General features: G+C 45.2%; 2 protein-coding genes and 1 long non-coding RNA gene across 3 annotated transcripts in view; all 3 read left to right on the top strand.

The window, feature by feature from the left end:
• The window catches only part of LOC149470700 (uromodulin-like), an 81,367-nt gene extending 26,501 nt beyond the window's left edge, over positions 1 to 54,866 (top strand). The window contains exons 8-16 of the mRNA XM_089661615.1: positions 18,634 to 19,458; positions 22,054 to 22,167; positions 25,268 to 25,470; positions 26,048 to 26,202; positions 29,919 to 30,167; positions 33,956 to 34,118; positions 47,744 to 47,822; positions 51,285 to 51,305; positions 54,236 to 54,866. Coding sequence (XP_089517741.1) covers positions 18,634 to 19,458; positions 22,054 to 22,167; positions 25,268 to 25,470; positions 26,048 to 26,202; positions 29,919 to 30,167; positions 33,956 to 34,118; positions 47,744 to 47,822; positions 51,285 to 51,305; positions 54,236 to 54,300 — 1,874 coding nt within the window. The 3' untranslated portion in view covers positions 54,301 to 54,866. The remainder of the gene's footprint in view (positions 1 to 18,633; positions 19,459 to 22,053; positions 22,168 to 25,267; positions 25,471 to 26,047; positions 26,203 to 29,918; positions 30,168 to 33,955; positions 34,119 to 47,743; positions 47,823 to 51,284; positions 51,306 to 54,235) is intronic.
• Positions 54,867 to 74,813: 19,947 nt separating this feature from the next.
• Positions 74,814 to 85,130, top strand: LOC149470699 (uncharacterized). Its single transcript, XR_016308288.1, has 3 exons — positions 74,814 to 74,934; positions 84,445 to 84,474; positions 84,556 to 85,130. It is a non-coding gene; the product is annotated as an uncharacterized LOC149470699 (long non-coding RNA).
• Positions 85,131 to 92,053: 6,923 nt separating this feature from the next.
• LOC149470698 (uromodulin-like) lies at positions 92,054 to 143,944 on the top strand. The gene is given in 16 exon segments (XM_089661548.1): positions 92,054 to 92,230; positions 95,010 to 95,187; positions 100,426 to 100,580; positions 100,582 to 100,613; positions 108,251 to 108,261; positions 113,274 to 114,086; positions 114,207 to 114,338; positions 117,179 to 117,381; positions 122,920 to 123,071; positions 123,738 to 123,986; positions 132,128 to 132,290; positions 136,250 to 136,328; positions 138,852 to 138,872; positions 139,748 to 139,771; positions 140,840 to 140,860; positions 141,320 to 143,944. Coding segments are annotated over 16 exon segments (2,475 nt in total). The 3' UTR covers positions 141,385 to 143,944.
• The last annotated feature ends 235 nt before the right edge of the window (positions 143,945 to 144,179 follow it).

The raw sequence follows: 144,179 nt of genomic DNA, 5'->3' as shown, positions 1-144,179 counted from the left end.
AGACACAGAATTGTTACTGAGGGCCACAGAACTGTTACTTAGGGCCACAGAAACGTTATTAGGGCCACAGAATTGTTACTCAGGGACAGACAGAATTGTTACTGAGTGCCAGAGAATTGTTACTTAGGGCCACAGAAATGTTATTAGGGCCACAGAATTGTTACTCAGGGACAGACAGAATTGTTACTGAGTGCCAGAGAATTGTTACTTAGGGCCACAGAATTGTTACTCAGGGACAGACACAGAATTGTTACTGAGGGCCACAGAACTGTTACTTAGGGCCACAGAAACGTTATTAGGGCCTCAGAATTGTTACTCAGGGACAGACAGAATTGTTACTGAGTGCCAGAGAATTGTTACTTAGGGCCACAGAAATGTTATTAGGGCCACAGAATTGTTACTCAGGGACAGACAGAATTGTTACTGAGTGCCAGAGAATTGTTACTTAGGGCCACAGAATTGTTACTCAGGGACAGACACAGAATTGTTACTGAGGGCCACAGAACTGTTACTTAGGGCCACAGAAACGTTATTAGGGCCACAGAATTGTTACTCAGGGACAGACAGAATTGTTACTGAGTGCCAGAGAATTGTTACTTAGGGCCACAGAAACGTTAGGGCCACAGAATTGTTACTCAGGGACAGACACAGAATTGTTACTGAGGGCCACAGAACTGTTACTTAGGGCCACAGAAACGTTATTAGGGCCACAGAATTGTTACTCAGGGACAGACAGAATTGTTACTGAGTGCCAGAGAATTGTTACTTAGGGCCACAGAATTGTTACTCAGGGACAGACACAGAATTGTTACTGAGGGCCACAGAACTGTTACTTAGGGCCACAGAAACGTTATTAGGGCCACAGAATTGTTACTCAGGGACAGACAGAATTGTTACTGAGTGCCAGAGAATTGTTACTTAGGGCCACAGAAACGTTATTAGGGCCACAGAATTGTTACTCAGGGACAGACACAGAATTGTTACTGAGTGCCAGAGAATTGTTACTTAGGGCCACAGAATTGTTACTCAGGGACAGACACAGAATTGTTACTGAGGGCCACAGAACTGTTACTTAGGGCCACAGAAACGTTATTAGGGCCACAGAATTGTTACTCAGGGACAGACAGAATTGTTACTGAGTGCCAGAGAATTGTTACTGAGTGCCAGAGAATTGTTACTCAGGGACACAGAATTGTTACTCAGGGACAGACACAGAATTGTTACTGAGGGACACAGAATTGTTACTGAGGGCCACAACAGTTACTTAGGGCCACAGAATTGTTACTCAGGGACACAGAATTGTTAATGAGGGCCACAGAACTGTTACTTAGGGCCACAGAATTGTTACTCGGACAGACACATAATTGTTACTCAGGGACACAGAATTGTTACTGAGGGCCACAGAACCGTTACTTAGGGCCACAGAATTGTTACTCAGGGACAGACACAGAATTGTTACTGAGGGACACAGAATTGTTACTGGGGGCCACAGAACCGTTACTTAGGGCCACATAAACGTTAATCAGGGACACAGAATTGTTACTGAGGGCCACAGAACTGTTACTTAGGGCCACAGAATTGTTACTCAGGGACACAGAATTGTTACTGAGGGCCACAGAACCGTTACTTAGGGCCACAGAAATGTTACTCGGACAGACACATAATTGTTACTGAGGGACACAGAATTGTTACTGAGGGCCACAGAACCGTTACTTAGGGCCACAGAATTGTTACTCAGGGACACAGAATTGTTACTGAGGGCCACAGAACCGTTACTTAGGGCCACAGAATTGTTACTCAGGGACACAGAATTGTTACTGAGGGCCACAGAACCGTTACTTAGGGCCACAGAAATGTTACTCGGACAGACACATAATTGTTACTGAGGGACACAGAATTGTTACTGAGGGCCACAGAACCGTTACTTAGGGCCACAGAATTGTTACTCAGGGACACAGAATTGTTACTGAGGGCCACAGAACCGTTACTTAGGGCCACAGAAATGTTACTCGGACAGACACATAATTGTTACTGAGGGACACAGAATTGTTACTGAGGGCCACAGAACCGTTACTTAGGGCCACAGAATTGTTACTGAGGGCCACAGAATTGTTACTGAGGGCCACAGAACCGTTACTTAGGGCCACAGAAACGTTAATCAGGGACACAGAATTGTTACTGAGGGCCACAGAACCGTTACTTAGGGCCACAGAATTGTTACTCAGGGACAGACACAGAATTGTTACTCAGGGACACAGAATTGTTACTCAGGGACACAGAATCGTTGAATTAAAGAGTATGTCAGACAACACGCAGAGGAGGCAATGTTTTAGGAGCGAGCAGACGTGGCAGCAGAGGAAGGGGTCGAGGCAGCACTATTCGCAGCCAGAGGCCAGTGCTCTCGGTGTCATCCAGCGGTCGTGTCTCCACCGACAACCCTGCCGTCATCGATTGGTTGGCTCGGTCGTCTTCCTCTTCCCAGGTCACCTCTGACACCTACAGCCAACGGTCGGTGGGTACGTCAGACACAACCGTTAGTTGGCATGGCCCGGGAGCAAGCCCACTGAAATCACGTGTCCTCTACCTGCCCCTGTCCTTTGCTGTTCCCTCACCAAGCGAAGTATCGCATGCTGTGGGCTCAGCCCCACTCTACAGTGAGGAAGAGCTAACAGAGGGCGGTCAGGAACGGGGGGAGACATCCGCCTTTTCAGCAGCCAGGCGAACAAGTACTGGCGAGGAGAGTGGCTCAGTAGCCGGTCTAGAGACAGGTCTGTCTCCTGACCCAGACGCAGCCGAGGGGGCTAGTAGTGAGGCGGAGACACTACTTGATGATGAGGAGGTTGATCGCACTTGGCAGCCTCGTCGTCATCAGGTAATTTCTTCCGCATCATCAGGACAAGAGGGTGCAGGCTTGGCAGCGAGCGAAACAGTCGGTGGGTTGCCCAGGAGGCAGCAGGGTCGCAGCAGTGTCAGTGGAGCCAAACGGCCACGGAGTAGAGCACCAGCTCCACTGCAGCCTACCACCACGGCCAGTAGTGGTGCCGGTGCGCACGGAGGAAGTAGCAGTCAGCCAGTGAGGAGTAGCGGGGGCAAAGTTTCCTACTCGGATGTGTGGCAATTTTTCGTCAAGCCGCCCGAGGAAGTAAACGTAGCCGTATGTCGACTATGTGGCCAGAAATGCAAGCGTGGCCAGGGGGCCCATGTTGGGACTACAGCGTTGCGTCAGCATATGCAGCGTCACCATTCGGTGGCCTGGGAAAACCGTGATAAAGATACGGCGGTTCTGCCTGCTCCAGCCCCCGCTCCATCACCCGCTCCGTTACTTGCTCCGTCACCCGACGTCGTCAATCGCCCTCTATCAGCCAGTCAAGGCTCCAACACCTCTGCTGAGGGGAGTTGTCGCTCCTTGGCATCTTCCGCTCGTTCAGATGCTCCTTCTCCTGCTACTCCTCTTCTCGGATTCCGTCAGCAGTCTTTCTTGGAATCCGTTTCCAAGAGACAACAGTTTGCGAGCACGCACCCGACGGTGCAAAAGCTGAACGTCCTCCTGTCCAAGTTGCTGGTGCTGCAGTCCCTCCCTTTCCAAGTGGTGGACTCAGCACCTTTCCGAGAAATGATGGCTTGTGCCGCGCCGCGGTGGAGAGTGCCAAGCCGTCATTTCTTCGCCAAAAAGGCAGTGCCAGCCCTGCATTCACATGTAGAAGAGATGGTGGGCCAGTCTTTGAGCATGTCGGTCTCTGCCAAAGTGCACGGCAGTGCCGACGTGTGGAGCTGTAACTACGGTCAGGGACAGTACATGTCATTTACGGCCCACTGGGTGAACGTGGTGCCGGCACAGCCGCACCAGCAACTTGGACAGGTCACGCCGCTTTTGCCTCCACGTTTGCACGTCCTTGGTCCAGCAAACATGTCCGCCTCTACCACCTCTTCTTCCGCCGTGTCCTCAGCCGCCACCCCCGTGCCAAGTCCCATTACCCGACCGGCATATCACATGTGCAGGGCGCAACGGTGTCACGCTGTGCTGCACCTGGTATGCCTTGGCGAACGTAGTCACACAGGGGAGGAACTTCTGAGTGTAATGAACAGAGAAATCGACAGATGGCTGTCTCCACGCAAACTGAAAATCGGAACCATGTTGACCGACAACGGAAAGAACATGGTGTCTGCTCTGCGTCAAGGAAGGTTGTGCCATGCGCCATGCATGGCTCACGTGTTCAATCTGGTTGTCAAGCGGTTCCTAAAATCCACCATCCCACTGCAAGACATCCTTAAAATGTCACGTAAACTTTGCATGCATTTCAGCCATTCCTACACCGCAAAGCACACCCTCCTTGAGCTGCAGCGGCAGAACGGAATTCCACAGCATCGCCTGATCTGCGACGTTGCAACAAGGTGGAATTCAACCCTACACATGTTAGACCGCCTTTACGAGCAGCGAAAGGCCATCACCGATTTCCTGATGTTACAAGCGGATAAAGGTACTCCCCTGTGTAACTTCGATGTCAGCCATTGGCAGCTCATGCGTGACACCTGCCGCTTGCTCAGGCCCTTTGAGGAGGCCACGCTATTCGTGAGTCGGCAGGACTATGGGATGAACGACGTCATTCCTCTGTTGCACGTCCTTGAACAAATGCTGTTAACAATGGCTGGTCAGGGTGCGGTAGACGTGGCGCACAGATCTCAACGCCACATGACCCCTGTGGGGGCAGGACAGGAAGAAGAGGAGGAGGTAGAGGAGGACATTTGTGCTCAGGAATTATTGAGTGAAATGGGTGGTTTTTCCACTCAGCGGACAGGAGTGGAGGAGCAGGAGCATCTGGGAGAGGAGGAGGAGGAGGAGACAGAGGACCCAGACGCACCGTGGCAGTATGCTGTGGAGATGGAGGCAGGGAGTCCCTCGCATTCCTTGGCGCAAATGGCCCATAGCATGCTCGGTTGCTTGCGTAGCGACAGCCGAATAATAACCATCAGACAGAGGGATGACTTTTGGCTGTCCACCTTGTTGGACCCTCGCTATCGTTCCAAAATGGTGGCCTTTTTCACACCTGCTGAGAGGGAGGCCAAAATTACGTACTATAAAAACCACCTATGTAGTCAGTTGGTCTCTGCCTTTGTGCGCCAACGTCCATCCTCAGACACTGTGGGCCCTGTGCGCTCGCGTTCCGCTGCCATGGCAGCAGGGGAGGGGTGGGGTGGTAGGAGCAGTGGCAGCTCCACCAGCAGCGGCTGCCTCAGTCTGCAGTCGATGATGAGTAGCTTTCTTCACCAGCGCAGTGAGGAAACTACTAACCAGCCGCAGCAGCAGCAGCATCAGGTGGACCTGGAGCAGGAGCTCAAACAACAGGCTTGGGCCTTCTTGGACAGCACCCTGCCAACCGAGGTAGACAATCCCCTTGACTACTGGGCAACGAAACTTGACCTTTGGCCCCAACTAGCTGAATTTGCCCTTGAAAGGCTGTCATGCCCGGCCAGTAGCGTGGCATCGGAGCGCGTGTTTAGTGCGGCAGGAGGTATTGTAACTCCGCGGAGGACACGACTGTCCACCCAAAGTGTGGAGAGACTCACGTTTGTGAAAATGAATCAGGCGTGGATTAGTCTGGATTTCAAACCACCAGTTCCTGACACAACTGACTAAATCCGCCATGAATCATGCCACAAACATGTGCCACTTTCAGGTCTCCTCACACACTGCTGGTGTGTTCCATTTTTTGTCATAGGGTGCTGGCAGATTACGGGCCTCCCATTGCTGCTGTCTCCATCGCCACACTCTGCCATGTGCCACTTTCAGGTCTCTTCACACTGCTGGTGTGTTGAATTTTTTGACATAGGGTGCTGGCAGATTACGGGCCTCCCATAGCTGCTGCCAGGCCCCTAATCTGCCATGGGCCCCTATATACCGCCTCCTCATGCTGCTGCCAAGTCCAGAGTCTCTCATGGGTCCCTGTACGGCCTCCCATTGCTGCTGCCAGGAGGCAGCAGGGTCGCAGCAGTGTCAGTGGAGGCAAACGGCCACGGAGTAGAGCAGCAGCTCCACTGCAGCCTACCACCACAGCCAGTAGTGGTGCCGGTGTGCACGGAGGAAGTAGCAGTCAGCCAGTGAGGAGTAGCGGGTGCAAAGTTTCCTACTCGGCGGTGTGGCAAGTTTTCGTCAAGCCGCCCGAGGAAGTAAACGTAGCCGTATGTCGACTATGTGGCCAGAAAGTCAAGCGTGGCCAGGGGGCCCATGTTGGGACTACAGCGTTGCGTCAGCATATGCAGCGTCGCCATTCGGTGGCCTGGGAAAAACGTGATAAAGATACGGCGGTTCTGCCTGCCCCAGCCCAGGGTTCCATTTTGTCATAGGGTGCTGGCAGATTACGGGTCTCCCATAGGTACCGCCAGGCCCCATATCGGCCATGGGCCCCCGTACCGCCTGGTCACGCTGCTGCTGGTCCCACAGTGTGACCTGGGTCCCTGTACGGCCTCCCATTGCTTCCACTCTGCCATGTGCCACTTTGAGGTCTCCTCACACTCCTGCGGTTTTCCATTTTGTCATAGGTTGCTGGCATATTAGCGGCCTCCCATAGGTGCCGCCAGGCCCCAAATCGGCCATGGGCCCCCGTACCGCCTGGTCACGCTGCTGCTGGGCCCACAGTGTGACCTGGGTCCCTGTACGGCCTCCCATTGCTTCCACTCTGCCATGTGCCACTTTGAGGTCTCCTCACACTCCTGCGGTTTTCCATTTTGTCATAGGTTGCTGGCAGATTACAGGCCTTCCATAGGTGCCGCCTGGCCCCATATCGGCCATGGACCCCCGTACCGCCTGGTCACGCTGCTGCTGAGCCCACAGTGTGACCTGGGTCCCTGTACGGCCTCCCATTGCTCCCACTCTGCCATGTGCCACTTTGAGGTCTCCTCACACTCCTGCGGTTTTCCATTTTGTCATAGGTTGCTGGCAGATTACAGGCCTTCCATAGGTGCCGCCAGGCCCCATATCGGCCATGGGCCCCCGTACCGCCTGGTCACGCTGCTGCTGGTCCCACAGTGTGACCTGGGTCCCTGTACGGCCTCCCATTGCTTCCACTCTGCCATGTGCCACTTTGAGGTCTCCTCACACTCCTGCGGTTTTCCATTTTGTCATAGGTTGCTGGCAGATTACAAGCCTTCCATAGGTGCCGCCAGGCCCCATATCGGCCATGGGCCCCCGTACCGCCTGGTCACGCTGCTGCTGGTCCCACAGTGTGACCTGGGTCCCTGTACGGCCTCCCATTGCTTCCACTCTGCCATGTGCCACTTTGAGGTCTCCTCACACTCCTGCGGTTTTCCATTTTGTCATAGGTTGCTGGCAGATTAGCGGCCTCCCATAGGTGCCGCCAGGCCCCAAATCGGCCATGGGCCCCCGTACCGCCTGGTCACGCTGCTGCTGGGCCCACAGTGTGACCTGGGTCCCTGTACGGCCTCCCATTGCTTCCACTCTGCCATGTGCCACTTTGAGGTCTCCTCACACTCCTGCGGTTTTCCATTTTGTCATAGGTTGCTGGCAGATTACAGGCCTTCCATAGGTGCCGCCTGGCCCCATATCGGCCATGGGCCCCCGTACCGCCTGTTCACGCTGCTGCTGAGCCCACAGTGTGACCTGGGTCCCTGTACGGCCTCCCATTGCTCCCACTCTGCCATGTGCCACTTTGAGGTCTCCTCACACTCCTGCGGTTTTCCATTTTGTCATAGGTTGCTGGCAGATTACAGGCCTTCCATAGGTGCCGCCAGGCCCCATATCGGCCATGGGCCCCCGTACCGCCTGGTCACGCTGCTGCTGGTCCCACAGTGTGACCTGGGTCCCTGTACGGCCTCCCATTGCTTCCACTCTGCCATGTGCCACTTTGAGGTCTCCTCACACTCCTGCGGTTTTCCATTTTGTCATAGGTTGCTGGCAGATTAGCGGCCTCCCATAGGTGCCGCCAGGCCCCAAATCGGCCATGGGCCCCCGTACCGCCTGGTCACACTGCTGCTGGGCCCACAGTGTGACCTGGGTCCCTGTACGGCCTCCCATTGCTTCCACTCTGCCATGTGCCACTTTGAGGTCTCCTCACACTCCTGCGGTTTTCCATTTTGTCATAGGTTGCTGGCAGATTACAGGCCTTCCATAGGTGCCGCCTGGCCCCATATCGGCCATGGGCCCCCGTACCGCCTGTTCACGCTGCTGCTGAGCTCACAGTGTGACCTGGGTCCCTGTACGGCCTCCCATTGCTCCCACTCTGCCATGTGCCACTTTGAGGTCTCCTCACACTCCTGCGGTTTTCCATTTTGTCATAGGTTGCTGTCAGATTACAGGCCTTCCATAGGTGCCGCCAGGCCCCCTATCGGCCATGGGCCCCCGTACCGCCTGGTCACGCTGCTGCTGGTCCCACAGTGTGACCTGGGTCCCTGTACGGCCTCCCATTGCTTCCACTCTGCCATGTGCCACTTTGAGGTCTCCTCACACTCCTGCAGTTTTCCATTTTGTCATAGGTTGCTGGCAGATTAGCGGCCTCCCATAGGTGCCGCCAGGCCCCAAATCGGCCATGGGCCCCCGTACCGCCTGGTCACGCTGCTGCTGGTCCCACAGTGTGACCTGGGTCCCTGTACGGCCTCCCATTGCTTCCACTCTGCCATGTGCCACTTTGAAATCTCCTCACACTCCTGCGGTTTTCCATTTTGTCATAGGTTGCTGGCAGATTACAGGCCTCCCATAGGTGCCGCCAGGCCCCAAATCGGCCATGGGCCCCCGTACCGCCTGTTCACGCTGCTGCTGAGCCCACAGTGTGACCTGGGTCCCTGTACGGCCTCCCATTGCTTCCACTCTGCCATGTGCCACTTTGAAATCTCCTCACACTCCTGCGGTTTTCCATTTTGTCATAGGTTGCTGGCAGATTACAGGCCTACCATAGGTGCCGCCAGGCCCCATATCGGCCATGGGCCCCCGTACCGCCTGGTCACGCTGCTGCTGGTCCCACAGTGTGACCTGGGTCCCTGTACAGCCTTACCATTGCTTCCACTCTGCCATGTGCCACTTTGAAATCTCCTCACACTCCTGCGGTTTTCCATTTTGTCATAGGTTGCTGGCAGATTACAGGCCTCCCATAGGTGCCGCCAGGCCCCAAATCGGCCATGGGCCCCCGTACCGCCTGTTCACGCTGCTGCTGAGCCCACAGTGTGACCTGGGTCCCTGTACGGCCTCCCATTGCTTCCACTCTGCCATGTGCCACTTTGAAATCTCCTCACAATCCTGCGGTTTTCCATTTTGTCATAGGTTGCTGGCAGATTACAGGCCTTCCATAGGTGCCGCCAGGCCCCATATCGGCCATGGGCCCCCGTACCGCCTGGTCACGCTGCTGCTGGTCCCACAGTGTGACCTGGGTCCCTGTACGGCCTCCCATTGCTTCCACTCTGCCATGTGCCACTTTGAGGTCTCCTCACACTCCTGCGGTTTTCCATTTTGTCATAGGTTGCTGGCAGATTAGCGGCCTCACATAGGTGCCGCCAGGCCCCAAATCGGCCATGGGCCCCCGTACCGCCTGGTCACGCTGCTGCTGGTCCCACAGTGTGACCTGGGTCCCTGTACGGCCTCCCATTGCTTCCACTCTGCCATGTGCCACTTTGAGGTCTCCTCACACTCCTGCGGTTTTCCATTTTGTCATAGGTTGCTGGCAGATTAGCGGCCTCCCATAGGTGCCGCCAGGCCCCAAATCGGCCATGGGCCCCCGTACCTCCTGTTCACGCTGCTGCTGAGCCCACAGTCTGACCTGGGTCCCTGTACGGCCTCCCATTGCTTCCACTCTGCCATGTGCCACTTTGAAATCTCCTCACACTCCTGCGGTTTTCCAATTTGTCATAGGTTGCTGGCAGATTAGCGGCCTCCCATAGGTGCCGCAGGCCCCAAATCGGCCATGGGCCCCCGTACCGCCTGGTCACGTTGCTGCTGAGCCCACAGTGTGACCTGGGTCCCTGTACGGCCTCCCATTGCTTCCACTCTGCCATGTGCCACTTTGAGGTCTCCTCACACTCCTGCGGTTTTCCATTTTGTCATAGGATGCTGGCAGATTACAGGCCTCCCATAGGTGCCGCCAAGCCCCAAATCGGCCATGGGCCCCCGTACCGCCTGGTCACGCTGCTGCTGGTCCCACAGTATGACCTGGGTCCCTGTACGGCCTCCCATTGCTTCCACTCTGCCATGTGCCACTTGAGGTCTCCTCACACTCCTGCGGTTTTCCATTTTGTCATAGGTTGCTGGCAGATTACAGGCCTCCCATAGGTGCCGCCAGGCCCCAAATCGGCCATGGGCCCCCGTACCGCCTGGTCACGCTGCTGCTGGTCCCACAGTGTGACCTGGGTCCCTGTACGGCCTCCCATTGCTTCCACTCTGCCATGTGCCACTTTGAGGTCTCCTCACACTCCTGCGGTTTTCCATTTTGTCATAGGTTGCTGGCAGATTACAGGCCTCCCATAGGTGCCGCCAGGCCCCAAATCGGCCATGGGCCCCCGTACCGCCTGGTCAAGCTGCTGCTGGTCCCACAGTGTGACCTGGGTCCCTGTACGGCCTCCCATTGCTTCCACTCTGCCATGTGCCACTTTGAGGTCTCCTCACACTCCTGCGGTTTTCCATTTTGTCATAGGTTGCTGGCAGATTACAGGCCTCCCATAGGTGCCGCCAGGCCCCAAATCGGCCATGGGCTCCCGTACCGCCTGGTCACGCTGCTGCTGGTCCCACAGTGTGACCTGGGTCCCTGTACGGCCTCCCATTGCTTCCACTCTGCCATGTGCCACTTTGAGGTCTCCTCACACTCCTGCGGTTTTCCATTTTGTCATAGGTTGCTGGCAGATTAGCGGCCTCCCATAGGTGCCGCCAGGCCCCAAATCGGCCATGGGCCCCCGTACCTCCTGTTCACGCTGCTGCTGAGCCCACAGTCTGACCTGGGTCCCTGTACGGCCTCCCATTGCTTCCACTCTGCCATGTGCCACTTTGAAATCTCCTCACACTCCTGCGGTTTTCCAATTTGTCATAGGTTGCTGGCAGATTAGCGGCCTCCCATAGGTGCCGCCAGGCCCCAAATCGGCCATGGGCCCCCGTACCGCCTGGTCATGTTGCTGCTGAGCCCACAGTGTGACCTGGGTCCCTGTACGGCCTCCCATTGCTTCCACTCTGCCATGTGCCACTTTGAAATCTCCTCACACTCCTGCGGTTTTCCAATTTGTCATAGGTTGCTGGCAGATTAGCGGCCTCCCATAGGTGCCGCAGGCCCCAAATCGGCCATGGGCCCCCGTACCGCCTGGTCACGTTGCTGCTGAGCCCACAGTGTGACCTGGGTCCCTGTACGGCCTCCCATTGCTTCCACTCTGCCATGTGCCACTTTGAGGTCTCCTCACACTCCTGCGGTTTTCCATTTTGTCATAGGATGCTGGCAGATTACAGGCCTCCCATAGGTGCCGCCAAGCCCCAAATCGGCCATGGGCCCCCGTACCGCCTGGTCACGCTGCTGCTGGTCCCACAGTATGACCTGGGTCCCTGTACGGCCTCCCATTGCTTCCACTCTGCCATGTGCCACTTGAGGTCTCCTCACACTCCTGCGGTTTTCCATTTTGTCATAGGTTGCTGGCAGATTACAGGCCTCCCATAGGTGCCGCCAGGCCCCAAATCGGCCATGGGCCCCCGTACCGCCTGGTCACGCTGCTGCTGGTCCCACAGTGTGACCTGGGTCCCTGTACGGCCTCCCATTGCTTCCACTCTGCCATGTGCCACTTTGAGGTCTCCTCACACTCCTGCGGTTTTCCATTTTGTCATAGGTTGCTGGCAGATTACAGGCCTCCCATAGGTGCCGCCAGGCCCCAAATCGGCCATGGGCCCCCGTACCGCCTGGTCAAGCTGCTGCTGGTCCCACAGTGTGACCTGGGTCCCTGTACGGCCTCCCATTGCTTCCACTCTGCCATGTGCCACTTTGAGGTCTCCTCACACTCCTGCGGTTTTCCATTTTGTCATAGGTTGCTGGCAGATTACAGGCCTCCCATAGGTGCCGCCAGGCCCCAAATCGGCCATGGGCTCCCGTACCGCCTGGTCACGCTGCTGCTGGTCCCACAGTGTGACCTGGGTCCCTGTACGGCCTCCCATTGCTTCCACTCTGCCATGTGCCACTTTGAGGTCTCCTCACACTCCTGCGGTTTTCCATTTTGTCATAGGTTGCTGGCAGATTAGCGGCCTCCCATAGGTGCCGCCAGGCCCCAAATCGGCCATGGGCCCCCGTACCTCCTGTTCACGCTGCTGCTGAGCCCACAGTCTGACCTGGGTCCCTGTACGGCCTCCCATTGCTTCCACTCTGCCATGTGCCACTTTGAAATCTCCTCACACTCCTGCGGTTTTCCAATTTGTCATAGGTTGCTGGCAGATTAGCGGCCTCCCATAGGTGCCGCCAGGCCCCAAATCGGCCATGGGCCCCCGTACCGCCTGGTCATGTTGCTGCTGAGCCCACAGTGTGACCTGGGTCCCTGTACGGCCTCCCATTGCTTCCACTCTGCCATGTGCCACTTTGAGGTCTCCTCACACTCCTGCGGTTTTCCATTTTGTCATAGGTTGCTGGCAGATTACAGGCCTCCCATAGGTGCCGCCAACCCCCAAATCGGCCATGGGCCCCCGTACCGCCTGGTCACGCTGCTGCTGGTCCCACAGTATGACCTGGGTCCCTGTACGGCCTCCCATTGCTTCCACTCTGCCATGTGCCACTTGAGGTCTCCTCACACTCCTGCGGTTTTCCATTTTGTCATAGGTTGCTGGCAGATTACAGGCCTCCCATAGGTGCCGCCAGGCCCCAAATCGGCCATGGGCCCCCGTACCGCCTGGTCACGCTGCTGCTGGGCCCACAGTGTGACCTGGGTCCCTGTACGGCCTCCCATTGCTTCCACTCTGCCATGTGCCACTTTGAGGTCTCCTCACACTCCTGCGGTTTTCCATTTTGTCATAGGTTGCTGGCAGATTACAGGCCTCCCATAGGTGCCGCCAGGCCCCAAATCGGCCATGGGCCCCCGTACCGCCTGGTCACGCTGCTGCTGGTCCCACAGTGTGACCTGGGTCCCTGTACGGCCTCCCATTGCTTCCACTCTGCCATGTGCCACTTTGAGGTCTCCTCACACTCCTGCGGTTTTCCATTTTGTCATAGGTTGCTGGCAGATTACAGGCCTCCCATAGGTGCCGCCAGGCCACAAATCGGCCATGGGCTCCCGTACCGCCTGGTCACGCTGCTGCTGGTCCCACAGTGTGACCTGGGTCCCTGTACGGCCTCCCATTGCTTCCACTCTGCCATGTGCCACTTTGAGGTCTCCTCACACTCCTGCGGTTTTCCATTTTGTCATAGGTTGCTGGCAGATTAGCTGCCTCCCATAGGTGCCGCCAGGCCCCAAATCGGCCATGGGCCCCCGTACCACCTGGTCACGCTGCTGCTGAGCCCACAGTGTGACCTGGGTCCCTGTACGGCCTCCCATTGCTGCTGCCAGGATGCAGCAGGGTCGCAGCAGTGTCAGTGGAGGCAAACGGCCACGGAGTAGAGCACCAGCTCCACTGCAGCCTACCACCACAGCCAGTAGTGGTGCCGGTGTGCACGGAGGAAGTAGCAGTCAGCCAGTGAGGAGTAGCGGGTGCAAAGTTTCCTACTCGGCGGTGTGGCAAGTTTTCGTCAAGCCGCCCGAGGAAGTAAACGTAGCCGTATGTCGACTATGTGGCCAGAAAGTCAAGCGTGGCCAGGGGGCCCATGTTGGGACTACAGCGTTGCGTCAGCATATGCAGCGTCGCCATTCGGTGGCCTGGGAAAAACGTGATAAAGATACGGCGGTTCTGCCTGCCCCAGCCCAGGGTTCCATTTTGTCATAGGGTGCTGGCAGATTACGGGCCTCCCATAGGTGCCGCCAGGCCCCAAATCGGCCATGGGCCCCCGTACCGCCTGGTCACGCTGCTGCTGGGCCCACAGTGTGACCTGGGTCCCTGTACGGCCTCCCATTGCTTCCACTCTGCCATGTGCCACTTTGAGGTCTCCTCACACTCCTGCGGTTTTCCATTTTGTCATAGGTTGCTGGCAGATTAAAGGCCTCCCATAGGTGCCGCCAGGCCCCAAATCGGCCATGGGCCCCCGTACCGCCTGGTCACGCTGCTGCTGGTCCCACAGTGTGACCTGGGTCCCTGTACGGCCTCCCATTGCTTCCACTCTGCCATGTGCCACTTTGAGGTCTCCTCACACTCCTGCGGTTTTCCATTTTGTCATAGGTTGCTGGCAGATTACAGGCCTCCCATAGGTGCCGCCAGGCCCCAAATCGGCCATGGGCCCCCGTACCGCCTGGTCACGCTGCTGCTGGTCCCACAGTGTGACCTGGGTCCCTGTACGGCCTCCCATTGCTTCCACTCTGCCATGTGCCACTTTGAGGTCTCCTCACACTCCTGCGGTTTTCCATTTTGTCATAGGTTGCTGGCAGATTACAGGCCTCCCATAGGTGCCGCCAGGCCACAAATCGGCCATGGGCTCCCGTACCGCCTGGTCACGCTGCTGCTGGTCCCACAGTGTGACCTGGGTCCCTGTACGGCCTCCCATTGCTTCCACTCTGCCATGTGCCACTTTGAGGTCTCCTCACACTCCTGCGGTTTTCCATTTTGTCATAGGTTGCTGGCAGATTAGCTGCCTCCCATAGGTGCCGCCAGGCCCCAAATCGGCCATGGGCCCCCGTACCACCTGGTCACGCTGCTGCTGAGCCCACAGTGTGACCTGGGTCCCTGTACGGCCTCCCATTGCTGCTGCCAGGATGCAGCAGGGTCGCAGCAGTGTCAGTGGAGGCAAACGGCCACGGAGTAGAGCACCAGCTCCACTGCAGCCTACCACCACAGCCAGTAGTGGTGCCGGTGTGCACGGAGGAAGTAGCAGTCAGCCAGTGAGGAGTAGCGGGTGCAAAGTTTCCTACTCGGCGGTGTGGCAAGTTTTCGTCAAGCCGCCCGAGGAAGTAAACGTAGCCGTATGTCGACTATGTGGCCAGAAAGTCAAGCGTGGCCAGGGGGCCCATGTTGGGACTACAGCGTTGCGTCAGCATATGCAGCGTCGCCATTCGGTGGCCTGGGAAAAACGTGATAAAGATACGGCGGTTCTGCCTGCCCCAGCCCAGGGTTCCATTTTGTCATAGGGTGCTGGCAGATTACGGGCCTCCCATAGGTGCCGCCAGGCCCCAAATCGGCCATGGGCCCCCGTACCGCCTGGTCACGCTGCTGCTGGGCCCACAGTGTGACCTGGGTCCCTGTACGGCCTCCCATTGCTTCCACTCTGCCATGTGCCACTTTGAGGTCTCCTCACACTCCTGCGGTTTTCCATTTTGTCATAGGTTGCTGGCAGATTAAAGGCCTCCCATAGGTGCCGCCAGGCCCCAAATCGGCCATGGGCCCCCGTACCGCCTGGTCACGCTGCTGCTGGTCCCACAGTGTGACCTGGGTCCCTGTACGGCCTCCCATTGCTTCCACTCTGCCATGTGCCACTTTGAGGTCTCCTCACACTCCTGCGGTTTTCCATTTTGTCATAGGTTGCTGGCAGATTACAGGCCTCCCATAGGTGCCGCCAGGCCCCAAATCGGCCATGGGCCCCCGTACCGCCTGGTCACGCTGCTGCTGGGCCCACAGTGTGACCTGGATCCCTGTACGGCCTCCCATTGCTTCCACTCTGCCATTTGCCACTTTGAGGTCTCCTCACACTCCTGCGGTTTTCCATTTTGTCATAGGTTGCTGGCAGATTACAGGCCTCCCATAGGTGCCGCCAGGCCCCAAATCGGCCATGGGCCCCCGTTCCACCTGGTCACGCTGCTGCTGAGCCCACAGTGTGACCTGGGTCCCTGTACGGCCTCCCATTGCTTCCACTCTGCCATGTGCCACTTTGAAATCTCCTCACACTCCTGCGGTTTTCCATTTTGTCATAGGTTGCTGGCAGATTACAGGCCTCCCATAGGTGCCGCCAGGCCCCAAATCGGCCATGGGCCCCCGTACCGCCTGGTCACGCTGCTGCTGAGCCCACAGTGTGACCTGGGTCCCTGTACTGCCTCCCATTGCTCCCACTCTGCCATGTGCCACTTTGAGGTCTCCTCACACTGCTGGTGTGTTCAATTTTTTGACATAGGGTGCTGGCAGATTACGGGCCTCCCATTGCTGCTGCCAGGCACGTAATCTGCCATGGGCCCCCGTACCGACTCCTCATGCTGTGACGTTGCAACAAGGTGGAATTCAACCCTACATATGTTAGACCGCCTTTACGAACAGCGAAAGGCCATCACAGATTTCCTGATGTTAAAAGCGGATAAAGGTACTCCCTGTGTAACTTAGATGTCAGCCATTGTCAGCTCATGCGTGACACCTGCGCTTGCTCAGGCCCTTTGAGGAGGCCACGCTATTCGTGAGTCGGCAGGACTATGGGATGAACGAGGTCAAATCGGCCATGGGCCCCCGTACCGCCTGGTCACGCTGATGCTGGTCCCACAGTGTGACCTGGGTCCCTGTACCGCCTCCCATTGCTCCCACTCTGCCATGTGCCACTTTCAGGTCTCCTCACACTCCTGCGGTTTTCCATTTTGTCATAGGTTGCTGGCAGGTTACAGGCCTCCCATAGGTGCTGCCAGGCCCCAAATCTGCCATGGGCCCCCGTACCGCCTGGTCACGCTGCTGCTGGGCCCACAGTGTGACCTGGGTCCCTGTACCGCCTCCCATTGCTCCCACTCTGCCATGTGCCACTTTGAGGTCTCCTCACACTCCTGCTGGTTTCCATTTTGTCATAGGTTGCTGTATGGCCTCCCATTGCTGCTGCCTCCACCGCCACACTGTGGCTCCAAACACTGGTTTTGGCCCCGTGACTGGCCAAATGAGTGAAGTGTGCGGTGATTCTAAGATCGACGGCACTCATCTGCATGTCATTCTGACTGACAGTATTATTTCTCTTCCCCAGCAGACTCCAAGGGCATTTAAATTAAAGGTACAGTGTTCTGCACTAATATTAAGTCTCTCTGAAGCCTAGAAACACCCTTTTTTAAGTTAAATTCACAGCGAATATATTCGACTCGAATCGAATATTGTCCACGAATTCGCCGAATCAGTCGAATCGAATTTTTCAATACTTCGCTCATCTCTAGTATCAATCATTGAATATATGTTTTAAAAGCACGGACCTCAATCTTGCATGAAAGCAATAATAACCGCACATAGTATAGGATCATGTATCGTGGAATGTGAGCAATGTGATAACAGAATGTAAATGAGAACTTTATAAAGATACTTGTCATTAAGTATCACTTTATCTGGAATGATGATTTGCTAATTGCAAGATATGCTGCCAAGGAACAAAACCTAATGCTCCTTTTTTTTTTTGGATGCTTGGACAAATCAGGTAAGCTCAACATATATATTTGTTTTTGTGATTTCCTTATATGTAAATATTACAGTTCTGTTATGTTTATGATGTGTGTAGAGCTCACCGGTCTATAGATGACATTCAATATACTTAGCATTCCAGAGATATACAAAACGTCTGCTTTTATTTTAGTTTGTTTTCTACAAAATGACATCAATCTTGGAGAAACATTTTCAGGTTTAGAGATTTCCTGAACACCCTGAGGAAGAAATGTATTGAGCACCATTTTTTTTTCAAATTCTTTATATAAAGGATAAGATGACCTTTGGGAACATGGTACACGTTTCACTTATGTTCCCATTGTTGCAGCCGCCCCCTTTCCTCTCTCCCTATGACAGCAGTATGAGAAGTTCCCCATGCTAGCTGTCATATTTTGAAAAGAGCGCAGATGTGTGGGGCTCCAAACATTGTTGTTTCCAATGTCTACTGATTGCCATTCTTGCTACCAAAATAATTAAGGTGAAAGCATGGGAGAAAGTTATCTCTTCCTAACTTTAGGATGGTTGTTGTGGGTTTTGTCACGACCCTTGTTACTTCTGAAATAAATTAAAAGATTTTCAACCAGAAGCTCCTGAGTTTCATGGTGTGCAGCAGGTTGACTACTTGTCATTGCAGTGCCATTTTAAAGCAGTTGATTGTGTATTTTTTTTTATTGAAAATGCTTATAAAATAACATTTCTTCCTCAAAGCGCCTATTTATGGTTTGCCTAGCTATGCAACAAAATTGATAGATTTCCCACATTGTTTCTGTGAAGATTGTTGTAGGTACAGGAGTTAGATTTGTGAATGGGTCCCAAATCATTGAGGGACCTGACCCCTATTTGCTCCCGTATTGATCCCCTGACCCCCATTCTGACACTGTCCACCTATTGCTCTTCTTATCTGGTGCTGAGATACCTTCATCTATGAAAATGTTAAACCCCCGACAGCTTCAACACACTAGATCTGTGGTCAGAGACCTCTGTGACAGCCTCAGGGGATCTAATGTGTTCAGCAGATCACAAGGCAGATGGGCCAGAGGGGAGGTCAGGTGGAGTGACAAGAGGCAGAATGTAGTGTGTCTGGTGGGGGAAACTTATTTTATTGTGCCTGACTGAAAACATCTGTGACATCATCCAACCTATTAGAATATGTTTGTCTAGACATTAGTGCTCCATATGTTTCTATTTCTACAAACCCACCTACCCAGGAAAACACTTTTTTCTCTTTTTAGGAACTTGTTCTGATTCTGACTGCCACCCCAATGCCACTTGTTCAGAATTTGGAGGATACGGGGAGTGCACATGTAAAGTGGGATTCACTGGAGATGGAACATCTTGTACTGACATAGATGAATGTCAGGATTATTACACCAACAATTGTAACTATTATGGTAGTGGTTACTGTGTGAACACTGCCGGATCTTACACCTGTAACTGTTACTCCGGGTTTAAACATACAGAAAAATTTGGCTGTGTTGATATTGATGAGTGTGCGGACAGATCTCGGAATGACTGTGATCCAGTAGCTATATGTACAAATTATAATTATGGATCCTATGCCTGTACTTGTCCCTATGGATATTATGGAGATGGAAGACACTGTGAGATCAATGAATGCCAACAAGGATCACCATGTGGCTCTAATGAAGACTGCGTTAAGTACAATGGATCCTATTCCTGTATTGAGCCTTGCTCCAACTACACAGTACTCAATGATCCCTGGCGCAGCACTTCTAATACGTATAATTACAGTAATTGGTATGACTGGTTTCATTGTGACAATGGCCTGTCTGGCTGGTATCGGTTTAAAGGAGAATATGACCAGCAAATCCCTGAGCACTGCGTACCACAATACAGCTGTGGGACATTTATCCCCATTTGGATGAACGGCTCCCACCCTACAGTCAGTGACGTCATTGTGAATCGTACAGTTTGTTCCAACTGGTATGATGGATGCTGCACACAGCCCTATAATATTTCTGTGAAAATGTGTCCGGGAGGATTTTATGTGTATAAACTACAGAGTACATCAAGCTGCAACTTCGCCTATTGTACAGGTAAGTACTGACACAAAGCATCATTCAGTGTGTTGTCTTCATTTCTAAAACAATATGTACACTATCTCTCTCATATATATATATATATATATATACACACACACACACACACAGTATCTCAAGGAAGTTAGTCCACCCCTCACATTTTTGTAAATATTTTCATCTATCTTTCCATGTGACAACACTGAAGAAATGACATTTTGCTACAATGTGACATAGTCAGTGTACAGCTTGTATAACATGAAAATTTGCTGTCCCCTCAGAATAACTCAACACACCGCCATTAATGTCTAAACCACTGGCAACAAAAGTGAGTCCACCCCTAAGTGAAAATATGCAAATTGGGCCCAAAAAGTGTTAATATTTTGTGTGGCCACCATTATTTTCCAGCACTTGAGAGAGAGAGAGACTTCAAAACATTGTTTATTTCTTTTGTTTGTATTGGTATGACACAAAAAAGTATAGTGGAGAAACAAAAAGTCACATCTGATACATTCCACTCAAAACCTCAAAAATGGACTGGACACAAATAATTGCTTTCCAAGTGTGTGACACTCCTGTAATTTGTCATTAATCTCATCCGTATCAGTTACCAGGTGCTGACAATATAGAAATCACACTGCCAACCAGTCATAATGGTGAAAAGTAAACTCCACCTTTCTGTTGTGTGCCACATGGAGCGTGGAGAAGAGAAAGAGCAGCAAAAAATAGTCTGAGGGTTTGAGAACAAAAATTGTGGAAAAACCACGGGCAATCTCAAGGTTACAAGTCCATCTCCAGAGATCTTAATGTTCCTGTGTCTACTGTGCCCAACATTGTCAAGAAGTTTACAGCCCATGGCACTGTAGCTAATTTCCCTGGATGTAGACAAAATAGAAAAATTGATCAAAAATTGAAATGAAGGATTGTTCAAATGGTGGTTAAACAACCTCGATCAACTTCCAGACAAATTCTAGCCAACCTTCAGGCACAGGGTACAACTGTGTCAGTGTCACAATATACGGTCAGATTCAGAGGCCAGTTGCTACAGCAGTTGTAAGGCTTACCTGAAACCAGCAGGATTGGTACACCAGCGGGCCACCCTGGGAATGACGCAGGTTCACCTGAGGTGCGGGTTCTAAGCATTCACCGGTATTCCCCAGAGCTCCTAACGGTGGAGATGGATTTGGCTATGTGTGAATGCCAGGTCGCAGATCTCAGGATTCCCCCACCAGGGAAAGGGCAAGCTGGAAACCAAACAGTGGATCAAACAGTTCAGGGATAAGACAGAAGCAGAGTCAATCACAAGCCAAGGGTCGGTCACCAATCATAGTAGGTTAGGATGAGACGAAATCGTGGTCAGGAACAAGCCAAAGGTTGGTAGTGGAGGTGTAGACGGCAGCAGGAACAGTAGCAGGATATTGGCTGGAAGGGCACAATAATCTGGCAAGGAGGAAGTGTATGGACATGGCTCTTATAGGAAGTTCCTGGAAGGAGCAAGGAGTTCAAGGTTCAAGACAAATGGGGCCAAGGCAGGATCATCCAAAGAATTGTCAAGGTAGCTGTCCAGCATTCCAGGTGGCTCAGCAAGAAGAAATGTTGCCTCTCACCGAGAAGGCCCAGGTTCAATCCCAGGCTCTGACAGTCATCTTGCACTATATGACACCATCTGAATGAAAAGGGACACTATGGTAGGAGACCCAGGAGGACCCCACTGATGACTCCTTTGGGAGAATGTGTTGTGGACACATTAAACAAAATGACAGCTTTTTCGTGAAGCCCATAATTCTACTGTTTTCAGAAAAAGCAATGAGGCCGTTGAAGAAAATAATCCAGTCCCTAAAGTCACCGATTTTTGGGGTTGCTGTGCTGCTTCAGGCACTGGATGTCTTGACCGTGTGCATGGCATTATGAAATTTGAAGACTGCCAAATAATTCTGGGGTGAAATGTAGGGCTCAGTGTCAGAAAGTTGGGTCTCCGTCAGAGGTCATGGGTCTTCCAGCTACAGCAGGACAATGACTCAAAGCACACGTCAGAAAGCCCCCAGAAATGGTTTCAGACAAAGCGCTGGAGAGGACTGAACTGACCAGCAATGAGTTCAGATATCAATCCCATAGAGCTCCTGTGGAAAGATCTCAAAACAGCAGTTGGGAAAAGGAACCTTCCAATCTGAGAGACCCGGAGCAGTTGGCAGAAGAGCGCTCCAAAACTCCAGTAAAGAGGTGAAAGAAACTCATTGATGGTTCCAGGAAGCCATTGATTTCACTCATTTTTCCAAGGAGTGTGCTACCAAATAAATAATTGAGAGTGCCAATAATATTGTCCAGTCCATTTTTGGGGTTTTGTGTGGAATATGTCAGATCTGGCTTTTTGTTTCTCCACTTTTTTGTGTCATACCAATACAAACAAACAAAATAAAATTGAGAATGCCGAAACATTTGTAATTGCAACAATTTTCTGGATGAAGTGATGCATTATCTGACAGAAATGCAGGGGCTGGCAATATTTTTGGACATTGCTACATATATATATATATACATACATATATACATACAGTAAGTGTGCTGTCTTTTCTTTCAGTTTATAAAACATTCTTTGTGTTCCTTCTCTTCTAGAATCTAATTATAGCTGCTCAGGGGTGGACTGCGCTCCGGATGAGGAATGTAGAATTGTGGGCGGGGTTCCCGGCTGTTACTGTAAATATGGAATACAACTAGGAAATCTAACAGGTAAGTTATGAAACACGAGGATTTCTATTTATTGGAAACTATGAAAGGAACTCTCATAACTTTTGTAATTGATCTACTTATGAAGGATTTACTAGGAAATGTGCCCAGTGAATTCTGGGGGCTATTTGCCCTTGTGTTTTCTGACATGTCCCTCACCCCATGTCACCAGTATGGAAAGCTGTAAAAACAGCTTTTAAGGAACAAGAGAGTCTGAAGTCTAAAATGTTTTATGCAAAAAAAAAACCAACAACAACAACAGGGCAATGTTCTTTGGTGCCAGGCTGCATTCTCATCTTCAGGCCTTCAGAAGCTGCATATGATGACAGATCAGGACTCCAGATCAGTATTCTAAAGAGAAACTGATGAGAAATAACTGGTAGCAAGTTACTGGAAAAAATATCCACCAGTTTTCTGTAGAAAATGTGAATAGACAGACAGAGCCCTGATTTTTCCTCCTAATCCCTGAAGCGTGGGATGCTGCCTGCCCCCTTCAAAGCACATTGGTTTATTGTTCTTTATATTTAAAGCAGAGCTCCACCCAAAAGGGGAATTCTGCTTTGAGGCTTTTCCCCTGCTCCCCGTTAAGGAATGGCACCTCTGGGAAGCAGCGGGATACCCGAATTTGACAGGTACCCACTCCAACTTCTGCTGCGATCGCCTAGGTGATTGAAAGCGGAAGTTGTCCTCCCCCCTCCCTCCTCGTAGTCTCCTGGGACACGTAACAGGTCCCAGAAGACTACGGGGCCATTCACAAGGCTCAGCACTGCTCGCACATGCGCAGTGGGCATCCGGCTGTGAAGCCATAAGCTGTCACAGCTGGGTGCCCACACTGAAGATGCCGATGCTGAGGAGAAAGGACGGTCAGTCAACCTGGCCGGTGTGAGGACACCGTGGGATCATGGGACAGATGAGTGTCAGCAGCTACAATTTTTTTTCATGCTTTGGTTCCTAGATTTCTTCCAAGGATTCTGTGCAGGCCATTCTTATTTTCTCTTTGGAGCCATTGCATTCATTTAACCACTTCTTGACTGCGCTATAGCCAAATGACATCTACAATGTGGTCGTCCAGTTCTGGGAGGGCTTCATATGATGTCTTCCCAGAATGCCCATCCCCCCGCGTGCACCCAATGCTCTCTGTGATCATTGTGTCCTGTGGACACAGCTGATCATGTGACATGGTAAAGGGCCAATCACAGTGGCCTATAACCATGTGATTAGCTGTGTCCAATCAGTGCTGATCACCATTTAAATACACTTGTCGGTTATCAGCAGTACCTTCCTAACACCATTACAACGTGAGGAAAGTACTGCCAATAACCGACAACTGTAAAAGGATTTGTCTACACTGATTATCAGTTCCCTGGTTATCAGTGCAGTCCTAAAAGTGTCCATCAGTCCCTAGCAGTGCTGCCAATCTGTGCCCATCAGTACTGCCAATCTGTGCCCATCAGTACTGCCAATCTGTGCCCATCAGTACTGCCAATCTGTGCCCAGCAGTGCTGCCAATCTGTGTCCAGCAGTGCTGCCATTCAGCAACCAACAGGCAAAATTGCTGGCTGGAGTTCTCCATACTCTGCTGGAGATAATTAGAAGAAATGATTAAATTTATTTTATTAATATATTTATTTTTAATGTAAGAAAAATACAGATAGCCCAGGATAGGAACATTTTTAGCTCAACCAGGCAAATTGTATTTACAAACAGGTCATCATTGATCTTTGAATATGTTGTCGCTTGTTAAGTGGAATAAAGGTGAACAAGTTATGGAAGAAAACCGCCTTGTAGCCTGTACTAGTCTAATATCTTTTTTTTGTGGGGGGGGGGGTGATTATGCACGGTTATGAGCCCCTTAGATTTCATGTTGAGGCTGTACTGAGAACAATGCTTCTGTCCAGGTCAGCCACCCCCCCCCCAACCATTCTTCTTCAAAATGGTCAGGTGCATTGGTTTGGCCAATCCCAATGCACTGTCAGGGCACAGTGCATTGTGGGGTGCAGCGGGCAAACAGCCCTTACTACTCGCGTGTTCCCCGGACACATGATCGGCCTGTGTTCAAGAGGAACTTATGTTCGGCTCAAACGTTTAACCCATCTGTAGTCCTCATGAACATGTCTGTATGAATAATTCTCCATATAAAATGGCGCATCCCATAACAATCAAGTTTCGTGTTAATGGGCACCATTATTCTTTGCAGTTCTGGTCTCCTAGGAGGACATGGAGGAAGTGCAAAAAAGGTGTTCCATATGTCACTTTCCTGCTGGTAATTTGGATGAAATGTGTTATCGATAACAAAAGAAAGTAGTAAAATAGATCCCCTGCAGCCAGCAACAACAGATCCTCCAAGCAACAATAGACCCCCCAGGAGCAATAGACCACCCCAGCCACAACCAATCCACCCAGCAACAATAGACCTCCGAGAAACAATAGAACCCCTGCAATAAAATACTACCCCAGCAACAATAGATCTTCCAGCAGCCGGTATCAACAGAACTTCTTGCAGCCAGCAACAATAGATCCTCCCCTCAACAGCAGATCCCTCCCAGCAACATAAGATTCCCTAGCAACAATAGATCCTCCAACAACTAGCATAATTAGACCCTCCAGCACCCCTTGCCATTACATGCATTCAGTGTTGGAGGTGCTGGAACTGCGTTCCCGCTGAAAAAAAAGCCCTTTATATATAGTATACAGTACATATATTTATTTTTTTTATTGCAGGTACTTACTGTATTTAGCGCCATCAATTTACGCAGTGCTTTACAAATATATTGTACATTCACATCGGTCCCTAACCCTCAAGGGACCTACAATATAAGTTCCCTAACTTACATTCATACATACACATACTAGGGAAAATTTAGACAGGAGTCAATTCACCTCCCAGCATGTCTTTGGAGTGTGGGAGGAAATTGGAGTACCTGGATGAAACCCACGCAGGCACAGGGAGTACATGCAAGCTCCAGGCAGGTGGTGCTGTGGTTGGGATTTGAACCAATGACCCTAGTACTGCCATACGGAAGTGCTAACCATGTAGCCACTGTGCTGCCCCGTATACTGTCTATATAAATAAATATTTTGATCCTACTTTCTACCTATGTAGATGGCCGTACACCACAAGTCACCTGTGGCCTGGGGAATATAGAAGTGAGGTTCAGCAAATGTCTCCTGGAGAAGCTGGGCTATAACACCTCATCCATCCATCTGAGAGACTATTCCTGCCGAGGAATCATTGAAAGAAGTGATAAAAGTTACACCACTTTCATCACACGGCCATCAGTTGGTAGTTGTGGGGGATCCATTGGGGTATGTAGATGTCCACTGCCATGTTATCTGATGTTGGGTTCATGAAATGTTTGCATCACCATTGTCACCATTTGTTTGATCCAAGTCTTCTCACTCCCCGTCACCAGTGAATGGGCATTTGATATTTATAATGTAAATGGTTATTCTTGCATGGAGTGGGATGACATTTGTTCATCACCAGATCCTTATATCACCTTGTCTAAGTGTATTCACTGAGTTGTGTTCAATATACATACAGCTCAATGATAGAGAAGTCAGTTCATAAAAATGTTTTTTTTCAAAAGATATAGCAAACTCACCCAAGCTCCACCATTCATTCATAATCCCCAGCTGGAGGTCGGTGCTCAGGCTAAGGTCGTCCACTAGTAACAGATATCTTCAGAAATATCAGCAACTCGATTGCTTCTAAATCCAGTTATTTATTGGTTACAAAGTATAAGTACAGGATCCATAAATGCTAACGTGTTTCGGCAAAAGCCTTATTCGTAGCATGTTTATTTATGGGAAAAGTCCTATTTGCCTAAATATTTTTTCTTGGAATTGTTCTTAAATTTTTACTGTAAATATTATTTTTCAGAACAATGGAACTGATATCACATATACAAACACCGTATACCTAACACCACAATCTGACGGAGTGATTATCAGAGATGAGTACCCCATTGACTTCCATTGCTCTTATCCATCAGACATGGAGATCCACCTTCTAACCGCTGTCAGCACCTACGTAGTGTGAGTCACTTTCCTTGGTACCTTTCCTAGATACAGGCGTAGTGCTGAATGAGCCGAGATCGCACTCAGATGTTGTAACTTTGGTATCCAGTCCTGTAGAAATGTAAAGTTTATATAGCACCAACATATTCCAGAGTGCTGTATACATCAGGATCCACTTCATACATCAGGATTACAGTCTACCCACCAGTCACATGGGAAGACATATACTGAATCTAGAGATAAATACAATAAAAAGTAATATGTTATTGAATGTTGTAAAACAGTTGGAGGGAACTGGTCCTGTCATATTACTACATACAAACTCCATCTGGCCAGTGCCCCTGGTTTGTCACCAAACTGCCTTCGGCTGGGAAGCTGCAGATGTAGAATGAGCCAGTATAAAGATTAGGCACACACCCTGATTTATATTCAATTCTCCAGGTGGCTTTTGTCCCCACCCATGTTTAATGGTTAAATGGTTTTCCTTTAATGCCCTTTGTATATGTTAGTATTGCTTTGTTTGCCTTTAAGCCCTGACTATTAAACTTTCTATAACTGCCCAACCCTGTCCTCTTCTCATACAGACCATATTCATTTCCTCCCGGCTTCTCCTCCATAGTCACGTAAAGCTGAACTGAGAAATGAAAGATCTGTACAAATTCCTATACTGCTCATCCTACAGTATATATGGTCCTTTGTGTAATCTGGGAAGTTGGCTGCTCTACTTCTACTTCTACCAGATCAACTAAATAGGATCTTGCATGCAAAAAATACACAATCAATTGCAGCCAAGAGAACCCTTTTTGTAAACCTTTCCCTTCAATTATATTGCACAAGCTACCCTTGTGAGGTCAGTCACATGTCTTCTGTGGAAAAGTGAGCTTGCTCCTTCACCAATAGCGACAGAAGACTCAAACTTCTGATGCTCAATGTCTAGGTCCTGAACTATCCTCTTAAGAGGCGTACAGCCTTCAAGTATCTCCACTCCCAAATAATTGATGTTACCCATGTACAGGGAACACATTTCTCCAACAGCTCCACTCCTTGGTTCTTCCACCGATTGTATCCCTCAATTTGCTCCCACTAAGCACAGGGAGGTTCTCATAGCCCAAAAGGCAGATACTTCAGGGCTCCCTACAGGGGGTTGAGGTGATCATTCTCACCTACTATGCCCCAAACACAGCCATCCTCCCATTTCTGTCCCATTTCCTTCAGCTCCTGGAAATCTCATGCAAAAGGCACTGTTTTACTTTGCAGTGACTTGAATCTCATTACCCATCCAACTTTTCAGGTGCCCATTGCTCACTTTCCTCTGACAGTTTGCTAATTTGTACTCTTCACACAAGCAGGCCTTGTCAAAGCCTGGCATGAATTGCTCCAGTGATTCAAAACTACACATTTGTATTCCTCTTCACAAGGAGCTCAGCAGCCATTCAGTACCACCAGGGCACCCCCTTGATCCTGCCAGCTCTGTCTCTCTCTTCAGCAGCAGAAAGCTGGCACTAGGGAGAGGGGGAGAAACCAGATTTCAGTTGCTGGAGGAAGACATGCATCGTTCTGCAACTGCTCTCCCCCACCACACTGATCCTCCTGCTGTCTGGGACACCTACAGGAGTACTGGTGGTACCCCTCAGATGGCAGCCCTGCATGGCTTAGTCTGTCGCTGCTCACCAGGTCCCTTCTTCCGGGGGGGGGGGGGGGGCAGTGCCACCCCACCCCCCCAAAAAAAAAACGTACCTGCTAAGGCAAACACTTTGTTTGCCACGTGGTAAATACACCGCTGATAATAGGGTGACAGTTACAAAAAGCAAAGAGCAACATTCATTGACTGGTGCACCACACAGTTCCTCTCAGCTTTAATCTCCATCTGCATTGTTTGGTAGTAATTTATAACTATCTTTGTAGTATTGGTTGGTATTTTCTACTGTGACACCAAAGTTGTGAAGGGGGTCTTCCCTTGCCATAATACTTGCACTATTTCACTGTGTCTTTGCCTGCTATTCATTCTTTTTTTACTGTAAAACATGAAAAAAACAATAACATTCTTCGTAAAACAATTATCTTCTACATTTATCCACATTGTGTAAATATTCACTTTAATTAACCAATCATACACATATGAAAAAAAAGGGAATCCACTTTTCACAAGATAATTATTTGAAGTGAATATTCACCAAATTTACAGTGTGAGGATTCTCAAATCCTTTAGTAAAAATCTGTAGCCTTAATACATTCATACCATGCCTTTCCTTTATAGTATAGATCAGCTTTTTGCCAACCTTTTTAACACAAAGTAACCATTGAAATAACTTTCCAGTCTCAGGGAATTCCTGCTAAAAATGACTATATCTGCAGCTCATGATACATTAGTGCAATGGTCTCCAAACTGCCACCGGGGGGGGGGGGGGGGCAGATGTGGCCCCTTGCTGGCTTTTACCTGTCCCTTTGGGCACTTTCTTCATCCACTGATACCAACAATGGGAAATACTTCCCCTCCCTCTGGCACCATTGAAGAGGCTCAATTTCTCCCAATTGAAATTGAAGCTCCACACCACTGTTAGGAGGTCCAGATAACATTTTTTCCATTAAAGATCAGGGGTATAATTTGAGAAGTAGCCCATGCATTTCGGGGGTTCAAGTGCCCCCTTCAATAGGACTTGACTGGCAATAAATAAATCAGAGAAGAAGTGAACTGGACCTACAGTGGTATTTATTCCAGTGTGAATGAAAAGCAAAGGCCTAATTATTAGCTTGTTTGGCTGCCAATAATGGGGCCAAAAAAGAAACCAATTATGGGTCACAATTCCTCCCACTGACACCATAGATGGAGCACCATTCCTCCCACTGACACCAATGATGGGGCACTATTCCTCCCACTGACACCAAAGATGGAGCACTATTCCTCCCACTGACACCAATGATGGGGCACTATTCCTCCCACTGACACCAATGATGGGGCACTATTCCTCCCACTGACAATAAAGATGGAGCACCATTCCTCCCACTGACATCAATGATGAGCCGCTATTCCTCCTACTGACACCACAGATGGGACATTTTTTTATTCCCACTGATGTTTGGACCTTTTCTACTCCCAATTGCCACAGTCTTCCCCTCCCCTTAAGTCTGAAGGATAGTAAATTGTCCATTTGTTTAGAAAGTTTAGTCTGATGGTCAGTGGGAAGAATGATCCTTACTCTTGTAGTCATTGGGAATAATTACCTCCTTACAGATAGCTAAACAGATCAGTGGTTTTAGTGGGAACATCTAAGAGACAGAAATTGCTCATTGCTCAAGGAACTACTATCGACCTCCAGAGGAACCATGGCGAGAAACAGTGGTATAGAGTAATTCTAAAACAAAGCAACTATCTCTATATGAAGCAAAAAATGGACACATCGGGGTTTACTTACTAAAGCTGGAGAGTCCAAAATCAGACTCCCTTCTGCATAGAAACCAATCAGCTTCCAGGTTTCATTGCCAAAGCTTCATTGAACAAGCTGAGGTTAGAAGCTGATTGGTTTCTATGCAGAAGGGAGTCTGATTTTGGACTCTCCAGCTTTAGTAAATAAACCCCATCATGTCTTAATAATTTTTGCTTCTTAAATGTTTTCATATACTAAGCTGTGGAGCAACCAGACCTACAAAGTGCACAGTCTACTTACCTTATCAAATCAACCCAAGAATGTTTTATAATTTTTTCTTATTTTAATAATGATTATATTCTGTTACAGCTCGGCTATTATCAATGTCGCTGGAACAGCAAATTTCACAATTACGATGGGTCTATTCCAAGATTCCGCCTACACCACCCCATATACCGCCTCCCAGGTGTGGCTGGACTCCTCCTCCATGCTATATGTTGGTGTCATTGTAACCGGAGCTACGGCTTCATCACCATTTGTGCTCGTCATGAAAAACTGCTACGCCACCCCAACAGCCGACAGCTCCTACGGCCCCCGATATGATATCATTACCAACCAGTAAGTTCATTACATGTGTTGTGTATTATTATTATTCTCAAATCATAATACTCGTTGTCATTTTGTAATTTCTCCTGTGTTGCCAATTAAACTCAGAGCGCCCAATCAGATCTGCAACCTGAAAAATATGAATATTATATAGCAGGATTGGAAAAATCCCAGGAAAACCCATATTCCTCAGATATAGCTAAGTGGTGAGGGCCATAGGATTCCCGTCATCATTTTATTGGTGACATGGTTGGATGCTTCTCCCTGCTCTTGACATCATTTATGTGATAACAATACACAGGGTTGCAATGGGGGAGATTTACTAAAACTGGAGCACTCTGAATCCAGTGCAGCTGTGCATGGCAGCCAATCAGCTTCTAACGTCAGCTTGTTTAATTACGCTTCGACAATAAAACCTGGAAGCTGATTGGTTTCTGCACCAGAATTTGCACCAGAATTTGCACTCTCCACCTTTAGTAAATCAGCCCCAATGTATAAAGAGTAACAGTTGGTTTTCCTATTGAGTAGTTGAAGCGAAGGATGACAGTGATGGAACAGTGGAGTGTAGGTACGGGTTTGAAATGTTACCAAACTTGATTTAGTCATGAAATTAGTAGTTTCAGTTGGACTGGAGTTAAAACTGTTCTTTAGATGTGACGCCGGGCACTGCTAGGAAAAGGATAAAAAAAAAGATCACGAGTAAAGTAGAGCTGCCCAGACAAGCAGGACATTTGATTAATAAATAATATGGGAAGTGTGGAGACACCTTATAAGACGCTCTTCTCAAAGCACTGTAGGTTTTAAGGATGTTTATCATTATCTTAGCAAAGGACTGGCATGGTTACCCCTCCTTCACCCATGGGGGGGGGGGGGTACAGAGCTGAATGCCGGGTGTGCTGGGATTGTATCTGCTGTGTGTGATTTCGGAGGAGGACATATTATTGAATAGAGAGAAACTCACAAATAACAAATACAAAGCCGGAACAGAAGGCGTTCAGCTTTGTACCCCCCATGGGTGAAGAGAAGGTAAGCATGCCAGTCCCTTTCTAAGTTTAAAATCATCTTTAACCACTTCCCGACCAGCCGTTGCATATGAACGGCCGGACGGTGGCAGTGCAGGGTCTGGTGGCCGTTTATAACGGCCTCCCCGCACCCTGCTTGTGCACGCTCCCTGGGAGCTCGCAGCACCGCGATCCGGTGCCCGCTGTGTCCTCCGGACACAGTGAAACACCGATCGTCGGACGGGACCTATGTACGAGGTCCCGATCATGTGATCACTGATTGGCCAATCAGTGATCACATGCAAAGTAGTAAGCAAGATGTCACTTCTGACATCATTGCTTACTACGTGTGAAATCTGTGAATGATCACAGAGGTCACATGGTACAGGGCTATTCACAACAGCATTGTAACCTGGGACAAGCTGTGACCAATCACAGCTCACTCAGTACTTCTCAATGAGTGCAGGAATGCACACAGAGAGAAAGAGAAATGATTGCTTTTACATCCTATATGGGTGTAAAAGCAATCAGTGTAAAAAAAAACAACAAATCTTCATCACCCCCCACAAGTAGTACAGTGTCACCATGGTGACACTGTACTGCTAGGGTGACAGTATGTAAAAAAATAAATAAATAAATAAAAAAAATATAAAAAAATAAAATAAAAATGTAAAAAAAAAATGTTTAAAAATTATAATTTTTGGTTATAATAAACTAATTTGGATTTTTTTTTTTTTTACTAAAAAGATAACGGAATAAATTTTGGTTAAGATTTATGATAAAATATTATTTATTTGCAAAATTTTATTTAAAAAAACACTTTTTTTCAAAATTTTTGGACATTTCATTTACATAGCAAAAAAAAATACAAATCCCAGTGGTGAATAAATACCACCAAAATAAAGCTTTATCTGTCTCAAAAAAATGGTAAAAAAGTCATTTGGGTACAGTGTTGCATGACCGCGCAATTGTCATTCAAAGTGTGATAGCGCTAAAAGCTGAAAATTGCCCTGGACAGGAAGGGGGTGAAAGTGTCCCGTCTGGAAGTGGTTAAAAAAAAGCCTCCCGCCTATCCCTTCATCTTTCATTTATTTCTGCTTTTTATAAAGAAAGGAAACATCTTAGTTGCTATATGGAAGATATATGTTAATGTAGAATCATGATATGTTATTGTATGATAGACAAAGAAAATATCCTATTGATGCTTACCTTCAAGGCTGAGAAAAATTGACCAATTTTACCAAAATTTCAGCACGAATTGTGTCTACATGAGAAAATCATTGGAGCCAATGGGGGAAGTGAAATTACTGTGGTTTAAAGGGATTCCAAAGGTTGTATTTTTTTTTAATGGTTTTGCACACAGCAGTCTTCAATGGGGGCACTCAAGCAGGTTCATTCCTGAGCTGTGCTCCTGTGAATAGAAATGATATATTCAAACATGGAGCAAAACTTGGCCCTGCCTCCCTGCTCTATGCTCGTTGGCTCACTGACTGTGATTGACAGAGCTAGAGTCAATGACTTCCTCTGTTGTGTTAGCCAATGAGAAGAGAGAGACCAATGAGAGCTGCTGCTCTCATGCACATTGCTGGATCAAGAGGGGGCTCCGGTCAGTATAGGGGGGATGGGGGAGCTGCACCCAGAAAGTTTATGATATATTTACATATACCACTCTCCCCTCCCTCCTAGATTGTAAGCTCCAAGGAGCAGGGCCCTCGAACCCATTGTGTATTGTATTGTTACTGTACTGTCTCGTGTACTGTCTCCCATTATAATGTACAGCATTGAGTAAACCGTTGGCGCTGTATAAATCCTGTATATTAATAATAATCCTAATACCTAGAATGCAATAAGGTAAAAAAACCTTTTGCCCTTAGGTTATTAAAGACATTTCGGGACTTTCAAATGATCATAAATATTTTTAACCTTTTTAGAATAACTACCGGTAATTGTTTTTTTTCAGGAAAAAAATGGGAAAATCAAATAATTATTGCAATAGTGCTTTTTTAAGCTTTTTAGTGCTTTTTTAGCTTTTTATTTCTTTTCTTTGCTGTCTTTTCTTTGTATTGGACACTTTTTAAAAGTTAAAAATATACCAAAAAATAGAAAACGTGTCCAATATATGTTGCTGTGTGCACTTCAAATTGTCTAAAAAAAATCAGAAAAACAAGAAAAAAACAGCCAAATACTGAAAATATAAATACGTAAAGAAAAGTTCCAAATGATTTTGCACATTATTTGTGTGTGTTTTAATTTGTTTAGTTCATTTTAAAATTGAGGGTTATGATAACTATGATTACTAATATGATTTAAAAAAAAAAGGGTTAAAACAAATGAAATCCTTTAAAATGAGGTTGAAAATGCATGCTTTAGTCCCTTTTTAAAAACTTTTTAAATTTTTTTGTTCTTTGAGGTGTAGTTGGACAACAAAAAAGCAGAAAGAAAATAGCAGCTTTTCTTAAATTCTCTTTACATTCTTCAAGTTGCTATTTGGACTATTTCTCTAAAACTCAAAGCGCAACAAAAAGGAAATAGACATGTTTGCAATTATTTTGCCTTTTTTATTACGTAATGAATGGGCCTCCTGTTTGCACATGAAACCCAATCTAACGCTCGCCTGTCAAGTAAAAACATTGGTGTCAGAATCTGATCTAATGATGCAGAAAAAAAAAGCAACAATTACCAAAGCAGATCAGGAAAATTGCTGCTGGAAAGAAATAATTTATGAATGGAAATGACTCACCTTCATAGATTGATATTGCTGAAAATATTCTGATCCTTGTCTGATGATATCACTTTTAGATGCCCCAACAAGAATGACCCAACACTGTCTGTGGCAGAAAATGGAGTGTCCCTTAAAGGTCGCTTTTCACTTCAAGTGTTCAAATTCCTGGGAGGATTCAGTCAGATTTACTTACACTGTCAGGTCGGCTTGTGTGACCCCTCCAGCAATGACTGCTCAGCTGTGAGTATTGATTGGTAATGTACATTTCTATACTTTAAAGTTGAGAACAGGGGCGGACTGACAACTCATGGGGTTCCCAGGCAATAGGGGATCATGGGGCCCCTGTGTACTCACAGACACTTAAACCACACCCAAAAAAGCCTAAGAAAGGTACTAGGGGCATCTCATGGGGCCCCCAACTGACCCTGAGCCCTCGGGAAAAGCCCGAGTATCCGAACGGTCAGTCCGCCCCTGGTTGACAATTCAGGAAAACAGCTGAATTCTAAGTCAAATCTAATACAGTAATACCTCGGTTTAAGAACGCCTCGGTTTATGTAATTTTCAGTTTACAAATGAAAATCCACTGAAAATAATGCATTTTGTATGAATTTTTTTCGCAATACGAAGTGTATGTCGGTGCTGATTTTTAAATGCAATTGCTGGCTCTTTTTTTTTTCTTCACTATAGCTCACAGGATTAGCTGTCACTTTCCCCAAAGTTAACGGAAATGTTGTTTCTTTTAAGAAACTAAAAAGAAACATTATTTGCCCCCCCCCCCCCTTTCCTGACCTTACAGGCTGCATGCTCTGAAAAGGGTCTGGTATGGATTTTGGGGAGGACCCCCACGCCATTTTGTGGGAGTTCCCCTCAAAATCCATACCAGACACGAAGGGCTTGGTATGGATGGGAAGGGGGACCCCACGCAGTTTTTTAAATAATTTTTTTAATTGCCGGCAATTCTTTTACATTCAGCTGTCAGTGGGGAACCCCGCTGACAGCTGAAATATTAACACATGGTTGTCACTACTAAAATGCCGCATGACTTGTTAAAATAACTCATGCAGTATTTATTAGTGTTTACTTTTTTCTGATCTCCGGAACAGATTAATTGGTTTTCAATGCATTCCTATGGGAAACGGTGTTTCGGTTTAAGAATTTTTCGCTATAAGCAAAGTCCTGTAGAACAAATTAAATTCTTAAACCGAAGTATTACTGTACATGGGAACTGCTTCTCTTGAAAAGGGATTTTGTAAATTTGTTGGGCCAGTCTTGTGGTTTAGAAGTCCCTGCCACACTGCACAGCCAGAAAGACAGCTCCGCTATTCCCTGTGTTCAGCAACACAACTTCCTTTGTCACCGGCCTGAATACTGGACAATGAGTCATCATAGTGATGAGGATGTTAATTATCTAATAAGCAGGCTACAGATAGAGATGGGACCCAGGAGCCTGAAAAGCAAAAATGGTCCTAGACTGGAAGGAGGTGAAAGTTCCCGGTACTGAAGTGCTTAAACAGTATTTCAACTGGTGGGCTAATTGGGCTCCACTTAAGCTGTCAGTGTTGTGTGTATAGCTGTGGTGGGGATATTAGAGTGTAAGCTCCTCTGGTGCAGAGGATTAGCTCCGTGTTCTCTGTGCAACATTATATAATGTGTAGCAGCTTTATATATAAAATAATAATAATTATTATTATTACAGTAAAGTGAGTGAATTTACAATTAATTTGGAATTTATTGGAATGTTTATTACATTAGTGTTTAGGCATTTTTATTATGTAATTATTAAGGACTTCATAATATTTAGGCTCATGATATATATTTTTAAATGTAAATTATTCACACTTTATAAAATAAATGAGTAGCAATGATTTTTATCGCATTAATATTCTCCCCGTAAAAAGAGATTTATACAATAATAAGTCCTCATGCACACGGAGATGTTTTTACAGCGGCTGTTTTTGGCTTTTGGCGTTTTTTTCTACAGCCAGTAACCACCCAGCATGTTATCCTCAGTGTCCGTACACATAGACTGGAATCAATGTTTTTTGGTGTAAAAAAACCCCCGCAATGTCGAAAAATGCAGCTAAACGCTAATGCAAACACCCTAAAAAAAGCTTGAAAACTCAGATTTTTAATGTGACTTTACACAGCTAACGTTACCAGCATTATTAAAAGCCCCGTGTGCCCGGAGTCTTAAATAAGAGTTCCAGTGAAAATAAAAAAATAAAAGTCAGCAGCTACAAAAACTGCAGCTGCGGACTTTTATAAAAAATGGAGACTTACCTGTCTCTCGATCCAACGGTCCCCTCTCCCAGCAGCCCGTTTCAATGGCCGCCCTGTAGTCCCGTTGCCGGAATCTTCAGTGTGGGCACCCAGCTGTGACAGCTTGGAGTTTCACAGCCGGGTGCCCACTGCGCATGCGCGAGAAGCGCTGCTCTTTGTGAATGGTCCTGTCCAGAATGAATGCAGTGCACATTACAATTATTTTTCTCTGTAATATCAGTTGCTGCTCACTATTCACCAAGCAAATGAAATAATCTGAAGGGGACTTCCTGTTGTGACAGAAAGCCATACATTTAATGGCAGAATTGCTGCCATCGTTAAATGTAACACCTTGGTGCTTTGGGCTGTGTATGCAATTCCCCTTGTTGGTTGCTAGGATGCTGGTGGCTGACTATGTCCTAGCAACCAATGAAGAAACTCCAGCTTCATTCTCTTTCCAGATGGATAATTCACCAGTCAGCAGCTGATTGTGATGGATGCATCTACTGTGGAGTGTTTCTTTTTTTTTCTTTTTTTTATAGAGGGCATTATAGTAGCATGTGTGAATAAGTAACAAGGGATGCTATATGTACCCCATACTCATTCACATTTACTCATTTAGAGATGAGCTCAATGTTGGCTGTTCGGATGTGTGTCTGGACACTGAACATTACGGGCATTCAGTGTGGACCAACATGGCAGCTTCTGGCTGTCAGTGGAGGCTAAGGAAGCAGTTGGTGTGGTGTGGCTGTTGTGTCCTTACAACTGACTTCACTGCGCCCATTCACTTACATGACCAGGAATCCATAGTCATGTAAGTATATTGGCCGAGATCATAGGGGTTACACCAATGCCTATATATGGTCACATGGCCATATATGGGCAATGATGTCACCACTATTCCCTCCTCTTCCCTCATATAGCTTGAAGAGCCGGCATTCAGCTTTTGATTTTGGTGGGATTGGCAGTGTGCACTAGGTTGTTTTTTTTTTTTTTTTATAGGCAGTGGGCATTGTGATTGATGTGGGATTTATGAGTGACTTATTATTTTTTTCAATAAAGGATTTGTCAGATGTTTGGCTGTCTTTCTTGCCAGGTGGCATCTTTTTTATGTGAATAAATAGGAGGCTATGTACACCTTACTCATTCTTGGATGTGGCGGTTTCTGAGGGTCCTCTTCTTATTAAAGGGAGCTCCTAGACTATGATAAGCTGCCAACCTTCAAACCCCCCAAACACCGGTCAGGACTGTGGGGAAAGGCCGGATAGCGTATGTACTCTCCAGCGCCTCAAGATATGCACAGCCAAAAGGGAAGCCAAGGATACCAGGACAGCGACAACCAAAAGGAAATGTTCCAGGGGTGCAGCCCTCCTCAGACGGGGAAATCAGCCACTGGATAGAGAGAAAAACAGGTGGCGCACACACCTAGTGCATTATCCAAGGTTTATTGTAGGAATTAAATCATAAAAACATACTCACAGACGAAGCATGTATCTAAAAAGCATAGAAAAATGACAATGGCCACAACGGCAGGCAAGGTGTTCTCACTGTCAGTGCGGTCAAATGGCTGACGCGTTTCGGGGACGAATCCCTTTCCTCAGAGCTGATGACCAACCTGTATGGAGGTCAAGTAGTAAATAACCAGGGCTAGATGCCTTGGGAGCAAAGCTCCACCTCCTCTATTTGTTATAAGATGAGGGGTTGGAGGGGGTTATTTAAAGTGCAATATTTTGTAGTTTTTATAAACGCATATACATACATATATACACATGCATATACACATATACAAAGAGATATGCATGCACTAAGAAACAAAGCAAAATAAAAAATTATTAAAAATACATGAATATAGCACCTGCAAATGTAAATAAATAGAAAACATTTTTTTAAAATAAAATAAATAAAAATAATAATGTATATGAAAATAATCATAGTAGTAACACTGGCAATGATGATAAAAATAGTAATATTAGTAAACATCATAAAAATAAAAGTAGTAAGACTAGTGGATAATGGATGATTATCAGTTAAAAGTAATGTGTGGCTGTAGACCATATATATCTCTTCAAACGTGAAGCGCTGAGCAAACTGTCAGCACTGTGTAGTGATATTGGACTGTTGTTGGGTGACGAAAAAAAAAAAAAAAAAAAATAATAAAATAAAAAAAATAAAAAAAAAATTTGGGAACATTAGAAAACATAAAATAAAGAGTGTGTGTATGGGTAAATGAATGACCTTTAGGAGGCAATGGTTAAGTGAATGGATGAGACATATGAATATGGTGTAGATACCTCTGATGCTGATGCACGATGAATGGAAAGTAAAGTGAGAGCCCTGCTGTTGATGCCTGAGTGGGATGGTGAGGGAGTGTGCTTTTATACCTGTGGGGAAATGGCTGCTGGAATGCAAACCACAAGACAGGAAGTAAACTCCGGATGACTCATGCCTGGTATCCCTGGAACAAAACATGAACAGGTGCAGTGATTGCAAGGCTCCTCCCAGGGGGGAGGGAAGAAGGGAACTGAGTCAGCTTAGCCATGTGGAGGATGGCTGGAGGGGGTGAATGTGGTGTTGTGGTGATATGTTCTATAATGGAAATTAACCTATGAGAGTGGCAGACTTCGGGGGCAAGGGAAAAAAAAAAAAAAAAAAAAAAAGGGGGGGGGGGGGGGGGAAAGGGAACCAAGAGGGCAAATATGTTTGTAATGAATATTGAAAATGTAATGATCAACATGTCAGAACTGAGGGGAGGAGGAGGGAAGGGGGATACAGACATGTGGTGGGTATTGTATGATGTATGGCGTGTGGCAAAAATAGGGGGGGGGGGGGGAAGAATGAGAGAACATGAAACTAATGAATAATAAGTCTGAGAGAAAAAAAACAAAACAAAACAAAAAAAAAAAAAAAAAAAAAAAAAAAACACACACACCCTCTGATGCGGGTGTATATTAAAAATATGTGATAAACTGATGCAATTGTGTTGGTTTAACTGATCGCAAGGAATCTGTATATATAAATAAATAAAACATCCAAATTCACACCGCACATGAGAAACTGAACATAATCATAAACTATGGTGGTGGAAAAATTATGATCATGAAGACTATTAATAAACTAATGAGAACAATCGTGCAATAAAAACCATATGAACCCTAGTGGCTAGGGGCGGATGGATCACCCGAGGGTCAGGAGCCAGCAGGTGCCCCATGAGGTACCCCCGGAGCCTCCCCATGTGCCCTCCCGAGTGTGGGCAAGGCCACAAGTGCCCAAAGACCCCCCACTGGCAGGGGTCCCACGAGCCAACAGTCCGCCCCTACTTTTGGCCATGATAGCAGGAGAATGACATCTCTAGGAACTAAAACGGTGGTATGCCTAATGTATTGACCACAAAGAAAGTGACTTATCTTAAAAATATATCCCATCACCCAGATGGGCATATATATTGAAGAAAAAAACAAAAAAAAAAAAAAAAAAACCAAAAAAAAAAAAAAAAAAAAAAAAAAAACAAAAACACAAAAAAGGGGGGGGGGGGAGTGAGTCAAAGGGGATAAATATTAAAAACTAGATGAGAGATTGGATATCCAACCCCTCATTTAGCCCTCTGGGTGATAGTGTGCCCAAACGGTGGATCCAGAAGGTTTCCCTCTGGCATAGACGGCGGAAACGTCTGCCTGTGTCTATGTCCTTAGGTATGCTGTCCAAACCGAACACCCTAAGACCCATGGGGCTCTTGTCGTGTTTTTCTTTGAAGTGGTTTGGGATGGAGTGTTTATCACGACCATGTTTGATATTCCTTTTGTGTTCCCCAAATCTTGTACGCAAAGTGCGGATGGTACGACCCACATATAATAGACCGCAGGGGCAAATGAGACAGTACACCACATATTGTGTGCTACAGTTGATGAAATGCCTAATGCTGTATGTGTTGCCATCATGCCCCATGACCTCTTTTTTCTTGTGCCACATGTACTTACAACAGCCACAGTTGCTGCCACCACATTTGTAACTACCTTTTTGGTCAAAAAGTCTGTTCCAAGGGGACCCCATTGAATTTTGAATTTTTTTGACTCTGTTAGTGGCTATGTAACTCCTATAGTCTTTTGGTTTTCTAAAGATAACCTCCGGATGTTCTGGGATGTTACTACTGAGAAAAGGGTCCTGTTGTAAAATGCCCCAATATTTTTTAAAAATATTTTTTATCTGGAAGGCCTTGGGGTTGAATTGAGTGCAGAAGGCAGTACGTTTGGTAAGCTGTTTTCCTTCAACGCGAACCCGCTCTTGTTCTGGAATGACCAAGGAATATTGTGCTCTATATTTTGTGTATGCCTGTTCAATGACGGCCGAAGAGTACCCCTTCTCTATAAATTTATTTCTTAGGGTGTTGCTCTGCATATCATAATCCTCTAAACGTGAGCAGGTTCTTCTTAGCCTGCAAAATTGGCCTAAGGGCACATTTTTTATCCATCTTGGATGATGGTGGCTGGCAGCGTGCAAATATGAGTTTCCAGCTGAGGGCTTAAAGTGGGTTTTTGAGATGATGTTGAGTTCGTTATCAAACATCAGTTCCAGATCTAGGAACACAAGTGTGTTATCATTGACCACTTTCGTAAATTCAATGTTAAAAGGATTACATTGGCAATGTGTGAAGAAACGTTCTAATTCCTCGTCCGTGCCATCCCATATTATCAAGATGTCATCTATATATCTCGCGAAAAGAACAAGGTTCGCTCCAAATGGGTTATTACTCCATATATGGAATTTTTCCCAATATCCCATAAATAAATTGGCGTAACTGGGAGCGAACCTGGCTCCCATAGCTGTACCTTTTATTTGCCGGTAAAAAGAATCTTGGAACACAAAGTAATTGTGTGTTAGACAAAATTCTACGCATTGGGTAATGAAATTAGCCTGCACGGGATGCAGAGAACTGTCCAGAGAGAGGAAGTGTTGGATCGCTGTAAGCCCAAATGTATGTGCTATGGAGGTATAAAGTGAGGCCACATCCAGTGAAACCCACCTATACCCTGGTTGCCAGTGGTATTGCGAAAGTATGTTCAACATGTGTCCTGAGTCTCGAACATACGAGGGAAGAGATGTTACATATGGTTGCAAGAAATGGTCAATATAATTGCCCACATTGCTAGTGAGGCTGTCTATACCAGAGATAATGGGTCTTCCTGGTGGATTGCTGGGGTCTTTGTGAATCTTGGGGATGTGGTAGAAATGTGGGGTGAGGGGGAATGGTCTATAGAGGAAAAGCAACTCAGGTTTTGTCAACACACCTACTTGTGAGGCTGAGTCTAGTAGAGCCTTCAGGGAGGTTTTATAGTGACTGATGGGGTCTGCTGTTAGTGTTTCATAGGTCTCACTGTCGCCCAGGAGTCTCATGGCTTCTTTAAGATAGTCCTGTCTATTCTGGATCACTATACCCCCTCCTTTGTCCGCTTGCTTGATAATGATATCTGAATTGTTCTTGAGCTTATGAAGTGTCATTTTTTCTGAGTATGACATATCTGATGTGTGGTTTTTCTTAGTGGTGTCACATAGTTTGCATAATTCTGAATAAACGACTTCGTAAAATGCAGGGATAAAATTACCCTTGGCCCAATGTGGATTGAAAATGGATTTTGGTTTAAAATGTGTGTGGGAGATTTCCGCCATGCTGAGATATGTATGGGACTGTTCAGGAGGTATGGGATCTGGATTTTCTAGGTCACAGTGGCCTTCATCCCATAGTTCTTCCAGAGTTTTTAGGATGTCAATCTCATTGGCTCCTAATGACTCCGCGGTGACATCATTGTGAACTGGGTCAGTCTGATTGGAGCCATCCTTCATGGCATAATAGCGCTTGAGGGTCAAGAGGCGGATGAATCTGTTAAGATCTATAAAAATTTCAAAAAGGTTGGGGGGATTAGGAGGAGCAAAGTTCAAACCTTTTCTTAGAAGAAATAGTTCATCATCAGTGAATGTCAATTTGGTAAGGTTGAAAATTTTGATGGTATCACACAGTCCTCGAGAATTTTTCCTCTCTTGGTGTTTCTTTCCTCCTCGTTTTCCTCTTCTGATTTTTCTATTCTTTTTCTCCTGTTTATTCCCCCTCGGGGTGCACTTTCCTCTAAAAAATGATGAGAGGATGAGGGGGATGGCAAGTACCTCCTGAACAGTCCCATACATATCTCAGCATGGCGGAAATCTCCCACACACATTTTAAACCAAAATCCATTTTCAATCCACATTGGGCCAAGGGTAATTTTATCCCTGCATTTTACGAAGTCGTTTATTCAGAATTATGCAAACTATGTGACACCACTAAGAAAAACCACACATCAGATATGTCATACTCAGAAAAAATGACACTTCATAAGCTCAAGAACAATTCAGATATCATTATCAAGCAAGCGGACAAAGGAGGGGGTATAGTGATCCAGAATAGACAGGACTATCTTAAAGAAGCCATGAGACTCCTGGGCGACAGTGAGACCTATGAAACACTAACAGCAGACCCCATCAGTCACTATAAAACCTCCCTGAAGGCTCTACTAGACTCAGCCTCACAAGTAGGTGTGTTGACAAAACCTGAGTTGCTTTTCCTCTATAGACCATTCCCCCTCACCCCACATTTCTACCACATCCCCAAGATTCACAAAGACCCCAGCAATCCACCAGGAAGACCCATTATCTCTGGTATAGACAGCCTCACTAGCAATGTGGGCAATTATATTGACCATTTCTTGCAACCATATGTAACATCTCTTCCCTCGTATGTTCGAGACTCAGGACACATGTTGAACATACTTTCGCAATACCACTGGCAACCAGGGTATAGGTGGGTTTCACTGGATGTGGCCTCACTTTATACCTCCATAGCACATACATTTGGGCTTACAGCGATCCAACACTTCCTCTCTCTGGACAGTTCTCTGCATCCCGTGCAGGCTAATTTCATTACCCAATGCGTAGAATTTTGTCTAACACACAATTACTTTGTGTTCCAAGATTCTTTTTACCGGCAAATAAAAGGTACAGCTATGGGAGCCAGGTTCGCTCCCAGTTACGCCAATTTATTTATGGGATATTGGGAAAAATTCCATATATGGAGTAATAACCCATTTGGAGCGAACCTTGTTCTTTTCGCGAGATATATAGATGACATCTTGATAATATGGGATGGCACGGACGAGGAATTAGAACGTTTCTTCACACATTGCCAATGTAATCCTTTTAACATTGAATTTACGAAAGTGGTCAATGATAACACACTTGTGTTCCTAGATCTGGAACTGATGTTTGATAACGAACTCAACATCATCTCAAAAACCCACTTTAAGCCCTCAGCTGGAAACTCATATTTGCACGCTGCCAGCCACCATCATCCAAGATGGATAAAAAATGTGCCCTTAGGCCAATTTTGCAGGCTAAGAAGAACCTGCTCATGTTTAGAGGATTATGATATGCAGAGCAACACCCTAAGAAATAAATTTATAGAGAAGGGGTACTCTTCGGCCGTCATTGAACAGGCATACACAAAATATAGAGCACAATATTCCTTGGTCATTCCAGAACAAGAGCGGGTTCGCGTTGAAGGAAAACAGCTTACCAAACGTACTGCCTTCTGCACTCAATTCAACCCCAAGGCCTTCCAGATAAAAAATATTTTTAAAAAATATTGGGGCATTTTACAACAGGACCCTTTTCTCAGTAGTAACATCCCAGAACATCCGGAGGTTATCTTTAGAAAACCAAAAGACTATAGGAGTTACATAGCCACTAACAGAGTCAAAAAAATTCAAAATTCAATGGGGTCCCCTTGGAACAGACTTTTTGACCAAAAAGGTAGTTACAAATGTGGTGGCAGCAACTGTGGCTGTTGTAAGTACATGTGGCACAAGAAAAAAGAGGTCATGGGGCATGATGGCAACACATACAGCATTAGGCATTTCATCAACTGTAGCACACAATATGTGGTGTACTGTCTCATTTGCCCCTGCGGTCTATTATATGTGGGTCGTACCATCCGCACTTTGCGTACAAGATTTGGGGAACACAAAAGGAATATCAAACATGGTCGTGATAAACACTCCATCCCAAACCACTTCAAAGAAAAACACGACAAGAGCCCCATGGGTCTTAGGGTGTTCGGTTTGGACAGCATACCTAAGGACATAGACACAGGCAGACGTTTCCGCCGTCTATGCCAGAGGGAAACCTTCTGGATCCACCGTTTGGGCACACTATCACCCAGAGGGCTAAATGAGGGGTTGGATATCCAATCTCTCATCTAGTTTTTAATATTTATCCCCTTTGACTCACTCCCCCCCCCCCCTTTTTTGTGTTTTTGTTTTTTTTTTTTTTTTTTTTTTTTTGGTTTTTTTTTTTTTTTTTTTGTTTTTTTCTTCAATATATATGCCCATCTGGGTGATGGGATATATTTTTAAGATAAGTCACTTTCTTTGTGGTCAATACATTAGGCATACCACCGTTTTAGTTCCTAGAGATGTCATTCTCCTGCTATCATGGCCAAAAGTAGGGGCGGACTGTTGGCTCGTGGGACCCCTGCCAGTGGGGGGTCTTTGGGCACTTGTGGCCTTGCCCACACTCGGGAGGGCACATGGGGAGGCTCCGGGGGTACCTCATGGGGCACCTGCTGGCTCCTGACCCTCGGGTGATCCATCCGCCCCTAGCCACTAGGGTTCATATGGTTTTTATTGCACGATTGTTCTCATTAGTTTATTAATAGTCTTCATGATCATAATTTTTCCACCACCATAGTTTATGATTATGTTCAGTTTCTCATGTGCGGTGTGAATTTGGATGTTTTATTTATTTATATATACAGATTCCTTGCGATCAGTTAAACCAACACAATTGCATCAGTTTATCACATATTTTTAATATACACCCGCATCAGAGGGTGTGTGTGTTTTTTTTTTTTTTTTTTGTTTTGTTTTGTTTTCTCTCAGACTTATTATTCATTAGTTTCATGTTCTCTCATTCTTCCCCCCCCCCCCCCTATTTTTGCCACACGCCATACATCATACAATACCCACCACATGTCTGTATCCCCCTTCCCTCCTCCTCCCCTCAGTTCTGACATGTTGATCATTACATTTTCAATATTCATTACAAACATATTTGCCCTCTTGGTTCCCTTTCCCCCCCCCCCCCCTTTTTTTTTTTTTTTTTTTTTCCCTTGCCCCCGAAGTCTGCCACTCTCATAGGTTAATTTCCATTATAGAACATATCACCACAACACCACATTCACCCCCTCCAGCCATCCTCCACATGGCTAAGCTGACTCAGTTCCCTTCTTCCCTCCCCCCTGGGAGGAGCCTTGCAATCACTGCACCTGTTCATGTTTTGTTCCAGGGATACCAGGCATGAGTCATCCGGAGTTTACTTCCTGTCTTGTGGTTTGCATTCCAGCAGCCATTTCCCCACAGGTATAAAAGCACACTCCCTCACCATCCCACTCAGGCATCAACAGCAGGGCTCTCACTTTACTTTCCATTCATCGTGCATCAGCATCAGAGGTATCTACACCATATTCATATGTCTCATCCATTCACTTAACCATTGCCTCCTAAAGGTCATTCATTTACCCATACACACACTCTTTATTTTATGTTTTCTAATGTTCCCAAATTTTTTTTTTATTTTTTTTATTTTATTATTTTTTTTTTTTTTTTTTTTTTTTTTTTTTTTTCGTCACCCAACAACAGTCCAATATCACTACACAGTGCTGACAGTTTGCTCACCGCTTCACGTTTGAAGAGATATATATGGTCTACAGCCACACATTACTTTTAACTGATAATCATCCATTATCCACTAGTCTTACTACTTTTATTTTTATGATGTTTACTAATATTACTATTTTTATCATCATTGCCAGTGTTACTACTATGATTATTTTCATATACATTATTATTTTTATTTATTTTATTTTAAAAAAATGTTTTCTATTTATTTACATTTGCAGGTGCTATATTCATGTATTTTTAATAATTTTTTATTTTGCTTTGTTTCTTAGTGCATGCATATCTCTTTGTATATGTGTATATGCATGTGTATATATGTATGTATATGCGTTTATAAAAACTACAAAATATTGCACTTTAAATAACCCCCTCCAACCCCTCATCTTATAACAAATAGAGGAGGTGGAGCTTTGCTCCCAAGGCATCTAGCCCTGGTTATTTACTACTTGACCTCCATACAGGTTGGTCATCAGCTCTGAGGAAAGGGATTCGTCCCCGAAACGCGTCAGCCATTTGACCGCACTGACAGTGAGAACACCTTGCCTGCCGTTGTGGCCATTGTCATTTTTCTATGCTTTTTAGATACATGCTTCGTCTGTGAGTATGTTTTTATGATTTAATTCCTACAATAAACCTTGGATAATGCACTAGGTGTGTGGGGAAAGGCCGTTAACCTTCCTTTTTAAAAAATCCAGTTTCGAGTATATACCCATTATTAAATGTTTTAAAACCATAAACTATTCCTAATTTAGTGTAGAAACATTAGTGCAAAAGATATATATATCTATTCTCAATTAATATCAAAAATTATCAAAATTATGTGCAAAACTATTTTTTAGTGCATACGTAATTTAAATAATTAAATTTGTGAATATAAAAAAATGTCCAATTCTGAATTTCTTCAAATGTCCAAACAAATCCTTTGAAGAAATTCAGAATTGGACATTTTTTTATATTCACAAATTTAATTATTTAAATTACTTATGCACATAATTTTGATATTTTTTGATATTAATTGAGAATAGATATATATATCTTTTGCACTAATGTTTCTACACTAAATTAGGAATAGTTTGTGGTTTTAGCGCATTTCTTTATTTAAGTTATAGCACTAAGAAATTTATTTGGTTTCTTTGAGGTGGAATTGCTGCTTTAATGTATTAAGGGTGAGGCGCTTTTATTACACTTGTGATTAAATGTTTTAGTACAATAAATATTTTTATAAATAATGCATTAACAAAAACTTTGAAGATAGTATTAATCTAAAGCCTTTGAGGGTTCCATGAACACAAACAATAAAAATCATGAAGAGTGTCCACAAAACACTAAAATTCGGATGTGCCTTCACATGCCATGTAGGTGTGTAGCAGTGGGGAACTTTGTATCTTGGGGTGGCAGAACGGGGATTCACCGACCTTTGTTCTCCATCAGATCCCTTTCCCCTTGTAACTGACAGCAGGCAGTGGATGGATCCTTCTATTAGTCTCCTATTGGCTGTAGAATCCACCCCAGGCTGCTGTCCATTACAAGGAAATAGCATACCCGATGGGGAACTAGGGCCTCAGCTTTCCCATCAGACCCCACCCACTGTAACATCATTGATTGCTAGGAAGCTGCTGGCTGGGGACACTTCATGTAATCACCTGTAAAATATAGCTAAGGCGCCTTTTTTTTATATAAAGTTGGAAAAACAATTTATGTTCATAAGCAAAGAAACAGAAAAGTTTGACTTCATTTAGAACAGTAAACCCATTGCTATGTATGTAATAACATGAGCATAATTATGCTGACAAACATGTCTATTATTGTTTCTGGGTAAGAATTTGATGACTTATTTTCTGGTTTTAGAGTTGTCCTTCCATAAGATCGGCTTCAGTTGGCAATGATGACGTGCAAAATATAACTATTGGACCGATATACCAGAAAGGTAAGACCTGTTTTTAATAAAGAATATCTTAGGTAATATCTGATGTATCCTTTACATTTATCTGCGTATATCTAGTTCTACTTCACAAAACATTTGTATTTCAATGCTTGGCAATAGGAGGATTTAGTCATACAGTACAGGACACGGGATCCTTCGTCATTAGATTGGGTATTATGCAGCTACCTTCAGGTGATAGGACACTGGCAAAAACAGGAGGCTACAGAGACATCCCGCTATGCACTACCTCCCGCTCCCAGATAGCCTGTGGTTTTTCCTAGTGCTAGTTTAGTCTTCCTATGGAGGTTGTCTCACTCTGATGGTTCTTCTACCAAGATTCCTGGCTGCACCATAGCCACTGTGATTACTTTATAGGAAGGGCAGGTGGATCTCGTTGCTTTTGTGCAGCAGCTCCTGTCTCCAGGGATCATCACTCCTATACTAAAGTGGAACATTTCCATGGATTCCACTCAAACCTCTTTACAGTTGCCAAACCAAAATGGAGGAGTTCAGCCCATTCTGGAACTAAAGACTTTCAATGCATTCAGAATTTCTGCATGGAAACTGTCAGGCCCAGGGGCGGACTGGCCATTGAAGCACTCAGCCACTGCCTGAGGGCCCGGGGTCAGTAGGGGGCCCGATACAATGCCCCTGATACCCTTTTTATAGGCTTTTTCGAGTGTGGGCAAGGACACAGGGGCCCCATGATCCCCTATTGCCCGGGGGCCCCATGAGTTGCCAGCTGCCCCTGGTCAGGCCATTAAATGTCTCCCTTTTCCTAGGAGACTTTCTGGCTTCAGTAAACATTCTGGAAGCCAATTTGTACATTCCCATCTGTCCTCCCCATTAATAATATCTGCATTTTGCAGTGGGTGGTCAGCATTACCAAGTTGTGAAAAGTCCCAATCTAATTGCATATCACTTTATATCATTACCAGTTTGTCACCCTTCACGTTGGCCTGTCCTTGGTTTTCACAACAGTGCTTGCCTCAGTCTTAGCTCCTCTCTGTGCTCAAGGGATTCATGTTGTGGGTTACTCAAATGATCTGTTGTCAAAGGATCAGTCTTCCCTATCCCTGTCAGCTAACATCCAGCAGACAATGCAGACTCTGTAAATAGGTTACAGCCTCAGCCCAAGAAAATCATTGTTGGACCCTTCTCATAAACTAGAGAACTTTGTTCTGATGTTAAACATGGTCCAGCCCAGGATTTCCCTGCCCATGGAGAAACGTCTGTCTCCCTTTGTACCTGCATCATAATCTTAGCTCTAATGGTTGTTTCCTTTGAGGCAGTTCTGCATGTCCATTTTAACCCCAGATTGTTGTAACTCACCGTTTTGGACCAAACAGACCCAGTCCTTGGACTGCCCCCAGACATCTAACCTCCAAGTCCAGACTCTCCCTGGTGAGGTGGATTTCCAACCCAGTGCTTGAACAAAGAAGCTTTTTCTCCCAATGATGTGGAAAAGGAAGGGGATTTGATTCTCTCTTGGGCAAAAGTACATAGTTCAGCCCTTTCTGCTGTCCACGGTCCAGGGAGAGCAGATATAGTGAATGAGGGGTCTGGGGAGAGCAGATATAGTGAATGCAGGGTCCGGGGAGAGCGGATATATTGAATGCAGGGTCCGGGGAGAGAGGATATAGTGAATGCGGGGTCTGGGGAGAGCGGATATAGTGAATGCGGGGTCCGGGGAGAGTGGATATAGTAAATGCAGGGTCTGGGGAGAGCGGATATAGTGAATGCAGGCTCCGGGGAGAGCGGATATAGTGAATGCGGGGTCCGGGGAGAGCGGATATAGTGAATGCGGGGTATGGGGAGAGCGGATATAGTGAATGCGGGGTCCGGGGAGAGCGGATATAGTGACTGCGGGGTCCGGGGAGAGCAGATATAGTGAATGCGGGGTCCGGGGAGAGCGGATATAGTGAATGCGGGGTCCGGGGAGAGCGGATATAGTGAATGCGGGGTATGGGGAGAGCGGACATAGTGAATGCAGTGTCTAGGGAGAGCGAATATAGTGAATGCGGGGTTCTGGGAGAGCGGATATAGTGAATGTGGGTTCGGGGAGAGCGGATATAGTGAATGCAGGGTCCGGGGAGAGCGGATATAGTGAATGCGGGGTCTGGGGAGAATGGATATAGTGAATGCGGGGTCCGGGGAGAGTGGATATAGTGAATGCGGGGTTCTGGGAGAGCGGATATAGTGAATGCGGGGTCCGGGGAGAGCGGATATAGTGAATGCGGGGTCTGGGGAGAGCGGATATAGTGAATGCAGGGTCCGGGGAGAGAGGATATAGTGAATGCGGGGTCTGGGGAGAGCGGATATAGTGAATGCGGGGTCCGGGGAGAGCGGATATAGTGAACGCGGGGTCCGGGGAGAGCGGATATAGTGAATGCGGGGTATGGGGAGACCGGATATAGTGAATGCAGGGTCCGGGGAGAGCGGATATAGTGAATACGAGGTCTGGGGAGAGCGGATATAGTGAATGCGGAGTCTGGGGAGAGCGAATATAGTGAATGCGGGGTACGGGGAGAGCGGATATAGTGAATGCAGGGTCCGGGGAGAGCGGATATAGTGAATGCAGGGTCCGGGAAGAGCGGATATAGTGGTGAATGCGGGGTCCCGGGAGAGCAGATATAGTGAATGCGGGGTCTAGGGAGAGCGGATATAGTGAGTGCGGAGTCTGGGGAGAGCGAATATAGTGAATGCGGGGTCCGGGGAGAGCGGATATAGTGAATGCAGAGTCCGGGGAGAGCGGATATAGTGAATGCGGGCTCCGGGGAGAGCGGATATAGTGAATGCGGGCTCCGGGGAGAGCGGATATAGTGAATGCGGGGTCCGGGGAGAGCGGATATGGTGAATGCGGGGTCCGGGGAGAGCGGATATAGTGAATGCAGGGTCTGGGGAGAGCGGATATAGTGAATGCAGGGTCTGGGGAGAGCGGATATAGTGAATGCAGGGTCCGGGGAGAGCGGATATAGTGAATGCGGGCTCCGGGGAGAGCGGATATAGTGAATGCGGGGTCCGGGGAGAGAGGATATAGTGAATGCAGGGTCTGGGGAGAGCGGATATAGTGAATGCAGGGTCCGGGGAGAGCGGATATAGTGAATGCGGGGTCCGGGGAGAGAGGATATAGTGAATGCGGGGTCCGGGGAGAGTGGATATAGTGAATGCAGGGTCTGGGGAGAGCGGATATAGTGAATGCAGGGTCCGGGGAGAGCGGATATAGTGAATGCGGGGCCCGGAGAGAGCGGATATAGTGAATGCGGGGTCCGGAGAGAGCGGATATAGTGAATGCAGGGTCCGGGGTTTAGTAACACTTTAAATATTTGAGGTGGGGCAATCAGGCATTTTTGTTACTTTACAAACCCATACATTCTATATTTATTCTGTTTTTAATGTATAAGACAAGTAACATAGTTTTGCCATTAAAAAGTAAACTAATTTTTTTTTTAATTTTACTTTCAGCTGTTCTGTCTTCTGATGGAGGTAAGAGAGTGAAGAGAGTGAAGTAAATGTTACAATTATGTGCAGTTTAGTCATAGTGGATCACACTTGGCTGGTTGGTGGAGTAACACATTGGGATAAAAAGGACTAAATAAATAATCTGAGTCCCTATTCCAGGGAAGGCGTGTTCCTTTCCAACACTCAGTGAAGTTAGGTGGGATTTCAGAAATGTGGAGGTCTTCCTCTGTATAGAAGGATCGGGGATTCCATCCTATGAGACAAACTAAGAGACTTATCTGAGGAAGCCCCTCTCCAAGGATGGGATATAGACAATTTCTCATCATTCCGCTAACCCAGTGTTTCTCAACTCCAGTCCTCATGGACCCCCAACAGGTCATGTTTTCAGGATTTCCATTATTTTGCACAGGTGATTTGATCAGTTTCACTGCCTTAGTAATTACCACAGCTGTTTCATCTGAGGGAAATCCTGAAAACATGACCTGTTGGGGGTCCATGAGGACTGGAGTTGAGAAACACTGCGCTAACCCAAGAACATCCTAAGGTCCCATGTAAAGGTGTGTTTAGTGTTTAGCCTCCATCTGGAAGACTGGCCAAGATCCAGCTACTCTCGGTCTATTTCAGTATCTAAATGAATCCATTACACATGTTCCTGGCAGCAGACACTGATATCAGTGACTAGGAAGGATACGTAAAGTAACAGATCATTGATAGCCTGCATGAGCTCTCATCCCGCTCATTGTACTGATCCCGGATAGCAAGGACAGTCCTCACAGAGCAATATTCCCCAAACATGTCCACCTCCCTTTACATTCCTCTTCTCAGTGCTGGGAACCAGAAACATGAGCTTGGCAGCCAAGTAGCCGTCTCCTTTCTAGCTGTGGCCTTGAGGGAGCTGTGTGTCCAGGGTGGGGGTGGGGGGCATCATGTCTGACATCACAGCCAGTGTCACAGAGCTTCTAGGAACATGGGACAAAGTATTACATCTATTTTGCCCATCTGGAGCTGAACACTGTAAAAAAGTGATATATCTTCTTTACCTAATAATGCCCATTGGCACTAGAGAGGGGTGGGGTGTCCTTGCAGAATTTTACATTTCCAGACATGTTACTTTGTAGGCAAGTCTAATATTTGAATAGTTGGATTTGTTATACACATATTGCTGGGGAGGTTCACTGAAGACGTCTCTGGTAATATCTAATATCTTTTTTGGGGGGGGGGGGGATAGTGGTTGCCACTCTCAAGAAGCCTCATCTGGAAGTTCCTCTTACCTGCCAGATCCCCAGATCCGGAGGCACCTGAAAATGTACAGATTGGGAGATTGTCATTAGAGATGAGCGAATCAAATCAGGCGAAGTGGAATTCGTTTTGAATTTCAGGAAAAATTTGATTCGCAGCGAATCCGAATTTTTGGCGACTTCGGATGGTCGAATCAAATTTTTCCTGATCGGCTGTTTTCATCCCTTCTACAGCCGGCAAAAATGTCCCTGCAGAGAGCTCCGCTATTTCTGACAGCTGTCTGACAGTTCTTTCACATTTCCAGCGGTTGAAACATTGTATCTATTTGTTTCCATTTAGGATACAGATGTTTTTATTAGGAAACAAATAGATACAATGTTTCAATCGCTGTAAATGTGAAAGAACTGTCAGAGAACTGTCAGAAATAGAGGAACTCTGCACATACACTTTTTGCTTTACTGGAATTATTCTTATTTTCATTCTTCTTCTTCTTATTTTCATTCTTCTTTTCATTCTTTTCATTCTTCTTTTCATTCTTCTTCTTCTTTTCATTCTTCTTTTCATTCTTTTCATTCTTCTTTTCATTCTTCTTCTTCTTTCATTCTTCTTTTCATTCTTTTCATTCTTCTTTTCATTCTTCTTCTTATTTTCATTCTTCTTTTCATTCTTTTCATTCTTCTTTTCATTCTTCTTCTTATTTTCATTCTTCTTCTCATTCTTTTCATTCTTCTTTTCATTCTTCTTATTTTCATTCTTCTTTTCATTCTTTTCATTCTTCTTTTCATTCTTTTCATTCTTCTTATTTTCATTTTTCTTTTCATTCTTTTCATTCTTCTTTTCATTCTTCTTCTTATTTTCATTCTTCTTTTCATTCTTTTCATTCTTCTTTTCATTCTTCTTTTCATTCTTTTCATTCTTCTTTTCATTCTTCTTCTTCTTTTCATTCTTCTTTTCATTCTTCTTTTCATTCTTCTTCTTCTTTTCATTCTTCTTTTCATTCTTTTCATTCTTCTTTTCATTCTTCTTCTTCTTTTCATTCTTCTTTTCATTCTTCTTTTCATTCTTCTTCTTATTTTCATTCTTCTTTTCATTCTTCTTCTTATTTTCATTCTTCTTTTCATTCTTTTCATTCTTCTTTTCATTCTTCTTCTTATTTTCATTCTTCTTTTCATTCTTTTCATTCTTCTTTTCATTCTTCTTCTTTTCATTCTTCTTCTTTTCATTCTTTTCATTCTTCTTCTTCTTCTTCTTCTCATTCTTTTCATTCTTCTTCTTCTTCTTCTTTTCATTCTTTTCATTCTTCTTCTTCTTTTCATTCTTTTCATTCTTCTTCTTCTTCTTCTTCTCCTTCCTCTTCTTTGGCCCCGTGACTGCCCAAATGAGTGAAGTGTGCGGTGATTCTAAGATGGACGGCACTCATCTGCATGTCATACTGAGTGACAGTATTATTTCTCTTCCCCAGCAGACTCCAAGGGCATTTAAATTAAAGGTACAGTGTTCTGCACTAATATAAAGGCTCTCTGAAGCCTAGAAACCCTTTTATAAGTAAAATTCGCAGCAAATAAATTCGAATCGAATCAATTTTTTTCGGAAAATTCGGCGAATCAGGCGAATCGAATTTTTGAAAAATTCGCTCATCTCTAATTGTCATCTAATGGTTAGCAGCACTTTATCAAAATGACCATTTATGTTTGTTTTGTGTTTTTGTCTTCCAGGCGCTGCTGTACCAACTGCAAAGCTTTTCCTCTCCGCCATTGTTCTCCTGTTCCTGTTGTACTAGTATTGTACTGACCCATCCGTGTGAATTGGTGTCAGATTTGTAGATCAGTGACACTCTACACATTCAGGAAGGTCTATAAATACTCAATTTTCAAACAGATTTTCTAAAGGAGGAAAAACAAGAAGCAACAAGTACAGAGTTCTCATCATCCTCATTCAATTGTATATAACTTAAAACATGAACTCATTGTTAAGTGTACATTGGGACATATAGAGGGAAAAGAGACGTTTACTGACCGGCATAGACAGGGAAGTCAGAAGAGAGAAAAAAGACAAAAAGAAAGTCAAACATTCTGAAACGTCTTCAAGACTAAAAACATGTCCAGAGTGGAACCTTCCTCCCGGGTGTAATGTACAGCTGGGGTACATATTGGTGAAGGGGAATAGGAAAGGTGAGGAAATCTTAGGAATTGTTTTTTGATGGTAATTGATGTATCTATCTAATGTATATCTGTATTCAATCACCAAAAATATCACCAATCACTATAGGATTAGAATAAAAACAGATTGTTATAGAAATTTATTTTAATTAATATAATAGAATATAATAAATGTTATCTGAATAGATTTGTGGTTTTAAATTGAAATTTTTTGACAAAGGCATAACATGAGACCTTCCAGGTCCAGTCATTTACTGTGATCACCCAATATATACAACAAATCATGTTATTTAAAAAAAAAAAAGAAAGAAATGTGTAGTCTTTCAGTTCACCATTCCTTACATATCATGCCTTACCCACCAAACCATTCTTTACTTATCATACCTTACCCACCAAACCATTCCTTACCTATCATACCTTACCCACCAAACCATTCCTTACCTATCGTACCTTACCAACCAAACCATTCCTTACCTATCATACCTTACCAGCCAAACCATTCCTTACCTATCATACCTTACCCACCAAACCATTCCGTACCTATCATACCTTACCCACCAAACCATTCCTTACCTATCATACCTTACCCACCAAACCATTCCTTACCTATCCTACCTTACCAGCCAAACCATTCCTTACCTATCATACCTTATCCACCAAACCATTCCTTACCTATCATACCTTACCCACCAAACCATTCCTTACCTATCATACCTTACCCACCAAACCATTCCTTACCTATCATGCCTCACCTACCAAACCATTCCTTACCTGTTATACCTTGCCCACCAAACCATTCCTTACCTATCATGCCTCACCTACCAAACCATTCCTTACCTATCATACCTTGCCCACCAAACCATTCCTTACCTATCATGCCTCACCTACCAAACCATTCCTTACCTATCATACCTTGCCCTTGCCCACCAAACCATTCCTTACCTATCATGCCTCACATACCAAACCATTCCTTACCTGTCATACCTTGCCCACCAAACCATTCCTTACCTATCATGCATCACATACCAAACCATTCCTTACCTGTCATACCTTGCCCACCAAAAAATTCCTTACCTATCATGCATCACATACCAAACCATTCCTTACCTGTCATACCTTGCCCACCAAACCATTCCTTACCTATCATGTCTTACCAACCAAACCATTCCTTACCTATCATATCTTACCAACCAAACCATTGCTTACCTATCATACCTTAACCAACCAAACTATTCCTTACCTATTGTAACTTACCAACCAAACCATTCCTTACCTATTACACCTTACCCACCAAATCATTCCTTACCTATCATACCTTACCATCCAAACCATTCCTTACCTATCATACCTTACCCACCAAATCATTCCTTACCTATCATACCTTACCATCCAAACCATTTCTTACCTGTCATACCTAACCCACCAAACCATTCCTTACCTATAATTTCTTACCAACCAAACCATCTTTTACGTATCATACCTTACCAATGAAACCATTCTTTAGCTATCATACCTTACCCAACTAACCATTCCTTACCTATCGTACCTTACCCACCAAACCGTTCCTTATCTATCACAGCTTACCCACCAAACCATTACTTAACTACCTTCCCTTACCCACCAAACCATTCCTTACCTATCATACCTTACCCACCAAACCATCCTTTACCTATCACACCTTACCCACCAAATCATTCGTTACCTCTCATACCTTACCAACCAAACCATTTCTTACCTATCATCCTTACTCACCAAATCATTCCTTACTTATCATACCTTACTCACCAATCCATTCCTTACCTATCATACCTTATCCACTAAACCATTCCTTACCTATCATACCTTACCCACTAAACCATTCCTTACCTATCATACCTTACCCACTAAACCATTCCTTACCTATCATACCTTACCCACTAAACCATTCCTTACCTGTCATACCTCACCCAGCAAACCATTCCTTACCTATTTTACCTTTATTTATATTTATATTTATTCAGTATTCAAATGTATTAGTTGTAGAAGTTCACTTTTTTACACTAAATTGATTGGTTAAAGCGCAAATTGTTTTTTTTTTTGCTATCATATTTTACCCACCAAACCATTCCTTACTTACCATACCTTACCAACCAAACCATTTATTTTCTATCATACCTTACCAACCAAACCATTCCTTACCTATCATATTTTACCAACCAAACCATTATTTACCTATCATACCTTACCAACCAAACCATTCCTTACCTATCATATCTTACCCACCAAGCCATTCCTTACCTATCATCCAATACCCACCAAACCATTTCTTACCTATCATATCTTACCCACCAAACCATTCTTTACCTATCATACAATACCCACCAAGCCATTCCTTACCTATCATCCAATACCCACCAAACCATTTCTTACCTATCATATCTTACCCACCAAACCATTCCTTACCTATCATACAATACCCACCAAACCATTCCTTACCTATCATACAATACCCACCAAACCATTCCTTACCTATCATACAATACCCACCAAACCATTCCTTATCTATCATATCTTACCAGCCAAACCTTTAGTTATCTCACAACCTAGTGACTGGACAGAAATCATCCACTATCCTGCCCTCACAGTTCAGTTACTGCCAAGTCTTATCTAATAAAATAAATACGTTTAAATAAATATACAAACAAATAAAATAAACTAGACTACTAAACAATTAAATGCAATTGGTGCCGAGCTAAATAGCATATAATGGCCATTCTTTCCAGTGGGACGTGGTAAGCTTCCTGCAGACTTCAATGTCAAAGTCACCCCCCCCCCCCCCCTTCTTGACTTGTAACACATGGCCAAAAAAAGTTTTTTCTGTTACTCTTCCATTGTAAACTTGATAGTCAGACTGTGTCCACTGAGTTTATGCCTTCACTTAAATGTTGTCTCTTCTATGCTAATCTTCACCCATATATCATCAAAATACCTGAAAAAATAGGTTGGTGTTATTTCAGTGAATAGGTTGAAGGCTCTCATCCCCACCTCCTCCATACACAGCTTAGCTACAATGGGAGATACAGGTGATCCTATAGCACAGCCATGTTTCAGTCTGGAGAAGTTATCCTTTTACTTGGGATAGGTGGCGTAGATACAAATTACCAGCAGGGGGCATATTTGGTGTGGCTTCAGATGTCTCATTTCAGATGTTTCCCTGCAGTCTTAATAGCCTCTTCAGCAGGTACACAAATGTAAATGGATGTGACTTCATAGGACACCATTGTCTCTTCATGCTCTAATTTCAATACAAGAACCATGTTGATAAATTCCTTTCTATGAGCAGTGTACAGTGTTGTCAACTAAAGCCCCATACACTCGGGCTGAATATCAGGCGGTATCGGCTGGTTAAACAGAAACTGGCCAATATTCAGCCCATGTGTACGGAAGCCGGTCCGACAAAAGCCAGACATTTGTCCAATTGAGTTTCAGTCAGAGCTCTCAGCCAATGGCTGAATGCACTGACTGATGTGTTCTGGAGGAGGGGCAGTCCCCAGTCAGAACACAATAGCTCAGTGGATAGTTAGTACATTAAGCGCTTCCCGAGCACTTCAGTTTTTTTTTCATTCAGCCTGCTGTGTTGAATGAAAAAAAAAAATGGTAGAGTGCACTAGGCTTAAGGGTGATAGAACAGTAGCCAGATACATAGCAATGTTATATGTGGCAGAGTTGATGTTGCTGACTGTCACGGAGCTGGCCCTTTCCCCCCCCCATCCTTTAGGCTTGCTGCCTGCCACCCCCCACCCACCAGCAGCCCCTCGCTCATGCTGGGACTTCTAGTCCTCTATGTCCCTGACACAGGCAGCCCCCAGCAGCCCCTCACCCCCCTGTTGCCTGCAGTCTGGCCCCCTGCTGATGGAATCCACAAACAGGCCCCCTCCTGTCACCCCTCCTCCCTGGCCCCTCTGCACATCTTCCTAGGCTCCATGCCCTACAGGGCAAAGGCCATGTTCCCTGGGTGGTCCGGAGACCTGGGGAATGGGGCCCATTGCCATGGCAACCCAACAGGAAGTCTGGGCTACCACAGCAACAGCAAAGCACCCAGCTCTGTACTTAAGAGAGAACAGGGCAACCCCCCTACTGTTCTCTTGGCTGTATGTGTGTGTGTGTGTGTGTGTGTGTGTGTGTGTGTGTGTGTGTGTGTGTGTGTGTGTGTGTGAGAGAAGGCTGTGCTGCAGTGCCAGCTTCTCTCGGACGACCATCCCCCGGCCCCCTTCTCCTCTCTCTGGCTGACCTGACTCTCCATGCTGCCTGGATCCCTCTCCTGTGTGGGGTGAACTCTCTGCTGCTCGGAATCTCTTCACTGTGGAGGAATCTTCTGCTGTCCCCATGAATCTGCCTGGACTTAACTCTTTGGTTCTCCGTGAATCTGCCTGGACTTAACCCCTTGCTCTCTGTGAACCTGTCTGGGCTTAACCCTTCCCTGCCTGGAGCTGTCTGTGTGGATTAACCCTGTGGATTACCAGCCCCCTGTTGTTTCATATTGCCTTCCAGAGAACTTTACTGTGTTGCTGTGTCTGGTGTGGATCTGTGGACTAACGGAACTGTTGTCTGTGCCTCAAAAACCTCCCCAATAAACGCCTGCACGTTGGGTTCCGTGCAATCTGTCTCTGTGTGCTCTCTGGTTCTTGTGACACTGACAATTGGTCTTAGAGAGGAATCTTCAGTATGCATTTTAGGGAGTTCATTCAGGCATAGAGGAGATTCTCCAGAACAAACAGAGATAGTGGCATATCCAATCAACGGTTTTTACCTTTTCTAGCTGCTGTAAATGGTCTATCCCCAATAGTTTGGTTCTTTGTCATGTACCTGGTCAGAGGCCAAAATGACAAAAGGGCTTGTCTTGCGGTTGAGTGCACAGCACCCCTGAAGTTGGGAACAGGGGGTGCTGTACCCAAAGAAGCAGGCGTTGCCTGCTATGAAGCAGTCTGATGAGCAGAGTGGATGAGGCACTTGGAATGGACTTGACCTTTCGGCGGTGTCAACAGGGCAAAAGACACTCCCAATGAGCAGGTGAAGTCTTGCTTTTGCCGTGGTACCAGCAGGACAGGCCAAAGTCCAAATGCTTAGGTGGATCTTGACATACTGAACAGAACAGGAGGCAGAGTCAGGAACCAGAGCCAGGAATCATGCACAGTAGGTCAATCAGGAGCAGGAGCAGAAGCGTAGTCACAGATCTAGCCGAGGTCATAAGCAGGAGGCAGGCAGTAAGCAAAGTCCATAAAGCAGGGATGGGTCATACACAGGTGGCAGGCAGTAGCAGAGTCCATGTAACAAGCTGGGGTCAAAGACAGGAGAAGAGCCAAAACTAGTCCAGGGGCAAGCTGAGTCAGTAACGAGATTCCAGAAGTATAGCGACACAGAAGCATAGGATAACGGGGCTGATGATCATCCAGCAACTTGTATACCAGAGTGCTGACATTAAATAGGCCACTGGGCACCAGAAACTGTCACGACTCGGGTGACCCATGGCGCATCTGTGCACATGTACATTCGCATAAGCACCCACACACAATGTTTGCACGTATTTCTGTGCAATTTAGCGTGATCATACTGAATTTTGGCAGGTGTGCCCTTTCTTCTGTGGTTCATCCTCTGATATTCTTCTTTATTGACTCAAAAGTGTTGGCATCACTAAGAAGACTTGTCATCTTAGAATGGTAATCGGATGTATGACTCCAACCTTGACACCAAGGATGGGATGATGGAACTAAAATAGGACATTACCCCAACTTTCACACCTCCCATCCTATGTTTGGACAATCAACATTCACCTTGACACATTTGTTGAAGATTGGATTGAGGTGTCTGTTCTACCCATCTGGATATACATACCAGGGTATGTTCCTGATACTCATTAGAACCGGAGAGGTGGCTTGAATGAACAACAATGTGAATAACAAGTACTAGATCTACCACACCCTGGGTGCATAAGAACCTTCATAGACATAAATGAAATGAGGTTGGTCTTCAACCTATGAATAGTTCTGTGGATGGAAACACAACACATTACATTGATTTTACATATATACACCCAAATCGAATTACTACAGTTCACACCCTCTTCTCACAAATCTATTTTGCTTTTATTGAATGATATGAGATTGTATGCATCAAAAAGTGTCCGACACTCAAAAGGGATCTTCAATATCTCCGGATCATACAGCTGCACCTCCAGTCATGTTGTGTACCTCATCCAGTGCAGAAAATGTAGCAAAGGATCTTATGTTGGCGAAACAGGACAGAAGGTGCAAACAAGGATGAATCTGCACAGACATACCATCCAGGAACATAAAGAAGATGACCTCTTCACACCTGTAGGACACCATTTCGCACAACCAGACCACACAATGGAAGACCTCAATATTTTAGTTCTTAAAGGAAATTTCAAATCCATTCAGGAAAGAAAAACCTTTGAACTAAGAATGATAATTCTATTTGACACAAGAGATAACGGCCTTAATTTGGACCTGGGATTCCTCAATCATTATCCGACAGTTTTATGACTATCAGCTGTAGCTTGACTCCCTCTGTGTGAGTGTAATATCCCCCCCTCCCCCCTCACTTTGGCTGTATCTTATCTCTAGCCTCTTTTTGTTTTTTTTCATCTCTTCTAACATTCTGCTAAAACTTTGTGAGTAGTACTGCTTGGACCTTGAAGAAGGGGACATTCCCCGAAAGCTTGTCCTCAAAATTGTATGTTAGTGCAAATAAAAAAAGTATCATGGACAGGACTCAATTGTCTCTGTCGAAAATGCACTAATATGGCTACAATCACCCCATATGAATGTGAAAAAAAACTAAAACTGATCCAGCCCAGAGACAGTGTGGAGCTGTACCCAGTGGTGTATTTAGGTTTCATGCTGCCCTAGGCAACATAAAAATCGCTGCCCCACCCACCAACACCCTCCTCCCCCACGAAGAAAGCTTGACATTTACCAACAGCACCCCAGCTCCCACCCCCACCCGAGAGAGCCTTCCACTACCACCACCCACCATACACTGGCAACCCCAGAGAGAGAAGACCCTCACCTTCACAGCTCTGGACATCCTCAGGAACAAGAGTCAGGCTCTGCAAAAAATACTGCTGCCCCCCTGAAAAATGCCGCCCCTAGGCAAATGCCTTATTTGCCCTGTGGTAAATACACCCCTGGCTGTACCCTCTATTTGCCAGGATAGGCGTATTGCACTCTTTTTATGCTCTGTGATTCTCGTTGCTTTTTTCCAAAGAATATACATGAAAATTTAGATTTTAAGCAACCCCAGGTGACCCTGGCTGCACCCTGTGGCTCCATACGCCAATCGCTATGTCATTACAGGACACAGGAGTTTGTTTTAGTTTCAGCTTTTTTTTTTTTTTTTGAAAATGGGACACGGTCACTTTATGAACAAGTAAGTGGAAAATCACCTAAAATTTAAAGTTTCCTGAGGACATTGACAAGCCGACGGGCGTAGAGAGGTAATGTATGTGCACATGTACGTTTAGAGCGCTTGTGATAGAAGAAAAACCTGCTTGGTTGGGTCTGTAATTGCTAAGCCAAGCCTGGCTTATGTATTAATGACATTGAGGATAAAGGTAGCAAACTGATGTATAATAAATCACCAAATGTAAATTGTTACTAAACCCACAACAGTACAATCAGTCTGTAGATGCAGGAAAGCATGCTTGTTATACTCACTGTGGAACCTAAGGGGCTAATCCTCCGCATTGTGTAAACATGCTGTTTGATCCTGACTTCTCTGATCCTCCCCTTCTTCCAGTGCCCCCCTCTTATCTCCTGATAAGACATATCATGTGGAGTCACTCTGCACATGCTCAGTTTGGTGTGTATTGCTAGAGAGGGTTTTTTTTTTTATTGGGAGAGTGCATGTGATCAGCACAAGTCCAATCAGCGCTGTCCAGACAGAGGGTCAGGGATTCTGCATCCTCCTAGAGCAGAAAAAAACTCCTCCTATAAGCTGTAACCAGTGATGCGCTTGAAGTCTTCTGTAGATATCAGTTGGTTTTATGCCACTAACAGTGTTGTCTGACATCTTGATTATCGGTCTCTGGACTGGTCCGCCACATGTGACCCCCTATCAGTAATAGGACACACTGGCCACTTACTACGGCATATAGTACCACCACGCCAGCATCCCTTTTTATACCTGGAAAATGAAAAGTCTCGGTTTGACTTGAGCTCTGATCGTATATATGACAGCTTTTGGGATGTCAATAGTTGTTAAGGAATTGGCTGGCGCTGGCACCCACCGTATCCTTAGCAACCAATGCCGTCATCTTGTAAACAAAGGGGGGGGGGTGGCTGATTTGACTGACCTAAAATGACCATGACTAGCCACCACTTCTGCCCTTTTGTGTACATACAACGTAACTGATTGAGGAGCTGCCATTGGCGGCCAGTAGTGCAAGGAGTGCAAATAGGTAGGCAGGATCAGTGTTTTTTATTCAGCAGGTGTAGACTGATAGGGTAATGCACTCACCAGCCACTTTATTAGGTCCACCTTTCTAGTGCCAAGACCAACACCAAGACACCATCACCACCAGCCTGAACCATTGATACAAGGCAGGATGGATCCCCCACACCATGACACCACCACCACCAGCCTAAACCGTTGATACAAGGCAGGATGGATCCCCCACACCATGACACCACCACCACCAGCCTGAACCATTGATACAAGGCAGGATGGATCCACCACACCATGACACCACCACCACCAGCCTGAACCATTGATACAAGGCAGGATGTGTCCCCCACACCATGACACCACCACCACCAGCCTGAACCACTGATACAAGGCAGGATGGATCCCCCACACCATGACACCACCACCAGCCTGAACCGTTGATACAAGGCAGGATGGATCCCCCACACCATGACACCACCACCACCAGTGTGAACCATTGATACAAGGCAGGATGGATCCACCACACCATGACACCACCACCACCAGCCTGAACCGTTGATACAAGGCAGGATGGATCCATGCTTTTATTTTGTTTATGCCAACTTCTGACCCTACCATTTGAATGTTGCAGCAACCAGTCTGCCCATTCTCCTCTGACCTCTGACCTCAACAAGGCATTTTCCTCCACCCAATTGCCACTCACTGTATATGTTCTCTTTTTCGGACCATTCTCTGTAAACCCTAGAGATGGTTGTGTGTGAAAATCCCAGTACATCAGCAGTTTCTGAAATACTCAGACCAGCCCGTCTGGCACCAACAACCATGCCATGTTCAAAGTCACTTAAATCCTCTTTCTTTCCCATTTTGATGCTTGGTTTGAACTTCAGCAAGTCGTCTTCACCATGTCTAGATGCCTAAATGCATTGAGTTGCTGTCATGTGATTGGCTGTTTAGCAATTTGTGTTACCGAGCAATTGAACAGGTGGACCTAATACAGTGCTCCAAAAAATGAAAGGAACACTTTGAAAACACATCAGATCTCAATGGGGAAAAATCTCCTGCTGGATATCTAATGATGGACTGGGTGATGTGTTAGGAGTGTAAGGACGTCCCATCATTTGATAGAAATGAAAATTCTCAACCTACAGAGGACTGAATTTAAAGACACCCCAAAAATCAAAGTGAAAAAATTATGCAGCCGTCTAGTCCATTTTGCTGAAATGTCATTGCAGCAACTCAGAATGGCCCTCAGTAGTTTGAATGACACCCACGTGCTTGTATGCATGCCTGACAATGTCAGCATGCGGATGGTGTCCTGGGGGATTTCCTCTGATATCTGGACCAGGGCACCACTGAGCTCCTGAACAGTCTGAGGTGCCACCTGGCGGTTTCGGATGGACCGAAACATGACATCCCAGAGGTGTTCTATTGGATTTAGGTCAGGCGAGCGTGGGGGCCATTCAGTGGTATCAATTCCTTCATCCTCCAGAAATTGCCTGCATACTCTCCCCACATGAGGCCAGGCATTGTTGTGCACCAGGAGGAACCCAGGACCCAGTGCACCAGCGTAGGGTCTGACAATACCTAATGGTAATCAGGGTGCAGTTTTCCAGCCTGTAGAGGTCTGTGCGTCCCTCTATGGATATGCCTCCCCAGACCATCACTGACCCACCACCAAAACGGTCATGCTGAACCATGTTACAGGCAGCAGAACGTTCTCCACGGCTTCTCCACACCCTTTCACGTCTGTCACATGTGCTCAGGGGGAACCTGCTCTCATCAGTGAAAAGCACAGGGCGCCAGTGGTGGACCTGCCAATTCTGGTGTTCAATGGCAAATTGCAATCAAGCTCTATGGTGCCGAGCAGTGAGCACAGGGCCCGCTAGAGGATGTTGAACCCTCAGGCCACCCTCAGGAAGTCTGTATCTGATTGTTTGTTCAGAGACATTCACACCAGTGGCCTGCTGGAGGTCATTTTGTAGGGCTCTGGCAGGGCTCATCCTATTCCTCCTTGTACAAAGGAGCAGATACCGGTCCTCCTGATGGGTTAAGGACCTTCTATAGCCCTGTCCAGCTCTCCTAGAGTAACTGCCTGTCTCCTGGAATCTCCTCCATGCTCTTGAGACTGTGCTGGGAGACACAGCAAACCTTCTGGCAATGGAACGTATCAGGGGCGGACTGACCATATGGAAACTCGGGCACTGCCCGAGGACCCGGGGTCAGTAGGGGGCCCTATGAGATGCCCCTGGTACCTATTTCATAGGCTTTTTTGAGTTTGGGCAAGGACACAGGGGCCCCATGATCCCCTATTGCCGGGGGCCCCATGAGTTGTCAGTCCGCCCCTGGAACGTATTGATGTGCCATCCTGGAGGAGTTGGACTGCCTGTGCAACCTCTGTAGGGTCCAAGTATGGCCTCATGCTACCACTAGTGACACTGACCCCGGCCAAATGCAAAACTAGTGAAAAACAGTCAGAAAAGATGAGTAGGGAAAAATTGTCAGCTGCCTCCACCTGTAAAACCATTCCTGTTTTGGGGGTCGTCTCATTTTTGCCCATCTATTGCACCTGTTGTTAATTTCATTAACACCAAAGCAGCTGAAACTGATGAACAATCCCCTCTGCGACTTACCTGACCAGATCAATATCCCAGGAGTGTCATTGGCTTCATGCCAGACTCTGACTACAAAGTCTTCCTTTCAATTTTTTTGAGCCGTGTAGTGAGGATGTCTCCTGGAATCTCCTCCATGCTCTTGAGACTCTGCTGGGAGCATCATTGGCCGTGACAAAAGGAATCAGGTGTGTATGTGTGATGATAGAGAGATTAGAAAACAGGAAGAAGACACGAGAAACTGAATAGTAATGCTGAAATACAAGAGAAGACAAAGAAATAGAGAGAGAAAGAGACAAAAATAAATAAATAAATACATGAAAAAAATTGGGGGAAAAATGAGAAATTAAAAATTAAATAAAAAAAAATAGTTATTTTTTCACAGCTAATGATGCATATATATATTTCCTGGCTTCTCACATCCTCACTACCTCTGTGACCAAGCCCCAGTGGGGCAAACATGTCAGGGGGCATGGCCAGGAAGGCAGCTGAGGCCATTCCTTAACATTGGACTCCTGGGGTCGGTTGAGTGGCGTCCATCCCTTCACTTGTATTGGCTGACACTGGAATCGCTCTGACTCATGCTCCCCTCTTCTCACTTTCCGGTGGGGTGATCCTTTTCCTTCCATCCATAGCTTGGAGGGGTGCCATAAGGTATACATTTCACCCCCCCGGGGAGTTTCTGCCTGGGAGCTGGGGGCAGGTGCACTGTGCTGTGCCGATCTGTGAGGGAGATAGTGACACACAGGATTGGCCAAGCACAATGTACATGAAAAGGATAGAAAAGTCAAGATTTGCTCCGTCTCCCATCCCTGCTATGTAAGCCCAACTCACCCTCGCCTGTACACACTGCCAGTGAAAGGGCTTGCTGTGGGGAGTGCGCATGCGCGGCCGACAGGACGGACATGTCCCGATAGAGCTCCGTCTCCCCGTCGGGTGACAGAGCCGAAGAGCCACGGATCCCAGCCCGCACCGCAGTATAGGAGGACCCAACCCTCACGGCGGGCCTCCCCTGATTTGAATCGCCCCGTTCGCGGCTGATTCATAGCTGTGGGGCACAGTACAGGAGCAGGGGTTTCATCCCCATAAAGCGCCACACTAAGGCCCGCCCACTGACTAGCACGAACTCCGGGACACAGGGAGATAAGGGGGCAGCATTCTTGGTGACAGCCCCCCCCCTGAGCAAATTGCACCATGGTTAAAGGGGCACCCCGACACCAGGCTCCTCCACCAAGCAAGTCCATTAAGGAGGCCCTGGCAAAAGCCTCCACAAAGAAGGCCGCAGCACCAGCCCACGGAAGCAAGCAGGCTGCAAGCATCTACGCAGCCTTACAAGAATCGCAGCCCAGCCATCCCTGCACTTCAGAGGGTGAGTCAGACATTGAACCGGACACCCCCACTCATACTCCGATATCTGACTGTACGCCCCCTGACCTGCTAGCACGCTTCGAAAGAATGCTGCATAAGGCTTTGAAGCAGACCTCTGAACGCATCACTACCACACTATCCAGAGAAATCCGCGAGCTAGGACAACGCACTGCTGATCTAGAACAGAGAGTGGACGGTCTTGATGCCTCACTTCGGACACACACGGACGACATTGACCTCTTACGCGACGAAAATGCAACACTATTAATGCAACTGGAGGACTTTGAAAACCGAGCAAGGCGCTCTAATCTGCGTATCTGTGGCCTCCCGGAATCGATTGTTGACGTTCAGTCAACCGTGACAGCTCTATTCCAAGAGCTAGCCCCCGCTATCCCGATTGAAAGATTAGAAATGGATAGAGTTCATAGGGCGCTAGCTCCACGACGCACGGAGGGCCCACCGCGTGATATTATAGTCAAGCTCCACTTCTACCGCACTAAAGAGCAACTCCTCCAAGCAGCTCGCAATATGGACTCTCTACAGTTTCAGGGTCACACCTACCAACTATTCCAGGACCTATGCCCCACGACCATCGCCAAACGCAGGGCTATGAAACCCCACCTGCAGGCACTTCAACAACATGGCATATTGTATAGGTGGAGCTTCCCTTTCGCAGTGCGTTTCCGATACCAGACCCGAGACTTTTCCTGCAAGACTCCTGAAGACCTACTGGATACGCTGCGACATTTGCAACTACACTCCCCAGCAACGCCGTCAGAGAGTACTAAACGGAGGTCCACGTCCTGCTCACCACAGAAATCTCATCCCTTACGCGCCACTGATAGCCAACTCAGCTTCCACAAGCGAGGGCGCTTCTCATCACCAGGCCCATCTCCTCAAGACACAATGGACTGAACTACACTCCATCATCCTTCTTCCACAACGTACACCAGTCGGTGTACCCCTTTTACCAGCATCGAGGTTCATACCCAAGCTGTTCTCTTTCCCTACCTGTTTGAACTCAGTTGCCCCACTGGTTTGGGGCTGTTTGGGTTTTTTTCCATCTAACGCCTCGAGGAATCCGCTGACCTTAGAGAATTATGTTCTGTTTCATTTCTCCTGGACAGCCTCTCAGTTTGTATATGGGACGCCTTGGCTCTGGCGACATGGAAAATCTCACATCCTTACCCATGCTGTTCCATCTGTGCGACCAACGCTGCCTAAGCCTAGAGCCATCCTGGATTCCTGGGGTGGTCACCTGTTCATCATCCGGGATCCCGCTATCGCATACTTCTCTTTATACTGTCACCCCCACGGTCCACGTATCTGCGCACTCTATATTAGCTCCTGTGCTATTGACTATTTTATAGCACTTGAGCTATCTTTGCTCCCTGGCCCACCCTACGTTAGGGTGCCCTCAGGGACCACCTCCTGGGCCTTGAATGGCCACCTATACCCCTCTCCTATTACCCTTCCTGTATTATTCCCCTCCTCTCTTGCCCCCAAATGACTCCATGACCTCGCGCTATCCCTTACATAGACAAACAGTCCCCCGTGGTAATCTTCTGGCTTTGTCCCAGCGGATGTTGCCATATTACTCAAAATTTCACTCACTCTCCCCATGGGCTCATCAAACATCTTTACCCTGAACGTTCAGGGTCTTAATATAACACAGAAACGTAACAAGGCCTTCCGTTCCTTTGCATCCCTTAAGGCTCAAGTAGTCTGTCTACAGGAAACACACTTCACCCCCGCGTCCACTCCAAAGTTTTTTTGTCCCCGTTACCCACAGGTCTATATCGCCTCCGCCACCACCAAAAGTAGAGGGGTGTTAATAGCCTTCCATCGCACGACACCCTTTACCCTTAATACTGAAGTTAAAGACCCAGAGGGTCGCTATCTCCTGTTAGTAGGGCAACTCTTAGATTTCGACGTCACTATCGCTACATATTATGCCCCGAATCAAGGTCCACTACCATTTCTTTCCCACTTATTTTCGGTTATAGATCACCATAAGCGAGGCACCTTATTCGTCTGTGGAGACTCTAACAGTACGCTATACCCATACCTTGAAAAATCCCCTCAACTTTCCCCCCTTCCCACCTCTAAACAAACCCTCCAAGCCATCCTGCATCGTTACTCCATGATAGACACCTGGAGGGAACTTAATCCGGCCAAGCGCCAATACACTTTCTACTCCCATCCCCACAAGACTTTCTCTAGGATAGACCACATTTTATCACTGCTAGCTCCTCTTCCCGGCTCTTGACCTCTGAAATACTTCCAATTCCCTGGTCAGACCACTGCGCTGTATTCACATCCATGGCCTCTCTGGCCCCATCCCCATCTGAGTCCTCTTGGATCATCAATGACAACTTACTTACAAATCCAATACACTGTTCGGAAATAGAAACCGCCCTCAAAGATTACTTATCCCTTAACCAAACTCCTGAAATTTCTCCCCTCCTACTATGGGAAGCACATAAGCCGGTGATACGAGGTTTCTGCATTAGCAAGGCGTCCTTTTTAAGCAAATCAAAAAGACAACAGCTGCTTTCTCTAGAACAAACCTATGATCACACCCATCAAACCTTCCAAGCGACCCCCTCACCGGCTAACCGTGAAGCCCTAGAATGTTCACGATTAGCTCTAGACCTTTTCCTTACGGACCAAGCAGAACTTTCACTTCGTAGGTCTAGACATAAATATTATACTAAGGCCAACAAACCCAGTACCTTTTTGGCCCTCTCGCTTCGTAGGCTGGACCAGATTACTAAACCTATTCGAATACGCACCTCCTCTGGCAACCTTACAAGTAATCCAGATCGCATCCTCCGAACTTTTTATAAACATCTCTCATGGCTTTATTCATCCCATACTCCTTTTGACCCCTTACAAGCTGACACTCTTCTAGCCTCCATCTCCTTTCCGAAATTGTCAGAGCATCAATTAGCAACGATAGAACAACCAATCACCCCAACCGAAACCTTAAATGCCATTAAAAGTCTAAAACCTCGTAAGCGCCCAGGACCTGATGGTTTCTCAGCCACTTACTACAAAAAATTCACTCCCCTCCTCACACCCATCCTCACCAACGCCTTTAATGCCTTACTATCTGGTCATGCCTTCAACCATGAAATGGTGCAAGCGAACATCTCGATGATCCCGAAACCAAACTCGGATGACACGCAGGGGTCCAATTATAGACCAATCTCTCTCCTCAACATCGACATCAAACTGCTAGCAAAAATCCTTTCCACGCGCCTTAATTCGTGTATAGGGTCCCTTATTCATAACGACCAAGTAGGCTTTATTCCGACTCGACAGGCCGGTGATAACGTTAGACGTGCATCTCTTCTGGCAAATATAGCCAAAACCCGAAACATTCCCACCTGTTTATTGTCCCTGGACATCCGGAAAGCATTTGACACAGTCTCATGGCCATATCTCTATTACATTTTGCATCGCTGGGGTTTAGGCCCGCATTTTTTAACCTGGATTCACTCGCTTTATCGAGAGCCTTCGGCCAGGATTGGGTATCTGGGGCACAGGTCGGCCCGGTTTCCAATCTCCCGTGGCACAAGACAGGGTTGTCCTTTGTCCCCTTTGCTCTTTGCCCTGGCCATAGAACCTTTGGCCCTTCTAATAAGAGCTAATCCGGATGTCAGGGGACTTGAGTTGGGTGGCACGCATCATAAGTTATGTCTCTTTGCAGATGACGTTTTACTTTTCCTCACATCTCCCTTAACTTCCTCTCCTCCCCTACTCCAGCTTCTTGAGGAGTTTGGCTCACTTTCCGGCCTTATAATAAATCCTAACAAATCAATGGCACTCAACATTTCCCTACCCCCTAAAAAACAGGCCCACCTGAAACAGATTCTACCATTTCCCTGGTCGCAGCACCACATCCCGTTTCTGGGAATCAAATTGACCCCCAATCTGTCTGATCTCTATACAGCCAACTATACTCCGATGTTATCTCACCTCTCTGCTCTTCTGACCAAGTGGTCCTCCCTACCCCTTGCATGGCTAGGTAGAATTGCAGTTATAAAGATGTCAATCCTCCCAAAAATGTTATACCTGTTCAGAGTCCTTCCAATCCCAGTACCCTCCCACTACCTTCGCATACTACACCGCCGCATCTCCTCCTACGTCTGGGGCAAGGTCCGCCCCGTATACCTCGCTCTACCTTATATCGCTCCAAGCTCAATGGAGGTCTAGGCCTCCCCGATATTGGTAAATACTACCAAGCAGCACACCTAGCACAGCTTCCAAAATACCACGTGACTTTCGAAATTCCCCAATGGGTGGTCCTTGAATCAGTTGAGAGTGACCCCCTGTCTACAGCTAACTTACTCTGGTTAAGGCCAATAGACCGCCGCTCAATAACAAACCCCATCACCTCCCACTTCCTATCATTATGGGATAAACTTAAAACCCGCTATCTCCTCCAATCTCCTCACAACCCCTTGCTCTCGTTCCTTCGAAACCCAGCTTTTCCCCCGGCTTGGCAGACTCCCCTTTCATTTAAAGCATGGACTTCTGCTAACCTGATCCGTACACACCACTTCCTTCAGAGAAATAAGTTTAAATCCTTTACCTCGCTACGGGAAATTTATAGCCTCCCTGCCTCCGAAATATTTAGATACTTACAACTACGTCACTTCTATGCCCCCTACGCTACAACAACATGCCAACCTAACACCATGTCTCTCTTCGAACGGGCATGCTTCAAAGACCCACATAGGCGTGGCCTCATATCATGCTTATACTCCCTCCTCACAACTCCGGACACTACACCCCCTCCTTCATACACCCATAGATGGGAAACAGATTTAGACCGGCAATTAGACCTATCCAATTGGGAACACATCTGGGCCAATACCAAATCGTCATCTCAGAACATAGTTGCACTAGAAGCTAATTATAAAGTCTTAATGCGATGGTATTTGGTTCCAGCGAGAATCGCAAAATACACCCCTAACTACTCGCCCAATTGCTTTAGAGGCTGTACAGACCCTGGAACGCATTTCCACATATGGTGGGATTGTCCAGTCGCACAAGCTTTCTGGGTTGACATCTTCAACATACTATCCACACTCAAGGCACCTCCTGGTATTACCAATTTAGAATTTAAACTCCTTCTGCAAGTCACTACAGCTGCCAAACAGGTCATAGCGAAATCCTGGAAATCCCCTACCTTAAACACCACAGCCGTTAAATCCAGAATAACACAAGCTATGATACACGCAAAGGTGGAAGCCACGATTCTTGACACGATCCCTAAATTCTTAACTGTTTGGAGCCCCTGGGTAGAATGTTTCCTCCCACCTAACTTTGACGAATCCCTTCTTCTTCCTTGATTTTCATACAGTGCACATTGAACGCTGCCCTTGGCCCACTTTACGTGACGCCAGCGCGCCACCAAGCTGTTCTTTACCACTCATGGAGTCATTGCTGTTACCCTTTTTCTCCCCCCTCCCCCTTGTCCTCACCTACCCTCTCTCCGATCCACCTCTAAATCTCCTAAATTTTTCACGATGTTCCAGTGAGTCATTATCCCAACTGATTGAATTTATGAATCCATCGCTGCCAACCCCTAATCACTTGATATCATAAGAAACTTTGCATTGTTTTTGTGATCTTCTCTTTCATCTTCACCATAAAGACATTGCAACTGTGTTGTCTATTCCCATTGTTATGTTGTCAGCACATTCCTTAATGTATACTGATGATGTCTCTCTGCCCTTGTTACATTGGTTTTACTGTTAATAAAAAGTTTGAACAAGAAAGGGCTTGCTGTATGAGCATGCAGAGGTGGCAGATTTAGTGCAGAGCAGCTTCAGATCCTGGTTGGCTGAGCCTTCGGGGAATAATTGGTGAATAATCAGGTATACAGAACCCCCTCTTCACATTGGCAAATGTCTGTCCCTCTGCTGCTCCTTCATATGTAGGGCATTGATTGCCATGCCTCTGTAATGAATGATACGAATGATAAAACATTTCTTTGTTCCGGTTGCAGAAAAAAAAGTATAACAGGCTGCATTTTTCTTGCACAGAACTGTACTGGAACTTGGTAAAAAAAAGCACCAGAATGCAGCAAAACGCATCAAAAAAATGCACTGAAATGCACATGTCCCTATTTAAATTGAAGAAAAAGAGAGGGAGGAAAATGAACCGGAACACATAAAAAATGCACTGGAACGTGCCACAAATGCATTAAAAACACGCATGCAGAAATGCATCCAGGACGCATCTGGAAGTAGGAAAAAACATATTTTGAAAATATCAGAAAAATAAAGCCTTGGTTTAACTTAACCACTTGCCCTCCAGAGGATTTACCTCCTTTCCCCTTAGCCTGTGTTTCCTAAATTGACAATTGCGCGGTCATGCAATGCTGCACTCAAATGAAATGTACGTCCTTTTTTTCACAATAAAAGAGAGCTTTCTTTCTGTGGTATTTCATCACCTATGTGTTTTTTTTTGGTTTTTTTTACCTATAAATAAGAAAGACCGACCATTTTGAGGAAAAAAAATATTTTTGACATTTTGCTATAGAACATATCCACTAAAAAAATTTAAAAACTTAAATTTCATCATAAATTTTATGGCAAAATGTATTCTGCTCCATGTCTTTGCTAAAAAAATCCCAATATGTGTAAATGAATTGCTTAAGTGTTTACAAATGGCGGTATATATACTGGAATTTTTATTTTTTTAAAATACTAGTAATGGTGGTGATTAGCGACTTATAGCGGGACTGCGGCGGGCATTCTGACACTGTTGGGGGGGGGGACTGACTAACTGCCACTGACATCCCCAGTGACACCAATACAGTGATCAGTGCTAATAAAAAGCACCGACACTGTACTAATGGCACTGGGTAGGAAGGGGTTAACCTGAGGGGCGATCAAAGGGTTAACTGTGTGCTGTTTTACTAGGGATACATGCTGTGCACAGGTACAAGGCAGCATGTCCTTGCTGACAGGGGAGAGATCTGTATTGTTTACATACAGACCTCTCCCCTGTCAGTGTTCCTCGTTGATCGCCGGGTGCCGGACAGGAATCACCAGCCGGGACCCAGTGATCAACAGCCAATGGTGGCGCGGGTACGGCAGAGTGTGTACGCATGCCCCCTACCTGGAAATACAAAATCACGAGATTTTGCGCAGCCCTGCCGCCCTGTACCAGTGGTTCTGCTATAGGGTGGTCGGGAAGCGGTTGCAAACTATATTCAGTGTGTATTACTTTATTATCTACAATGACATACAATGACAATCAAAGTCATTGTAGAATGAACAGGTCCATAGCAGAGATGTAAAGACTGCCCTGCTCCAGGAGACAACCAAGCAAGAGGCACATATTGAATTTCTGTTCATGCTCTGTATGTCTATTTGGGAAATAAAAAGGAAAATAATTGTGACCCTCCGCCCATTCTTCAGTTCAAAGCACAGTGACGGTTCCCAACAATGAAGACAAAGCTTCTGAATTACTGAAAATATTGTACTTATGTGGCCTGAGGTCTTGAGGAGTGTTCAAGAACATTGTGCAATTATGCCTCGGGAATTATAAATGTCATATTTGTATGTTGCAAGTAAGGTAAAGTATTAGTAAGTAAGTCAAAAAAGGTAATCACCCCCTGCCCCCTCCCCCCCATAGTAAACATTAAAAAAAAGTAGCAGCAACGATTGCATCTTATTTGTGAACAAATCGTTGTCGGGAGCAGTTTATTTGTTCATGAAGGATCCATCCAGAAAGGAGATTCCACAATGAGAAGGACGATGTCTCTCCTCTTCCTCCTGGTCCTGCTGTGTGCTCCCTATGGGATGGCTGGTGAGTAGATTCAAGAATAGCTCAACTTATACGGACTACGATTGACAGTTTCCACACATATTCAAAAAGGTTTCCATGTAGATTTTGCTAAACCACCAATAACCAGACATCCTGGAAATGCAGGCAGTGATGATTCAACGAAGGGTTCACAGCAAAAAGGTGGCAGCTCCATTTTTTTTCTGATTTTTTGGTAATACATCCTATCTTCTGCCCTTTCAATTGTTGCAAAAAGGAGACAACTGCAAGCTTTGGTTCCCATGTCCCTCAACAGATGGAACAAGGCAGCTCCATTTCTTTCTGATTTTTTTGGTCTTACATCCTATCTTCTGCCCTTTCAATTGGCGCAAAAAGGAGACAACTGCCAATGTTAGTTCCCATGTCCCTCAACAGATGGAACAAGGCAGCTCCATTTTTTTTTTCAGTCATACATCCTATCTTCTGCCCTTTCAATTGGTGCAAAAAGGAGACAACTGCAAGCGTTAGTTCCCATGTCCCTCAACAGATGGAACAAGACAGCTCCATTATTTTTCTGATTTTTGGTCATACATCCTATCTTCTGCCCTTTCAATTGGTGCAAAAAGGAGACATCTGCAAACGTTAGTTCCCATGTCCCTCAACAGATGGAACAAGACAGCTCCATTTTTTTTGCTCATACATCCTATCTTCTGCCCTTTCAATTGGTGCAAAAAGGAGACAACTGCAAGCCTTGGTCCCCATGTCCCTCAACAGATGGAACAAGGCAGCTCCATTATTTTTCTGATTTTTGGTCATACATCCTATCTTCTGCCCTTTCAATTGGTGCAAAAAGGAGACAACTGCAAGCCTTGGTCCCCATGTCCCTCAACAGATGGAACAAGGCAGCTGTTTAAAAAAAAATAACCTTGCTTTATAGAAAATATATTTTCTTATGCTAACAGTGCCAAATCCTGTGTGTTAGGATGAAACTAACAACGTGGACGTTGATGGTGTCAGATCATATTCATATTGGACAGTTGGTGGTCCGTCCTACTTGTTTTTGTTCCTGACTTCTCATTTGTTGTTTTCATACCTTTCGGAGGAGAAAGCGTGGATTGGTCCCATGTCACGTAGACCATTAAACATATAAACTATAGTCATCAATCCTCCAGTGTGTGGCTGACCCTTCTTCCTATTGCATCGTGTGCGGTGCAGGGGCGGACTGACAACTCATGGGGCCCCCGGGCAATAGGGGATCATGGGGCCCCTGTGTCCTTGCCCAAACTCAAAAAAGCCTATGAAAAAGGTACCAGGGGCATCTCATGGGGGCCCCCTACTGACCCTGGGCCCTCGGGCAGTGCCCGAGTTTCCAAATGGTCAGTCCGCCCCTGGTGCGGTGGCGAGCCAGAGCCTGCACCTGTTGTGGACTGATCTGGATTGTTTGCCTGAGCACTATACCTCTGTTCTTTGGATTTAGCCCTCCAAACACTGGGCATAGGATACAAAAAGCAGGAAGAGCCGGCAACTCCAAAATCCTCATGAAAGCTTTATTAGTGATATAGAAGTGATATAAAAGCACACTGACGCGTTTTGTCAAGTAGCCTTGATCACAGCATGCTTTTATGTCACTCCTGTATCACTAATAAAGCTTTCATGAGGATTTTGGAGTTGCTGACTCCTCCTGCTTTTTGTGATCATTATTACTCCCAAAGTGATGGATGACTTCCATAGACATAATAGGGACAATTTACCAGACCTTCCTTTATTTGCACGTTGAAATATACTATTTCTTTTACTTCATTAGTAGTTAGGAAGTTCCCTATCTGTTGAAAATGTGCCCCAGATATAGTCTAATGTTGAGGTTTTTCCATTGAAGTCTTATGTTTGCATTTGTCACCCACCCTACATCCAATGTATCCTATTACAGTAAACCTGACACAGACAAGCAGATCTTCTTGGCATTCATGTCTTTTATTTCAAGTCTCTAAGTGGGACAACAACAACATTTCAAATTTAAAAAGAAAAAAAACTTCATTTAGTTTGCCAAAAATGAATCAAACACAACTTGCCTCCTGCTGTGAGCCCCTCCGTTGTGTAAAATTCGATATACTGGACAAACTGCATGGAAGAAAATGAAAATAATGCTCACAGTTTCACTTGGTTTTCAGTCCAAATGGCTCGCTGTGTATGTCTTCATGTATGTATATGTCTTCATGTATGTATATGTCTTCATGTATGCTTTAACAAATATTTTTACTTATGAGCCACTAAAGAGGTGCTTACTTTCGTCTCTATATAAGATGTGATGAAGTGTAAAATGATGTGTTATATATTATATTAGATCGCAGGTTCCTCACTCACCCTCACTAGGTGTGAATCAGTTGACAATATATTCCAATATGCTACCGCGCTCCAATAAATCATACAACATAAATGAATACTGTGAAAAACTAATATATATACCACAAATCATCAAAATTAAAATCCATTCAATAGTGCTAAATATATGCTGTAAAAATAGGTATAAGTGAGCGCTAAAGATAACAAAGCTGCTGAACACAAAAGGTACCAAAAAAACCTCCAGAAACTCACATATAAAAGAAGGTGCAGCGCTTATATATTAAAACATGCAAGATATAAAAAATGCAAGATATAAAAATACAAGAGTGTATCCCTGCAAAACGCAGGCAGGGTATAGTTATTATACTGCCCCTTATAGTCTCAAATAACATACAGATGTATAGTTCACAATCTCCCAGTGAGTAGGGTGAGGTGAAAGATCAGATGGATCCCTGTTGACACACGGTGATAGCCAAAAAGTGATGTATGGTGATATCCAAAACTGGTAAAAGATTGTGCACTCACCAGATGCACAACCAATATGCGCATGTAAGAGATAACCCCTCTCAAGGTATGGTTCCAAGACTCATCAAAGGCAAGGTCTGGTGAAGCTTTACGATGTAGACCCTCAGCTGTCATGCATGGCTCTGTCCCCTATAGCTCTTTACTCTGCAGGTAGTTGGCAGCTCACCAAAGAGCCCCAGAAAGAAACAAGGAGGCCAGAATAGCGTGATACCGCTTAAGCATGCGTGCGTTTATTTCATCCAGCAACAGGGTATAATAAAAACAATACTGACCAGACAATAAAGTTGGCCGCCGGGACCCCAATGGTGCCGGCGGTGATAAACGTCACTGTGCCGCAGTTCCACTGTGCCGCAGTTCCTCCCTGACGCGTTTCGTGCAACCGCACTTACTCATAGGGGGTATGCTCTGGGCACAGGACGTTTAATAACGCATATATATAGACAAAAAAACCGCGCTCGTTCAATAAACGTGCGCCATTTTGTAATAGACTTACGTCTTCAAACATGCGCCATTTTGTTGGAGTGCGCGCATGCGCGATAGTGATATACGGGGAATGCGTGAGCGCTGAATCCACCGTTTCGATCGCGCATGTGCGGGCGCCATTTTACCGGAGGCCAAATATGATTGTGTCACCACCAAGCAAGAAAACCAGGAAAAAAAGGAAAAAAAAAAGGGGGAACAAATGATATAGAGTGAAATATCGTCACTTCTCGTAACCAGGGTAACATGTATGGGCACCTGGATATATTATCCCAGGTCGGTCATATGCAAATATTATGACAACTTACGCATAAATGATAACGATGCCATGTATAAATAATAGCAATCGCGTAATTATATGATAAACGCCCTCTATATGCCCATATTATTGGGATTATCAGTAAAAATGCTGATTGCAAAGCCCCCTTTATATATGTGGTATTTACCTAAAATACTTGCCGCAACCCACCTTAAACGTATATAAATATAAATAAAGGTAATCTTTGATTGAAAAGGTGACACAAAAACGTATGTTAAATAATATAAAAAACATGTGCATTATGTTCTTCTCACTTTGACAATATATATGAAAAATAAAATACTCATAAAAATACGCAGAATATGAAGATCCAGAGAATCCATAAGACAATAAAAATGTATGTAGATTAAAAATTAGAATAAAAATTAGAATTCGCAATGGTCTAAAGACAAATTATAGGACGTTTGTAAAACCTATTTGGCCGAAAAATGGAGATATGATAAAAAGGGATAAATATCGACTAAAATGGATAAATATTTAACTATTATCTATAAAACAATTTATATCCATTTCAACGTTGAGTCCTTTGGGATGCATAGATCCAATTTCAAAGATCCATCTTGACTCCATCTGTGATACAGCCCGTTTTTTATTTATCCCTCTCCAATTGGATTGTACAACTTCAACTCCCGTAAACGTTAAAGATGATGGATCTCTATGGTGACACCTGCGATAATGATTGGAAAGGGAATGTTCCTTGTATCCACGTTTTATGTTATAAACGTGTTCACGTAAACGATCCCTTAGGCGTCGTGTTGTGCGGCCTATATACTGCTTCTTGCATGGGCATTGAAGCAAATAAACCACATATCTGCTATTGCAGGTTATAAAATTATCAATTTTGTAATTTCTACCAGTGACTGAGGACATGAAGCTGTCAACTCTCCTTTTTCTATGTCCATTGCATGTGCAAATCACACACTTGTTGCAAGGATAAAATCCAATTAAATTATTAAAAAACGGGAGCCGTTCCTCTGTGTGGATGCGTGATGACGTCACCGCCCCTCCCCACGCATCCACACAGAGGAACGGCGAGTATACACACTGTGGGCAGACACACCTGCAAGGCAGACCTCATCGTGGTCTGGAAAACATTTATATATATACAAAGAGCAATTGTATCTTTTTAAATGTGAGTGTAACATCAGCGCACATTAAAGAACCTCTTACCTCGGATAAGGCACTATGTATCTTTTCCTTTCTTTCATGTCCTGTCTATGGAGGAGAAAGCCAAACAGCCAGCTGAGGATGATCTGATCAAACGGCTGTGCTGAGGAATCAGAGACTCATACTGTTTCCACAGATCCATGGTGCAGATTTGTTTGAACACTATCATTTAATTGATTACAGAGGAAGAATATCTTGTGGTATATTATATACTGTACCCATTTGGGAGATTGACACTACATTACAGAAAGGAATTTTTTTGTTCACATATATACTTTTTTATATTTAGCACTATTGAATGGATTTTAATTTTGATGATTTGTGGTATATATATTAGTTTTTCACAGTATTCATTTATGTTGTATGATTTATTGGAGCGCGGTACCATATTGGAATATATTGTCTTCATGTATGTATATGACAGAGCAGGACTTTGGGTTCTTCTTTCGGAGACTAAAATACAAAAAAAATGAAATTCCCCAACAGCAAAATATTTAAGAAATGTGGAAAAACTTGCAATTACTATGCTGGACTCGGAGATATTGATTTACTGAAGGCAATTAGACTGTGAATTCTGCAATTGCAGTTACCCCTGAGCTTAGTAAATGAGAAGGTGCTTTTCTGACTTCCGTCATCCAATCACGTGCAAGCAAAAATGTTTTTTTTCTTTATTTTTTTTTTTCTCCAAAAATATTTTATTAAAGAATAAGGCATAGCAAAGCAAATACAACTACGGATCGCAGTCCGAGAATAGACACCATAAACGGCGTCCCGTATCGCAGACGGGTCAGACATGTAGATTACAATGCAATCATAGCGTAACAATGCAGTAAGGTCAGGTGTATATTATATATCTGCAGATACGAAGAGTATACTAGACGAGGTAATGTAGATAGTAAAGGGAACTGACCCATGTAATAATGAGCTTTTATGATGAGGGGGTACGAAGTGTTGGGTAACGGTAGCTTTGAAGAGGTTGTGTGTTCTGTGTTGTGTATCCGGATTAGACAATGTGTGATACCTGGAAGTATTTGCGTCTGTAAGGAAGGAACTGCTATATTCTGTTGAGGCAATGTGGATGATGTGAGAATTTACTAAAGGAAGAATAAAGATAAGTCTGAGAGGATAGAAGAGGTAGAGAAAGGAATGTGAAGTGGTGTAATTGGAGGGGGGGGGGGGGATGTGGAGGGGGGGGGGGAAATGATTCCTTTACTTCTCTTTCCTCTTTCCTTCCCTTTCCCTTCTCCCCCTCCCTCCTCCAAATATGAAGCAACGGAAGGACAGATAAGTGCGGTTAAATGGATCAATAGAGCCAGATATGGGTCAAAAACTCTGATGCCCGTTATGCAACAAGTTTTCAACCCATTTAATTGTAAATCTAAAATCTCCTTAATGAACTGGGCATTCTCTGAAACATCATTATGTATGACCAGTCAGTCAGGGGGTCTAGATTGGTCATGTAGTGTTGCATGGTGGGTAGAGGTGGTTTTGAAGTGACTCCAACATCCCCATGTTTTCCTGAATCTCTCCTGTTGCAGCAAGATCTGTCCCCCGTGAAGATCTGCCCCCCTTGTCATTCCACTCCCCAAGATCAGTCCCCCATGAAGATCTGCCCCCCTTGTCATTCCCCCCCAGCAAGATCAGTCCCCCGTGAAGATCTGCCCCCCTTGTCATTCCGCTCCCCAAGATCAGTCCCCCGTGAAGATTTGCCCCCCTTGTCATTCCCCCCCAGCAAGATCAGTCCCCCGTGAAGATCTGCCCCCCCTTGTCATTCCCCCCCAGAAAGATCAGTCCCCTGTGAGGATCTGCACCCCTTGTCATTCCCCCCCCCAAGATCAGTACCCCGTGAAGATCTGCCCCTCTTGTCATTACCCCCCCCCCCAAGATCGGTACCTCGTGAAGATCTGCCCCCCTTGTCATTACCCACCCCAGGATAAGTACCCCTTGAAGATCTGCCCCCCATTAACGCAAGCAACCCCTCCCCCCCAAGCAGCAACCTCACATGCAGATCGCCCCCCCCTTGGCGCAAACACACACACACACCCCTCAGTCCCCCGTGAACATCTGCCTCACTTGACGCAAATCCCCACCCCCATGTGACTGGCCCCCATGTGTAACTGCACCACCAAAACATGTTATGGCCCCCCCATGTCACTGATCCCCCCACATGTGAGTGTACTCGCCATGTCACAACCCCCCGCAGCTTGGCGACATGTTGCGGTAGGATCGTCATTGGCAGTGATCTCAGGGATGGGATTCAGCGGTTAGTGTAATTGCAATCCAGCATAAAAGGGGTTAACAGTGTGACAGAGTGAGATCGCCGATCGTCTGCTAATGCCTGAAACTGGCACATGCTCAGTTGTGTGAAGGGGGGCAGATCTTCACTGGGGACAGATCTTGCTGCAACACCTGCACCACAGAAATCAGTTCCTCCATTTCCTCAATTTTGTTGATCCTGGTAAACCATTCTGGAATAGTAGGGACATGTGTGGAGCGCCAATGAACTGGGATACACTGTTTTGCAGCGTTCACCATATACAGGGCCAACGATTTACGATACGTCTTAAAAGGGAGTGAGGAGTGGTGGAGCAGGAATTGTGCGGGAGAGAGGTCCAGAGCGTCCGTGGTCACTTGTGTGATTATGGTTTGAACTTTTCTCCAGAAGGGTTGTAGCAAAGAGCAGTCCCACCATACATGTAAGAGTGTCCCTATCTCCTGGTGACATCTCCAACACGAATCCGAGACATTAGGATCGAATTTGTGAAGCAGGGAAGGTACTCTGTACCATCTGGAGTATAGTTTTCTTTATTATTATTTATTACCCCCCCTTTTGTGGGGGATTTGTACCGTCCTGACATTTGGGGGGATTTGTATTGTCCTGACATTTGGGGGGATGTGTACTGTCCTGACATTTTGGGGGGGATTTATACCATCCTGACATTTGGGGGGATTTGTACTCTCCTGACATTTGGGGGGGATTTGTACCATCCTGACATTTGGGAGGGTTGTACTGTCCTGACATTTGGGGGGATTTTGTACTGTCCTGACATTTGGGGGGATTTGTACTGTCCTGACATTTTGCAGGTATTTGTAATGTCCTGACATGTGGGGGGGGGGGGTGTACTGTCCTGACATTTGGGGGGCATCTGTATTGTCTTGACATTTGGGGTATTTGTATTGTCCTTACATTTGGGGGGATTTGTACTGTCCTGACAATTGGGGGGATTTGTATTATCCTGGCATTTGTACTGTCCTGACATTTGGGGGGTATTTGTACTGTCCTGACAATTGGGGGGGGGGATTTGTTCTGTTCTGACATTTGGGGGGGGATTTGTACTGTCCTGACATTTGGGGGGAGGGGGGGATTTGTACTGTCTCGACATTTGGGGGGGATTTGTACTGTTCTGACATTTGGGGGGGATTTGTACTGTCCTGACATTTGGAGGGTATTTGTACTGTCCTGACAATTGGGGGGGGGGGGATTTGTTCTGTCCTGACATTTGGGGGGGGGGGGATTTGTACTGTCTTGACATTTGGGGGGGATTTGTACTGTTCTGACATTTGGGGGGGGGGATTTGTACTGTCCTGACATTTGGGGGATTTTTGTACTGTCCTGACATTTGGATCGGGGTATTTGTTCTGTCCTGACATTTGGGGGGGGGGGGGTTGTACTGTCCTGACATTTGGGGGATTTTTGTACTGTCCTGGTGTTTTAGGGTCTCAAGAGATTGGCCGTCAGTACATTAGGATTGATCCATTTTCAGACATATATATACAGTATCCCATAGATTGTATGACTTTCACACAGACTGATACACACTTATCTTTGTTATTTTTACCATAGATATGTAGCAGAATACATTTTGACCTAAATTTATGAAGAAAGATTATTTATTTTCAAAACTGTATAACAGAAACGTTTTGCTGGAGATAATGATCATCCTTGATAGACCTGTGTAGTTATACAGTATAGGTCCACAGCTTGAGGGAGCGGCCATCCAATTTCAGGTAGAGGGGCACTGACTGCATTTTGGTGTGGAACACTATTTGTCCGTGGAAGTACAAGAATGTTCAGCCATTGGGCTGACTGAGCACTGAAAGACTTTTTGATGACATGAAATATATTTTTTTGCACTATTAGGCACTGTTTATTTCATATTTGTTTGTACCATTATTTACGTTTTTTATGTACAATTGTTAATGAGTCGCCAACACTAATCTATTTCTGTTTTATAATAAACATTGATTTCTTAGTAATTTTTGCCAAAAAAAATCCAATAGAGTCCAATAAATGCAAGAAAAATACGTTTTAAAAACTCTTTACAGCTCTATATTCAGTATTGTTTTTTTTATCAAGTCTATAGCCCTGATGAAGAGAGCTCATGCACCGAAGCATGCTGGGATTTATCTGTAAAAACACCATTAATTGAAGAATATATATATATATATATATATACACATATATACTGTGTATATATATATATATATATATATATACACTGTATATATATAATATTGTTATTGATATTATTATTATTTTGTTTCAATTATTACAAAGCCTTGTGTTTTTTCAGTGTTTGTGTGTGTGTGGGGGGGGGGGGATTGACTATAAGTAGACAGAATAGTTGAGGTTGTTGCCCCTTTGACATTAATTCACTGACATTGTAGAGAAGAATACTTTGCAGTCATGATGGCATCTCATATAATAATTTCCTTTTCTTCAGGTACTCAAGGCTACAATTGCACACAGAGAGGTAAGTCGCCAAGTCAGGACTGGCTGACACAACAACTCATTCAGACAAATAACAAGAAATGATCTTCCCATTGCTTTACAGCAGGGGTGTCCAAACTTTTTCCAAAGAGGGCCAGATTGGATGAAGTGAACATGGTGGAGGGCCGAACATTTTTCCGAACATTCTTTGAACCATTACAATTAAATGCAAATAAATTATTTTATGCCAAGTTAATTGCAAACGACATACTTTTCATTTCATAACATTAAGATCAACTGACAGCTGAGTTTTCACAATGTATTGAAAATAAATTTTAAAAAAACTTACCTGCACTAATGTGAAGGGTGAAAAAGGTAGCTGGAGCTGAAGTCTCTGCTCGGCAGCCGGGAGGGGAAGAGAAACACACTTCACGCTGGAAGCCCGGCCCTGACGTCACCGCCCTCTGTCGCTCCCAGCGCGGCACAGTCACGCATGCGCACTGCTCTCAAGCAGAAGACGGTCTGCCACAGAAGGGAGGGCTGTGCGACAGCCGCATTTACACAGACCAGGGAGAACGCGCCGCAGTCAGGCATGCGCACTGCCCTCTGCTCTCAAGCAGAAGACTGTCTGCCATAGAAGGGAGGGCCGTGGGAGGGCCACATTACACAGAGCAGGGAGGGCTGTTGGAGGGCCGTATTAAACCAACCCCCGGGCCGTAAATGGCCCGCAGGCCGGACTTTGGACATGCCTGCTTTACAGTATTTAAATTCTTTTGGGTGAAAAAAAGCAAAAAAAAAATCCATTTGGATTTCCGGTTACACAACAAATAAGTCAACATATTGATTTGATCCACCTAAATAAAACCAACTATCTGTTGCACAAATAAACCATCTTAGGCTTTGAGAGGAGGCGATCTCATGGGAACCTATCACTGGGGTTGCCATCTGAATGGCGCTGTTATCTGAATATATTACATTTCCAGGATTTTATGTATCAAATCCTTTATCCAGCTGCCTCTATTAACAGACTTCTGTTCTTATTCTTATACTATCTCTGGGGCTGATATATGAAAGGAATAGAGAATGTACACATTGCAAAGTGAATGCTCATTTAGCTTAGAGGATAAGGTGATGTTGTGTTCACTTTGATAATCCAATAATTTTTTGGTAAAAATCCCCAGACAGATGAAATTGTTCAGGATCAGGGGCGGACTGACCATTTGGAAACTTGGGCACTGCCCGAGGGCCCGGGGTCAGTAGGGGCCCCATGAGATGCCCCTGGTACCTTTTTCATAGGCTTTTTTGAGTTTGAGCAAGGAAACAGGGGCCCCATGATCCATTATTGTCCGGGGGCCCCATGAGTTGTCAGTCCACCCCTGTTCAGGATACGAAGAAACACCCCACAGGTAACTTGAGGAGAAATACAAGCTGCTATGGAAAAAGACGGTGTGTTTTTTTTTTTTTTGAAAGGATTGCAAAATGATGATACTTGAACAAAAATGAGCTGCATGGTCGAGTTGCCATAAAGAAACCTTTACTGAGTCGATGTCTTAAGCCTGAGGTGAACGCAAGGCCAAGTGCATTTTAGAAGTCTGTGAATTTGGTTATAAGCTGGAGGTGCCTGGAATTCAAAGAGAAACGCCCCAACTGGTGCCATGCCTTAGCGCAGAAATGAAATTGTATCTTGTCAGCATGGGGGGGAGGGATCATTTACGACCAGTTAGATTTAGGCTGCAATTCTTCTTTAAATTTCCCTTGTGCACTCAAAGTAAATACAGCTTTGTCTTTTTTAGTAAACTATGTGACCAGACACGTCACAATTGCTGTGCTAACTCAACAGTCACTATTATGTTATTAGATCAACCCCCTTGACCTGAACCACCCCTTGAAAGGTACACTCATCCAATGGAAAATTGTTTAGTGCAGAAATTGTCAGATCTTACCAACAGCTGAACAGTCGAAACAGAACAAAGAGCATGTCATTGCCATCTTCACTCGCCTTACAGGTCCAACAACATACGAGGGGCGTTCAAGTCAAACCGGGACTTGAATTTTCCAGGTATAAACAGGGATGCTGGCCTGGTGGTACTACAGGTAGCAGTAAGTGGCAAGTGTGTCCTATTACTGATAGGGGGCGCACATGCACCAGTCTAGAGACCGGTAATCAAGATGGCAGACAACAGTGTTAGTGTATATGGAACAGCGCGTGTTGATGACGTTTCTTGTGAACGAAGGTGTAAAACCTACAAAACACGTCAAGCACAGTACGGTAATGAGACGCTCAGCCCCAGGAAGACATTTGAATGGTGTAAACATCTCAAGGATGGTCATACCATCAGTCCCACCCCACAAGCCAAAGTCCTAGGTGTCACTCTAGACTGTAATTCCAACCCCATGGCAAACTCATGCAGGCTCCACCTCCACAACATCTCCAAAATACATTCGTTCCTAACCCCAGACACTACTAAACAACTTGTACACTCCCTTATTATCTCACGTCTGGACTACTGCAACTCCCTCCTCACCGGCCTCCCTGATCACAGACTATCCCCGCTTCAGTCTATCCTGAACTCAGTGGCCAGACTCATCCACCTTGCCAACTGCTCTGTATCCTCCACCCCCCCTCTGTCATTCACTCCACTGGCTCCCGATTGCCCAACGCATCAAATTCAACCTACTAACACTGACATACAAAGCCATTCACAACGCTGCCCCAAACTACCTCACCGACCTGATACCCAAATACCCCCCTACCTGTAATCTTCGCTCCTCACAAGACCTCCTACTCTCTAGCTCCCTGGTCTCCTCCTCCCACGCCCGACTGCAGGACTTCTCCAGGACTTCCCCCATCCTCTGGAACTCACTACCCCAATCCATCAGACTGTCACCTACACTCCTCACCTTCAGGCGCACCCTGAAAACCCATCTCTTCAGGGAAGCCTACCCCACCCTCACCTAACAACCGATCTCCTCCACTCCTCCTACCACTCCATCCCTCACAGCCACTTCTTCCTGTACCTCTACCCTCCTAGATTGTAAGCTGGAAAGAGCAGGGCCCTCACATCCCTCATGTATTGTATTGTTACTGTCTTGTCTCATGTTCTGTCCCCCTTGCTACTGTACAGCAAACCCTTTGGCGCTATATAAATACTGTATAATAATAATAATTATAATAATAATACGTCTGTCAGTGATGATCCCAGCCATGGTGTTCCCAGCACACAGCAGTCATCCCTGTGAACATTCAGAGTGTGATCCTGGATAAGCGATGCATAACCTGGACCACTAAAAGAGTTCCTTGGAGGTCAGCATTTCAGCACTGATGAGGAAGTGAAGCCGACTGTCCTAGGATGGTTCAGGCATACTGACAAATCTTTCTATGCCAAAGTTTTCCAGGCATTAGTTAACCCCCCTGGCGGTATTCCTGAGTGTAGCTCGGGGTTAAGTATCAGTGCCAGAAGCGGTAACCCCGAACTACACTCGGGAATACACTGCAGCATTGCTCTGGGATCCCTCGATCACTTACCTTGTCCTGCGCTCCCGCGATGTCCCCCCTGCAGAGTCCCTGACGATCTCCTCCGGCCGACGGCGGCATCTGGGTTCCGGTCCCTGCGAGCGTCGGGACATCCGGGGGACAGAACCGGCGGGAAATTTGAAAATTTTAAAAAGTGACATTCACTAAATCCACTAAAATCACATCGTATAACATTCCTGTATCAATCCATTTCACATACATTTTGTCCCGAGTGCTTTGTCCGGCACCCTGCCGGCATTTTTACTGTTCTTTCTGCCTGGAAACTGAGAAACGTCCATGGCGTCCAAAAAGCGTCCCTTTAGGTCAGACGCGGTTTTAGACCGGCTAGAGAACAGCGATAGTAAATCAGAACCACTTGCAGAATTGAGTGATAATGATTGGTGGGGGAAATTCCTCATCAGACACTGAAAACGATTCTGCGACTGAGCTCAGCGATGGGCGAACTTGGCGCTCTATTTCACATTTCAGTGTTTTTGGTTTGATTACATTATTGAGATAAATTTATTATTATATTATTATTTTTTATGATTATTTATTAAATTATAATTTATGATTTTGTGTTTCAAGTTTTATCCTTCCCGGGGTGCTTACTAGACTCTTGTTCGGACAGATTTCAGTGAGTTATTCCTAAGAATTACAGGCCTACAATAAAAAAAAACACATTTCCATGCAAAAAACATTTACCGCTTTGGGCACAGAAATATGGACATCATCAGACTGCTAGGGAGGTTAAATGCTGGGATAAATATGTAAATGTAGGAGGGGAGCATGCTGAAAAATAAATGCAGTTTCCACTCCTTGAAATGAATTTTTTTTTTATTAGCAGTCCCGGTTTCACTTGAACACCCTTCGTACCTCTTCCAAACCCATCACCAAAATAGACCAAGAGAATTTACTATAATGTTACCAGAGATCCTGAATGTGTTTTATACAATATTGTTATAACTGAGCGCTTTGTGTTGCAGAGGGGATCCCTCTTACTGTATTGATAGATGTAGCAATGATGTATCGGGGTTTTTCATCATACTTGGACAAAGCTCTGAATACTTTATCGGCCAGATTTCCCTGCGTCACACGACAATATACTACAGTGGCCCTGGACTTCTCAGGTAAATATAAAAATCAGTACTTAAAGGGGAATCCCACCGAATACAGCATTTAACATCGCCACACAAGTCATTTGTAATGTAAGAGGTTTGATTAAAATGTATAATAACAATTGCAGTGTAGTCAAGGAACCCGTGTCATACATAAATCATACCAAAAAGAAAGGAATAATAAATCTCCTGGCTGACGCGTTTCGAGAAGTAATCTCCTCTTCATCAGAGCCTTTGATAAGGCTGAGGCTCTGATGAAGAGGAGATCGCTCCAGCGATACCTAAGTGTCCTTTTCACATGTGGGACTCGTGCAGGGGTGGACTGACAACTCATGGGGCCCCCGGGCAATAGGGGATCATGGGGCCCCTGTGTCCTTGCCCAAACTCAAAAAAAGCCTATGAAAAAGGTACCAGGGGCATCTCATGGGGCCCCCTACTGACCCCAGGCCCTCGGGCAGTGCCCGAGTTTTCAAATGGTCAGTCAGCCCCTGGTCTCATGCACCTTTTCAGACCATGGACCATTGTTAGTCATGATATGGCTGTTTACATTTGTTGTTTGTGAGTATACATCGGCTATTTTGTACGATTAAAGTTTTTATTGAGGTAATGCGCAATGCTTGTGCACCCCTTTTTCGTTTCTTATTTTCTAGCACATAACTCATTGCACAGTTCAGATATATCGGGCTTCCCTTAAAGCAGTAGTAAACCACCAGAAAAATACAAAATAATGGGCGCCCTGCAAGTTAAAGTCATAATTAGTATGCACTGCGTGCTAGCCAGAGGTGGACTGACCATTTGGGAACTTGGGCACTGCCTGAGGGCCTGGGGTCAGTAGGGGGCCCCATGAGATGCCCCGGTACCTTTTTCATAGGATTTTTGGAGTTTGGGCAAGGACACAGGGGCCCCATGATTCCCTATCGTCTGGGGGCCCCATGAGTTGTCAGTCTGCCCCTGGTACTAGCACATTATGATAGACTTACCTGTACATGGAGACCTCCAGCACAGCGCTGTCAAAGCTCCCCAGTGCTGCCAACTTCACCCGGTCTTCCTTTTGGGTTCATGGGCTCTGGCTGTATGAACGGCCGGGGCCACGATGACGTCACTCCTGCGCATGCGCACGTGGGAGCCCTCGGCTCCAGGGCAAGTCTCTGAAGGTGACATCACCGGCTGCATGTTGTGTGAATACCTCCTCAGCAGTGCAAGTTTAGGAGATATTCACTGTACCTACAGTATTGGTAGGACTTATTGTAGACTTATCTGTAGTTACAAGTTCGAAAATTTCACTTCATACTACATGTCTGTAGGCCAATCAAAATCAGTACTTCAGTTGTTTTTTTACTTTATTTTATTTTTATAGCAATGTGTCATTCTTGAGGAGTTTATTCCCATCTCTATCTGTAGAGAGTACATCCAAGGTGGCAATCCAGATGCATTTCACAGAGTGTCCATCTGCAATCTGTCTTTTGGTTCTTCTGTTTGGAAACTCTTTCTGCATAGAGATTGTACTAGGAGAGGAAATGTTAGGGCTAGGGGATTTGTGCTAGGGGGTGAAAATTTGGAATGGGGGGGGGGCATTTGGGAGATGGTTGGGCAAACATTTGTGCTGGGAGTCGGGATTTCAGCAGAGGGACAGATTTGTACTGGCAGGATGGGGAATTGATTCTTAGGGGGTAAGCATGAAGATCAGTGCTTAGTTTTTTTGTGGGGGGATTTTTGCTGACACATAATGCTCATACATCTTGGTTGGGGGGGGGGGCACAGTTTGGCATGTTAGCCCTGGGCTCTAGATGACCTTATCTCAGCACTGCCAACTGCTTACCAAATGAATAGACCCCACAATATAAAGAAGTCTAATTGCACTTTAAAGGTAGCCAGATATTACCTTGAAAAAGAACTGGAATATCATCATAGCATGTGCAGAAAGAAGAGCTGTGGGAGGGGCCCAGCAGGCCCCACCCACTTCAGGATGCCTGTAGTATACTACAGAAGGGGGCAGAGACAAGACCAGTCCCCCTGCACAAGGAAAGGGAGCAGCAGTGAGCGGTCTTTATTATAGGAGGCTACACACTGGATTACTGCACAGATCTGGAGGAAATATACAAAGCTCACCGGAATTCAATTAAATCTCTCAGTGATATCTTGAAGTCTATATCAATTCAATCTCTAGTGATATCTATGCAGAGGTGGTCTAGTCTGAAAACCAGATATGACTGGTCTTCATGAGCTGAGCTGATATATTTCTGAGGAAAACTGATATCAATCAATCAATCAATCAATCAATCAATCAATCAATCATCTGCTAAGCCTAGGACATGAAGACTTTGATGGGTGGTTTTGACCTCTTATGGTTTTTCAGGCTGCTATTGATGTTTAGATGTTCATTTTAAACATTACATTTTCTCATTCAATTAAATATTTCATTTTTTCAGCAACAAATGAAACATTCACCACTAACGCGAGTGTTTTCTTGCAAGGCATGACAAAAAACATCTCTGATGACTCAGTTTCTTATACTATTTACTATACCCATCTGGCAAGCTGCAATCAGTCCTCCCTCTATGGGCTGAAGAGGGCTCTGGAGATTTCCCCCGCTGAGTCCCTTATTTTAGTTTTCACAGCTGGTTCTATGGCGGATTACAATGACACTCAGCTCCTGTCTGAGGTTTATACATTGCTGAAGGAAAAAAAGCCCCAGGTAAGTGCCTTCTGTATAAAGATATATGTCGTCTACGTATCTCTGCTCCATAGCTGAGCAGCACAGAGGCTAGCACTTCCACCTAGCAGCACTAGGGTTGTAGGTTTGAAACCAAACCATAGTACTACTTGCCTAGAGTGTGCATGTTCACCCTGTGCCTGTGTGGGTTTCCTCCTATACCCAAAGACGTGCTGGTAGGTTAATTGGATCCTGTCTAAAATGGCCCTAGTATGTGTGTGTATGAATGTGAGGGACTGATGTGAATGTACGATATATCTATAAAGCACTGTGTAAAATGACGATGCTACATAAGTACCTGAAATATAAAAATAAATCTTATTTGTCTCCACAGGTGTATTATCTCTGGGGCTCATTTTGGTGTCCTACATGGAGTGCTACCAATACTTTTAATGAAATTTCATCTTTTACTTATGGACAGTTGATTGATATATATTACATTGATTACTATAAGGTGAGATTCCTATTAGAAGACTATGAAACATGCAGTATTTGGAAGGAAAAAACATGTTGAACACTTTGGGATCTATTTATGTATATCAAAAAAAATGGCTGACAGTTCTCTGACAGTTCTGACAGTTCATTTACAGCGGTTGAAACATTGTATCTATTTGTTTCCATTTAGGATACAGATGTTTTTATTCGGAAACAAATAGATACAATGTTTCAACCGCTGTAAATGTGAAGGAACTGTCAGAGAACTGTCAGAAATAGCGGAGCTCTCTGCAGATACACTTTTTGCTGTACTGGAATTCTTCTTCTTTTCATTCTTCTTCTTCTTTTCATTCTTCTTCTTCTTCTTTTCATTCTTCTTCTTCTTTTCATTCTTCTCCTTCTTCTTTTCATTCTTCTTTTCATTCTTCTTCTTCTTCTTTTCATTCTTCTTTTCATTCTTCTCATTCTTCTTTTCATTCTTCTTCTTCTTCTTTTCATTCTTCTTCTTCTTCTTCTTCTTTTCATTCTTCTTTTCATTCTTCTTCTTTTTCTTCTTTTCATTCTTCTTCTTTTCATTCCTCCTCTTCTTCTTTTCATTCTCCTTCTTCTTCTTCTTCTTCTTCTTTTCATTCTTCTTCTTCTTTTCATTCTTCTTCTTCTTCTTTTCATTCTTCTTTTCATTCTTCTTCTTCTTCTTTTCATTCTTCTTTTCATTCTTCTCATTCTTCTTTTCATTCTTCTTCTTTTCATTCTTCTTCTTCTTTTCATTCTTCTTCTTCTTCTTTTCATTCTTCTTTTCATTCTTCTTCTTCTTCTTTTCATTCCTCTTCTTCTTTTCATTCTTCTTTTCATTCTTCTTCTTCTTCTTTTCATTCTTCTTCTTCTTCATTCTTCTTTTCATTCTTCTCATTCTTCTTTTCATTCTTCTTCTCATTCTTCTTTTCATTCTTCTTCTTCTTCTTTTCATTCTTCTTTTCATTCTTCTCATTCTTCTTTTCATTCTTCTTTTCATTCTTCTTCTCATTCTTCTTTTCATTCTTCTTCTTCTTCTTTTCATTCTTCTTCTTCTTCTCCTTTTCATTCTTCTTTTCATTCTTCTTCTTCTTCTTTTCATTCTTCTTTTCATTCTTCTTCTTCTTCTTTTCATTCTTCTTCTTCTTCTTCTTCATCTTGCCCCGTGACTGCCCAAATGAGTGAAGTGTGCGGTGATTCTAAGATGGACGGCACTCATCTGCATGTCATACTGACTGACAGTATTATTTCTCTTCCCCAGCAGACTCCAAGGGCATTTAAATTAAAGGTACAGTGTTCTGCACTAATATAAAGGCTCTCTGAAGCCTAGAAACCCTTTTAATAAGTTAAATTCGCAGCGAATAAATTCGCATCGAATCGAATTTCTCCCGCAAATTCGGCGAATCAGCCGAATCGAATTGTTGAATAATTCGCTCATCTCTAATCATAGGACTACCGCAATGCTTTTATATTTTCAAGCCTTGAAGAAGTCATGTGATCTGTGTCTTCCAGTCCCCTCTCCGCCAGTCCCTCTTCTGGCATCCCATTGCCCAAAGAATAAAATTCTAAACATTAACAATAACATATAAAGCTATTTACAACTTCTCCCCAAGCTGCATCACCAATCTTGTCTCCAAATATCACCCAAACCGTCCTCTCTGCTTCTCCCAAGACCTCCTGCTCTCTAGCTTCCTTGTCTCCTCCTCTCCAGGACTTCTCCAGAGCTTCTCCCATCCTCTGGAACTCTTAACCCATATTTGTCCAGCTATCGCCTACTCTATCCACTTTTAGTCGATCCCTGAAAATGTCTCTCTTCAGGAAAGCCTATCCCACCTTCAGCTAATAACCAAATATTCTATTTCTCCAATCAGTCCATCACCCATAGTTATTAACTTTTGTACCCACAGTCCCTCCCTATTAGATTGTAAGCTCTCAGGATCAGGGCCCTCCTAACCCTCTTGTATTGAACTGTATCATTGCTGTATTGTCTCCCTTTATATTGTAAAGTGCCGAGCAAACTGTTGGTGCCATAAATCCTGTATAATAATAATAATGTGGGGAAGTGTTGCAAGGAGCAGTGACCTGCCAACTTCATGAAATGATTACACTAGGCCTTATCCATTGGGATCTAAAAAACATTCTAAAAAACATCAGGGCATTCTAAAAAAACATCAGGGGCTATAATGGAAATGAGCACCTTGTCAAATATGAATGGTGAATACGTTTTTAAAGGATGCAAGGCTTCACACAGGAAAATAAAGTGAATAAATACATGGTCTATTGTCACTTGAACCAATATATGTCTTTCCTGAATTTTTTTTTTCTCTTAAACCATGAAAGAGGAGTCTGGGGAATCAGTATGTTCTTATCTATATCACCTCAATGTTTTCTCAATCCCTCAAAGTTCTGTGAGAGTCCCATGGTGCTGCATTGTGGGATTTAGGTCTTATCTATATTACACAATATCCAGACTACTGGGATGACCAACCCAGAGCTCCTTGGTGGTTCCCAGGTAAGTATGTGGAGCACTGAAGTCTAGCACTGAGATCTAGGATAACCAAGAGGCACTTCCACATTGACCACTTGTAGGACAAGTCACCAGTTATCATAACTCAAAGCTAGCCCTTGATGTACTAAGGTTGCCACGGCTTGGTGTATAGAGAAGGTTAATGTGTGTTTTGGTGAATAATAGTTGAGGATTTGTACCCACAAACACATTTTTCCCTTTATACATTTTATGTAGTTGATTTAAATAATATATTTTCTTTCTCTTTTACTTTTGGCAGTTTTATCACACATTGCAATACCTGTTGTCTAAACCTCTAAATTCATCTGTGCCCATCCTGAGCGTCAACGTAAATGTCACTGGCACATATACTCAAGTGTTCGATGTTGCAACTTCCTTAACATATTTACTGATTTTAGATGCTAAAAAATGCACCTTTAATCTCACTGATCCTACTGGTAAGTTCATTTCTTAATGTCTATAATGCACAATTGCCATCGATTGTAACAATGAGCTTTAGGTTTGGGTCAAGCATAAAATCCACCTAAGCTATACCTGTCCACAGAAAAACAAATAGATAAACAACATGGGCAGATTTTTCTGACATTGATCAGTGGTATCAATACTGTGGCCAAATGACCGTTCCTTTCCGGATTTGTTCTGTTTGAGAACAAGCCATCAGGAATCCTGAATGATGCCATTGACTTAAAACAGTTATGGGCATAAAATCTGGATCCCTGAAGTCTTGTTTACATACAAAAGCTGGCAAGCATTCTGTAATGGTGACAGAAGTAGTGGTGGACGAAATTTGTCAGGCACAGCGGGTCTTCGTGGCTGTGGGTCACCATCATCAGGCATCGATCACCCTGATCATTGCTAGGTCCTCAGGGGTATGCCCATTCATTGTTGGGCATACCCCTGAGGACGTGCTGTCGCACAAAACGTGTTGGGTGGAGCCATCATTGCTGACGTCACGCCGTCATCTCCTAGGCAAGGAGCGGTGGCCATTTTAGTACCTGATTTATATTCTACTCCACGTAGATTGCTTTTTATATATGTATACTAATATTCAAGCAATAAATACTACATTATATTAGTCCCTTTGGCTCCTGTGGTTGAGCTATATTCCTCAGATTAAAGAGACGCACCACCGGTACTGAGAGGATGCTGGATGATTAACCCTTATGCAGGCCATAGACGGGGAAAAAAACGGCCGATTTTTCTTTTAAAAAATGAAAAATCGGTCGTTCAAGCGGCCGACGTTACCACCAATGGTAAAAAAAAATTGGCCGATTTTCATCCCGTCTACAGCCGGCAAAAAGTGTCCCTGCAGAGAGCTCTGCTATTTCTTTGACAGTTCCTTGACATTTACAGAGGTTGCAACAATGTATCTATTTGTATCCATTTAGGATACAGATGGTTTTATTTGGACACAAATAGATACATTGTTGCAACCTCTGTAAATGTCAAGGAACTGTCAAAGAACTGTCAAAGAAATAGCAGAGCTCTCTGCAGGGACACTTTTTGCCGGACTGGAATTCCTCTTATTTTTCATCCTTCTTCTTCTTCTTCTCCTTCTTCATCATCATCCTCTTCTTCTTCATCATCATCCTTCTTCTTCTTCTTCTTCATCATCATCATCCTCTTCTTCTTCTTCTTCATCATCATCCTCTTCTTCTTCTTCATCATCATCCTCATCTTCTTCTTCTTCATAATCATCCTCCTCTTCTTCTTCTTCTTTTTCTTCATCATCATCATCATCATCCTCTTCTTCTTCTTCTTCTTCTTCTTCTTCTACTTCTTCTTCTTCATCATCATCCTCTTCTTCTTCTTCTTCTACTTCATCATCATCCTCTTCTTCTTCTACTTCTTCATCATCATCCTCTTCATCATCATCATCCTTCTTCTTCTTCTTCTACTTCTTCTTCATCATCATCCTCTTCTTCTTCTTTATCATCCTCTTCTTCTTCTTCTTCTTCTATTTCCTCTTCATCTTCATCATCCTCTTCTGCTTCATCATCATCATCCTCTTCTTCATCATCATCCTCTTCTTCATCATCATCCTCTTCTTCTTCTTCTTTTTCTTCATCATCATCATCCTCTTCTTCTTCATCATCATCGTCCTCTTCTTCTTCATCATCATCCTCTTCTTCTTCATCATCATCATCCTCTTCTTCTTCCTCTTCTTCTTTTTCTTCTTTTTGTCTTCCTCTTGCAGGTCACTGCTCATGCACAGATTTTTTATCGGTAAAAAATCGGCCGATTTGACCATTATTGCCGCGAAAATCGGCCGATCGGCAAAATCGGCCGATTTTTTACCAACTTTACCGATTTAAAAAAACGGCCAAAATACCGAAAAACGGCCGAACAAATAGCCCACTAACGATCCGAAAATCGGCCGATTTTCGACCCATCTATGGCCTGCATTAAGATGCTTTTCTACTTCTGCACCCAGATGTGACAGATTGTAACCAATGCTTGTGTACATCAATGGTCTGGTGAGTGCACAGCCAATCAGAGGTGGTGGATTACCTTTAGGGATATACGCATATCTGCACTTTGGTCACAAGGATACATCGTGTCTTAATTTGAGGACCATTTTTGCTGAATTATCTTTCTATTGAAATCAGAAGGATTTATATGGACATTTATTTATTTATTCACCTAATGCACATATTGCACTAAATAGCGCTTTGTATATTGTGCACGGATCACTTTATGAATTGACTATAATTTATTTATATATATCACAGCTCTGCACTTTATATATATTTTGAATGTCAAAAGAATTGTCGACATTGCCTGACAATTAGATTTTTTTTAAATAGCATGTGGGTCCCCCCTCCTATCCATACCAGACCCTTATCCGAGCATACAGCCTGGGAGGTCAGGAAAAGGGGGGATGAGCGAGTACCCCTCCCCCTCGACCCATACCAGGCCACATGTCCTCAACATGGGAGGGTGCCTTGGGGCAGGGGGATCCCCCCAAAGCACCTTGTCCCCACATTGATATGGACAAGGGCCTCTTCCACACAACCCTGGGCTGTGGTTGTGGGGGTCTGTGGGTGGGAGGCTTACCAGAATCTGGAAGCCCCCTTTAATAAGGGGGCCCCAGATCCTGCCCCCCCCTCGACCCATACCAGGCCACATGTCCTCAACATGGGGGGGGTGCCATGGGTATGGGTCGAGCACCCCCCCTCGACCCATACCAGGCCACATGTCCTCAACATGGGGGGGTGCCTTGGGGCAGGGGGATCCCCCCAAAGCGCCTTGTCCCCACATTGATATGGACAAGGGCCTCTTCCCCACAACCCTGGGCTGTGGTTGTGAGGGTCTGTGGGTGGGAGGCTTACCGGAATCTGGAAGCCCCCCTTAATAAGGGGGCCCCAGATCCTGCCCCCCCCTCGACCCATACCAGGCCACATGTCCTCAACATGGGGGGGGTGCCATGGGTATGGGTCGAGCACCCCCTCTCGACCCATACCAGGCCACATGTCCTCAACATGGGGGGGTGCCTTGGGGCAGGGGGATCCCCCCAAAGCGCCTTGTCCCCACATTGATATGGACAAGGGCCTCTTCCACACAACCCTGGGCTGTGGTTGTGAGGGTCTGTGGGTGGGAGGCTTACCGGAATCTGGAAGCCCCCTTTAATAAGGGGGCCCCAGATCCTGCCCCCCCCTTCTGAATGTGTATGCAGTACATGGTACTGCTACCCTTTCACAAAAAAAAGTGTAGTGTAAAAAAGACAGGAGACAGTCTTTGACAAGTCCTTTATTAAAAATAAAAATAAAAAAAAATGTCCCCCGCAGTACATCCAACATCGATCATGATGTCGGCGGCCATCACTACCCGAAAAAAGAAAAAGAAAAAAAACTCTCCGCTTGCCACGCTGGCTCCTTCCATCTGACAGCTGCGTTCCTAATGCGTTCTTAAATACTGTCATGACATCACAAGGGGGCAGGGTTGACCCCACTCCCTTGTCACGTCATCACGTGCTGTGATTGGTCAAAGCATTGCACCTAACATGTGGTCAGGTGCATCGCTTTGACCAATCACAATGCACCATTAGGGCGCAGTGCATTGTGGGGCATGGTGGGCGAACAGCCCTCTGATTGCCAATACCATTCATGTGTTCGCCGAAAACACGAACGGCCCATGTTTGAGTTGAACTAGGTTCAACTCGAGCATGTAGACCATCCCTATTCCTGACCCTGCAACCTTTATACTGGTGATCTTGGTCCTCTACCTGTTACCCGGACCCAGCCGCCTGTACCTGTTTCCTTCTGCTTGCACCTGTTTCCCTGATTCTGCTGCAAAAGACAAGGAACAGAGGGTGCACCAACCTAGCAATTTCCTCAGCAATACCTTTATTATTGTAAAAGAAACAGATGTACTCACAAGCAACATCAGAATCATTGCACATCAATCCACAGTATACATGGAACATCCTGGTCCCCTGAACTAGTCACAAGAGAGAATAGGCAATCCAAAAAGCCGATGCATTTCGAGGGGCGATCCCCTCTTCCTCAGTGGCTCTGAGCAAGAGGGGATCCCTTTTAAAATGCATCAGTCTTTTGGATCACCTGTCCTCACTTGGGACTAGTTCAAGGGACCAGGATGCTCCATGTATACTGTGGACTGATGTGCAATGATTCTGATGTTGCTTGTGAGGATACATCTGTTTCTTTTACAATTTTCCTTGTCTATTGCTATTATCTTTCTGGGTTTACCTGACCTGTTGGTGGGCAGCAAAGCCGGTGTCAGGACTGGATTGAAGTCATCTACTCAGTGATCTGTTTATACTTGGGCCAGTACACTTCTCTTGAGCGCAGGAGGTTGTCTTCTCTTTGTGTCTACCCTGATTCTGATGCCTCTGTTTCCCTCATTCCAGATCCCTCCTTCCTGACCTGTCAGGTTCCTCCAGCCTGACCCACCCTTCTGAATCTCTCCCATTACTCTTCAGGGAAGCCTACCCTACCCCCTGCTAACTTGACCGATCTCCTCCACTCTTCCTACCACTCCATCCCCCACAGCTATCTCCTCCTGTGCCACCATCCCCCCCCTCCTAGATTGTAAGCTCCAAAGAGCAGGGCCCTCAATCTCCTCATGTTTTGCATTGTATTGGTATTGTTCTGTCACATGTTCTCTCCCCCTCTGTAATGTACAGCGCTGAGCCAACTATCGGCGCTTTATAAATACTGTATAATAATAATAATAATAGTTACTCTTCAGATCTGGTATGAATATTAACGGGGAACCCCACACACACAAAAAAAGAAAAAAATGTTGCAACCGCCAGGTCCTAATCTGAGCACACAGTCTGACTGATCAGGAAAGATAGGGGGCACCAGGGGCGGACTGACCATTTCGAAACCCAGGCCCGGGGTCAGTAGGGGGCCCCATGAGATGCCCCTGGTACCTTTTTCATAGGCTTTTTTGAGTTTGGGCAAGGACACAGGGGCCCCATGATCCCCTATTGCCCAGGGGCCCCATGAGTTGTCAGTCCGCCCCTGGGGGGCATGTATGCACCCCCACCTCCTGAACCATACCAGGCTACATGAACTCAACATGCCCCCCCACCCCACCCCCGAATGAAATATGTTGTTGGAATATTACACTAATAAACGTTTGATAACAAAATGCATTTATCAGCCTTGTTTCTAATCTATATATTGCTTTACCTTCTTTTATTTTAGGAAACATAATCACATTTGAAAACACTTCTTATTATACGTTTTATTACTTCAACATCTTCTTTGGTTTCCTCAATGATTACGTTATCCCAAGTTCCCGACTGATAAAAGATCCAGCTGCGGGATCCTGGACTCTGAATGCTCGGGGGAATTCCTCTCTTATTTGTACACATATTAGGATATACCGGTAGGTTTTATCATCTCAACATATATAGGAGTCATTCTGACAGGTCTTCTCCACTGACTTGTCCAATTGTTAATCCCAAAATTTGGATGGTTACATTTAGACCAAATTTTCAAGGTTCAAATGGCCAGAATCTGAATCTAGATCTCAGTGAGTTTTTTTGGCGAATTCCAAAACATGGTGGAGTACAACGGTTAGTTGGAGTGAGAGCAATAGAAATCAATGACCCTCTCAGCATTTCCAGTGCTGTCTTCTGGAAGGCCCATGTATCTTGCCAGTCTGCATCCGTGGCTACTGGTAGTCATTGTGTACTGCTGTAGTCTACTGGTGTAGCACACAGTCCAATGCTTAGGCCAGGAACTATCGCTAGCTTGTGCATCTTCTGCCTATAGCAGCTCCTGTTTCCTTAAAGGATACGTCCACTTTCAGTAACATTTCACATGTTACATCCATAGTTAGTGTCAGGGCTCCCAGGTGTGACCAGAGGTGTGTGACTGAAGCAGGGAAACGCAGACCTCAGATATGTTATAAACAATATAATTTATTAACACTAACAGTACAAACATAAACGCAGTGCAATACTAAACATAATACAGTGCAAACAAACCAAACCAACCACCCACAGATAACAGTATATACAAGCAAGCGTCGTCAGGCAGGCCGGGTCAATATCAATTGGGCAGGTAGGTACAGGGGGAGCAAGCGGAGAATGGTCGGGGTCACAGGCCAGGTTCAGCAGGTAGCAAGCAGCGTGGTACAGAGGGTCAGGCAGAGGGATGGTCTGGGTCACAAGCCAGGGATCAGAACAGGTAGCAAGCAGCGTAGTACAGAGGGTCAGACAGAGGGATGGTCAGGGTCACAAGCCAGGATCAGAGCAGGAGAAGTCAGCAAAGGAACAGAAACAGGATGCAGGACAGATACAGGGCCCAGGACAAACACAACACCAAGGCAGAGTCTGCAAGTCTGGCCATCCCTTAAATACACCAGTATCATCAGTTCCAGGTGTTAGCTGGCTGAAAGGTTGAGTCTCTGATTGCTGGGAGCACCCGCTGGCCAGCCCTGGTACTGCAGATCAAAAGGCAGGTGAGTCCCACAATTGCTGGCCAGTCCATTCCTAACAGTACCCCCCCTCAAGGAGCGGCCTCAGGACGCTCCAAACAGTCCTAGCTGGGCAAAATGTTCCACCGCCCGGGTCTGGCAACTGGCGGGATATCAAAGACTGGCACACCGGGCAGGACTCCGGGCAGCGGCACACCGGGCTGGACTCCGGGCAGAGGCACATCGAGCAGAGGCACATCGGGCAGGACTCCGGGCAGAGGCACACCTGGCAGAGGCACATCGGGCAGGACTCCGGGCAGAGGCACATCGGGCAGGACTCCGGGCAGAGGCACATCGGGCAGGACTCCGGGCAGAGGCACATCGGGCAGGACTCCGGGCAGAGGCACATCGGGCAGGACTCCGGGCAGAGGCACATCGGGCAGGACTCCGGGCGAGGCACATCGGGCAGGACTCCGGGCAGAGGCACATCGGATTACCAGGCGAAGCAGCAGGCACCGGGCCCCCGGGCGGGGCGACAGGCACCGGGCCCCCGGGCGGGGCGACAGGCACCGGGCCCCCGGGCGGGGCGACAGGCACCGGGCCCCCGGGCGGGGCGACAGGCACCGGGCCCCCAGGAGGGGCGACAGGCATCGGGCCCCCAGGCGGGGCGACAGGCATCGTGCCCCCAGGCGGGGCGACAGGCATCGGGCCCCCAGGAGGGGCGACAGGCATCGGGCCCCCAGGCGGGGCGACGGGCATCGTGCCCCCAGGCGGAGCGGCGGGCGCCGGACCTCCAGATGGAGCGACAGGTCTCGGGCCCTCAGGCGGAGCGGCGGGCGCCGGACCCCCAGGTGGAGCGACAGGTCTCGGGCCCTCAGGCGGAGCGGCAGGCGCCGGACCCCCAGGCGGAGCGACAGGTCTCGGGCCCTCAGGCGGAGCGGCGGGCGCCGGACCCCCAGGAGGAGCGACGGGTCTCGGGCCCTCAGGCGAAGCGGCGGGCGCCGGACCCCCAGGCGGAGCGACAGGTCTCGGGCCCTCAGGCGTAGCGGCAGGCGCCGGACCCCCAGGCGGAGCGACAGGTCTCGGGCCCTCAGGCGGAGCGGCAGGCGCCGGACCCCCAGGCGGGGCGACAGGCATCGGGCCCCCAGGCGGGGCGACAGGCATCGGGCCCCCAGGAGGGGCGACGGGCATCGGGCCCCCAGGCGGGGCGACGGGCATCGTGCCCCCAGGCGGGGCGACGGGCATCGTGCCCCCAGGCGGAGCGGCGGGCGCCGGACCTCCAGATGGAGCGACAGGTCTCGGGCCCTCAGGCGGAGCGGCGGGCGCCGGACCCCCAGGCGGAGCGACAGGTCTCGGGCCCTCAGGCGGAGCGGCGGGCGCCGGACCCCCAGGCGGAGCGACAGGTCTCGGGCCCTCAGGCGGAGCGGCGGGCGCCGGACCCCCAGGCGGAGCGACAGGTCTCGGGCCCTCAGGCGGAGCAGCGGGCGCCGGACCCCCAGGCGGAGCGACAGGTCTCGGGCCCTCAGGCGGAGCGGCGGGCGCCGGACCCCCAGGAGGAGCGACAGGTCTCGGGCCCTCAGGCGGAGCGGCGGGCGCCGGACCCCCAGGTGGAGCGACAGGTCTCGGGCCCTCAGGCGGAGCGGCAGGCGCCGGACCCCCAGGCGGAGCGACAGGTCTCGGGCCCTCAGGCGGAGCGGCGGGCGCCGGACCCCCAGGAGGAGCGACAGGTCTCGGGCCCTCAGGCGGAGCGGCGGGCGCCGGACCCCCAGATGGAGCGACAGGTCTCGGGCCCTCAGGCGGAGCGGCGGGCGCCGGACCCCCAGGTGGAGCGACAGGTCTCGGGCCCTCAGGCGGAGCGGCGGGCGCCGGACCCCCAGGTGGAGCGACAGGTCTCGGGCCCTCAGGCGGAGCGGCGGGCGCCGGACCCCCAGGAGGAGCGACAGGTCTCGGGCCCTCAAGCGGAGCGGCGGGCGCCGGACCCCCAGGAGGAGCGACAGGTCTCGGGCCCTCAAGCGGAGTGGCAGGTGCCGGACCCCCAGGCGGAGCGACAGGTCTCGGGCCCTCAGGCGGAGCGACAGGTCTCGGGCCCCCAGGCGGGGCGGCGGGCGCCGGATCCCCAGGCGGAGCGGCGGGCGCTGGACCCCCAAGCGGAGCAACAGGTCTCGGGCCCCCAGGCGGAGCGGCGGGCACCGAGACACCAGGCACGACAGTGGGCTCCGAGTCAACTGGTATGACCGCAGGCACTGGGTCAGACATTGGATGGTCTGGCTGGACAGCGGGCATCGGGTCACCAGGCATCAGGTCATTTGGCTCGACAGTGGGCACCGCGTCATCTGGCAAGGCAGTGGGCTCCGAGTCAACTGGTATGACCGCGGGCACTGGGTCAGACATTGGATCGTCTGACCGGACAGCGGGCATCGGGTCACCAGGCATCAAGTCATTTGGCTCGACAGCGAGCACCGCGTCATCTGGCAAGGCAGTGGGCTCCGAGTCAACTGGCATGACCGCGGGCACCGGGGCAGACATTGAATAGTCTGGCTGGACAGCGGGCATCGGGTCACCAGGCATCAGGTCATTTGGCTCGACCGCGGGCACCGCGTCATCTGGCAAGGCAGTGGGCTCCGAGTCAACTGGTATGACCGCGGGCACTGGGTCAGACATTGGATCGTCTGACTGGACAGCGGGCATCGGGTCACCAGGCATCAGGTCATTTGGCTCGACAGCGGGCACCGCGTCATCTGGCAAGGCAGTGGTCTCCGAGTCAACAGGCACGACAGTGGGCACCGGGTCATCAGGTACCGGATTGTCTGGCTCGACAGCGGGCATCGGGTCATCAGGTATGACAGCGGACACTAGGTCACCAGGCATCAGGTCATTTGGCTTGCCAGCGGGCACCGCGTCATCTGGCAAGGCAGTGGGCACCGAGTCACCAGGTACGACAGCGGGCTCTGAGTCAATTGGCACGACAGCGGGCACCGGATCAGGTACCGGATCATCTGGATCAACAGCGGGCATCGAGTCAACTGGCCTAATAGGATCGTCAGGCTGGATCAGTTCATCATGCTGGGTAGAGGCATTAGGCCGAGTAGAGGCTTCAGGCCGAGTAGAGGCATCAGGCCGAGTACAGGCATCAGGTCGCGTAGAGGCATCAGGCCGCGTAGAGGCTTCAGGCCGCGTAGAGGCTTCAGGCTGCGTACAGCCTGAAGGCAGGTTCACCGGTTTGGATACTGGCAGGATGGTATTGGTTGGAAAGAATTTTCGCTTTTTTCTGGTTTTAACTACTGGAGCACTGCAAGTAAACGCAGGTCTGCAAACGAATGGAGCAGCTGGAGACAGAGAAGAACTGGAGGATGGAACAGGAGAGGGAGCAGTTGCTACAGAGGGCTTTTTTACAGGGTTAAAGGCAGGATAGGTGCAGCGAGTGGGAACAGGGGACTGACATGCGGTAGATAGCCAAGTATACTGGGCTGTAACTGGAGGAGCTGGTGGGAATACAGGAGTAGAGTTAGAAGCAGGACTGGGTCTTTGTAAGCTGACTGAGGCTGGGTGCAACAAATCTGTCCATGTCTGCAGTATGGGTTGAACAAAGCTGAGCTTACACAAAGTCTGTCTGGTCAATGACTGCACTGCGTTTATACAATCTCTTAGTGTCTGTGGTGAACATGCGGAATAACGCTCCAGAAAGTAACCCACATCATCCTCTAATAACCATACCAGGGACTCTACCTGGTCTGCACTAAATGGTGGCAAAAATTCATCCCTGCATTCGGGGAACCAGATGAAACCAACTCTGCACAAACCTCAATCAATGGCTGCACCTCAGAGAACACTGTGCCCTGATCTACTAGAACATGAGCGAGCCGTATACATTCTAGCAATTCATCCCGGGTATACTCCTTCAGAGTTTGATAAGCATACTCCCTGTCATCAAACACTAGCAGATATAAATACTCAACCTCATCCAGATCCATCCTTCCCATCAACAAGCCAATATGGCTTCCCTGTGCAGCCACTTCTGGTCAGGATTGGCCTTGGTGTAATGTCAGGGCTCCCAGGTATGACCAGAGGTGTGTGACTGAAGCAGGGAAACGCAGACCTCAGATATGTTATAAACAATATAATTTATTAACACTAACAGTACAAACATAAACGCAGTGCAATACTAAAACATAACACAGTGCAAACAAACCCAACCAACCACCCACAGATAACAGTACATACAAGCAAGCGTCGTCAGGCAGGCCGGGTCAATATCAATTGGGCAGGTAGGTACAGGGGGAGCAAGCGGAGAATGGTCGGGGTCACAGGCCAGGTTCAGCAGGTAGCAAGCAGCATAGTACAGAGGGTCAGGCAGAGGGATGGTCTGGGTCACAAGCCAGGGATCAGAACAGGTAGCAAGCAGCGTAGTACAGAGGGTCAGACAGAGGGATGGTCAGGGTCACAAGCCAGGATCAGAGCAGGAGAAGTCAGCAAAGGAACAGAAACAGGATGCAGGACAGATACAGGGCCCAGGACAAACACAACACCAAGGCAGAGTCTGCAAGTCTGGCCATCCCTTAAATACACCAGTATCATCAGTTCCAGGTGTTAGCTGGCTGAAAGGTTGAGTCTCTGATTGCTGGGAGCACCCGCTGGCCAGCCCTGGTACTGCAGATCAAAAGGCAGGTGAGTCCCACAATTGCTGGCAGTCCATTCCTAACAGTTAGGTATAGGCATCATATTACAAAACAGCACCTTCCCACTGAAAGGAATGATTTTCTTTTCCCCTCAGAGACCCCCGGTCTGTGGAGAGATTCCTGGTTTATCAGCAGAATTCTGGGAACACCCCTTGAACACGGGAATAACGGCTTATGTTCAGAGATGTTCAAAGTTTATTAGACATTAATAAGATTATATAGACTACAGATAATAATAAGGGGGGGGGGGGAGCGAGTTTCAAAACTGTAACTTGTAACTTTCCATCATGAGCTAACTACATGAAACATAACATATACATTTCTTGGTACAAATTGTTTTGGCTAACTTTCTGGAAAACAGCCAGACAAAGACATTGTCAGGGTCATGTTAGCTTCTGTTGATACATCCTTGAACAACTAAAACAGTTTCATTAAACTTCTAATATATCTGCAAAAAGCTAACTTAATACTTAAAATGGCGTACATAATACAAAATGGAGGTTATCTAGATCCTTTCACCCACACCCCCCAATTCCCTCCCCATGGCAACAGGAGTGGGACCTTCTCCCTGCACCCTATGTAAAAAAAGAGCATCTTTGAAGAGCTCCTCCCCTACGGACAAATCATTCATTCATAGAGTTCTGCGAGTGAATGAACTACAAGTCCCATCTGCCACCGCAGCTGATGTCTTGTAGCTCTCAAATAAGTGTGAGGGTGCTGGTGAGAGCCCTCGTAGTTCATAGATTCTTCCTGCTCCTTAGTAATGAGAGGCATGGACAGAAAGCTGTCCTGAGAGTCTGCAGGAGCCTGACATTGCACTCACAATCTACTAAATGCGGGTGCAACGTTCTGCAGGCTCTTAAGAAAAAAAACAATAAATGCAAACATATGTCCATTTATTATTTTTAACCCCCTTGCCTGGAAACATGTCTATTTATTTATTTTTTTAACCCCTTGCCCCCTTCATGACCAGGCCATTTTTTTTATATTCGGCAAGTTGCTAATTTAACTGACAATTGAATGCTCATGCAATACTGTACGCAAATGAAATTTATACAAAAATTTCCACACAAGTAGAGCTTTCTTTTGGTGGTATTTGATCGCCAGTTATTTTTTTTAAACATTTTTTGTGATAAAAAAAAGACCAAACGTTTAGAAATTAATAATATATAAAATTATTATTATTATAATTATACAGGATTTATATAGCAGCAACTGAACCAGTCTGCCCATTCTCCTCTGACCTCTGACATCATCAAAGCATTTTCCTCCACACAACTGCCACTCACTGGATATTTTTTCTTTTTCGGACCATTCTCTGTAAGCCCTAGAGATGACTGCGAATGAAAATCCCAGGAGATCAGCAGTTTCTGAAATACTCAGACCAGCCCGTCTGGCACCAACATATATGCCACGTTCAAAGTCATTTATATCTCCTTTCTTCCCCATTCTGATGCTCAGTTTCAACTTCAGCAAGTCGTCTTCACCACGTCTAGATGCCTAAATACATTGAGTTGCTGCCATGTGATTGGCTGATCAGCAATTTGTGCTACCAAGCAATTGAACAGGCGGACCTAATAAAGTGGCCAGTGAGTGTATACCTAACAGGGGCGGACTGACCATTCAGGTATTTGGGCACTGCCCGAGGGCCCGGGGTCAGTAGGGCCCTATGAGATGCACCTGGTACCTTTCATAGGCTTTTTTGGGTGTGGTTTGAGTGTGGGTGAGGACACAGGTGCCCCATGATCCCTTACTGCCCAGGGGCCCCATGAGTTGTCAGTCTGCCCCTGATACCTAAACCCAAAAATAAAAATGTCACATACTGCCGTCCTTAAATTAGGTGTCTGCATACATTTTCTGTTTCTTCTTTTTTTTAACCTGTCTTTTTTTTTTTGTAACACTTCGGGGGTTATTTACTAACACTTGAGAGTGCAAAATCCGGTCCAGCTGTGCATGGGAGCCAATCGGCTTCTAACTTCAGCTGATTCAATTAAGCTTTGGCAATAAATCCTGGAAGCGGATTGGTTTCTATGCAGAGCCACACTAGATTTTGTACTCTCCGGTTTTAGTAAATAACCCCCTTCCTGTCTCAGGGTGGCTACACTCACTTCTGCACTGTATCTATTGTGGAAGCCATGGTTGTCACCCAAGCTGGCCTTTAAATATGTCTTCCAACTTCCATCTCAATTACATGGTGGATGAACTAGTAGTTTCCAGAAGAAAGATAACATTACTAATCATTTAGCTCATCATACAGGGAGTGACAAGTACACTGCATTTCTGGGAAGATCATCACAGCCAGGGGCGGGCTGACAACTCATGGGGCCCCCGGGCAATAGGGGATCATGGGGCCCGTGTCCTTGCCCAAACTCAAAAAAGACTATGAAAAAGGTACCAGGGGCATCTCATGGGGCCCCCTACTGATCCCGAGCCCTCGGGCAGTGCCCGAGTTTCCATATGGTCAGTCCGCCCCTGATCACAGCCACCATATCTTAGGACCTGCAAACTGCAACATATTTTTAATCCTTGGTTTAGAAATTATTTGATTTCCCTCTACAGCCTCCCTAATAGATCCCGTTTCCCCCCCCCCCCCCCCCCGCCCGACATTCAGACATTCAGGCTTCTACAGCTCTAGTTATGCCATTGTTGTTAATGTTTCCTTCAGAATCCACTCTAATTGACCTTCTAATTATTTTCTATTCAGTGAAGGGAAAAGCTAATGGATTTGATATATATGAATGCAATGATAACCACACGTCATCATGCACAGCAGAGTGTGAACAGGGTTTTGTTGGCAAAGTGTAAATGAGAATTGTATACTTATAATAGTCACTAAGTGTAGTATAATGATTTGCTAATTGCAAGAGATGCACAGGAAAAAAAATCTAATGATTTTATTTTTCCATTTTTTGCAGGATTGTACAATTCAGGTAAGCCTGTCATATGATGTTGTGATTTCCTTCAATGTACATAATACAGATCTGTTACATACAGCAGTTACACGGTTCGGATGAAAAAATACATATGTCCATCTGAAAGAAAAAGAACAAACAAACAGAAAAAGAACATACAAATGACCCACCAAGATAGCATGATGCAATTTGCTCCACTGGGGGTAAAAACCACTTGCGATCCTCCTTATGTATTATACATGGAGATCATATCCCCCTTATGTATTATACATGGAGATCATATCCCCCCTTATGTATTATACATGGAGATCATATCCCCCCTTATGTATTATACATGGAGATCATATCCCCCTTATGTATTATACATGGTGATCATATCCCCCTTATGTATTATACATGGTGATCATATCCCCCTTATGTATTATACATGGAGATCATATCCCCCTTATGTATTATACATGGAGATCATATCCCCCCCTTATGTATTATACATGGAGATCATATCCCCCCTTATGTATTATACATGGAGATCATATCCCCCCTTATGTATTATACATGGAGATCATATCCCCCCCTTATGTATTATACATGGAGATCATATCCCCCCTTATGTATCATACATGGAGATCATATCCCCCCTTATGTATTATACATGGAGATCATATCCCCCCTTATGTATTATACATGGAGATCATATCCCCCCTTATGTATTATACATGGAGATCATATCCCCCCTTATGTATTATACATGGAGATCATATCCCCCCTTATGTATTATACATGGAGATCATATCCCCCCTTATGTATTATACATGGAGATCATATCCCCCCTTATGTATTATACATGGAGATCATACATACATTATGTATCATACATGGAGATCATAACCCCCCTTATGTATTATACATGGAGATCATATCCCCATTATGTATTATACATGGAGATCATATCCCCCCTTATGTATTATACATGGTGATCATATCCCCCCTTATGTATTATACATGGTGATCATATCCCCCCTTATGTATTATACATGGAGATCATATCCCCCTTATGTATTATACATGGAGATCATATCCCCCTTATGTATTATACATGGAGATCATATCCCCCCTTATGTATTATACATGGAGATCATATCCCCCCTTATGTATTATACATGGAGATCATATCCCCCTTATGTATTATACATGGAGATCATATCCCCCCTTATGTATTATACATGGAGATCATATCCCCCCTTATGTATTATACATGGAGATCATATCCCCCCTTATGTATTATACATGGAGATCATATCCCCCCCTTATGTATTATACATGGAGATCATATCCCCCTTATGTATTATACATGGAGATCATATCCCCCCTTATGTATCATACATGGAGATCATATCCCCCCTTATGTATTATACATGGAGATCATATCCCCCCTTATGTATTATACATGGAGATCAAGGTCACTCTTTGCTAGGGGTGCTTCAGCCGCCTGCTACGGCCCCACAAAAGACAGATCAGCACCCCCTAACATGTTTCCGATCCTGTATTCCTAGGCAACAAACTGCAAAAGATTTGCACAGGTCTCTGGCAGCATTACCATTGGAGAAAAGTCAGATTTTTCTCAAAACAGATTCAGAAGTGGTCAGGAGAAACTTTTATTCTCAGAATAAAAGAATACAGATTGGATACACCTACTAATCTGAGGAGACCAATATATAAATGAGAATAATAAATACATAAACATAAATGTAACTAGGAGGTGTGTCAATGAAAGAAAAATGTCTAAAAAAGATACCAAAGCATAAGTGAAGTAATGTCCCAATCAGGGGCGGACTGACCATTTGGAAACTCGGCACTGTCTGAGGGCCCTGGGTCAGTAGGGGGCCCCATGAGATGCCCCTGGTACCTTTTTCATAGGCTTTTTTGAGTTGGGCAAGGAGACAGGGGCCCCATGATCCCCTATTGCCCGGGGGGCCCCATGAGTTGTCAGCCCATGTAGATTCAGAACGGCATCTTCACCCAGTGACCTCTCACATCCTCACGCATGGCTGTGTTTCACCACTCCCTTTACATACGGTACTCATTAAAGGTATATGCCTCTCATATAAATGACTGGCAGAAATTGCTTATGTAATATGTGGAGGACGCCCCCTTTCTTCCAATACGCCAGCCAGCGATTCACTTCCTCTTATCGCTCCACTGCCATAGAGAAGAAGGAAATTGCATGGCATAATATTGCTTAAACACTTTATTTACAATTGGTAAACCCTACTCACAATGATATAGTAAGAAGCCCACATACATAGCATCCAACTCTGCACGAGCAACTCTGCCAGCCCCCATTAGTGACAGTTTATGGCCGAATTTTCAGCATCTCACCCAGTCCCGTCCCAGGGCATTACTTCCCGGAACGGCATCTGATGTCACTTCTGGTTGCCATTTAGCCACTTCCAACGCATTTCGTCTTTTCACAGAAAATGTTTCAGTTTCTCTTCTATTTTAGATCATCTGAAGGAAGAATGTATGACTGATGCAGTCTAATATAGTAAATCTGCCTCGCAGCTCCTGTTTAGCATTGCCTAGCTAAGCAACAGAATTGATAAATGCCTCCTTTGCTTGTGTTAGGAGTGTTGTAAGTACAGGAGTCATAATGGAGACCGAACCCCAAAACAATAAGGGACCCAACACCTCTGTGCTCCTCAACTCTTTCCATGAGCCCCTCCTGCCCCCGTGTCCACATGTTACTCTGTTTATCAGGTGCTGTGATATTGAATGTTCAGCTATGAATATTTTAAACACGTGCTCTTCAAGATACCAAATCTTCGGCCAGAAAATGTTACGATGGCTGCAGGGAAGGCTCTGTTTTAGGATGGATGTACACTGTTCCCTGTGCTTGCAGCATGCATGTTACTGCACGGGTGTAGGTGTGAATGGGACCATAGAGTTACCCCTCAAAATGGACATGTATGGATGGAATTGTTTTGCTTCACAAAGCAGGTGAGTCAGAAGGGAAGGTCAGGCAGTGATGAGAAGCAGTGGAGGTACACAGAATGCAGAGTGTTTGGCCAGCCGCTCCCATTGTACCAGGTCATGACCACCAGCCAAGAACAGGTTTCACAGATATTACTATAGTCCAACTCATTCAAAAAGATATAAAGCGAGCGCTCATATAATAAGCCGCTAGAACACTCCAAGGAATCACTAAACCTGGTACCATAAATAACAAAATAGTGCAGCGCTAAGACATAAAAATGTGAAAATAGGAATACGTGAGTATAAAGTTCATAAAATCCATAAATTCATCATGAATATTCCTCAGAAAACTTGAAAATAGGAATCCACTCTATATTAGGTAGGTGACTGGAATCGTATAGATAAATTGCGCACTCACCGACCGCACATTAAATATGCGCATATATATGACCATCTATCCAGGTAATCAGCCAGACATACGGACCATCTATCCGGATATTCAGCCAGACACACGGACCATCCCTCCCAGGTGGATCATCAGCCTTGGGTGTAGTGGTATACAGAGAAGCCAAAGGAGCACTCAGAGCCAGTGTATGAAGGTGGATGAGCCCCCTCTTCTGGGTACAGGGTACACTAGGGACCAGCTGCTGTAGATCTTTTCCCTGAGGTTATGTTACTCCATGTGCTGGCGTCCATCTTGGATCAAGGCTGATGATCCACCTGGGAGGGATGGTCCGTGTGTCTGGCTGAATATCCGGATAGATGGTCCATATGTCTGGCTGCTTACCTGGATAGATGGTCATATATATGCGCATATTTAATGTACGGTCGGTGAGTGCGCAATTTATCTATACAATTCCAGTCACCTATCCAATATAGAGTGGATTCCTATTTTCAAGTTTTCTGCGGAATATTCATGATGAATTTATGGATTTTGTGAACTTTATACTCACCTATTCCTATTTTCACATTTTTATGTCTTAACGCTGCACTATAGTCCAACTCATGCTTCTTTTTTTTTTAACAAAAAACTTATCTCCCCAAGAAAAACTTTTTTTTTCTTTTTAGGGGATTGTTCAGATTCCAATTGCCACCCAAATGCCACTTGTTCAGAATTTGGAGGATACGGGGAGTGCACATGTAAAGAGGGGTTTACTGGAGATGGAATATCTTGTACTGATATAGATGAATGTTCGGACTTTAAAACCAACCAATGCTACCATTATGGAATCTGTCAAAACACTATTGGATCGTACACCTGTAATTGTTTGAGAGGATTTCAATACAAGGAAGAATTTGGTTGTGTTGACATTGATGAGTGTTCGAGCCTCTTTATCAGTGGCTGTGATCCAAAAGCCATATGTACAAATTATGTTGGATCTTACACCTGTACTTGTCCCTATGGATATTATGGATATGGATATCACTGCGAGATCAATGAATGCCAAGGATCACCATGTCACTCTAATGAAGACTGTGTTAAGTACAGCGGATCCTATTCCTGTATTGACCCTTGCTCCAGCCATACCGTACTTAATGACCCCTGGCGCAGTACTTCTAATAAATTGAATGACAGTAACTGGTATAACTGTTATTGTTGTGACATTGGCATGTCTGGCTGGTATCGGTTTAAAGGAGAATATGACCAGCAAATCCCTGAGCACTGCGTACCACAATCTAGCTGTGGCACTGAAATCCCCATTTGGATGAACGGCTCCCACCCTACAGTCAGTGACGGCATTGTGAATCGTACAGCTTGTTCCAACATGTATGGCGGATGCTGCACACAATCTTATGATATTTCTGTGAAAATGTGTCCGGGAGGATTTTATGTGTATAAACTACAGAGTACAGCAACCTGCAAATCTGCTTATTGTACAGGTAAGTACTGACACAAAATGTAATTTAGTATGTTGTCTTCATTTATAAAGCAATATAGATTCATTTGTGTTACCTTTACTTTCAGTTTCTAAAACCTTCTTTGTGTTCCTTCTCTTCCAGAATCCAAATATAGCTGCTCAGGGGTGGACTGCGCTCCGGATGAGGAATGTAGAATTGTGGGCGGTAATTCTGGCTGTTACTGCAAAAATTCATCATCTACTACTAACGGGATACAACCGGGAAATCAAGCTAGTAAGTTATAAATTCATGAGGTTTTCCATACAAATTACACGTAGGAGGAGCTCTCCCTACATTTCTAAGGGGTTAGTTTATGAAGGACTCAGTAGGAAATTTGCCCAGTGAACTTATCGGGGCTATTTGGCCTTGTGATAGTCAATGGCATTCGCCTGGCATGCCATAGTCACATTCACCACATTCACCACATATCACAAGTGCAGTAAGCTGTCAAAGCAAATGTTGCTGAGGGTTCAAAGTCCAAGACAATTAAAATGACAACAACAAAAAAGTCCACACGTTTCGGTGCGAGTCTGCAGTCTTTTCTTCAGGTCTTTAGAAGTTGCATATGAAGAGAGAGACACTGGTAAAGAATCAATTCTGGTTTCATTATAAAATAGTTACAATAATTTATTAAAGGAGAAGTACAGCCAACGCTCTTTTGGTTGTACTTCTCCTGTGGATCACAGGAGTGCAGTTTGTTCTGCACTCCTGTGACCCTTTTTCAGCTGACAGCAGGCTGAAGCCCGCTGTTTGCTGATGTCACTCAGCCAGTCCAGGCTGGGAAAAGATCCCCACTTTAAAGTCGGGATCAACCCCAGAGTCTGTAGCAGCACCTGGCTCAGCCTGTCAGTGATACATTGAGAGCCTGAGCCAGCAGCTCCCTCCCCCTCCACAGCCCAGCACTCCAGTGAGCGTGTGGGGGGACAGAGTGTCAGGGCAGGAGCTGGGGAACGGACAGGCAGGCCTAAAGACAGAGTCACGCACCGAGTGACGACAACCACCACCCACAGACCGGAGTCCCTCAGGGCGCGGAGTCTAAGCCCCAGGCTGCCCTTCACCAGGGCCCCTGATGGTGGGGATGGACTTGACGCAGCCAGGGATCAGGTCGCGGCCCCCGAGTAACCCCAGCTGCAGTAATGGCCGCCGCCAATGGCGTATAGCTGGTAGGAACCAGATAAGAACGATAGCGTAGTCGGACAGGCCGGGTCGATAACAGCGGGACAGACAGTACAGAACGGTAGACAAGAATATACAGGTCACAAGCCGGGTTCAGCAACGGGAGGTCAGATAAAGGGATAAGGCTGAGAATAGTCTTAGTCAAAGCCGAGTCAGTTTCCAGGAGAGCCACGAGAGTAGAACAAGAGCTTGCAACAACACAATCATACAGGACACAAATGCAAAGAGCAAGTGCAGACAACGGGCTTAAATGTGATCAACCACACCCCCCCTGGAGGAGCTGCAGAGGCCTGAAAGTATAAAAGGCTCCCACCATGCTTTGCAGAAACTCAAGATGGATGCCAGCACATGGAGCAGCATAACCTCTGGGAAAAGGTAGGACCTTGACACAGAGCAGACAATGGTGACTGACAGTCACCACTCTCTGCTCAAAGTGTCTATGACAGGGGTGTCCAAACTTTTTTTCAAAGAGGGCCAGATTGGATGAAGTGAACATGGTGGAGGGCCGAACATTTTTCCGAACATTCTTTGAACCATTACAATTAAATGCAAATAAATTATTTTATGCCAAGTTAATTGCAAACGACATACTTTTCATTTCATAACATTAAGATCAACTGACAGCTGAGTTTTCACAATGTATTGAAAATAAATTAAAAAAACACTTACCTGCACTAATGTGAAGGGTGAAAAAGGTAGCTGGAGCTGAAGTCTCTGCTTGGCAGCCGGGAGGGGAAGAGAAACACACTTCACGCTGGAAGCCCGGCCCTGACGTCACCGCCCTCTGTCGCTCCCAGCGCGGCGCAGTCACGCATGCGCACTGCTCTCAAGCAGAAGACTGTCTGCCACAGAAGGGAGGGCCGTGCGACAGCCACATTTACACAGACCAGGGAGAACGTGCCGCAGTCAAGCATGCGCACTGCCCTCTGCTCTCAAGCAGAAGACTGTCTGCCATAGAAGGGAGGGCCGTGGGAGGGCCACATTACACAGAGCAGGGGGGGCTGTTGGAATACCGTATTAAACCGACCCCCGGGCCGTAAATGGCCCGCGGGCCGGACTTTGGACATGCCTGGTCTATGAGGACTCAGTGATCAGCGATAATGTGATCGCTGAGTTCTCACCCTAAGAGGTGCCGGGGGACAGATGCAGCATCGTACCAATGCTGCACCCACCTAGGTAAGTGTATCTGGGGGGAAAAAGCCATCACATACTTCTCTTTCAATCAATGTGTTTATTGTTTCTCATCAATAATACAGTTAACCAAAGATGATCATTGCATTTTCAGCTCAACCAGCCGACCCTTTTATAAACGGGGTGAATGTTTTAGTAAAGATTTCTCTTCTTTTGAAGAGCAGATGTAGCCAAATGTCAGAGAATGTAATTTTCACTTGGAACATTTTGGACTGGCAGCTAATAATTTTGTTTTTTACATGGGATGAATATTGTCCAAGAATACTGGAAGCATTTTGTGTGACTATAAGGCAAATTGGACATCAAATTGTTTATTATTAGATACCTAAATATCATAAAACCTAACTCCAAGATATGTAGACTATAGTATAAAAAAATACAACTTATCCAAATACACATATTTTACTTACCTGAAGTCACAGTCATGTGACAACCCTGCTCTCTTCTTCTGTTTACTTCCTGGGGCCCTTCTCCAGGTGTCCACATCACTTCCTGCATGATGTGGACATCTACTGGTCAAGGTGACACTTTAGTGACCAGGGTCCTTTCCAGAGGCTGGAGAACTCTTGGGAACATTGAGGGGACAACTGCACCAGGAACATACCGAGCAGGGAAATGTAATGAACCCTGATAAAATGACTTAATAATAAATAATAGTTTACAATGTACACCCCAATACAGTATGGTCCTCTTTTCTACCTATGTAGGTTACCTCACACCCAACGTCACCTGTGGTATGGGGAACATAGAAGTGAGGTTCAGCAAATGTCTCCTGGAGAAGCTGGGCTATAACACCTCATCCATCCATCTGAAAGACAATTCTTGCCAAAGAATCATTGAAAGAAGTGATAAAAGTTACCTCACTTTTGTTATATCGCCAGTAAATGGTAGTTGTGGAGGATACATTTTGGTACGTATAGGTCCAACAACGTATTATCCATTTTTATATCATATGTGACTTACTACCCAAACTTCGAGAAGCTTAAAGATATACAGAGATTACAGAACGATTAAAATGCAACCAAATGTTATATTCATACAATGTTTGCATGAACAGTGTTTCCCAATGCTCTTTTAGAAGCCTTTGATGTTCATTCAAAAGTTTCTTGCGCTCCATGGACATGGATGTTTGTAAATAAATGCCATTTTCTGTGTGAATAAACACGTGGTCATCTGGATACACCATTATATGAAAATAGAAAACTGATTCAAAAATAGTTGAATCTAACATATAAAAAAAAATTAAATCAAAGCACAGCAAATATATTTTCTGGGAGCACCAACCATGAATAAACAAATGACTTTGGATGTGCTACCAGGAAAATAGAGAGCTAACATATACACCAAAATTGTATTTTTGTTGTACCAATATCATATTAAAAAAAACAACTTTGTTAATTCTTTAACATGAGGCACAAGACAGTAACACCAGAGTGATTGATCCTATCCACTTAGCTAGATCACGTATGTCTCTGCTGAGGTTTCTCTCCACGGACACAGAGAAAGCATTTGACCATGTTGATTGGCAGTTTTTGGGATCAAAGATTTTGTACATACTGTTGGTCTGGAAACCACACATGCTAACATGGATTTCCACCCTCTTCTCCTCCCCACAAGTAGCAGTTCAGATTAATGAAACAATAAATGAGTGATCTCTCCAGAGTCTAGACCAGCAATGGGCAAACTACGGCCCGCGGGCCGTATACGGCCCGGCGGACCTTTTAATCCGGCCCGCGGAGCGTGATACCAAAAAAAAACAGCCAGGGCAGCTCGCTCAAATGCAATGATTGGCCAGTCTCGCTGCCACTCACATCCTGATAGCCAGTGATTGGCTGTCAGGATGTGTGTAGGCGGGGCAGCGTGACGAACGTGAGGGGAGCTAGGCTCCTCTCACAGTCTGCCCTGAAGACCGGAACGGAGCGGGAACACGGCGAGAGGAACGCGTGGAGCAAAGGTAAGTAAATTGACACAGGGGGGACTTGGGGACTTAATATGGGGGATGAATTAATATGGGGAATGAATTACTATAGGGGGGATGAATTACTATAGGGGGGATGAATTACTATGGGGGATGAATTACTATATGGGGGATGAATTACTATATGGGGGATGAATTACTATGGGGGATGAATTACTATGGGGGATGAATTACTATATGGGGGATGAATTACTATATGGGGGATGAATTACTATGGGGGATGAATTACTATATGGGGGATGAATTACTATGGGGGATGAATTACTATATGGGGGATTAATTACTATGGGGGATGAATTACTATGGGGGATGAATTACTATATGGGGGATGAATTACTATGGGGGATGAATTACTATGGGGGATGAATTACTATAGGGGGGATGAATTACTATATGGGGGATGAATTACTATGGGGGATGAATTACTATATGGGGGATTAATTACTATGGGGGATGAATTACTATATGGGGGATTAATTACTATGGGGGATGAATTACTATATGGGGGATGAATTACTATGGGGGATGAATTACTATATGGGGGATGAATTACTATATGGGGGATGAATTACTATATGGGGGATGAATTACTATGGGGGATGAATTACTATATGGGGGATTAATTACTATATGGGGGATGAATTACTATGGGGGATGAATTACTATGGGGGATGAATTACTATATGGGGGATGAATTACTATATGGGGGATGAATTACTATATGGGGGATGAATTACTATGGGGGATGAATTACTATATGGGGGATGAATTACTATATGGGGGATGAATTACTATATGGGGGATGAATTACTATGGGGGATGAATTACTATATGGGGGATTAATTACTATATGGGGGATGAATTACTATGGGGGATGAATTACTATATGGGGGATGAATTACTATGGGGGATGAATTACTATATGGGGGATTAATTACTATGGGGGATGAATTACTATGGGGGATGAATTACTATATGGGGGATGAATTACTATGGGGGATGAATTACTATGGGGGATGAATTACTATAGGGGGGATGAATTACTATATGGGGGATGAATTACTATGGGGGATGAATTACTATATGGGGGATTAATTACTATGGGGGATGAATTACTATATGGGGGATTAATTACTATGGGGGATGAAATACTATATGGGGGATGAATTACTATATGGGGGATTAATTACTATGGGGGATGAATTACTATATGGGGGATTAATTACTATGGGGGATGAAATACTATGGGGGATGAATTACTATATGGGGGATTAATTACTATATGGGGGATTAATTACTATATGGGGGATGAATTACTATGGGGGATGAATTACTATATGGGGGATGAATTACTATATGGGGGATGAATTACTATATGGGGGATTAATTACTATGGGGGATGAATTACTATATGGGGGATGAATTACTATGGGGGATGAATTACTATGGGGGATGAATTACTATATGGGGGATTAATTACTATGCTTACTATGGGGGAATATTACTATACTTACTATGGATGGCATGGTAGTGGCTGGGCCGGCCAGCAGCTAGTCCGGCCCCCGGGTCCAATATATGAACCCATTGCGGCCCTCAAGTCAAAAAGTTTGCCCACCCCTGGTCTAGACCGACTTTGTGACGTAAGCCACCAGAGGGCTCCTGTGAAAAGTAGTCATGTGTCCCATAGATGAAGTAGGGCCAAAAAAGCTTAGGCCCTACTTCTTATATAGTACTTCTTTACCATCAAAATGGCTTTCCATGCTGAAGTGCTCCTTTCCTTTCATCTGGGCCACCAATTAAAGTCAGTCTGAAATATCTGGGGGTCCAGATCACCCTGATTCATATCTACTATTTGACACCAATTTACATCCCCTGTAAATGTCCGAAATAAGTATGATTCAAACTCTCCCCATATTAATCCCTGTGTCATTTTTTGGTGTGTCTTTGCTCATTGCTCTTGAGGTTTATATGAAGGGATAACCCTATATTTGGATCTCAATTTTTACCCTCCCTAAGCAGAAGGGGGCCAATATGCTGTACTATAAAGCTCTACACTTAGCACAAGTATTCAGCTGGTGTATTCAAACTAAGATAGAAACCGTGGGTGGAGATAGAACAAGAGCATTTTCAGATTCTATTGTCCTCGGCTCCATGACTATCTTCCTTAAATTTGCCATCCTTTTCTGCACACCCAACTATAGGAGATACATTGAAGGCTATAGCCTCAACTATCTCTTCACCTAAGATCTCACCACATCCCTCTCCCATGATACCTATTCTGAGAAATATAGAGTTCATTACTGGAACCTCCATCAAACACATAAATCATCTTTGAAACTAGGAAAATGTTGATTTCCACCTTGAGATTTTTTTTTTCTCTTGACCATACAACACTTGATAGTTCCCCCATTTGCTGTATGGTCATCATTTCAGATTCACCATTTTCTGATGACTACCATAGCCCAAACTGACCCCATCTGAAGCACAATTTCTTTTGAAAACTTATGTCATGAATAATTTTCTACACCTCACCTTGAGTGTCACCTCTACAAACTCTTAATATCTCCCTAACCAGGATACATCTCACCTTATATACAAAAATGGGAAATCAATTTAGGGATGTCCTTCTCCCCAGCTAAAACTGGGAGAGCCATCTTGTTTGTGTATAAGTCCCCATAGCCCATACATTTCAGGAGCAGGGATACATGATACTATGGCAATTGCGGGACCCAGCATTTCCCCACAGGAGTTTTCTGCAAATATCTCATTTCTGTTTGTGATGCTCCTCAGAGGCGGGTGCTTTACTGCACATTATGTCATTTTTACACAGTTAGAAATGTTTGTCGTGTCAGTAAGTAGTTATTACCAAATGTGTACATCTGTCATGTACAACTTCCATGTAGTACTTCCATATGCCAAAGAAGGTTAAAGGTTCTAGAAAAAAAGAATAATTACTGCAACAGAACTCAAGAGCTATCACCCGAGAACCCCACCAATGCCACCTGGCAAGATCTAGCCCAACCTGTTGGGGTACTCAGAGAAAGAAAATGGGCAATCAAAAAGCAACATAGAATAAAAAATAGATGAGACAACAATCTGCAACATGACAAAGTCACAAAATGTATTTACATATAATCATAGGTAACATAAAAAAATAAACAATTAAGGAGGAGCGTAAACAAGGGTGCAGTGCTAAAAGCTCAATACATTCATAAAAATCTGTATATATAAAATACACTACATATAGAATATAACCAATAAATAGTTCATAAATAATGAGATAAAAGACAGTTCATAAAGTGACTCTCATGCTCCTGTAATAATTAGAACCGGTGTCCGTGCGGTGATATAGTAGATAATTCGCACTCACCGGACGTGCATATGAAATGCGCCTTTATATCAATATTACAGATGTCATCAGTATTCGGTCAGGAACTGGGTGGTCTTAACTCTAAGGAACTGGGTGGTCTTCCCTCTAAGGAACTAGGTGGTCTTAACTCCAAGGAACTGGGTGGTCTTAACTCCAAGGAACTGGGTGGTCTTAACTCTAAGGAACTGGGTGGTCTTCCCTCTAAGGAACTAGGTGGTCTTAACTCCAAGGAACTGGGTGGTCTTAACTCCAAGGAACTGGGTGGTCTTAACTCTAAGGAACTGGGTGGTCTTCCCTCTAAGGAACTAGGTGGTCTTAACTCCAAGGAACTGGGTGGTCTTAACTCCAAGGAACTGGGTGGTCTTAACTCTAAGGAACTAGGTGGTCTTAACTCCAAGGAACTGGGTGGTCTTAACTCTAAGGAACTGGGTGGTCTTCCCTCTAAGGAACTAGGTGGTCTTCCCTTTAAGGGATGGTTGGTCATCAGGCAGGATCCGTGTGGGTTTATACAAATGATCCTCGTCCGTCAGGGTTCCCTTTAAGGGATGAGACTGGTATTGCTCCCTGGGTGGTATTCCTTTTTATGGATGCAGGGATTCGTCCTGAGGCAGTATGACCTGGGAAGTGAAGACTCCTCCCAGGGGGTTAGAACAAAAGGATGTCCATAGTGTAGTATGGTTAAAAGTATTATAATGAGGCATATCAAAACCAAAAGTTAAAATTGATGCATCAGAAGTACATTAGAGTGTAAGCAGACGTTTCCTGTATAGGGGACTAACCGTCTGGTAATCAAAGATGGCCGCCGAAGCTCCACGTTGCTCCGGTGGTGTGATGTCACGGCGCGACCCCCCTCTGAAGACGTGCTTGAGCACGATATGCGTCAGGAGGAGCCATATCGCCCCGTGACATCACACCTATTCATAAGGGTGAGTCAAACTCTAAGGAGAACATACATATAAGTGAAAGTTACCATAGACAGGGCCAAATGATATTCCCAATTTACATAAATGATATGAAAATGCCAAGTAACCAAGTAAACGAATGAAAGATGTTTTTGCCATGAATTGCTCTTTGAATTTTCTGCAAATGTTGTTTTTCAGAACAATGGAACTAATATCACATATAGAAATACCGTGTACCTAACACCACAATCTGGAGTAATGATAAAAGATGAGTACCCCATAGACTTTCATTGCTCTTATCCATCAGATATGGAGATCAACCTTCTAACCGCTGTCAGCACCTATGTAGTGTGAGTCACTTTTCCTTGGTACCTTTCCTAGATACAGGTGTAGTGCTGAGTGAGCTGAGATCGCATTCAAATGGTGGAACTGTCCAATTGGTGTCCGGTCCTATAGAAATGTCCTGTCTATATAGCACTTACATATTCCAGAGTACTTTATACACTAGGCTCCACTTTTCAAACTATTACAGTCTACCTACTAACCTAATCCAGCAGAGGGCCTTTAGGATTTTACAGTGTTTGTCAAGCCAGGTCATATGCAATATGATATGATATATGATATGATGGGTCCTATCATAGGCCTCCTATGGCATCTCATCATGATTCTAATAACATCCACTGTTCAAATCCTGATGAAGGGGGAGGCCTTTCCCCTGAAATGCTGAAATGTGATGTGCCCTGGGATTGGCTCAAGTAGGGTTGAGTGAATTTCAAAGAAGCTCAGATGCTGAACTCAGCCCCCCCCCCCTTAAAAAAAAAGAAATATCTCAAAGAGAAAACGTTATTGCATTTTGGTCAATAGATAGAGCTGTTGATATAGGCAGAAACAAATATAGGACATTTTGTTCAACTCCCCCCATAGGCTCTGCTATTTATATCTGATACCAAAAACTAACATCATTTCCTTACATTTTTACTTACTATTATTTTAATGTTATCTATATTGTGTTACAGCTCGGCTATTATCAATGTGGCTGGAAATGCAAGTTTCACAATTACGATGGGTTTATTCAAAGATTCCAGCTATATCACCCCATATACTGCCTCCCAGATGTGGCTGGACTCCTCCTCCATGCTATATGTTGGTGTCATTGTAACCGGAGCTACGGGCTCATCGCCATTTGTGCTCGTCATGAAAAACTGCTACGCCTCTCCAACAGCTGACAGCTCCTATGGCCCCCGATATGATATCATTACCAACCAGTAAGTTCATTCATTATATGTGTTGTATATTATTCTTCACAAAGCTTTGTCACTTTCATATTTTCCCTGTGTTGCCAATTAAACCCAGAGCACCCAATCAGATCTGCAAGAAGATAAAATTGAATATTTTATAGCAGGAAAAGACAAATGCCAGGAAAACCCATATCCCTCACATATAGATGAGTGACATGGGTTGCAGGAATCCCATCACCACTTCATTGGTGAGATGATTGGTTGCTACCCCCTTCCCTTGACGTCATTTATATGATAGCAATACACGGGATGACATTGTATAAAGTGTCACAGATGGTTTTCCTTGCTAGTAAAAGAAAGGCAGCACACTCTAAATTGAAAGCCAGAGTTAAAGATTTAATAAATGGTCCCATGCAAGACAGCTCCACCCCTGGACACATTTTTCTCCTTTTTCAGCTTATTCGTAGAGTAGGAGCTAAAAAGTGGGGAGGTTCTCTTATAAAAGGAGTGACAATTTATTTCCCAGAATAGACTGTGAAAAAAATGTTTCCTTACCTATTACCTATACACTAGTGACTGTTGTCACCTTCAAAGTAGTCCTCTTCTGAAGAGGCACAGTGCCGGAAACATTCCTGGAATTCATTTTCCAGAACATTGCACAGTATCTTTGTCACAGCATGCTGGATGTCCAGAATATCATCAAATCTGCGTCTTTTAAAGGCATTTTTAAATTTTTAGAAACAGCCAAAACTCACTGTGCTAAGTCAGGAGAATTAGGTGAATGGTCAAGTTTAGAAATGGATTTATGGGCCAGGAACTTCTGAACACTTACATCATCATATGCAGGAGAATCCACCTGTCAGGCCAGAGTTCTGTTTTTTTTCCTCTGAACAAGTTTTCTGTCCACATTTGCATCCATCCTTGCATTTTTGGCTGTCCAGTTCTTTTGTTATTGAGTGCATCTTCCTCCCTCTCCTTAAACCGCCATTAAGTGTTCAAAAACACACCCCAAGACGTTCTTACCACTAACTCTCCATTCAACCTGACAGACAAGAAGCCAACAGCCTCAACATGGCTCCCTCACCCCTTGTGGAGGGACAGTGCTCTGTTATGCCACTGAGATTGGGGGATTGGCTAAGGCAGTGTTTTTCAACCTTTTTTGTGCAAAGGCACACTTTTTTCATGAAAAAAATCACGAGGCACACCACCATTAGAAAATGTTAAAAAAATGTATTGAAAAACTTTTTGACTTGAGGGCCGCAATGGGTTCATATATTGGACCCGGGGGCCGGACCAAGAGTAGATGAATGATGTGTATGTGTCATCCATAGTAAGTATAGTAATATTCCCCCATAGTAAGCATAGTAATTAATCCCCCATATAGTAATTCATCCCCCATAGTAATTCATCCCCCATATAGTAATTCATCCCCCATAGTAATTCATCCCCCATAGTAATTCATCCCCCATAGTAATTCATCCCCCATATAGTAATTCATCCCCCATATAGTAATTCATCCCCCATATAGTAATTCATCCCCCATAGTAATTCATCCCCCCTATAGTAATTCATCCCCCATATAGTAATTCATCCCCCATAGTAATTCATCCCCCATAGTAATTCATCCCCCATATAGTAATTCATCCCCCATAGTAATTCATCCCCCATAGTAATTCATCCCCCATATTAATTCAACCCCCATATTAAGTCCCCAAGCCCCCCCTGTGTCAATTCACTTACCTTTGCTCTGCGCGTTCCTCTCGCCGTTCCGGTGTAGCATGAAAATCTGTCTCCTATGAGGATCTGTCCCCCTCGACGTATCTGCGCATGTGCCAGTTTCAGGCATTAGCAGCCGATCAGCGATCTCCGGCACATGTGCAGAAACGTTGAGGGGGACAGATCATCCTGACAGTATCACGCTCCGCGGGCCGGATTAAAAGGTCCGCCGGGCCGTATACGGCCCGCGGGCCGTAGTTTGCCCATTGCTGTTCTAATGATTGGTCTATTTGTGAGCCGAGGCCACATGTTACGGATGAAATTGCAATTTTTCCCACGGCACACCAGACAATATCTCACGGCACACTAGTGTGCCGCGGCACAGTGGTTGAAAAACGCTGGGCTAAGGACACCACACCGAGTTGAACATTTGTCCTAATCCTGACCCCAGTTCTGCCAACACCAGACTTCCTGCTCTCTGCTATGTTCACCTGCAATGCTTCTCCCCATCTGACGAAACAGATCTCCACAGGCTCATCCTGGCTCCACCGACAAAAAGAAGTCATTTATTCTATGATGAGACAGATCATGGGAGCACTGAGAGAGGATATGGAGGAGAAAAGATGGAAGGTATCCTTGTCACTTCAAAGAGTCACGGACCTTGAAAATAACCAAAGTGCAGACCACTGCCATCAATTTCACTTACAGGCTTACAGCCATAGTCATGAACCCCCGAAACCTGGGAAATTATGCAGAGTACAGAAAGTTTGTGTTCATTAAACTTATAAAAAATGAGAAATTTGAGATAAGATGACAACCAACCTGCTCTATTGTGTTAGAATCTTCTCAATTAGATGCCACTGTCCAAAGCCATAAATTCTCACTTCCAAAACTGCAAAGAAATAGCAAAAAACACAGGCAGACTCGATGGACCACTTGACCTTTTTCTGCCGTCACTTTTCTATGTTTCTATTAAAAAATAAAGATTTTCTACTACAAGATCAGTGGATCAAGATGAGTTCAAGGTCAATGGATCAAGATGGGTATCATCAAAATCAGTTCCAGATCATTGACTCAACAAATTGTAGCATAACAGTCAGTTAACTAGAACTTGTGGGGTCTTTCTTGGGTATCTCAGTGACAGGTTTCCTTTAAAGGTCAGACAGACAATGTTCGGGTGGGCATATTGTCCTTCTCATTGTCAGTGGGGGGCTTACTGTCTCTACATTGAAGTCAGTGTGGGGGGGGGGGGTGGCATACAGTCCTTTTCATTACTAAATTCCTTTTTCAGCTTATTCATAGAGTAGGAGCTAACAGGTGGGGGGGGGGGGGTGTTCTCTTATATGAGGTGTGGCAATTTGTTTCCCAGAATCGACTTGTGAAGAGGAACACTTTTGTAGACAAGTGTATAAATAGTCAATGAGTTTGCTAGCTCTCATGTGGATGCAATGAGCAGGCTAGATACTGAACCATGGAGAGCAGAAAAGATCTGAGTAGCAAGGTAATGGAACTTTATTAAGACAGAAAAGGATATAGAAAGATATCCAAAGCCTTGAATATGCCAGTCAGTTCTGTCCAATCCCTTATTAGGAAATGGAAAGTTCAGGGATCTCTACACAACAAGCCAAGGTCAGGTAGACCAAGAAAAGATTGCAGCTACAACTGTTAGAAGATTTGTTCGGAATACAAAAAATAAAACTACAGGTCCTCTAAGGGGAAATACCATCTGCTCTGGAAAAGAGACAGTGTGGTTGATCTGAAGGAGCACAAAACAACAAAAATGAGCTGCATGGTCGAGTTGCCAGAAAGAAGCCTTTACTGCCCCAATGCCACAAAAAAATCCCAGTGAGGTGTGTTAATGTGTTGTCGAGCATATTGTAACTGGGCATATGGTAATTTATAAATATTTGTTATCCATCGAAAATGGACAACTCACCACCAGAGGAGGAACACCAAAATATCATCATCTATAATAAAGGGATACAGTAAATCCAATTTAAAAAAAATCAACCCTGCTGGTGTAAGTATGTTTAATGTAAATATCCAAAACACCTTGCATTGACCAAAAATTTAAAAAAAAAATCTCCTCCTCTGATAGGCCTCTCAGTTCATTAAATTTATTAAATAATCCTGGATTTCTAGAGCCCTGGTGTATTTACCATGTACATCGATAAACTGTTTAGCAAAATGTGCTCTAGTATTCATATAATGTGTAATGCAGGCCCTAGAGGGGTCAAAAATCGGACAATTTTTCTCTAAAAAAAAAAAACGAAAAATCGGTCGTTCAATTGGCCGACGTTACCAGCAACGGTAAAAAAAATTGGCTGATTTTAATCCCGTCTACGGCCGGCAAATATAATAGCGAAGTGTCCCTGCAGAGAGCTCTGCTATTTCTTGACATTTCTTTGACATTTATAGCGGTTGCAACATTGTATCTATTTGTATCCATTTCGGATACAGATGTTTTTATTTGGAAACAAATAGATATAATGTTGCAACCGCTAGAAATGTCAAAGAAATAGCGGACTGGAATTCTTTTTCTGCTTCTTCTATTTCTTCTTCCTCTATTTCTTCTGCTTCTATTTCTTCTTCTTGCAGGTCACTGCTCATGCGCAGATTTTTTATCGGTAAAAAGATTAGCCGATTTGCCGCGAAAATTGTCCGATCAGCAAAATCAATTTTTTTTTCAAACTTTACCGATAAAAAAATCTGCCAAAATCCCAAAAAACGGCCGACCTATTAACCCACTAACGATCCGAAAATCGGCAGATTTTTTTTTCAGCCAAAAAATTGGCTGATTTTTGACCCATCTATGGCCTGCATTAGTGATCCCTTAGGCTATCACAGACCCTCCTCATCGTCCGACCCACATATGGATTTTAACATATGTTGCATTTTATTACATACACCCAAGGCCAGCACTACCACTAGTCAAATTAGGCAGCTGTCTAGGGCGCAATGACAACTAGGGTGTAGCCACAGCTGCTGGTGTCCCCTCTCCCTGGCTGCTCCTCTTCCTGCTCCCCCATGTACCTTCTCTGTACAGGCGCTGTACAGGATCTCCTCCTCCTAGCCCAACCTCTGCTGCTCCAGGGCTGACTCCGTACCCTACAGTGCCCCCTGTAGAAGCCCCAACAGCATCGCCGGTTTAGTTTCACTGTTTTTGGAAAAATGTGAAGGTATTTTTTTTTTGGGAGGGTGCTTGTAGCTTGTCTTGCCTAGGGCACAAAATAGTCCAGCACCAGCCCTGCATACAACACATACTGTGTGTAGTCTTACTGGCTATGCTGGTTCTCCTATTGGGTAGTTGATGTGAGTGAAGAATGACAGTGGAGGAACAGTGAAGTGTAAAACGTGGTTTAGTCATAAAAAAAGTAGTTTCATTGGATTCCACTGGTAACCTGAAACACTAATTTTGAGGCAAAATCAAGTTCACTGAAATTTCAAGGTCACCCTTTCCCTTATCTCCATTGCCCATAAAGGTATGGACAATTCTTGGTTCACCTTCTACTGCCATATTTGAAGAAGGACTTTGTTTTTTGTTTTTTGTTTTCTTGGTTTCTTCAAACTTAATAACAAGCCAGGCACTGCTGGACTAATGATCAACAAAAGAAGAGGACCACCCAGCCTAGTGTGCTAACAAAATAACAATGTATTTAGAATGTATAATAGAGGCGATCTACTCACAAACACATGACATGCATTGGCATATAATAGGATGCAGACGAGACCAACTCCAGGTCCATGGTACTCAGCCAGTGGTGTGGGAAGTCTCCGTAGCATTCTTACACATTTTGGGGGTCGGACCCTCTTCTTGTTCAAACATTTTATTGAATTTCCAAAGCCAAGAAACAAGTATAAGACATTTCAAATACATGTACAGAAAAAAAGGAGGAAAAAGGGGAAATGTCCTACAAAAACATCTAATGAGGAACCATGGAGAGACATGAGGGAATATTGTAAAACAAAGGGTGGCAAGACATGGCTAAGCTCTAGACAGGGAGCACTACTCCCAAAAACTACACGAAGATTCCATGTAAGGCAATGAGAGAAGGACAGAAGGAGAGAGGGTGGAAAGATTAGGAGAGACCAAGGGAGAGGACAGAGGAGGGGATGAAGGGATGTGTGATTTCCAGGACAGAAGGGGCAATCTCGGGACTGGACCAATGTATAGTTTACGCACCCCCCCCCCCCCATAAAAAGTTGCAGTACTTTGTTGTTCACTCACAGATCTGGGTACTGCACTCTAGGGGGAGGCAGAGAGCACAGCACACTCCTTGCTTTGCTTTCACTGCGCTCAGCTATTGAGCAGTCTGATGGCTCCCAGTGCCAATGACAGATCCGGCCTGAGCTCAGAGTCTGCTCAGCAAGACGGCCCTGGGGGACACACTCACCCCCACCATAATTTCCACTTACCATTGGCGAGCAGGCAAGTGGAAATGTTAAGCCCTGAGTTTAATTCATAGGGCCACCACTGGGCAAGACTAGAGAATGTTAAGGGAGGAGCAGCAAATCATCAGTTGGGTCGGACCCTCTTCTTCAGAGGCAAAATACTGTAAACTGCTAGACTAATGTCCTAAGATAAGCTTTTTGCCCATAAGAATACAGAACACATACAGTTGCAAGAAAAAGTATGTGAACCCCTTAGGATTACGTGGAGTTTTGCATGAATTGGGCATAAAATGTGCTCTGAACGTCATCTAAGTCACAACAATAGAAGAACACAGTCTGCTGAACATAATACTACACAAACATTAGATGTTGCCATGGTTTAATTGCACATAACATGTAAACATTCACAGTGCAGGGAGGAAAAAGTATGTGAGGCCCTAGCTTAATGACTTCTCCCAGAGCTAATTGGAGCCAGGAGTGAGCCAACCTTGACTCCAATCAGTGGGATGATATTGGACGTGTTGTGACAGCTGTCCTGCCCTTAAAAAACACACACCTGTTTTGGGTTTACTGGTTTCAAGAAGCACTGTCTGATGTGAACCATGCCTCGCAGAAAAGAGCTCTCAGAAGACCTACCATCAAGAATTGTTGACTTGCATGAAGCTGGAAAGGGTTACAAAAGTATCTCCTTGAGCCTTGATGTTCCTGTGTCCACGGTAAGACAGACTGTCTAAAATGGAGAAAGTTTAGCACTGTTGCTACTCTCCCTAGGTGTGGTCGTCCTGTAAAAATGACTGCAAGAGCACAGCGCAGAATGCTGCATGAGGTAAAGAAGAATCCCAGAGTGTCAGCTAAAGACCTACAGAAATCTCTGGCACATGCTAACATTTGTGTTGACACATCTACAATAAAGAAAACATTAAACAAGAATGGAGTACATGGGAGGACACCACGGAGGAAGCCATTGCTGTCCAAAAAGAATATAGCCGCACGTTTGAAGTTTGCAAAAGAGCACCTGGATGTTCCACAGCACTACTGGCAGAATATACTGTGGACAGATGAAACCAAGATTGAGTTGTTTGGGAAGAACACACAACACTATGTGTGGAGAAAAAAAGGCCCAGCACACCAACATCAAAACCTCATCCCCACTGTAAAACATGGGGGAGGGAGCATCATGGTTTGGGGCTGCTTTGCTGTCTCAGGGCCTGGACGGATTGTTGTCATTGATGGGAAAATGAATTCCAGAGTTTATCAAGACATTTTGCAGGAAAACGTACAACCATCTGTCCGCCAACTGCAGCTCCGCAGAGGATGGGTGATGCAACAGGACAATGACCCAAAGCATACAAGTCATTCAACAAAACAATGGCTGCAACAGCACAGAATACGCCTTCTGGAGTGGCCCAGTCAGAGTCCTGACCTCAACCCCATTGAAATGCTGTGGCATGACCTTAAGAGAGCGATTCACACCAGACATCCCAAGAATATTGCTACACTGAAACAGTTTTGTGAAGAGGAGTGGTCCAAAATGACTCCAGATCGTTGTGCAGGTCTGATCTGCAACTACAGGAAACGTTTGGTTGAGGTTATTGCTGCCAAAGGAGGGTCAACCAGTTATTAAGTCCAAAGGTTCACATACTTTTTCCTCCCTGCACTGTGAATGTTTACATGTTATGTGCAATTAAACCATGGCAACATCTAATGTTTGTGTAGTATTATGTTCAGCAGACTGTGTTCTTCTATTGTTGTGACTTAGATGACGTTCAGAGCACATTTTATGCCCAATTCATGCAAAACTCCACGTAATCCCAAGGGGTTCACATACTTTTTCTTGCAACTGTATGTGACGTGTTTGGCTCATATATTTTAATGTCTGATTACAATGGGATATTTTCAATTTAAAAAATACAAATCAGTGCATAAAAACCAAAAAAATCACATATACAGATCAGGAAAAATGTTGCATGGAAGGAAGTATTGGTAATGGATTATAGTCAGATTTCTAGCTGAATTTTGTTGAAAAAATTCTAATCCTTGTCTGATGATATCACTTTTAGATGCCCCAACATCAATGACCCAACAATCTCTGTGCTGGATAATGGAGTGTCCCTTAAAGGTTGTTTTTCACTTCAACTGTTTAAATTCCTGGGAGGCTACAGCCAAATTTATGTACACTGTCAGGTCGGCTTGTGTGACCCTTCCAGCTATGACTGCTCAGCTGTGAGTATTGATTGTGAAAATGTTTTTGGGGATTTCAGAAAAAACACGCAAGGATCAATGTACAGTTGAAACCGATACATGTGAAATGTTTCTCTTCAAATGGATTTTGTTAATCTGCTCAGCTAATCTTGTGGTTTAGAAACCCCTGCCACACTGCACAGCCAGGAAGGTAACTCTACTGTTACCCTTTTCCTTTGTCACCTGCTTGCTAATTGGACAAGGAGTTATCATAGTGATGATGATGGCTATTTATCTAATGAGCACGCTAGAGATAGGGATGGGACACAGGAGCCTGAAAACCTCTAAAAAGTAGGACCGGCGCCCTCTAGATATGTATTGAAGCAGCAGATGTTTTGGCAGATTGAACAGTTTAAATGTGCACACTGATAGGCTAATTGGGTTCCACCTATGCCGTCAGTATTGTGTGTATATTTGTAGTGGGGACATTCGAGTTTAGGAAAGGGGGGTACGAGGGTGCTTTCATTTTTTTATTATGATTATTTATTTTATTTACTTTTTTTTACACTGTCTCTTTAATTGTTTTTATCAACGTTATAGCTATCACAAGGGATGGACAACATTCCTTGTGAATGCATGGTACGTGACAGGTCCCCTTGATGGAGAGATTAGGGGTCTCTTAGACCCCAAATGTCTCCTCTGATCTTCAACGCGGTCCGATTGGCTGCTTTCCCAGCTGCTAATAGCCAGGTAAAGCAAGAGCCAAAACCGGGAGGGGACAAAACCTTGACTCTTCTGGATTCTGGGATCACAGAGAAGGTGGAACAATGTCAGTTCCTCTCTCTCTTTGTGTAGAGCAACTGTTCCAGCAGGTAGCAGCTGTCCCCGGCTCCTCGATCGGACAGGGGGAGCCCGGGAAAAGGCGGCGGCAGCAAAAAGTGGGGTTAAAGGAGGGGGGCCTTCCTACGCTTATAGAAGTGATCAAGTGGCTTTTTAGCCACTCAAATCACTTCTACTAAAAAGGCCATTGCAAGCTGTAAATCCTGATACTGGGATAATGCCTGAAGGTGCAGGCAGCATCCCCATATAGCCACTTTCTTCCCAGGACGCCATATGACGTCCACCTGTGGGGAAGTGGGTACACCCTATATTAAACAATTTTGTGCAAGAAATATAAAAAAAAAAAATTGGTTTAAATATTGTAATAAAAAATAAAGAAATAATAAAGTTAAAATTCAGACTTCAGAGTTTTCCTGAGGTCATGAAGGGCTTGAAGCACCACTCCAAGCAGAGGCTAGAATGTAGGGAGTGGGAGTGGGCGTCCATTCACCTATTCCACAAGTGCTGCATGTAAGGTGAGACTCCGCTCTAAAGCAGATCTTGTGCTCTTGGAATATGTTAGATTATGTGGCCCCAGCCAATGCCACTCTGGCCACACCCACTGAGGCGTTTCACCTCACCCACTGGGGCTTGATCACAGAGGTGTGACCTGGTGGGTGGGGCAAAATGTACCAGGGAGGATGGGCGGAGAGGCATTGGCTGAGGCCACATAATCTAATATATGCCAAGAGCACAAGATCCGGTTTAGAGCGGAGTCTCACACCTTCCATTCAGAGGTTTCCTCTCACACAATGCTCCTCGGATTGTTTTGCTGGTGACAAATAAATTATGGATACATTATGGATTTTTTTTTATTAGCTAGACCGGCAGTCTCCAAACTATCTAATCATAGGACCAGTTTACTGTCCATCAGACTCTTGGGGGGCCGGACTGTGGCCATTGGGAGTAGAAATTGTCCCAGCATCAGCGGCGTAAACAACAAATCTTTGCTATTAGGGGGGGTAATAGCACCCCTTCATTGGTGTCAGTGGGAGGAAAAGTGCCCAGTTGTGTCTGTGGGAGGAATAGTGCCCCATCATTGGTGGCAGTTTGATGAATAGTTTCTTATTATTGGTGTCATTGGAGGAATAGTGCCCCATCGTTGGTGTCAGTGGCAGGAATGTGCCCCATCATTGGCGTTAGTGGGAGGAATAGTGTCCTATTCTTGATGTCAGTGGAGGGAAATAGTGCCCCATCATTGGTGTCAGTGGGAGGAATAGTGCCCGATCAATGGTGTCAGTGGGAGGAATAGTGCCCCATCAATGGTGTCAGTGGGAGGAATAGTGCCCCATCAATGGTGTCAGTGGGAGGAATAGTGCCCCATCAATGGTGTCAGTGGGAGGAATAGTGCCCCATCATTGGTATCAGTGGGATGAATAGTGCCCCATCATTGGTGTCAGTGGGAGGAATAGTGTCCCATCATTGGTATCAGTGGGAGGAATAGTGTCCCATCATTGGTATCAGTGGGAGGAATAGTGCTCCATCATTGGTATCATTGGGAGGAATAGTGCCCCATCATTGGTGTCAGTGGGAGGAATAGTGCCCCATCATTGGTATCAGTGGGAGAAATAGTGCCCCATCATTGGTATCAGTGGGAGGAATAGTGTCCCATCATTGGTATCAGTGGGAGGAATAGTGCCCATCATTGGTATCAGTGGAAGGAATAGTGCCCCATCATTGGTGTCAGTGGGAGGAATAGTGCCCATCATTGGTATCAGTGGAAGGAATAGTGCCCAATCATTGGTGTCAGTGGGAGGAATAGTGCCCCATCATTGGTGTCAGTGGGAGGAATAGTGCCCCATCATTGGTGTCAGTGGGAGGAATAGTGCCCCATCATTGGTGTCAGTGGGAGGAATAGTGCCCCATCATTGGTATCAGTGGGAGGAATAGTGCCCCATCATTGGTATCAGTGGGAGGAATAGTGCCCCATCATTGGTATCAGTGGGAGGAATAGTGCCCCATCATTGGTATCAGTGGGAGGAATAGTGCCCCATCGTTGGTGTCAGTGGGAGGAATAGTGCCCATCATTGGTATCAGTGGAAGGAATAGTGCCCAATCATTGGTGTCAGTGGGAGGAATAGTGCCCCATCATTGGTGTCAGTGGGAGGAATAGTGCCCCATCATTGGTGTCAGTGGGAGGAATAGTGCCCCATCATTGGTGTCAGTGGGAGGAATAGTGCCCCATCATTGGTGTCAGTGGGAGGAATAGTGCCCCATCATTGGTATCAGTGGGAGGAATAGTGCCCCATCATTGGTATCAGTGGGAGGAATAGTGCCCCATCATTGGTATCAGTGGGAGGAATAGTGCCCCATCATTGGTATCAGTGGGAGGAATAGTGCCCCATCGTTGGTGTCAGTGGAAGGAATAGTGCCCCATCATTGGTATCAGTGGGAGGAATAGTGCCCCATCATTGGTATCAGTGGGAGGAATAGTGCCCCATCATTGGTGTCAGTGGGAAGAATAGTGTCCTATTTTTGGTGTCAGTGGGAGGAATAGTGCCCCATCATTGGTGTCAGTGGGAGGAATAGTGCCCCATCATTGGTGTCAGTGGGAGGAATAGTGCCCCATCATTGGTATCAGTGGGAGGAATAGTGCCCCATTATTGGTGTGAGTGGGAGGAATAGTGCCCCATCATTGGTATCAGTGGGAGGAATAGTGCCCCATCATTGGTATCAGTGGGAGGAATAGTGCCCCATCATTGGTGTCAGTGGGAGGAATAAGGCCCCATTATTGGTGTCAGTGGGAGGAATAGTGCCCCATCATTGGTGTCAGTGGGAGGAATAGTGCCCCATCATTGGTGTCAGTGGGGGGGAATAGTGCCCCATCATTGGTGTCAGTGGGAGGAATAGTTCCCCATCATTGGTGTCAGTGGGAGGAATAGTTCCCCATCATTGGTGTCAGTGGGAGGAATAGTGCCCCATCGTTGGTGTCAGTAGTAATAATTATGTCCTATTGCTGTGGGAGAAAAGGAATAGTATCTTGTATCAGTGGGAGGAAAAGTGCCCCTAGGACCGGATAAAGGCAAGTAAGGGGCCACATTTGGAAACCGCTGAGCTAGACCATCAAACATCTCTATTATTTTTTCTGAGTAAGAATATAATATCCTATTTTCTGATTTCAGTCGTGTTCTCTTAAGAGAGCTGCATCCATTGGCAATAATATTGTGAGACAAATGACGATCGGCCCCATCAATCACAGAGGTAAGAACCATTCTTAATAAACAAAAAATATATATTTTTATATATCTAAAGTGTGTTCTATAATGTACTGTGTGTATTCGGTTGTATTTCTTCTCAAAATATTTTTATAACAATGTTTGTGCAAATATTTCCCCCACGTTATTGAAAGCAAAACTCTCAGACATTTTTCTCATTTTACAACCCGCACATTTATAAAAGGAAACGGACTAAAAGAAAAGAAACGTCTTACTGCTGGAAGAAACGTAAATGTTAGAATTGAATACTGTTCTGACAATTCCTGTATTTATAGAAAATCGGATAGAATTCCCGGCTTCAGTTCAGTTGCAGCTGCAATTTGGTAAACTTAAATTAATTTAACCATTTCAATACCGGGCAATTTCCCCCCTTCCCCCCCAGGCCATTTTTCAGGTTTCAGCGCTCTCACACTTTGAATGACAATTGCGCGGTCATACAACATTGTACCCAAACTAAAATTTTATCATTTTCTTCACACAACTAGAGCTTACTTTTGGTGGTATTTAATCACCGCTGGGGTTTTTATTTTTTGCTAAATTCACAAAAAAAGACCAAAAATTTTGAAAAAAAAACCACATTTTTCTTTGTTTCTGTTATAAAAGTTTACAAATAAATAATTGTTCTTCATAAATTTAGGCCGAGATGTATTCTGCTACATGTCTTTGGTGAAAATAACCCAAATTAGGATGTAATATTTAGTCTGTAGGAAAGTTATAGAGTTCACAAACTATGGTATAGATCTGATTATTGATCAATCCTGAAGTTCTGACAGCCAATCTAATTTCTTGAGGTCCAAGAATGTCAGAACAGTACAGATATCCCCCAAATGTCAGGACAGTACAGATATCCCACAAATGTCAGGACAGTACAGATATCCCCCAAATGTCAGGACAGTACAGATATCCCCCAAATGTCAGGACAGTACAGATATCCCACAAATGTCAGGACAGTACAGATATCCCCCAAATGTCAGGACAGTACAGATATCCCCCAAATGTCAGGACAGTACAGATATCCCCCAAATGTCAGGACAGTACACATATCCCCCAAATGTCAGGACGGTACAGATATCCCCCAAATGTCAGAATAGTACAGATATCCCCAAATGTCAGGACGGTACAGATATCCCCCAAATGTCAGGATGGTACAGATATCCCCCAAATGTCAGGACAGGACAGATATCCCCAAATGACCCCTTTTTGCAGAGTAGAAAGTCCGACGTACTTCATAAGAGGAATGGCGAGTTTTTTGAAGTTGTATTTTTTTTTGTCATAATTTTTCGGAAAATGAAAAAATTAAACAAATTATTTTCACTATTTTTTTTTTTACATACTGTCACCAGCGCAGTACAGCGTCATCATATAACTGGCATGGCGGTGAACAGGGACACTGACTGGTGACAGTATGAAAAAAATATATATATATTTTTTTTTTTATTTTTTTTAATTTTTTATTACATTTTTTAATTTTTTTTAAGATTTTTTTTAAGATTTTACTATGACCAAACTAGTACAATGTTACCATAGTAACATTGTACTACTTTGGGGAAGTGATCAGAATTTTTTTTTTTTCTTTTTTTTTTTTTTTTACACAATTTCCTTAAAGCAAAGAATTACTTTGCTATAAGCAAGCATTTACCTGAATGAAATCGATTCATTCAGGTTTTTTTTTTTTTTTTCTTGTGCTTAGTTGTGATTTGGTCACAGTTAATCACATGACATGTGCATGTGATTAGCTGTGACCATTCACAGCTAGACACTAGTATACAATGGATGGCATAAATGAAGCCATCCATTGTATACAACTGTCATGTGACCTGCTGTGATTGGTCACAGCAGGTCACATGGTACTGGCAACGGGGGCCGGTATGTAGATCTGTCTTTGGCCGTGTCCGAGGTACAGGACCAGTGACAGATCGCGCCGCTGCGCCGCTCTGCATTAGCGCAAACTGCGCATGTGCGGGAGCACGCCAAATGGCGTGCACCCGGAATGCAGCAGCACTTTTGAAGCCGCCAAACGGCCATTGGCCGGGCGGCTAATGGTTAAAGAAAAAAACAAAAGTATATGACCATGAAAACAATCAGAAGAGGAAAACAAGAAATATACAATTCATTTCAGAGTTACAATACAAGTTATTAAAAAAACAAAACAAAAAGAATGGGGAAGATTTTCTAAAACTGGAGCACCCAGAACCCGGAGCAGCTGTGCAAGGCGGCCAATCAGCTTCTACCTTCAGTTTGTTCAGTTAAGGTTTGGCAGAGTACTGCCTGGACCCTGAAGAAGGGGTTAGACCCCGAAAGCTTGTCCTCAAAATTGTATGTTAGTGCGAATAAAAAAAGTATCACGTCAGGACTACATTGTTTCTGTCGCAATAAAAACCTGGAAGCGGATTGGTTTCGCCGCAGAGCTGTACCAGATTTTGCACAGTTTTAGTAAATCTCCCCCATTTTGTATTTTCATTGTAATACAAAAAATTGTAATAATTCTGGGTCTTTATTTTAATTTCAGTTGCTGGACCATCTGTTGTCGGTGAGTTTGTTTTTGTGTTTTTGTTTTTTTTTTCTATAATCAACTGCAATTTAAAGTGGTTCTACAGGCTCAAGGTTTTTTTTTACCTTCATGCATTCTATGCATGAAGTTAAAAAACCTTCTGTGTGTAGCAATGCCCCCAGCCCCCCCTCCCCCCCAATACTCACCAAAGCCCCCACTCGATCCAGTGATAAGCACTGGAGTCTCAGCTATCCCGGGACTCCCTCTTCTCATTGGCTGAGACAAAAGTGGGAACCATTGGCTCCCCCTGCTGTCAATCAAAGCCAGTGAACCAATGAAAAGAGAGAGGGGGCAGGGACAAGCTGTGGCTCCAGGTGTGAATGTGAGGTGTGGTGTGGTGTGAATTTTATCACCTTACAGAACTCTGGTTCGGCCACATTTGGAGTATGTCGTCCAGTTCTGGTCACCAGTCCTCAGGAAGGATGTGCTGGAACTGCATGGAGTCCAGGGAAGGACAAAAAAGCTAACAAGATGGCTGAAGGACCTCAGTTATGAGGAACAACTACAAACATTAAACGTATTCTCCCTGGAGAAGAGATGCTTTAGAGGAGATATGATTGCAATATATAAATCTTTAAATGGGAGGAAACTAGTCAACTTAAGGTCTCTAAAGAAAACAAGCAGCCACAGGATGAAGCTGGATGAGAAGTTCCATTGTAAACTGCTTAACTATTAGAGTAACAAGGATGTGGAATATTGAACGTGTCAAGAATTTCAAAGGTTTTTAAACATAATTCTTATTCAACCTTCCCAACTATGTAACTATGTAACTATGTAACTATGTAAACAAGATTTTTTTTTTAAAGATTTGTGTTCTCCAGTTTTACTCTCTTAACTGTTTTTTCTCATTTCAGAGTTCACCAGTTCTCCAAGCTCCAGTAAGTTATAATTACTTTTATGGTGATTTACTTTTTTTTTGGCAGAACTGAGAAAAAGAACAGCTTGTATTTTTATTTAATGGTGTTATGGAAATGATAAAATACATTAAATTGTCTGCCTTCTGGAAATGCTTTTTGCCAGGCTGTCATGCAGATCCATTTAGAGAAAGGAACTCACCTACACCTGAAGTATTCCTGCATAATGTGCAGGGTTCAGTCTGCTTCACATTAGATAGATAATAGATAGATAATAGATAGATAGATAGATAATAGATAGATAGATAGATAATAGATAGATAATAGATAGATAATAGATAGATAGATAGATAGATAGATAGATAGATAGATAGATAGATAGATAATAGATAGATAGATAATAGATAGATAATAGATGGATAGATAATAGATAAATAGATAGATAGATAGATAGATAGATAATAGATAGATAATAGATAGATAGATAATAGATAGATAGATAATAAATAGATAATAGATAGATAGATAGATAATAGATAGATAGATAGATAATAGATAGATAGATAATAGATAGATAGATAATAGATAATAGATAGATAGATAGATAGATAGATAGATAATAGATAGATAGGTAATAGATAGATAGATAATAGATAGATAGATAATAGATAGATAGATAATAGATAGATAGCTCTCTCTATATATATATCAGGGATGGACTGACAACTCATGGGGCCCCCGGGCAATATGGGATTATGGGGCCCCGTGTGTGTTTTCCCAAACTCAAAAGAGCCTATGGAAAAGGTACCAGGGGCATCTCATGGGGCCCCCCACTGACCCCGGGCCCTCGGGCAGTGCCCAAGTTTCCAAGTGGTCAGTCCGCCCCTGATATATATATATATATATTCCAATAGCTGCCACTGCACACATATCCAAGAGGAAATGGTCCCAGGAGCTCAGCAAAGCACATGTGATCCAACATATAAAGTGACACTTATGGGTCTTGCAAGGTGTGAACACAAAGTGAAGTACGGAATATAGTTGTTTTATGAAAAAATCAGATTTTTTTATTTAAATGTTTTTTTCTTGCAGGTCCTGTGTCTTCTGATGGAGGTAAGCAAGAACAGCAAATATTATAATCAATTGCATTTTAGTAAAAGTACATCCGAGTTCGCTGGCTGGAGGAGCAGCACATTGAGAGGTAAAGGACTATATTAACGAACCATCTGGAAGACTGGCCGAGTTCCAGCAGCTCTTTGTGCTTTTCATTCCCCAGTGCAATAAGTACACATTCTTGACAGCAGACACTGAGATATGACAGGAAGAATACTGGAAACAAACATTCCAGGGTGTAAACGGCTCTCTTCATGAGTCCAGATAGCATTGACAGTCCATACAGAGCGGAGTTCACAAACAATATGTTTTTCTGGTAATGAGCCTCACCTGGAAGGGCCTCTTTCCTGCCAGATCTGGAGGCACCTCAAAATATACAGATTGGGTGATTGTCATCTAATGGTTATGGGCACTTTTTTAATAAAATTACCATTTATGTTTGTTTTCTTGTTCTTCCAGGCACTGCTGTACCAACTACAAAGCTTTTCACCTCCGCCATTGTTCTCCTGTTCCTGTTGTACTAGTATTGTACTGACCCATCCGTGTGAATCGGCATCAGATTTGTAGATCAGTGACACTCTACACATTCTGGAAGAGTCTATAAATCATCAAAACTATTTTTCTAAAGGAGAACACACAATGTGAGCCGGAAGCAGCCAAAGCCTTGGCAAGATGGAACATATTAAGAGCAATTACTACAGTCAGAGTTCTTGGGGAAATAATTAAAGTTTACATCACTTAAAACATGAACACGTTATTACATGTACTGTGGGACGTATGGCGGGAAAAGGGCTGTTTGCTGAGCAGCATAGACAGGAAAGTCAGAAGAAAGAGGAAAGAAAACGGAAGTTCAAACCTTTTGAAGTACAAAGGACTATAAACATGTCTGGGATAAAGAGAGATATAAACTCACTGGACACTTTTTAGGTCCACCTTGCTAGTCCCGGGTTGGACCCTCTTTTTTCTTTTTTCTTCATGGCATAGATTCAACAAGGTGTTGGAAATGTTCCTCAGAGATTTTGGCCCATATTGACATGATAGCATCATGCAGTTGCTGCAGATTTGTCTGCTGCACATCCATGATCCATGGATACAAGGCAGGATGGATCCCCCACACCATGACACCACCACCAGCCTGAACTGTTGATACAAGGCAGGATGGATCACCCACACCATGACACCACCACCAGCCTGAACTGTTGATACAAGGCAGGATAGGATCCCCCACACCATGACACCACCACCAGCCTGAACCATTGATACAAGGCAGGATAGGATCCCCCACACCATGACACCACCACCAGCCTGAACCATTGATACAAGGCAAGATGGATCACCCACACCATGACACCACCACCAGCCTGAACCGTTGATACAAGGCAGGATGGATCACCCACACCATGACACCACCACCAGCCTGAACCGTTGATACAAGGCAGGATGGATCCCCCACACCATGACACCACCACCAGCCTGAACCATTGATACAAGGCAGGATGGGTTCCCCCACACCATGACACCACCACCAGCCTGAACCATTGATACAAGGCAGGATGGGATCCCCTACACCATGACACCACCACCACCAGCCAGAACCATTGATACAAGGCAGGATGGATCCACCACACCATGACACCACCACCACCAGCCTGAACCACTGATACAAGGCAGGATGGATCCCCCACACCATGACACCACCACCACCAGCCTAAACCATTGATACAAGGCAGGATGGGATCCCCCACACCATGACACAATCACCACCTGCCTGAACCATTGATACAAGGCAGGATGGATCCCCCACACCATGACACCATCACCACCAGCCTGAACCATTGATACAAGGCAGGATGGATCCCCCACACCATGACACCATCACCACCTGCCTGAACCATTGATACAAGACAGGATGGATCCATGCTTTCATGTTGTTTACGCCAAATTCTGACTCTACTATCTGAATGTCACAGGTGAAATCCAGACTCATCACACCCGACAATGTTTTTCCAATCTTCTATTGTCCAATCGGCTGCACATCCATGATGCAAATCTCCCATTCCACCACATCCCAAAGGTGCTCTATTGGATGGAGATCTGGTGACTGTGGAGGCCATTAGAGTACAGTGAAATCACTAGACTCACCAGACCAAGCAATGTTTCTCCAATCTTCTATTGTACAATTTTGGTGAACCTGTGCAAATTGTAGCCTCTGTTTCCTGTTCTTAGGTGACAGGAGTGGTACCCGGTGTGGTCTTCTGCTGCTGTAGCCCATCTGCTTCAAGGTTCAACGTGTCGTGAATTCAGAGATAGGATTCTGCATACCTTAGTTGTAACATGTGATTTTTGGAATTACTGTTGCCTTTCTATCATCTCCAACCAGTTGCCCATTCTCCTCTGACATCAACAAGGCATTTTCCTCCACACAAATACAACTCACTGGATATTTTCATTTTTTTCTGACCATTCTCTGTAAACCCTAGAGATGGTTGTGTAGGAAAATCCCAGGAGATCAGCAGTTTTTGAAATACTTAGACCAGCTTATCTGGCATCAACTACCATGCCATGTTTAAAGTCACTTAAATCCCCTTTCTTCCCTATTCTGATGCTCAGTTTGAACTTCAGAAAGTAGTCTTCACCACGTCTAGATGCCTAAATGCATTGAGTTGCTGCCATGTGATTGGCTGATTAGCAATTTGTGTTACCGAGCAACTGAACGGGTGGCCCTAATAAAGTGGCCGGAGAGTGTACATTATATTGGTAATAGGGAGTCTCAAGCACTTTAAAGTCTGCTGATTGCAGTCCGGGTTCAGGACGGTATTTTACGTTATCCATCTCTATATCTAATTACTAAAACTATCACTAAACACTGGTGACATCATAGTCATGTATATATTGTATATAATATCATAATAAATAGTATCTGAGCAGATTTAAATGTGCTGGATAGACTGTTCTTTGTGACAAGGTAGATCATGAGATCCTTCATATAACTATTGTGTAGTCTGCAAGCATGTATTGGGCCAATGATTTCATGTATAATAAATAAAATTTTTTTGTTAAAACAAAATAAAAGACATTGGTTAACTAGTGAGTATGAAGGGAATCTTTAAAAACCTTTTTTGTTCCCTTTTTTTCTTTTTAGCTTTGGGTAACGTGAGAAGGAGTTAGAACCTCTCTCACTAGCACACATACAATCTCCATAATGTATTTACCCACTCGCCAGCCAATCGCGTACCTGTATGTCCTTGGCTTTGAGTGATTATACCGGGGACATGGCGTGGCAACTGCAGTCATGACCCCTTTTTTTTTTTTTCAACCA

This window comes from Staurois parvus, unplaced genomic scaffold, assembly GCF_062004578.1.
Source record: "Staurois parvus isolate SC_StPar_1 unplaced genomic scaffold, SC_StPar_1.0 ptg000034l, whole genome shotgun sequence".
Classification (NCBI taxonomy): Eukaryota; Metazoa; Chordata; class Amphibia; order Anura; family Ranidae; genus Staurois; species Staurois parvus.
The sequence above is the reverse complement of the archived record's forward strand: the minus strand, read 5'-3'. Positions and strand labels throughout refer to the sequence as shown.